We start from the raw sequence: 144,179 nt of genomic DNA, 5'->3' as shown, positions 1-144,179 counted from the left end.
GCTCTTTCCATGACAGACTGACCAGGTGAAAGCTATGATCCCTTATTGATGTCACTTGTTAAATCCACTTCAATCAGTGTAGATGAAGGAGAGGAGACAGGTTAAAGAAGGATTTTTAAGCCTTGAGACATGGATTGTATGTGTGCCATTGACAGTGAATCTGCAAGACAAAAGATTTTAGTGCCTTTGAACTGGGTATGGTAGTAGGTGCCAGGCGCACTGGTTTGTGTCAAGAACTGCAACGCTGCTGGGTTTTTCACACTCAAAAGTTTCCAGTGTGTATCAAGAATGGTCCACCACCCACAGGACTGCCAGCCAACTTGACACAACTGTGGGAATCATTTGGGTGAACATGGGCCAACATCCCTGTGGAACGCTTTCAACACCTAGTTGAGTCCACGCCCTGACAAATTGAGGCTGTTCTGAGGGCAAAGGGGGGGTTGCAACTCAGTATTAGGAAGGTGTTCCTAATGTTTGGTGTATATTTGTATGTGAAATTGTAGCTCAGTTGGTAGAGCGTGGCGCTTGCAACGCCAGGGTTGTGGGTTCGTTTCCCACGGGGGGCCAGTATGAAAAATGTATGCACTCACTAACTGTAAGTCGCTCTGGATAAGAGCATCTGCTAAATGACTAAAATGTACCTCTTAAAGCATTCATTTCAATCATTTTTATATCCTGGCCTAAAGCTTTTAACATCTTCTGTACTTAAAACGTCTTATAATCTACATGATTAGGGTTTAGAGTTATTCCTAAATCATATGGGTAGGAAAAACCTGCTTGTCTTTAACTGCTCATCCACTCTTTTGTTAACTGCACTGTTAATGTTAGGTTGGCACACTTTTTATTCATTTTGTAATAAATGAAGAACCAAACTTGTCCGTGGCAGATTGGAGTTTCCCTCATTCTATCTTGTTCTTAGGTGATAAAAAACACCACACTTGGATTTGATCCATGGACCTTCTGCATGGCAACCGGCATGTGTATTCACCCCCTTTGTGGTCCTCTGTAGCTCAGCTGGTAGAGCACGGCGCTTGTAACGCCAAGGTAGTGGGTTCGATCCCCGGGACCACCCATACACAAAAAAATGTATGCACGCATGACTGTAAGTCGCTTTGGATAAAAGCGTCTGCTAAATGGCATATTATATTATTATTATTATATGTTACACCCTCCACCCTCACTATTACATAATGCTGTAAGCCTGGTGTTTTAGGCCAATCAGATAAGCTCTGAAAAAGATCTGATGCGATTGGACAAAAGACCAATTAGTGAAATAATATTAAAATTGGGCTGCCTGTCTAAACATGCAATCCACCCTCATATTTTGACTGGGATTCAATCATGTTTGCAGACAAGCAGCTTTCAAAGGCAATGTTACCATGTTCCAGGACATTGGATTAAAGGTAAACGCTGCATACAGAAGTATTCATCCCCCTTGGCATTTTTCCTATTTTGTTGCATTACAACCTGTAATTTAAATGGATTTTTATTTGGATTTCATGTAATGGAAATACACAAAATAGTTCAAATTGGTGAAGTGAAATTTAAAAAATAACTTGATTCAAAAAAATTAATAACGGAAAAGTGGTGCGTGCATATGTATTCACCCCCTTTGCAATGAAGCCCCTAAATAAGATCTGGTGCAACCAATTACCTTCAGAAGTCACACAATTAGTTAAATAAAGTCCATCTGTGTGCAATCTAAGTGTCACATGATCTCAGTATATATACACCTGTTCTGAAAGGCCCCAGAGTCTGCAACACCACTAAGCAAGGGGCACCACCAAGCAAGCGGCACCATAAAGACCAAGGAGCTCTCCAAACAGGTCAGGGACAAAGTTGTGTAGAAGTACAGATCAGGGTTGTGTTATAAAAAATATCCAAAACTTTGAACATCCCAGGGAGCACCATTAAATCCATTATTTAAAAAATGGAAAGAATATGGCACCACAACAAACCTGCCGAGAGGGCCGCCCACCAAAACTCACAGACCAGGCAAGGAGGGCATTAATCAGAGGCAACAAAGATACCAAAGATAACCCTGAAGGAGCTGCTAAGCTCCACAGCGGAGATTGGAGTATCTGTCCATAGGACGACTTTAAGCCGTACATTCCACAGAGCTGGACTTTACAGAAGAGTGGCCAGGAAAAAGCCATTGATTAAAGAAAAAAATAAGCAAACACGTTTGGTGTTCGCCAAAAGGCATGTTGGAGACTCCCCAAACATATAGAAGAAGGTACTCTGGTCAGATGAGACTAAAATTGAGCTTTTTGGCCATCAAGGAAAACGCTATGTCTGGCACTAACCCAACACCTCTCATCACCCCAAGAACACCATCCCCACAGTGAAGCATGGTGGTGGCAGCATCATGCTGTGGGGATGATTTTCATCGGCAGGGACCGGGAAACTGGTCAGAATTGAAGGAATGATGGATGGCGCTAAATACAGGGAAATTCTTGAGGGACACCTCAGTCTTCCAGAGATTTGAGACTGGGACGGAGGTTCACCTTCCAGCAGGACAATGACCCTAAGCATACTGCTAAAGCAACACTCGAGTGGTTTAAGGGGAAACATTTAAATGTCTTGGAATGGCCTAGTCAAAGCCCAGACCTCAATCCAATTGAGAATCTGTGGTATGACTTAAAGATTGCTGTACACCAGCGGAACCCATCCAACTTGAAGGAGCTGGAGCAGTTTTTCCTTGAAGAATGGGCAAAAATCCCAGTGGCTACATGTGCCAAGCTTATAGAGACATACCCCAAAAGACTTGAAGCTGCAATTGCTGCAAAAGGTAGCTCTACAAGTATTGACTTTGGGGGGGTGAATAGTTATGCACGCTCAAGTTCTGTTTTTTTGTCTTATTTCTTGTTTGTTTCACAAAATATATTTTGCATCTTCAAAGTGGTAGGCATGTTGTGTAAATCAAATGAAACAAACCCCCCAAAAATCAATTTTAATTCCAGGTTGTAAGGCAACAAAATAGGAAAAATGCCAAGGGGGGTGAATACTTTCGCAAGCCACTGTATGTCAGTTCATTTGGAAACTACTGGAAGTCAAGTGCACAGTGGTTTCAGATTGAATGCCAGCATTTATTAGGCTATTGTGAACACAGGTATACCTTTTTTGAGAAAGGACATCAACAAGATTCGTTTTTCTTTATTTGACTCTCACCTGGGGTGTTTTCAGTTCGATTAAATGTCCTGTAGCTCAGTTGGTAGAGCATGGCGCTTGCAACGCCAGGGTTGTGGGTTCGATTCCCACGGGGGGCCAGTATGAAAAATGTATGCACTCAGTAACTGTAAGTCGCTCTGGATAAGAGCGTCTGCTAAATTATTTAAATGTAAATGCTACGTTGAGTGACGGTTTGTACTGAAGGAAACCTTTCCCCAAAACGTTCTTCAACGTTCTTGAACAGACTTTGAGGTATGTTTGGTGGGTGTGGCTTGAAGCAATGAGTGACTAATTAAAAATGGCAAAGGTAAACAAACCCAACCCCTCCCCATTTTTTCAACTGGTCGTTCAGAACAGCACAGTTTCCGTTTAGTGGAACGTTGCACACCGTACTGAACGCAGCCCTGTAACTCCAACCACTGACCTGTCACTGTAAACTCTGCCCACTGAGCTTTCATCTAACCCAGGGGATGTCGAATTTAATTCCACGGAGGGCCTAGTGTCTGCAGGTTTTAGTTTTTTCTTTTCAATTAAGATCTAGAAAACCAGGTGAGGGGAGTTCCTTACTAATTAGTGACCTTAATTCATCAAGTACAAAAGGTGGAGCGAAAACCCGCAGACACTCAGCCCTCCGTGGAATGAGTTTGACACGTGATCTAACACAGGGGTTCCCCAACTTTTTCACTCGGGCCCCCCCTTCCAGCATTGGGGAACATCCCTGCACCACATCTATTTCTATGGGCACAAGCACTGTTCATGGCACAAACTGTTCACACCCCTCTTGTTGGTGTAAAGAATCTTTCAGGTATAAAGCTTATTTCATGCAATTCTACACATTTTGACATGGGGTGCAAAGAACATTCAGCAGTTTTAAAGCAAATTTTCTTGCAATTCTATACATTTTTCCATGTCTAATGTGTATTCATGTGATATGAGTGACTAGAAATTACAAAAATATCTATGGGCTAAAAAGACCTAAATAAAATAACGTTAGCTGACATGGGATAGTTGATCTGGACATTTGACAAGTTATAAATAGCTCTCTAAGGTATGCAATGACTAGCATGACAAGAGGAACTGATGATGCTTTCAAGAGTAAGTTTAAAGCTGGACTAAGTTAATAAATAAAAAATACTATATTTTTTTTTGGGGGGGGACACTGCGTCCCCCCTGCCGACCCCCACAGTTAGGGAACCACTGATCTAACCGATCAAATGTGTTCTGCCCTTGAGGTAAAGCGGCCCTCAACTGGATCCAATAAGGAAAACTACTGAGCTGGTTAGTGTATTTATATTGGTTCAGCAGTCAGTGGTCATATTGAGGAACGTCATCTGGCACTCCATACAATTGGCATAGAAATAAATTACTGATGGTTGGAATGGAATCATAACTGGAATTCCAGACACTCTTCAAAACAAAGCAACCTTGACCCAGCCGTCTCACACTCAGTATGTAAATATATCTACAAATGATCTTTAATAACCATCATAAAAATAGGCGATTATAATATTTCTGTACAATATTTCTGTACAGTTGAGATACAGTATAGTGCAAACATTACTGAAAAGTAATCATTTGTAACATCTTTCAACACAGGCTGAAAATACTGCATACAAAAACTCAGCCAACCCAATGTTCTCTAGAAACTCTGTCATAGTTTAAATTGACCCCCTGCACAGGTTCTTTTGTTGCACTTTTTAGGAATGTTGTGATGTCATGTGGTCCACTTGTATTGCTCTGTAACAGATTAAGGGCTGGAGTCAATCTGTATCACAGATGTATCTCGGAAGATCCGTGTTATAGCTCAATTGAAATGTAAAGGCAATGTTCCCGACGCGTGCGCAACTATGGGGCAAAACAGACAGGGTTGGCTGAGATTGCCAACATGTGAACTATATTTTGTCTCCAAATGTTTATTGAAAACAAATACATTTTCACAATGAGTACTTGTTCGCAAATACAGTGTAGTGTATTAAGATTATGACTTTGATAAGGTTTTAAGTGGAACCTGAGAGGATGTTTATTTAGAAGAAAGGGAGACGTTTTTAGGGTGACGCCCCATAGAAGACACGGGATTGGACAGTAGAGGGAGCCACCCATATTTTGGGGAATATTATAAGTACTGGATGGAGACAAAGAAGAGCAGAGCGGCCATTGCAATTTGGGAAACACTGCTCTCCGGGTGATCATGACATCTGTAAACTTATGCTGAAATCTTGTGATATGAATAAAACTTATGATCAAAGTTCAGTATAAGCGGACTCCTTTGTTTAACAGCATTATTAGCAACATTGACTCGACACTACAAATTTGGCAACGAGGAATGAGGCGGATCTACGTCTCTGCAGTGTTATATTCATGAGCAACGACGTGACTCTCGCTCAAGACGCCGGCTTAAGGTGAGATTTCTCACGGTCTTGTGTGTGTGTTTCCTTCGTTAGCTTCTGGGTATGTGCGCTCAGGAGATGTACCGTAAAGGACCGGTGTGTGCTGCTGTTGCTTTTGTTGCTGCGAACTAGGGGTCTGGCCTAACCATTCTAAATTTCTTTGCACTGGTAACCAGCGCAAAAGGGGGGAGTGTCTATAGAGTGTCTATAGAGATATTTTGCTTGAATAAGAGTTCAAGAACAATCGATTGAGAGAGGAATAAGGAAGGCAGATGTATGTAACTTAGAGCCGCTGTGGATCAACGATAAGCCCTGATACAGGCGACCTCTATGGTGGGCCGAAAATCCTGATAACCCGTTAGATGTGTTTTAGGTGAGTCCTGGGGACTGAAGGCCGTAGTATATTGGAAATGCATGTTACCGCTCAGCTGGCGGTTGACGAATTGTTTGTTTGATGTGACCACTCGTTTCAATTCCATAGGGATCTCGTGGTAGCACAAATTTAGCTAACAAATGAAATTTTACGGCACGGCGGAGGGAGAAATGCTAACGTGGCCTGCTAATTATGCTTCATGCTACATGCTAATGCTAAATGCTAAATTCATGCTACATGCCAATTTTTGATGCGGGTTATTGTTTAATATTTGTTCCTTGGTGGTCCATTGGAATGGAACGAGCCACCAAAATGTGTGTTTAGTTAGCTTGGGCTTGGTGCCTGGTGTTTTGTGAGCTCTGTTAAGTGTTATTGTTTGTCTATAAGGGTAAAGGAGAGGAGCTATAGCGAGAACGCTAACGTTCTGTTGTCTGTAGTGGAGAGAGCTGCTTCCACTGTGAAATCGTAGTGATGAATGTACTGCGCATGCGTGTGATTTTACGACACTAGAGTGACGTAGGGGTAAATAGGTCACTCCTCTGCTACACTGTGCAAGGGGGGAGACAGACGAAGGAACAAAGAGTAGAGATTTAGAGTCTAATGGTGTATTCTGGTTGTTACATCGGCTGTTGTTTGAAGATTAAACTGTTTTCTTGAGACCTATTGAATTGATAAATTAGATATGTTGACGGATTAAAATAAATAAAATAAAATGACGGATTAAATAAATAAAATAAAAATGTTATTGAGCTATTTATGCGATTCCTGAGTTAATTCTTAGCGCGAATGTGACTGGAAGAATATTGAATGGTTGAAGTAGCTCAGTGATTGCATAAACTACTAAATTCTTGTCTGTTTCTTTGTTCTTTTGTCATATGAGAGACGATAAGGGGAACGAGAGGAGAAAGAGACGAAGTGCTGACGTGTACATCATGTGACAGGGTGTGACGCGACAGAGGCTGCCGCACCGGATCTCGTCAAATATCAGGCTAGTGCTGTTCTGTTTACAAAGTCTTCCCCTACAGGATATTTGATGTTATGACAATTTGACAAAGACTTGGCAAAAGACTGATCAATTGAAGTAATTGCGTATTGGAGTTTTTGTGCATGAGTGAGTTTGATTACAGTTGTGTTGGGAATCGAGTACTGACATTATTCTGTAAAATTAAGATAATTGGGTGCTTACTAAGCAATGGGGTTTATGAGTACTGTAGTGTTGCTGGATTATAGGTGTTTTTCTTTTTGTATTGCTCTGAAGTTGTCTACTTTCCTGTACTTTTCCTGATTGAAGGTGGTAAGATAGCCACTAATTGATAAATTAGTAAAATAGGAAATAGAAAAAATATATATATATTTTTGATTATTCATACATTTATTGATTAATTGTTTAATAAAAAAAAATAAAAAAAACTTTATTTAATTATTTTTGAATATTCATATTTTTTTTAATTAATTTTTCTTATTTAGATTTTTAAAAATATATATATATGTTTTTTTTTAGTTTATATTAATAATTAAAGGGAGGACACTATAAGCTATATATTCTAAAATAATAAAATAATTCACAATAAAGGAATATAAAAGAGTTGTTACAATGAGGAAAAAGGACATAAGGACTATGAAGGTAATTATAATAGTAATAATAATAATATAATAATAATGATGATAATGGACTATGAAGGTAATTACACCTGTTGATATAGTACAAATTAGTAATCCTCTAGTTAATGGTATTGCAAAGTTATCTGGCAAATGGAACAAACGTTGGCCTGACATTGAACAACCATGGCCAGTAGAAGGGACTCTTAACCCTGACGTAATCAAGATAATGAAAGTGCTTCTGTCAATTCATAAAGCAGATCAAAAGAAAGGGAAAAAAAGGGAACAACGTAAAGAAAAGAGACAAAGAGAGCTGGGTGTTCTTAAGCTGTTTGAGAATGAAGGACAAAAACTGATAAAAGATGCCAACAATAAGATAAACAAAGGTATAGAGAAAATTGTGAAACAAGGAAAGGCGACAGAAAAACTAATGGCAGAAGTCAGTACACCTTACTCACATACGGATTCAGCAAAAAGACCCCCACCTTATGAGAAAGAAGTAGAGCTTAAGGACGTCTATCCTCAGCTTCCGGTGATCGTTCAGGAGGGTGATTATTGCATCAGAGATGAAGATGAACGAATAATAGAGAGAGGACAAGCAGAAACGACCATAAAAATGAATCCAAACTCCAGAAGTAAGAAAAAACCGAGATGTCTGGAAACTAAGAGAAGAATGAGGTTCGGAAAGATGAAGACAAAGATAAAGAGTGGGAGAGTAAGGGTGCTTCATATTCAAGAGGATTTTATCCAGCAATGACTAGCACAGAAGAAATAGAAAGAGATATAGACCGATGCGTATCATGCGTGGATAAAGCGAATAGTTTAGAAGAAGTAACACAACTGGAGGAACAACTCAAGAAGCTGAAGATACAGAAAAAGGAACTGCTGAGAAAAGAATCCCAAGAATCTGAGAAAAAATATACATTGAGGCCAAGGAAAGAGGGCACTAGCAAGAAAATTATGCCGGTGATCATTCGAGGTCAAAACTTAGAATATAAGCCTTTGCAAAGTACCGATATGTCAGATATACTTGAGAAGCTGCCTACTCTTCAAGATGGAGCCTATCCTTGGATTTCAAAATTGGAAGAAATTACAGTGGGAACACAGTCTGCTATAGGAGACATTAAGATACTTTTGTCTAATCTCCTTGGGATTCCAGGTATGGAAGAAATTTTTCAGAGAGCGGGACTCAATAGATATGTGGGGACTGCAGTGAACGACCCTGAATTGTTGGCTGCAAGTAGGAATCGTCTGTGGAGAGCATTGAAAGATACATTTCCAACAAATGTACATCCTGATAACATTCTGATTGACCCACTAGGACAACAAGAAAATCCGAGAGCCTATGTGTCAAGAGTCCATCAAGTGTGGAGAAATATTACTGGAAATGATCCAGATGTGAGTCAAATTGAGCAGTCAATTTTGAGAGCTAAATTGCAGATGGGACTGCCCTCACCAGTAAGGAGTAAACTGGCAGAGGTGGTTGGACTTGGAAGCATGACAAAAGGCGTCTATACAGATCATATAGCCCATCAAGTGGATTTGTACAGAAAAAAGGAACACAACCAGAAAGAACAGGACCAAGAAACTCTCAGAAAACTCAATCAAATACAGCTGGGGAAGAATAAGAAGGAGAAGAAACAAGCTTTGGTTATGCAGAATCAGGGTGCACCAAATCAACAATCACTGCAGCAGCTTCAACAGGACCAGTTCCAACCGCAATTGTATCAGCCACCAATAGCGGTTCCAGTTGTTCCATATCCACAGCCAGTTTCTGGACAGACACAGAATTGGAGAGGAAGAGGACGAGAAGGCTTAGGAGGAGGAAGGTTTCAGCCACACTTCCAGCAACTCTCAGAAGTGTGTTATAATTGTGGACAGGTTGGTCACTTTACCTGTGAGTGCAATGCGCCAGGAGGAAACAACAGAGGAAATTTCTGAGGAAGATAAAGGAGCAAGTGAAGATCAACTGGAGGACAGGTGAACCCTTAAAGGAGCAAGGATTCTAGAGTGCCTAGAAGATCCGAAGTGGGGTGTCAGCTGATAGCACCAATTAGGGAGAAAAAATATCTAACAATTGAAGTGAAAACAAAGGACTAGGAGAGGTGAATAGTGGAAAAGCTTTTATCTGTGTTGAGCCTAAAGAGGTTAAACATCTCACTATGTAAAATTAACTAATTAGGATAGGGATTTGAGGGAGTAATACAGTTGATTACTCTTAAGGAACCAATTGAGCTCTGCTATAAAAAATCAAAGAGAAATTAAAATACACATACTGGTATCAGAACCTATAGATATTGCATTGTTGGGAAGAGATGCATTGTGTAAATTGAACTGTACAATAAGATGTACACTAGACGGCTGTCTGGTAGAAGATTTTAAAAGAGTAGGGTTTTTGGGAATCATATTTGCTTGAAAAGATAATGTCCTCCTTCCTATGACAATCTATTAGACTGCCTATTAGACAATCTGTCTGAAAAATAAAGTTAAAAGGGGTGACTGTTATTCTTGGTTACATTCCTACACCAAGAGGGGAAAGAGATTTCAAACTAGGCTAAAAGATGTTCGATCGTTTGCCAAGTCTGTGTGTAAAGAAGTCTAGACAGGGGATTACCCAATCACATATTCTAAAAATTGGTGGTAAAGGCTTTTGTGAATAAATCAGTGGAAAGGGTTTTTTTTAAGTTAGGAGAAAACATTAGATTAAAAAAGTTAGGAGAACTAGGGTTGAAGGAACTCTAGGACAGTAAGCTAAGTTTCAATGTTAGTAGGAAGAGAGAGTGAATGTAGTGACACTAGTGGTGATAGATGGAAATACAAGTAAGGAGTTAAGAGTCTTAGGGAGAATGGATGAAGTAACAACAAGGACATCAACACTTCAGCCTATTATAACAACAGTGAAAAGCAATTTAACTCTTTCAACATTGATAGTTATTAAAGCCATAAATATATTGCATTTGATTACAAGGGAGCAGATAGCTCCAGCACCAATTTTAGAGGAATTTCATAGTCTGGGAAGCCTATCATTGGAGGATAAGTCTAAGAGAGAAGTGGGGATTTTTCCATGGTATGGTGTAAAATTTGGGAAGATCATATTGATAATATTACCTATACTTTGATTCCAGATAGTTCTGATAATATCACTAGTGTTATAGATGCATTGAAGAATATAAGGGATGCATTTGGTAGATCTGAAGGAGCTGGATGGTCAGCGAAGTCTTGGTTGCAAGATCAGTTAGGCCCAGTGGGAGCAGTGATGGTTCAGATTTTAATAGCAGCTTTGATAGCACTGTGTGTGATGTTTTGCTTTTGTACCTTGTTACTGACCTTTGCGAAAGCTATGATATTGAGATGGGTTGGAGTTGTGATGCCTGGAGACAACTCTCAGATGCCGTTGTTGACTGTTCCTGATCTGGATGAAGAGGGACAAGTGGGACTGGATGGAGTATTGATGGATAAATATCCTTTTTGATTATTTGATCATTTTTTAAATGTTTTTCAATATTAGTGTGATTTTAGTATTTTGTTATGAATCAAAGGGGGGAAATGTATGAATGAATCACATTATTCTATCATTTATATATCATTTTATATTCTTAGTTGATATTGATGTTTTAATTTGAAAGTGTTGTTTTGCAAAAGATACTGTTTGGTCTTTTCTTTTCTTCCAAAAGCATTTGGGGGAATATGTAGAGATTGAAATACTCAAACAAGGACAATATGAAGGAACAATATGAAAGGAGAATATGAAGGGACTGGAGGAGATGGAACAAGGAAGGTGTGGAAATGTTCCAATTCCATCATCGAAGATGCATTGGAAGTCGAGACTGCGGAGGAGATGAAGTGTAGTGGATGACATTCCAGTGTCTGCAATGAAATATAGACATATTTGCATGTGTAATACATAATTTGTGTCATATTCTTAGGTATTAATTTTTGTAGAATGATATTTGATGTTATTGGATACATGTGGGGATCTTAGATGTTTTTGTTTATTTCGTGGAAGCTTAGGGACATGGAGTCTAGGCAGGGATAGAGATAATCCACCGTAGGGTCCGATGGGTCGACCAGCCTTAGTGTGGACATTTTTTGGATAGTATTTTGTTTGCTGGGGCTTTCATGTGTATTTAATTGCATCATAGTTTCAAATGCATTGATAAAGATTTATGAATTGATCTGGAGTACCTAGGTGGTTGCCTGGGGCAGAGGGGCCGTGAGAGAATTTTACTGTCTTGACTGATGGATGGATATTTGGAAAGAAGGCTGCCAGACAGGTTTTTCACTCTCACACTTCATAAAGATTTGTTCATATTTCATAGTAATGTATTCACACTTCATAAAGATTTGTTCATATTTCATAGAAAGGTATTTACACTCCAGAGAAAAGTGTTTTGGGTTTATTGTTAAAGATACTCAATAAGAGAAATTGTTACTTGTCATAATCCTATTCTTTTTGTTTTCGAGACTTTTGGTTGTTTCGGAGGGGGGAAATATGTAGTGTATTAAGATTATGACTTTGATAAGGTTTTAAGTGGAACCTGAGAGGATGTTTATTTAGAAGAAAGGGAGCCGTTTTTAGGGTGACGCCCCATAGAAGACACGGGATTGGACAGTAGAGGGAGCCACCCATATTTTGGGGAATATTATAAGTACTGGATGGAGACAAAGAAGAGCAGAGCGGCCATTGCAATTTGGGAAACACTGCTCTCCGGGTGATCATGACATCTGTAAACTTATGCTGAAATCTTGTGATATGAATAAAACTTATGATCAAAGTTCAGTATAAGCGGACTCCTTTGTTTAACAGCATCATTAGCAACATTGACTCGACACTACAACAGCATTACAGTGGTTGGTTAACTAGCTAGCGAATTTTAGCCATATTAGCATTGACATGAAATCAGTCAAAACACCTAAAAACAAGACATGATATCAAGAACAAGATAAAACCAGCTGAAACGAACCCGCTACGATTTCCCCATGGCAGCTTCTTGTCATTGTTGCTAGCTATTTGACCGTTCAGAATCATCACAAAGCACAGCTTCCGGCCTCATCGATGTGTGCGCATAATTTTCATGATGTTGTCAGCCAACCCGTCTATGTCGGCTCAATCGGAAATGACCTTGACATTTCTACGTGGCTCTTCTGCGATACGGATTGAATCCAGCCCTATGACAGGACACAAGCATCTTATAACCGGAGACCCTCTTTTAAATTTTGGAGCACTGAAGAACCTGGCCACAGTGACAAGATACATACTCAATCTCACACAATCTCCCAGAACCCACTGCACCACATCAAGAAGTGCAGACGTGCTCTTCACTTGTCAAGAACGAACTCAATCCACACGTACGATTGGAAGGAAAAAAGGGAAAATAAAAAATACTGACAAAAAAACTCTGGCCTCCTGAGACGCAGGATGAAACTACCAAACCACAGAGGGAGACAGAAGATGATATCCATATCTAATACCTCCTCTGAACAATTATTTAACACCCCTAATACAGGGGCTAGGGTAGCTTCTTCTGAATGTCCTGTGCCACCCATCTCATGTGCAGTAGACAGACAACCAGAGGCAGGCACAGTGGCTAACGCCAGGGCTAACGGACAGCTGGGTGGCTCTGTATCAGACTGCAGGCCAGGGCCTTGTTAGCGCAGCTTTAGCGTAGCCCCCTTTGAGAGAGACTGTGGGAGATAAAGCAGCGTGATTCAGTTCAAGGTTCCACAGCGGCTGGCTCGGCAGATGAACTCTTTGAGCAGGTTGCCTTGTATCTGCCAGAAGGCTGCAGTCTGGGTCACCTCCGTCAGGTGGTTTACACAGAACTTAAAGCAGAACTCCTCCAGGTCCTAGAGACACGACAGGGTTAAACAGGAAATAGGAAGTTAGCACTCCAACCATCACACCGCAACAGGAATTAAACTAGCACTCAACTGACCCTAACCCTCCTGGGTCGTGTTCAGTAGGCACGAAACTGAAGAAAACGGCCTGAAACTGGGAGGTACTAATTAAACCTGTCCAATGACAAACATTTGTCTTTCTTTGCTACGGTGTGCCCTAATGAACACGACCCTAGAGTAGGCTTGGTAGAAGTTGCCCTAATGAACACAACCCTGGAGGATGCTTGGTAGAAGTTGCTCCTAACCACAGGTACAGGGTGAGATATGTTAATGCAGATTGGGTGAAGGGTTACTAGGGTTACTGTTGGGTTAGTGAAGGGTTACTGTTGCTAGGTGTGAGGTGTAGGGGTGGGACTGACCTCTGCGTCGTAGCACACAGCGAGCCTCTCTTGATGTGCTGACACTGACACAGACACTTCAGGCGGTTCTCACAGTAGGACGTGGCCAGGTCCAGCAGACCTAACACAACGATACAGGATAGACAGTCTGGTTCTCACAGTAGGTCGTGGCCAGGTCCAGCAGACCTAACACAACGATACAGGATAGACAGTCTGGTTCTCACAGTAGGACGTGGCCAGGTCCAGCAGACCTAACACAATGATAAAGGATAGACAGTCTGGTTCTCACAGTAGGTCGTGGCCAGGTCCAGCAGACCTAACACAACGATACAGGATAGACAGTCTGGTTCTCACAGTAGGTCGTGGCCAGGTCCAGCAGACCTAACACAACGTTACAGGATAGACAGTCTGGTTCTCACAGTAGGTCGTGGCCAGGTCCAGCAGACCTAACACAACGATACAAGATAGACAGTCTGGATCACTGTTGACTTGGGATGTTTGCTTGGTTATGTGTATGTATTGCATGTTTCTGGACCTTTACAAGGGACCTTTATAACTCAATGACCCTTGGTCTATAGAGGAGTTATACCACAATATATAAGATTGACTGGTAGCAGTCAAGCTCTCACTGAGTCTTAAACCCTTCCCTATTCATCAATTCCCTTGTCAGTAAGGCTTGGTGGCTGTGTGTGGGGCTGACCAATAGTGTCCTCTCAGGGCAGGTCTATATTGTCTGTGTAGAGCAGGGGTTTCCAACAGGTCGCAGCCCTCCTATGAGGGAGTAGCTCACCAAACAATTCTGAAAGTACACGTGTTCCACTACAAACTGTCATAAACAAATCTCACTAGTATCAGACACCGCAAGCTCCCAGATACTATCTAATCAATTCAACATCGACATTATCCCACCCCTGGTTAGCCACTATTGGCTTAAGTCGGACTCCTTGGAGGACTGCCAACTCAATAAAGGGGTTCCAGTAAAGATAGGATTCAAGGAGTAAGCAGTAAGCAGTCTTTACCAGAGCTCTACGACTGTGGCCTGTTCTCTACCAAACCACTGACAATGTGGAATACGACTCATCAATAGGTGTGGAAGGAGCTTGGCCGCAAACGGCACAGCTATCAGTTGGTGTCCAAGAATATTTAAAATGAGCACGTCCCATGATAGAAAATCACTTTAGTCGGACTCCTTGGAGGACTGCCAACTCAATAAAGGGGATCCAGTAAAGATAGGATTCAAGGAGTAAGCAGTAAGCAGTCTTTTCCAGAGCTCTACGACTGTGGCTTGTTCTCTACCAAACCAGTAAGTAGTCTTTACCAGAGATCTCCAACTGTGGCCTTTTCCCTACCAAACCTGTCACAATTGGTAACCTAACACTAGCATTGACTTGTCTACATAATTCAGTAAGTGCTACTTGTTGGGGAAGTTTGACGTGACTTATGCAACATAAAATCTCCTGATAATACTATCCTTCTTCTTTTGATTGGCTGTGGCGTCATATGACTAGGTGCCCTGGACGGTTTTCACGGAAGAATACTGTACCAAGTTAGCTAGCTGAATAAACTAAGTTAGTCTATTCCTAGAAAACATTGAACCGCTGTAGTTTACAACAATTATAGTTTCTGAGGTGGAAGTTGGGAGAGTTATATTTGGGTGTTTCAGTGAAACGTAAGTGAGGGAGGCCCCGCTCTCTCGCTTTCCCAGATGTTTTGTTCATTTCATTCCGATCTCCTTTGCATTATTGTAGCCATTTTCTGTAGCCTGTCAACTATGCCTCTGTCTATCCCTGTTCTCTCCTCTCCGCACAGGCTATACAAACGCCTCACACCGCGTGGCTGCTGCCTCTCTAACCTGGTGGTCCCTGCACGCACGACCCACGTGGAGTTCCAGGTCTCCGGCAGCCTCTGGAACTGCCGTTCTGCGGCCAACAAGGCAGAGTTCATCTCAGCCTATGCTACCCTCCAGTCCCTCGACTTCTTGGCGCTGACGGAAACATGGATTACCACTGAAAACACTGCTACTCCTACTGCTCTCTCCACGTCTGACCATGTGTTCTCGCATACCCGAGAGCATCTGGTCAGCGGGGTGGTGGCACAGGAATCCTCATCTCTCCCAAGTGGACATTCTCTCTTTTTCCCCTGACCCATCTGTCTATCTCCTCATTTGAATTCCATGCTGTCACAGTCACTAGCCCATTCAAGCTTAACATCCTTGTCATTTATCGCCCTCCAGGTTCCCTTGGAGAGTTCATCAATGAGCTTGACGCCTTGATAAGTTCCTTTCCTGAGGATGGCTCACCCCTCACAGTTCTGGGTGACTTCAACCTCCCTACGTCTACCTTTGACTCATTTCTCTCTGCCTCCTTCTTTCCACTCCTCTCCTCTTTTGACCTCACCCTCTCACCGTCCCCCCCTACTCACAAGGCAGGCAATACGCTTGACCTCATCTTTACTAGATGCTGTTCTTCTACTAATCTCAATGCAACTCCCCTCCATGTCTCCGACCACTACTTTGTATATTTTTCTCTCTCGCTCTCCTCCAACACTACTCTCTGCCCCTACTCAGATGGTAATGCGCCGTCGCAACCTTCGCTCTCTCTCTCCCGCTACTCTCTCCTCTTCCATCCTCTCATCCCTCTGCTCAATCCTTCTCCCTCCAATCTCCTGATTCTGCCTCCTCAATCCTCCTCTCCTCCCTTTCTGCATCCTTTGACTCTCCATGTCCCCTATCCTCCCGGCCGGCTCGGTCCTCCCCTCCTGCTCCGTGGCTTGACGACTCATTGCGAGCTCATAGAACAGGGCTCCGGGCAGCCGAGCGGAAATGGAGGAAAACTAGACTCCCTGCGGACCTGGCATCTTTTCACTCCCTCCTCTCTACATTTTCTTCATCTGTTTCTGTACAACTCTAAATTCCAAGCATCTGCCTCTAACCCTAGGAAGCTCTTTGCCACCTTCTCCTCCCTGCTGAATCCCCCTCCCCCCTCCCCCTTGTCCTGTCCCTTTAGCAGAAAAACACCCCCAAAGCATAATGTTTCCACCTCCATGTTTGACAGTGGGGATGGTGTTCTTGGGGTCATAGGCAGCATTCCTCCTCCTCCAAACACGGCGAGTTGAGTTGATGCCAAAGAGCACGATTTTGGTCTCATCTGACCACAACTCTTACACCCAGTTCTCCTCTGAATCATTCAGATGTTCATTGGCAAACTTCAGACGGGCCTGTATATGTGCTTTCTTGAGCAGGGGGACCTTGCGGGCGCTGCAGGATTTCAGTCCTTCACGGCGTAGTGTGTTACCAATTGTTTTCTTGGTGACTATGGTCCCAGCTGCCTTGAGATCATTGACAAGATCCTCCCATGTAGTTCTGGGCTGATTCCTCACCGTTCTCATGATCATTGCAACTCCACGAGGTGAGATCTTGCATGGAGCCCCAGGCTGAGGGAGATTGACAGTTCTTTTGTGTTTCTAACATTTGCGAATAATCGCACCAACTTGTTGTCACCTTCTCACTAAGCTGCTTGACGATGGTCTTGTAGCCCATTCCAGCCTTGTGTAGGTCTACAATCTTGTCCCTGACATCCTTACATTTACATCCTTGGAGAGCTCTTTGGTCTTGGCCATGGTGGAGAGTTTGGAATCTGATTGATTGATTGCTTCTGTGGACAGGTGTCTTTTATACAGATACTCCCTTTAAGAGTGTGCTCCTAATCTCAGCTCGTTACCTGGGAGCCAGAAAGCTTTCTGATTGACAGGGGTTCAAATACTTATTTCCCTCATTAAAATGCAAATAAATTGATAACATTTTTGACATGTGTTTTACTGGATTTTTTTGTTGTTATTCTGTCTCTCACTGTTCAAATAAACCTACCATTAAAATTATAGACTGATCATGTCTTTGTCAGTGGGCAAACGTACAAAATCAGCAGGGGATCAAATACTTTTTCCCCCTCACTGTATACCTTTTAAAAAAAGTTACGGGCATGGATCAGAAAACCAGTCAGTACCTGGTGGGACCAGTATTTGCCTCATTTTGAGAAAAACAAACATAAAGGTTGAGTCATACGTCCTCCGAAATATGACCCGCCAAGCTGCGCTTCTTAACACCCGTTCGCTTAACCTGGAAGCCAGCTGCACCAATGTGTCGGAGGAAACACTGTTCAACTGACGACCGAAGTCAGCCTGCAGGTGCCCAGCCCGCCACAAGGAGTCGCTAGAGCGAGATGAGCCAAGTAAAGCCCCTCTGACCAAACCCTTCCCTAAACTGGACGACGATGGGCCAATTGTGTGCCACCCTATGGGACTCCCAGTCTCGGCCAGTTGTGACACAGCTGATCGAACCCCAGGCTGTAGTGACGTCGCAACACTGCGATGCAGTGCCTTAGACTGCTGTGCCACTCGGGAGGCCCCCTTAGTTGTTTATTAACCATTATTTTACCAGGTATATTGACAGATAACATTGTGCACTACTTTCTCTTGTACACTAATGTCCCGGGAAGAGTTGCAGGGGCGAGGAGAAGAGAAGAAAGTGCTATTTGAAAGCTAGAATAAAAATGTGTAGCTCATGACATTTTTTAAAAGTAGCTCTCATGCTAGAAAAAGGTTGGAGAGCCCTGGTGTAGAGGAACTCCAGGAAGGAGCGATAGACGGGGTAGGAGAACTGGTCGATCTCTATCACCTGCTTGTTTGCCGTCCACGCTGAACTTGAGGTCGGCCGTCTCTGGGCTGTCAAACTCCTCATTTTGAGACTGGGCCACCGTCAGGAAGTAGAAAACACACACAATGCTCTGTCAACAGGAGAGGACACACACAATGCTCTGCCAACAAGCGAGGACACACACGGTTACCCATGGAGACGAGCCTCCACATGACGGAGGGCGTGGTGAAGCAGGCGAAGAAGTCATCAGTGCAGGAGAAGTGTGTGAGGAAGAGCACCACGATGGCCCCACATGTACACCTGGCCACTATGGGTCTTAGCTGCTGAGGTGGGTGTGGAGTGGCACGCTGCAACTGGATGGGATAGGAGGGAGGAAGTCAGTGTGTGTGTGTCTATTCCCCGACTGCCTCATCTCTTTCTCAGCCATAATGTGTACTATGTGTGTCCCTGTGGGTATACAGTGCATTAGGAATGTATTCAGACCCCTCAACCTTTTCCACATTTTGTTACGTTACAGCCATATTATTAAATACTTTTTTTCCTCATCAATCTACACACAATACCCCATAATGACAAAGCGAAAACAGGTTTTTATAATTTTTTACAAATGTATACAAAATAAAAAACAGAAATACCTTATTTACATAAGTATTCAGACCCTTTGCTATGAGACTCGAAATTGAGCTCAGGTGCATCCTGTTTCCATTGATCATCCTTGAGATGTTTTTACAACTTGATTGGAGTCCACCTGTGGTAAATTCAATTGATTGGACATGATTTGGAAAGGCACACACCTGTCTATATAATGTCCCACAGTTGACAGTGCGTGTCAGAGCAAAAACCAAGCCATGAGGTCGAAAAAATGTCCGTAGAACTCCGAGACAGGATTGTGTCGAGGCACAGATCTGGGGAAGGGTACCAAAAAATGTCTGCAGCATTGAACAACCCCAAGAACACAGTGGCCTCCATCATTCTTAAATGGAAGAAGTTTGGAACCACCAAGATTCTTCCTAGAGCTGGCCGCCCGGCCAAACTGAGCAATCGGGGGAGAAGGGCCTTGGTCAGGGAGGTGACCAAGAACCCAATGGTCACTCTAACAGAGCTCCAGAGTTCCTCTGTGGAGATGGGAGAACCTTCCAGAAGGACAAACATCTCTGCAGCACTCCACCAATCAGGCCTTTATGGTAGAGTGGCCAGACGGAAGCCACTCCTCAGTAAAAGGCACATGACAGCCCGCTTGGAGTTTGCCAAAAGGCACCTAAAGAATCTCAGACCACGAGAAACAAGAATCTCTGGTCTGATGAAACCAAGACTGAACTCTTTGGCCTGAATACCCAAGAAAACTCTAGGCTGTAATTGCTGCCAAAGGTGCTTCAACAAAGTACTGAGTAAAGGGTATGAATACTTACATAAATGTTATATTTCAGGGTGTTTTTTAAATATACATTTGCAAAGAATTCTAAAAACCTGTTTTTGCTTTGTCGTTATGGGGTATTGTGTGTAGATTGATTAGGGAAAAAAACTATTTCATCAATTTTAAAATAAGGCTGTAACGTAACAAAATGTGGAAAAGGTCAAGGGGTCTGAAAACTTTCCGAATGCACTGTATGCAGAGACTTCTCTCACCTCTCCTTCTCAGCCATGATCTGAATCTGGTTGCTCGTGTCCTGTGGCCAGCTGGCTATAGGTATTAGCCCCCCAGGCATACAGCAGCCCCTCGTCTGTTAGGGCCACGGAGTGGGCATAGCCAGACGCTATCTGGAGGGGAGGAGTGGGGTGAATGTTAGAGGAGGTAGTGTATGTGTGTGTACTCACCTGTTGCACACAGAGACCCTGCAGGCCCACCAGGCAACAAGGTGTCAGCTGATTCCCGTTGTTGCCCAGCCGTACATCTGAGAGAAACACACACACACAGGCGGATTGAATACAAATACTGAACATATTTAACATCAAACCCACGTTCAAACTGTGGGCCCTCTCACTCATCCATTCTCAACCACAGCCAGAGGAGGTTTGACCGCAGGTAATGCTAACAGCCACCTTGTTCTGCAGACAGTTGGACACTCTCCTGGGGGTGGGCTGGTTGGCTGTGAACCCTGACCCCACCTGGCAGTTATTGTAGCCCCACGCATACAGGAGGGCCAGAGAGTTACATTCAACTGAGTAACTTGATGTTCTTCAGGTTTAATAATACAGTAAACAACATCACAGATCTAACAGCAATAACCTGATAATACAACAGGTTCATTCTAGAATGGTGTCACAGTCACTGGATCACTGTGACATAAATCTGACTCAATAGATGTTAACAATATACCTTTATATCAGAGCTTAGGGTTATAGGTTCACAGTAAGTGGGTTTAGACCAGGGCACAATGGTAGGGGGTTTAGACTGCAGTGTTTCTCAATCTCAACCCATGGTCTGTGGAATGTTGTGACAGACACAAGTGCTATTTAGAATATAAGCAGTTCTCCATGGAGAAATAATGTAATGTAGATTCCATCTTTCACCCTGCCTCTCTCCATCCATCTTATTTAAAAAATGTTTACCCCATTTTCTTCCCAGTTACAACCTTGTCTCATCCCTGTAACTCCTCAATGGGCTCGGGAGAGGCGAAGGTCGAGACATGCATCCTCCGAAACATGACCTGCCTAGCCCCTACTTCTTAACACACTGCACGCTTAACCCGGAAGTCAGCCGCACCAATGTGTCGGAGGAAACACTGTTCGACTGACGACCGAAGTCAGCTTTCAGGCACCTGGCCCGCCACAAGGAGTCGCTAGAGCGCGATGAGCCACGGAAAGCCCCCTGGCCAAACCCCAGGCTGTAGTGGCACCTTAGACCGCTGCGCCACTCAGGACCTCTCCATCCATCCTTCTCTCTATCTTTTCATCTCTCCAGCATAAAAAACGGATCCTGGAATGAGGAGTCCCAAGCCACCTATCTCCCACTCTCTCGCCTCGCCCCTCCATCCCTCACCTCTCCAGTGTCAGTCAGGGCCAATGAGTGATGTGAACCTCAGGCCACCTCCATCACCCTCTTGTTGAGCAGGTTGGCAGACACCAGCACTGGACACACCCCCTGGTTGGTGGGCCCGTTCCCCAGCTAGCTGTAGCCATTGTAGCCCCAGGCAAACAGCTTGGCCTCAGACACACAATGGGGGAAACAGTGAGTCAGAAACCCAAACTAGTGGTAGAAACACTTAGAACAGACGTCTACCAAAGGGCATAAGGAATCATGTCAGCTATATTGAAGACATTTCCATGTCCAACATTCTGTGACATCCTCTTGAACATTGTGGCCCTGTTAACTATGCGCTGCAGTACCCTCAGTGGCCAGGACTGAGGCTGATCGTGAGTGGGAGGAAAGTGAAGTCCAGCTTCTTAGGTAGGATGGTGCTCTGGCTGTCCCCTAATCCCAGACAGTTACTGCAGTTCAGACCAAACACATACACCTGCCAGATGAGAGTGAGTGAGTGAGATGGGTCACTGATGTTTGAAACAAGCACAGACACCAGTCAGCATGTACATTGCAGAGTGCATGTGTGTGTGCATTCCAGAAGAGAGGTCTAGGGTAAAACACACACACACAGTGACTACTCCAATCATCTGATTACTCACATGGTCATCATGGGTGATGTATACTGAACAAAAATATAAAACGCAACAAGTGTTGGTCCTATGAGCTGAAATAAAAGATCCCAAAATATTATTTCTCTCAAATTTTGTGCACAAATTTGTTTACATCCCTGTTAGTGAGCATTTCTCCTTTGTCAAGATAATCCATCCACCTGACAGGTGTGGCATATAAAGAAGCTGATTAAACAGCATGATCATTACACAGGTGCACCTTGTGCTGGAGACAATAAAAGACCACTCTAAAATGTGCAGTTTTGTCACACAACTCAATGCCACAGATGTCTCAAGTTTTGAGGGAGCGTGCAATTGGCATGCTGACTGCAGGAATGTCCACCAGAACTGTTGCCAGTTCATTTTGCTACCATAAGCCGCCTCCAACGTCATTTTAGAGACTTTGGCAGTACATCCAACCGCAGACCACATTTAACCACGCCAACACAGGACCTCCACATCTGTCTTCTTCACCTGAGGGATTGTCCTTTTGAGGGGAAAAACTCATTCTGATTGGCTGGGTCTGGCTCCCAAGTGGGTGGACCTATGCCCTCCCAGGCCCACCTATGGCTGCGCCCCTGCCCAGTCATGTGAAATCCAGATTAGGGCCTAATGAATTTATTTAAATTGACTGATTTCCTTCTATGAACTGTAACTCAGTAAAATCTTTGAAATTGTTGCATGTTGCGTTTATATTTTTGTTCAGTATAGATGCCCTCGTTGGCAGACGTTCCAAACGCACAGGCCTGCCGTATGGACGAGAGCTTCTGCCCCCCCATCAGGATGAACAGTGGTCATTTTGTCACGTCCACCATGGTGCACCTCGGTCTCCGTGGTGACGGTGGAGGGGTGTGTCCCTGGCTGGGGGAGGGGCTAGAGGGAGGAGCAGGGCAGGGATCTTGTCGGGTGATGCTACAGATGCTGCCCCTGCTTTTCACACTGGATATTAGACAAGAGACGGAGAGATCACACACACACACACATACAGATACAGGATAGAGTTGACACAACCACCAGAGAACACACAACTCAAAGTCAGATACCAAACCCACACTTTCGCAATCAGAGCACAAGTGGGCACACACAGCCATCAGAGAACACACACACACACACATATAGCGCAGGCTCTCAATTTAGAGCAGCTGTAACCTCAGGCCACCTTTCATTCCCATTGGTGTTTTGAGTTGGATAATTCCAGAACATGCAGTAGTACAGACAGAGCAGAACATTTTCCTGGCCTATTATCCAAGTGTTTTCAGATTAGAATTAGGGGTTCAGCAGCGAAACTGATGAAACCCTATTGTATTTGTTGCCGTTGATTATTAATAATTATTATAAACTGGGTGGTTCGAACTCTGAATGCTGATTGGCTGACAGCCGTGGTACATCAGACCATATACCACTGGTATTACAAAACATTTATTTTTACTACTCTAATTACATTGGTAACCAGTGTATAATAGCAATAAGGCACCTCTGGGTTTGTTATATATGACCAATATACCTCTGTGTTGCGTCGTGCTTAAGAACAGCCCTTAGACGTGGTATATTGGTCATATACCACACTCCCTCATGCCTTATTGCTAAACTATACACTGAGGGTACAAAACATTAAGGACACCTTCCTAATATTGAGTTGATAGTGGCACAGTGGGCACACTGCTGAATCCCGGCAACACTGCTTGAAGCTTTAGTTTGATCTGCTCCCCACGGACCACAGGGTTTCACATTTTCGTTCTAACCCAGCACAAACCCAACTAGTCACCAAGCCCTATTTGAATCAGGTGGGTTTGTGTTGGGCTGGAACAAATACGTGCAACCCGAGGAACGGATTGTGAAACACTGACCTTACCTGTGGTTAAAAAAAACCTTGATACTGTTTTAAAGCAGGCGGCTAGGCTAGGCATAGTTGCTCAGTGAGAGCTTTGCTTTAGGATCGATTCCAAACCCTTGATCTCCCCTCTCAAAATTACCACACCACATGTCAATAGAAAAAGATTAAGACAGTAAATAATGTTGACACTACACAAGCAAAACACTCAACTAGCCAGTTGAGTATCAGAAAAGACAGTAATTAAAGTAAGTATTCAACTGAAAATGCATTCACATTTTCTTGAGTCTATTGTTGACATTATTAGCTAGCTAGTTAGTGGAGCAAGTTAGCTAAATTACTTTAGCTGATTAGCTTCAGCCATCTAACTATACAGTGATTTCACACAGTGCCACAGTAAGTTACTCAGTTGACCTGGCTAGATAACATTAGCAAAGTTAGATAGCAAACAAGCAAGCAAACCAACAAAACACTTTAGTTGTAGCTAGGTACCTTTAGGAAATGCACATTCAGCAAGTGCAAAAGCGAGATTGTGACTCAGCTGACAACAAAGTGCATTCACAGACCTACAAGAGCACTCCATAGTCAATAATGGCAACTTTTCCGGGGAGGAAAACAAAATAGATACTTTTTTAAAAGTATTTTTAAAAGAGTAACACCACCAAGCCTACCTATGTGTATGAGATGCATTAGTTTGGTGTTATTACTGGTGGACAGATAGGAAGCTAGTCTCCCGGTCACTGAAACCCCCTTCTCCGCCGCCTGACCACCACCACCAACTCCTCCTCCTCCTTCTCCTTCTCCAGCAGCTCCCTCCTTCTGTTGATGTTCGTGTGTCTGGAAGTGAGAGACAACAAATGATGTGACGTGTCAACATTCAGCAAGACCAATCGAATTCAGAGCTGCAGAGGCGGTCACTTTCCTATGATATAAATAGGGCAAAGGTCCCTAGAGCGCAGTCTGGCCTAAACACTAGACAGAAGTCTAGCTAATTTTGGCATAACATGCACAGAAATCCAAATTGAATTATTTTTTAAAGAATATTGTAATATCTGAACAGTTTATAATTTTGGCTGACGTTTGCAAATGGTGTGTTAGATGAACTTTACTCTGCCTTGCTGAAACATCTGGAAAGCATTACTATAAGGGCCCCCTGAAACAGAGGAGACTTGGATATGTGGAAGCCAGGGATTGGTCTATTCAAAACACCCATCTTATGTTACAAAGGATATATACCAGGTTTTCAACAAAGGACGGGGAGAATAATCATATTTGAGATTGGGTTAGTTGTTCTCCAGATTCTGCAGAAATCTGTAAATTGACGCTGAAATCTTTTGATATAATAAACCTTTATAATCAAAGTACAGTGTCAGCGAATTCCTTGTCAACACAGCATATCAGCATCGTTGTTCGGCCACCACAGAAAATTGGCGACAAGGATTTTGGGACGTGTTGCGTCTGTTTCAACGTTCCATCATGGGCTGCGAAATGACTCCCGCTCAAGAGGCCGGCAGATAAGGTGAGCTTTTTCACAACTTTGGGCGCTGGTCAGTTCGTGTGACTGTGTGTGCGTTGGGGGATGCACCGTTTAGAACTTGTGTGTGCGCCTTGCTGTTATTTGCTGTGGGATGAGAATCCATTCTAAATTTCTAAAGGGGGGAGTGAGAATATAATACAGGATAAAAGTGTCTATAGGAATTGATAACGCTGGGCCCAGGGATATTTGGCTTGAATAAAATTTAAGGGAAAAGGAATAGAAATAAGGAATAGGACAAGGAACTAAGGAAAAATGTATACTGTTAGGACGTCGCTGATCTACGGAAGCCCTCAAACGAGGCGATCATTAAGATGGGCCATAAATCCTGGAGAGTCACTAGGTGAATTTTCAGGTCAGTTCAAGGAACTGTGAGATTGTAGAATACACATTCAATTGTATGTTACCTCTCGGTATATAGTTGACGAAGTATATGTCCAAAGTAGCCTCTCATTCAATATCTGCAACTCAAGGTAGCATACATTTAGGAAGGAATATAAAGGAAATAGGAGCGACGTAAGCATGCTTTTAAGGACCGTATGAATGGATGCATTCTTTTCATGTGTGTGCGAGGGAAAGAGAGTGTGTGTGTTTGCGCAAAATTAAAGAGGTCTCTGTTGTGTTTCAGCTGTGTGTCGACTCATGCTATGATAAGATTTATGTTAGAGATATATACAGTGGGGGAAAAAAGTATTTAGTCAGCCACCAATTGTGCAAGTTCTTCCACTTAAAAAGATGAGAGAGGCCTGTAATTTTCATCATAGATACACGTCAACTATGACAGACAAAATGAGAAAAAAAATCCAGAAAATCACATTGTAGGATTTTTAATGAATTTATTTGCAAATTATGGTGGAAAATAAGTATTTGGTCAATAACAAAAGTTTCTCAATACTTTGTTATATACCCTTTGTTGGCAATGATACAGGTCAAACGTTTTCTGTAAGTCTTCACAAGGTTTTCACACACTGTTGCTGGTATTTTGGCCCATTCCTCCATGCAGATCTCCTCTAGAGCAGTGATGTTTTGGGGCTGTCGCTGGGCAACACGAACTTTCAACTCCCTCCAAAGATTTTCTATGGGGTTGAGATCTGGAGACTGGCTAGGCCACTCCAGGACCTTCAATCAATCAATCAATTTTATTTTATATAGCCCTTCTTACATCAGATAATATCTCGAAGTGCTGTACAGAAACCCAGCCTAAAACCCCAAACAGCTAGTAATGCAGGTGTAGAAGCACAGTGGCTAGGAAAAACTCCCTAGAAAGGCGAAAGCCTAGGAAGAAACCTAGAGAGGAACCAGGCTATGAGGGGTGGCCAGTCCTCTTCTGGCTGTGCCGGGTGGAGATTATAACAGAACCATGCCAAGATGTTCAAAAATGTTCATAAGTGACAAGCATGGTCAAATAATAATCAGGAATAAATCTCAGTTGGCTTTTCATAGCCGATCATTAAGAGTTGAAAACAGCAGGTCTGGGACAGGTAGGGGTTCCATAACCGCAGGCAGAACAGTTGAAACTGGAATAGCAGCAAGGCCAGGCGGACTGGGGACAGCAAGGAGTCACCACGGCCGGTAGTCCCGACGTATGGTCCTAGGGCTCAGGTCTCTCAGTTGGCTTTTCATAGCCGATCATTAAAGAGTTGAAAACAGCAGGTCTGGGACAGGTAGGGGTTTCGTAGCCGCAGGCAGAACAGTTGAAACTGGAATAGCAGCAAGGCCAGGCGGACTGGGGACAGCAAGGTGTCATCATGCCCGGTAGTCCTGACGTATGGTCCTAGGGCTCAGGTTCTCAGAGAGAAAGAGAGAACGAGAGAATTAGAGAGAGCATACTTAAATTCACACAGGACACTGGATAAGACAGGAGAAGTACTCCAGGTATAACCAACTAACCCCAGCCCCCCGACACATAAACTACTGCAGCATAAATACCTTGAAATGCTTCTTACGAAGCCACTCCTTCGTTGCCCGGGCGGTGTGTTTGGGTTCATTGTCATGCTGAAAGACCCAGCCACGTTTCAGCTCCTGAGTGGCGCAGTGGTCTAAGGCACTGCATCGCAGTGCTAACTGTGCCACTAGAGATCCTGGTTCGATTTCCAGGCTCTGTCGCAGCCGGCCGCGACCGGGAGTCCCATGGGGCGGCGCACAATTGGCCCAGCGTCGTCCAGGGTAGGGGAGGGAATGGCCGGCAGGGATGTAGCTCAGTTGAGAGCATGGCGTTTAAAACGCCAGGGTTGTGGGTTTGATTCCCACGGGGGGCAGTATAAAAAAGAAAAGAAAAAAAAAAGATGTATTCACTAACTGTAAGTCGCTCTGGATAAGAGCGTCTGCTAAATGACTAAAATGTAAATGTAAAAATGTTTCATCTTCAATGCCCTTGCTGATGGAAGGAGGTTTTCACTCAAAATCTCATGATACATGGCCCCATTCATTCTTTCCTATACACGGATCAGTCGTCCTGGTCCCTTTGCAGAAAAACAGCCCCAAAGCATGATGTTTCCACCCCCATGCTTCACAGTAGGTATGGTGTTCTTTGGATGCAACTCAGCATTCTTTGTCCTCCAAACACGATGAGTTGAGTTTTTACCAAAAAGTTATATTTTGGTTTCATCTGACCATATGACATTCTCCCAATCCTCTTCTGGATCATCCAAATGCACTCTAGCAAACTTCAGATGGGCCTGGACATGTACTGGCTTAAGCAGGGGGACATGTCTGGCACTGCAGGATTTGAGTCCCTGGCGGCGTAGTGTGTTACTGATGGTAGGCTTTGTTACTTTGGTCCCAGCTCTCTGCAGGTCATTCACTAGGTCCCCCGTGTGGTTCTGGGATTTTTGCTCACCGTTCTTGTGATCATTTTGACCCCACGGGGTGAGATCTTGCGTGGAGCCCCAGATCGAGGGAGATTATCAGTGGTCTTGTATGTCTTCCATTTCCTAATAATTGCTCCCACAGTTGATTTCTTCAAACCAAGCTGCTTACCTATTGCAGATTCAGTCTTCCCAGCCTGGTGCAGGTCTACAATTTTGTTTCTGGTGTCCTTTGACAGCTCTTTGGTCTTGGCCATAGTGGAGTTTGGAGTGTGACTGTTTGAGGTTGTGGACAGGTGTCTTTTATACTGATAACAAGTTCAAACAGGTGCCATTAATACAGGTAACGAGTGGAGGACAGAGGAGCCTCTTAAAGAAGAAGTTACAGGTCTGTGAGAGCCAGAAATCTTGCTTGTTTGTAGGTGACCAAATACTTATTTTCCACCATAATTTGCAAATAAATTCATTAAAAATCCTACAATGTGATTTTCTGGATTTTTTTTCCTCAATTTGTCTGTCATAGTTGACGTGTACCTATGATGAAAATTACAGGCCTCTCTCATCTTTTTAAGTGGGAGAACTTGCACAATTGGTGGCTGACTAAATACTTTTTTCCCCCACTGTACATATATATGTTTTGGTTGAGAACAGGGGTTTTAGTTTTTGTAAGTCAATATGTTAATTACGGTTAAAACCTTATGAGTCTCCATTTGAGAGAACGTTTTCAAAACATTGTTAAAAAACTATGAGCCCCCGGGAGGACGTTATGATTGTTAAAATCTATGAGCCCCAGAGAGGACGTTATGATTGTTAAAAACTATGAGCCCCCGGGAGGACGTTATGATTGTTAAAATCTATGAGCCCCAGAGAGGACGTTATGATTGTTAAAAAACTATGAGCCCCCGGGAGGACGTTATGATTGTATAGAGAGTATTTGTAATGGATAAGAAAATAACTATAAATCTGCAGATTAGAATAAGTGAAGATAGTAAAGTTAAGAAACTTTGAAGTAGGATTTGTGTTCTATGTTTTGTGTTGGTTTGTGCGTTCTGTTCAGTGTTACTGTTTGTCTGTGTTAGAAAGAACGGAGGGACAGCTGGTCTGTCTGCTGTCTGACTTAGAGAAAAGTTACTGTGGGAGAGCTCCTCTCACCTTGAAATCGCACTAGTAAATGAGCTGCGCATGCGTGGGATTTTATGAGTTTAGAGTTACACAGAGCAAATATGCCACTCCCCTGCCTGCACTGAGCTGCTGGGAGACGCAGACTTAGAGCTGAAAAAGAAGGAGGGGGACTTTGAGTACACACGAATAAAGTATTCTGTTTTTTAAGTGGCTGTTGCTTAATTATGAAACTATTTGATTGAGATCCATTGAATTTATAAATAAGAGTTATGTTGACGGATTAAAAATAAAAATACATAAATAAAATAAAATATTATTGCGCTATTTATAATATTCCTGAGTTAAGCTGTTTGCTTATTTCTTAGCGCGAATGTGAACATAGGTATGTCTAAAAGGGTATTGTATGGTTGAAATAACCCAGTGAGTGCATAAAACACTAAATTCTTGTCTGTTTCTTTAATTCTTCTGTGATGTGAGAAACGAGAAGGAGGAGACAGAGAGAGAGGAGGTGCTGACCAGTGCGTCACGCGACAGCGTGTGCTGACCTGGATTTTTTTTTGTGCATGAGTTGTTTTGATTAGAGTTGTGTTGGAAATCCAGCACTGAGATTATTCTGTAAAATTAAAGTGATTGGGTGCTTATCAAGCAATTGGTTTGTGGGTGCTGAAGTGTTGCTGGATTGCAGGTCTTTTTTGATTGCTCTGAAGTTGACTAGTTTCCTTTACTTTTCTTTATCGGATGTGGTAAGATTGCCACTAATCAATAATTTGGTTAAAAATAATAATAATAACATATATATATTTTTTTATAAATACATTCATAAATAAATAAAGTAAATAAATAAATAGGAGGGAAAGATGAGCTACATAGCTTAAAGTATTTTTTGGTTTACAAATTAATTAGTTTAAAATAAATAATAATAAATAAATAATTCACAATAAAGGAATATAAAAGAGTTGTTACAATGGGGAAAAAGGACATCAAAACTACGAAAGTAATTACTCCTGTTGATGTAGTACAAAATAGTACTCCTCTAAGTTAATGGTTTTGCAAGGTTATCTGGAAAATGGAATAAACGTTGGCCTGACATTGAACAACCATGGCCAGTGGAAGGGACTCTTAACCCAGACGTAATTAAAATAATGCAAGTGCTTGTGGCCACATATATGGCAGATCAAAAGAAAGGGAAAAAAGGGGAACAACGTAAAGAAAAGAGACAGAGAGCTGGGTGTTCTTAAGTTGTTTGAAAATGAGGGACAAAAACTGATAAAAGATACAAAAGATAAAAGAGACAGAGATATAGAGAAAATGGCAAAAGAGGCGAAGATAACAGAAAAACTAATGGCAGAAGTCAATACACCTTTCTCACATACGGATTCAGCAAAAAGGCCCCCACCTTACGAGGGAGAAGTAGAGTTTAAGGACGTCTATCCTCAGCTTCCAATGATCATTCAGGAGGGTGATTATTGCATCAGAGATGAAGATGAACGAATAATAGAGAGAGGACAAGCAGAAACGACCATTAAGATGAATCCGAACTCCAAAAGTAAGAAGAAAACGACATGTCTGGAAACTAAGGGTAGAGTGAGGTTCAGGAGGATGGAATTTGAAGATGATGATGATGATCAGAGTGATTCAGAAGAGATCATGGGTGGATATGACCCTGTGATCAGACGGAGGTTGGCTAGAGCGGAAAGAAGGGGTGATGGAAGTTGGAAGAAGAAGGATACAAGAGATTTGATCTCTGATGAAAGTGAAGATGGAGACAGCGATGAAGATTTGGAGATTAAAGGTGCTTCATGTTCAAGAGGATGAAGGGAGCACAAGTAAGAAGATGATGCCAGTGATAATTCGAGGACAGAACCTGGAGTATAAGCCTTTGCAGAATACCGATATGTCAGATATACTTGAGAAGCTGCCTACTCTTCAAGATGGACTATATCCTTGGATTTCTAAGTTGGAAGAAATTACGGTGGGAACACAGTCTGCCATAGGAGACATTAAGATACTTTTGGCTAATCTCCTTGGGATTCCAGGAATGGAAGAAATTTTTCAGAGAGCTGGACTTTATCGATATGTGGGGACTGCAGTGAATGATCCAGAGTTGTTAGCTGCAAGTAGAAATCGGCTGTGGAGAGCACTAAAAGATACGTTTCCAACAAATGTGCATCCTGACAACATTCTGATTGACCCACTAGGACAACAAGAAAATCCGAGAGCCTATGTGTCAAGAGTTCATCAAGTGTGGAGAAATATTACCTGAAATGATCCAGATGTGAGTCAAATAGAGCAGTCAATTTTGCGAGCTAAACTGCAGATGGCGCTGCCCTCACCAGTAAGGAGCAAACTGGCAGAGGTGGTTGGACTTGGAAGCATGACAAAAGGTGTCTATACAGATCATATAGCCCATCAAGTGGATCTGTACCGGAAAAAGGAACACAACCAGAAAGAACAGGACCAAGAAACTCTCAGAATACTCAATCAAATACAATTGGTGGAGAATAAGAAGAAGGAGAAGAAACAGGCTTTGGTTATGCAGAATCAGTGTTCACCAAATCAACAATCACTGCCACAGCGTCAACCGAACCAGGTCCAACGCAATTGTACCAGCCACCATTAGTGGGACCAGTTGTTTCATATCCACAGCCAGTTTCTGGACAGACACAGAATTGGAGAGGAAGAGGACGAGAAGGCTTAGGAAGAGGAAGAAGGGGAAGATTTAAGCCATACTTCCAGCAATCTTCAGAAGTGTGTTATAATTGTGGACAGGTTGGTCACTTTGCCCGTGAGTGTAATGGGCCAGGAGGAAACACCAGAGGGAATTTCAGAGGAAGATACAGGGGCCAGTCAAGATCATTTGGAGGACCGGTGAACCCTTATAGGGGCCCGGAGCAAGGATTCTAGAGGTGCCCAGAAGATCCAAAAGGGGGGTGTCAGCTGGTAGCATCAGGACCGGAAAAAGATCCAACAATTGAGGTGAAAGTAAACAATCGACCATTGGAAGTGATGGCGGATAGCGGAGCTGCTTTCACCTGTGTTCGGCCTGAAGATGCTACACATCTTCCCATGTCCAATCAACTAATTAGGACAAATCGGATTTGAGGGAGTGAAACAGCTGATTCCTCTTACGGAACCAATTGAGCTCTGCTATAAAAATCCGAAAATTACAATACCCATACTGGTATCGGAACATACACCTATTGCATTGTTGGGAAGAGATGCATTGTGTAGATTGAATTGTACAATAAAATGTACGCGAGACGGCTGTCTGGTAGAAGTGCCAAAAGAAAAGGTTTACCAATTGTTGATGACGACAGAGATGGATTCTTCTTCAGTATTTTGGATTGGAAATCTCAGTGCAGATTTTTTGAAGCAGGCTAAGATATGGGAGAAATTCATTGTGGCAAACATGCCAGATGCGAGGCTTCCGGAATATCCATTTCATTGTACGCTCAAGTATTTCAAGAATGCTGCCCAATTGAACTCAGAGGAATGGTTGAGTCATCAACCAAAGAAAGTTAAACTCAGCTCATGTTGCATAATTTTAGGACCACAAGGAGCAGCTATGAAGATAAACACAGACGATTATCTGAATAAAGAATTTGAGATTGAGAAGAGTGTGCCACATGTGACCTTGTTGGTTTCTGAAGACTATGAGCAGAAGCATATAGGAGAAATGATGACAGAAGCAGAGAAAGCTGTTTTCGTACCAATGAAAGAGAATTTGGCAATTTGGAGGAGTGAAGATCAGCGATTTCTCAAAATCATGATTTCGGCTCAAGGACAAGGACAGCCACAAGCTGTACGGATGACACATGAATCTATTTGCAGTGCGAAGAAGGATTCAGACCCTATGAAAGAGGAGATGTTGCAACAATTTCCAGAAGGTTTGTGGTCTCAACACAGTGCCGATATTGGACTTGTGAAATCAGCCCAACCGGTGAAAGTTGAACTTCGACCAGGAGCCAGACCTCCTTGGAAGATTCAGTATCCATTGAAAGATGAAGCAATCCAAGGGATCGAACCACAAATTGAAGGACTTTCGAAAGCAGGTGTTTTGAGGACAACAAAAAATCCTCAGAGTAACACGCCTTTGTTGCCTGTGAAGAAACCCGATTAAACTTATCGTGTGGTTCATGATTTGAGAGCGGTGAATGAGGTAGTGACTGATTTTCCAGCTGAAGTGCCAGACCCGCATACCTTGTTAGCCCAAATTCCTCCTGATGCGACACATTTCACAGTGTTAGACTTATGTGGTGCATTTTTTAGTGTTCCACTTAGTGTAGAAAGTCAGGGTTTATTTGGGTTCACATATAAGGGACAGTTCTATGAGTACAGTAGATTGCCACAGGGGTACAAGCATAGCAAGCATTTTCAATAAAGTACTGAAGGAAGATTTGGTAGGGATAGACCAGATATTGCAAAGCACTGTCATTCAGTACGTGGATGATATAATTATCTGCTCACAGAATGAGGAAACATGTCATAAAGACTCAATTAAATTGCTACAGGTATTGGCAGAAAAGGGGCATAAGGTTTCACAGAAAAAGTTGCAATATTGCCAGGAGAAGGTTGTTTATTTGGGTCAGAAAATAACGCATGGACACAGAAGCATTTCGGACAGTCAATTGGAAGCTATTCGTAAGGCTCCGAAGCCTAGAACTGTCAGAGAGATGATGACATTTCTTGGTATTGCTGGTTATTATTCAGCTTGGGTTGAGAGCTATGCTAGTTTGACGGGACCTTTGAGAGCTATGGTTAAAAATACTGGGAGTGGTCAACTCCATAGCAATCTTTCCTGGACACAAGAAGGCCTTGTGGCATTTGAAACGATCAAACAGAGGTTACAGGAGGCACCTGCACTCACACTACCAGACTACCCAAAGAATTTCTTGCTATATGTGTTTACTTCTACTGGAGGTAAATATGCATGTGCAGTTCTTTGTCAGCCGACAGGTACAGGGACGAATCCTCAACCTATTTCCTACTACTCTACTGCCTATTCAGAAGTAGAACTAGGGCTACCACTGTGCTACAGAGCAATGGTGGGAGTATATTCAATGTATGACAAAGCATCATCTGTTACGATGGGTTACCCAGTAACAATTCTTACCCATCATAGTCTCAGAAATCTTCTGAACTATGGAAAATATACATTGACTATGCCTAGGCTCAGAGACTATCATAGGCTCTTAGAGCAGGAAGATGTCACCCTAGTGAGGTGTGATACGGTGAATCCAGCTGAGAATTTGCCAACTTCAGAGGATGGTGAGCCACATGATTGTGTTCAAGAAGCAGAGAAATACTCAAGGCTTAGATCAGATTTACAAGCCTTTCCATTACGTGAGGCAGACCTGGAGTATTGGACTGATGGGTCTTGTTATCATGTGGGAGATAAATTGTGTGCTGGCTATGCGGTAGTTAAAGCCCAAGGAACTGGATTTGTTGTTGAAAAGGCTGAAGTAATACCACAGCCTGCGTGGTAGAGATAGCGATAGCTAAGTGTGCAGCTCATAAAACCGATGTGTCAAAAGTCACACAAGGGAACAAAGCTGCTGATGAAGCTGCAAAAGCCGTCACAGGAGCGGACAAATTGGGCAAGGTTTTTCTGGTCACTCATGGAGTGGACTTGGAAGACAAAATTACGCTTAAGGATGTGATTTTGATGCAGGAAGCTGCTTCTACGATTGACAAACAATTATGGCTAGACCGAGGTGCCATCAAAGATGCTACTGGTCTTTGGAGAAACCATGAGGGGTTGATAGTAGCACCTCTAGAACTATTAGGCCTGATGATTCAGGAAGCACATGGGTTATGGATGATTTTCAAGTACATATGTTGCTAAGTGCATCCAAAATGGCGAAGTAGTGCAGTCCTGTTTCTGTCGTGTGTCTGTAAATAGCCTGTAAATACCCTGTTTTTTTGTATTTTTCGTACATATTTCCCTATCAGACTTTTCATCCTTCTACAAAATATACTTTCCTGCAACCCGCCTCACTCAATGTGGAACAGATTCTATTATTGACTTACCTTTTATCTAGAATCTAGAATCTCCAGTTGAAACTAGCTAGCCAGCTAACTAGCTACTTGCTATTAGCCACAGCTAGCGGTGTTTCACCCAGAACATTGGATTTTTTCCGCGGGATTAATTTTAATCACTGGACATTGATCACCGGATATTCGGCCAGTCTGCACAGCGCGTTATCGACCCAGAACATATCAGTTTTTCCGCCGGAATCACTGAATCACTGGACCTTTAACTCCGGATTCATCGCTACCAGCTGGCTACAACAAAACGGACGCTGTGGTCTGGCTAATCATCCTGAGCTAGGCCCATCTCCCGGCTATCTACCTCTCTGTCAACCGGACGGGACCACCTAGTGTTGACACGGAGCCCCGCCGATCCTACACGACTGGTCTGCCGACGAAATTGTCTGATGTGGTTACGACGTTAACCACGAAGATTCCATCCATCTGCTAGCCCTGGCCCGTTAGCACACGCTATCCGTGGCCTCTTACTCACTAAACTGAACTAGCTACTGAACTAGCTACTTGCTATTAGCCACAGCTAGCGGTGTTTCACCCAGAACATTGGATTTTTTTTCCGCGGGATTAATTTTAATCACTGGACATTGATCACCGGATATTCGGCCAGTCTGCACAGCGCGTTATCGACCCAGAACATATCAGTTTTTCCGCCGGAATCACTGAATCACTGGACCTTTAACTCCGGATTCATCGCTACCAGCTGGCTACAACAAAACGGACGCTGTGGTCTGGCTAATCATCCTGAGCTAGGCCCATCTCCCGGCTATCTACCTCTCTGTCAACCGGACGGGACCACCTAGTGTTGACACGAAGCCCCGCCGATCCTACACGACTGGTCTGCCGACGAAATCGTCTGATGTGGTTACGACGTTAACCACGAAGATTCCATCCATCTGCTAGCCCTGGCCCGCTAGCACACGCTAGCCGTGGCCTCTTACTCACTAGCGCTTCACCACCGGACCTTATGATAACTCAGCTATACAGCTGATATCTGCTGGACTGTTCCTTTTTACGGTACTACATCCTGTTTATGTTTAGCCTCAGCCCAAACATGGTTAGTTTATTGTTGTTTCGGTTATTTCTAATTGTACTATATCACTGTAGACCCCCAGCCTAGCTAAACCTGCCTTAGATAGCTCCTTTGTCCCTCCCCCATACACTCAGAGACCGACTCAATTGATGCCTCTAGAGATACTATCTCTTTCATTGTTACCCAACGCTTAGGTTTACCTCCACTTTACTCATATCCTTCCATATCCTTGTCTGTACATAATGCCCTGAATCTTTTCTATAACACCCGGAAATCTGCCCCCTTTATTCTATGTACCCAACGCACTAGAAGACCAGTTCTTAAAGCCTTTAGCCGTATCCTTATTCTAGTCCTCCTCTGTTCCTCTGGTGATGTAGAGGCTAACCCAGGCCCTGTAGCCCCAGTATCACTCCTACTCCCCAGGAGCTATCATTTGTTGACTTCTGTAATCGCAAAAGTCTTGGTTTCTTGCACATAAATATCAGAAGTCTACTTCCTAAGTTTGAGTTATTCACTGCGTTAGCACACTCTGCCAACCCTGATGTTCTAGCAGTGTCTGAATCCTGGCTCAGGAAGGCCACCAAAAATTCTGAAATTTCCATCCCCAACTATAACATTTTCCGTCTAGATAGAACTGCCAAAGGGGGGTGGAGTTGCAATCTACTGTAGAGATAGACTGCAGAGCTCTATCATACTATCCAGGTCTGTGCCCAAACAGTTTGAGCTTCTACTTCTAAAAATCCACCTTTCCAGAAATAAGTCTCTCACTGTTGCCGCTTGCTACAGACCCCCCTCAGCCCCCAGCTGTGCCCTGGACACCATATATGAATTGATTGCCCCCCATTTATCCTCAGAGTTTGTACTGCTTGGTGACCTAAATTGGGATATGCTTAATACCCCAGCCATCCTACAATCCAAGCTAGATGCCCTCAACCTCACGCAAATTATCAACGAACCTACCAGGTACAACCCTAAATCCGTAAACATGGGTACCCTCATAGATATCATCCTGACTAACATACCCTCTAAATACACCTCAGCTGTCTTCAACCAGGATCTCAGCGATCACTGCCTTATTGCCTGCGTCCGTAACGGGTCCGCGGTCAAACGACCACCCCTCATCACTGTCAAACGCTCCCTAAAACACTTTAGCGAGGAGGCCTTCCTAATTGACCTGGCCCAGGTATCCTGGATGGATATAGATCTCATTCCGTCAGTAGAGGATGCCTGGTTGTTCCATAAAAGTAATTTCCTCTCAATCTTAAATAAACATGCCCCATTCAAAAATACAGAACTAAGAACCGATATAGCCCCTGGTTCTCCTCAGACTTGACTGCCCTTGACCAGCACAAAAACATCCTGTGGCGTACAGCATTAGCATCAAATAGCCCCCGCGATATGCAACTTTTCAGGGAAGTTAGGAACCAATATACACAAGCAGTCAGGAAAGCAAAGGCTAACTTTTTCAAACAGAAATTTGCATCCTGTAGCACTAACTCCAAAAAGTTTTGGGACACTGTAAAGTCCATGGAGAATAAGAGCACTTCCTCCCAGCTGCCCACTGCACTGAGGCTAGGAAACACTATCACCACCGATAAATCTACAATAATCGAGAATTTCAACAAGCATTTTGCTACAGCTGGCCATGCTTTCCATCTGGCTACCACTAACCCGGCCACCAACTCTGCACCCTCTGCTGCAACTTGCCCATGCCCCCCGCTTCTCCTTCACACAAATTCAGACAGCTGATGTTTTGAAAGCGCTGCAAAATCTGGACCCCCTACAAATCAGCTGGGCTAGACAATCTGGACCCTTTCTTTCTAAAACTAGCCGCCAAATTGTCGCAACCCCTATTACTAGTCTGTTCAACCTCTCTTTCATAACGTCTGAGATCCCCAGAGATTGGAAAGCTGCCGCGGTCATCCCCCTCTTCAAAGGGGGGGTGACACTCTAGATCCAAACTGCTACAGACCTATATCCATCCTGCCCTGCCTTTCGAAAGTATTCGAAAGCCAAGTTAACAAAAAGATCATCGACCATTTCGAATACCACCGTACCTTCTCCGCTATGCAATCCGGTTTCCGAGCTGGTCACGGGTGCACTTCAGCCACGCTCAAGGTCCTAAACGATATTATAACCGCGATTGATAATAGACAGTACTGTGCAGCCGTCTTCATCGACCTGGCCAAGGCTTTCGACTCTGTCAACCACCGCATTCTTATTGGCAGACTAAATAGCCTTGGTTTCTCAAATGACTGCCTCGCCTGGTTCACCAACTACTTCTCAGATAGAGTTCAGTGTGTCAAATCGGAGGGCCTGTTGTCTGGACCTATGGCAGTCTCTATGGGGGTGCCACAGGGTTCAATTCTTGGGCCGACACTTTTCTCCGTGTATATCAATGATGTCGCTCTTGCTGCTGGTGACTCTCAGATCCACCTCTACGCAGACGACACCATTTTGTATACATCTGGCCCTTCATTGGACACTGTGTTAACAAACCTCCAAACGAGCTTCAATGCCATACAACAATCCTTCAGTAGCCTTCAACTGCTCTTAAACACTAGTAAAACTAAATGCATGCTTTTCAATCGAACGCTGCTAGCACCCGCCCACCCGACTAGAATCACCACTCTCGACGGGTCTGACCTAGAGTATGTGGACAACTACAAATATCTAGGTGTCTGGTTAGACTGTAAACTCAACTTCCAGACTCACATAAAGAATCTCCAATCCAAAGTTAAATCTAGAATCGGCTTCCTATTTCGCAACAAAGCCTCTGTCGTAGTAAATATAATTTGTTATAGATTGGTCTGACTAAAATGTTCTGTAAGACCCATTTGGAGCCTGTTTTCAATAAATGCTGTTCCAGGTCAGAGATCAAGGGACAGAGGAGAGCGCCTTATCTTCTCACCAGATGGCCTAGGAATGCGATAATAGGACAACACCCCCACCTCCGGCCATAAACCAACAGATACTCCTCTAAAGAGTTCCCTGGACACACACAGACATTTCACTGCACGCACACTCATTCTCAACTCCCCTGTCTACTGGTCGGGTGCCAAGGGCAGAGGACTCTGCCGTGCACCAATGGGGCTTCTACTCTGGACAGAGCAGACCCGCCTCCTACGCCTCGGGAACCAATCAAGGGACTAGAAGAAGGACCCCTTCCTTTATGTTACATTGTATAAAGTAATGCTGTAAACTCTTTTTAATCATCCCTTCTCAACTGTCTCCATAAGAGGCAATTGAATGGGTCAATGCATGTAGCTTGAACAGCACCAGCTATCTCTGTTTTAATAAACTGCCTTTCGCTTAAGCAAATTCCTCTCTGTCTAGCGTCGTTGGTTTTGTACTTCCTTTCCTGAATTATGTGTTCACCAACAAATTGGTAGCAGAGGATGGTTTTAATTCGATCTAAAGAGTTGGTGCGAGAGGAAAAGGCAAATCATCGATCTAAAAACAGACGGAAGAGTGACCTGAAATTCAGGAGACATCAACTATTCGTCTTGCCTCAGGAACCAGAGCGCTCTTCTAAAAAGGTATGCAGAGCCTGTTAAAACGAAATCTTGCATATTGTATTATAGACCAATACCAAATTTTGATCAGTAGTACTGAGCGTGAGTATGAATACTTGTTAAATAATTTCCATCCTAAAGGATTTAAGGCATAAGTGAGATATCTGGTACTGTGATTTACGTATACGTTTTCACATTTAAAAGGTCCTATTTTAGATAGGTTGTGTGGAAGTGTGTAGTCACACGTATAAGTTTTCACATTTAAAAGGTCCTATTTTAGATAGGTTGTGTGGAAGTGTGTAGTCACACGTATAAGTTTTCACATTTAAAAGGTCCTATTTTTAGATAGGTTGTGTGGGGGATGTGTTTTGACGTATGAGTGGATGAGATTTGACCCATCATTAGGTGGGGGAGAATCACCGAAATTGACCAGAGGTACTAAATTCCCGGGGATGCCAGTTATCTCTGTGATTTCACACTTAAAACGTTCCATATAAATGGTTGTGTGAAAGGTACAATTAAGCTGAGACTAAGTCCTTCCTAGTGATCGAGTTGTCTAAAAAAAAAAAAAAAAAAAAAAAAATCATTTGATAGGGATCCAGTTGCTTCTGTGACTTCACATAAGTATAAGGTTGTGTGAAGGGTAGCAGTCGAACTGAGACTATGTTTTAGGACGCTCTGGTAACCTAAATTTTTTAAGGTATTGAATTCTAATTGGCAGTTTTGTTTTGCTGTGTTTATATTTAACGTGTCTGTGTTTATATTTTAACGTGTCTGTGTTATATCTTAAACGTGTAATGGATGATGGGAAGTTATAGTGAGACTTATGAGACTGAATACCAAACTGTGGAATTGAGTGAATTTGACCTAGGCTTTCAGGAACCAGGGATTGGGGGGACTGATATTGGATCTGTGCATATTCTTGAACAAGAACTGAGACAATTGAAGCGTGTTGTGTGCTGTGGAGGAATTACTGCATTGGCATATGTGACTGGAATTCTGATTTTTTATGATAATAATTGCATTACAAATTATATAAATCAGCCTCTTTATATACGAGGGTGTCATACATGAGATAAATCTGTATGGATACCGATAATACATTCCTGGAGATAAAACACCAGGGACGGGATAAGTGTATAAAGATAGTAAAGCAAAATGGCAGGGCCAAACCCAACCAAACCCAAATTCAATGAATACTTAGAACAACGAATGACAGGGAGAGTAATGCCAGGTACACCAAGGGAGGGAGGTCATATGCCCGCCCTTGATGTACAACAGATAGAAATGACTGATTATGTGAAGAAATTGACGGAATTTTCTGCAGCACTCTCTTCTCAGGTGCAGAAGGCCCAAGAGGGGGAGCTGTCGGGAAGTACGCTGCCACTGAAGGTAAAAGTGGGAGACTGGGTGAGGGTAAAAGTCCACAAGAGAAAGTGGCTGGAACCCAGGTGGACTGGACCGTACGAAGTGAAGGAGGTTACTTCACACTCAGTCCAGGTCAGAGGTAAATCAGGAGCACCCTGGCACCATCTAACACATTGCACTCCAGCCCCCACTCCTTCCAGACCATTGTCTGAAGTAAGAGCTGATTTGAGCAGCGAGAACCAATCCTGACAACACAATGAAGAAACCCTTATGGGAACAACAATCTCACTCAGGGAGAAGGATAACTTTTTCCCCCTGGGAGAGATTGGGAGTGTCTGAATGTTTGTATGTATGTTTTCTGATAGGAATTGGACTCCTGCTGGGCACTCCTTATGAGGTGTTGTTGTGTGAAGCTATTTTGAATTACTTGTTAAATTGACTTGTAATATAGAAGAGGTGGCTAAAGGATTTTTAACAGTACCAACCATGGGGGGCAAATCTCACAAGAGGTCCCAGAATTTACTGGGGACGAGAAATGCTTGATGTAATTAAAATGGAATCCAGGGATAGAAGAAATCTCCATTATATAACCAGGTGGAGGGAGAGGTATGGTTTTGAGGGACGTCTGGACGCAGATAAACTCGAATCCATGCTTAAAACAGATACATAAGGTGTGTAAAGGAGAAATAAGCAGTGAGAGAGAGAGAGAGTAGGAGGGGGCCAGTACCCACTGATAGCCTTACCTAATCTATTGGCGGGGAATGAAAGGGGCCCCAGCAACCTTAGATGTATACAGTAATAATAATAATAATATGCCATTTAGCAGACAGGCCATGAACACAGAGGACGTGGCCAGAGCGGTAGAAAGAATGACCCACCCCAAAACAGGAATAGTAAGGTTTGGGCTGCCGTTAGAGGGCAGTGGGTTGCAGGGGATAGCCAGAGGACACTTTTGCCATGGGCTGATTACGGAGAGTATGTTGGGAAAATAACTGAATTGTGTAATAGCCTCAGAGAGACATGCAATCCATCATGAGAGAAAGTCAGACAGGAGTGAGTGGAAGTGTTACAATTGTGACAAAACGGGACATTTTGCTAGAGAATGTGAGGAACCGTGTAGTTACTGCAAGGAAAGGGCACCAGTTAAGAAACTGTAGGCAGAAGGGGAAGAGAGAAAATCAGGAGTCCTCATGACCTGGCTGTTTGGTTGTTGTTTTTTAATTGGGGTTTTCAAATAGAAAACAACACACCTAGTATGATGTTTATAAAGCCTTGTTGTTTCAATTTTGGAGGGTTTTCAGCAGGTCAAGGGTGATAGGTCTTAGAGGAGCACACAGTGAATTTTATGGAGTTTTTTAGCTTTTGGCTGAGTTTGGGGTATATATGATTTCTTATGAGAATGAATGTCATGAGGACTTAATGAACACTTGGGATAACTAACATTTATGAAATATTTAGAATAATGGTAATGTTTAGTATACTATGGGATTAAACAGTTCGTTAAATGATTTCAATTGCCTCTGAACTCTGTTTTAACATTCTGGTGTTAATTAATCATCCACACTAGTAAATTCTAAAGGCATGAGAGGAGGACTTTAAGATAGTTTATTTTACTAAGTTGAGGGTAATTTGTAATACTGTGCAAATTGTGAAGAAGATTATAGTTTGGTAATAGTATATTTGATTTGAACCATAAAATAACAGAAGAGAGAGTGGAGGAATGGCAATTGGATAATGAATTACCAATATTACCAAAGTGATTGTTTAGGTAGGTGGCAATATTGACACATGGCCAAATCATGTGTCAAAAAGGGGGATGGATGGATTAAATATTAAATATATACGAAGGAGAGGACAAAATACTTTTAAAAAACAAAACAGAAAAACATGTATGATAGTTTATTAACCACACCTGTATGTCAGAGGTTTTGTGCCCCACAGGTGAACTAAAGGAGAAGGTGACCCACTCTATCTAACCAGGAGACTGAAGCAGGCCTGGCGGGAAGGGCCCTACCAAGTACTGCCTTTGCCAGCAGAATAGCTGAGAGATCCATCTGGGTGCATGTCACACACTGTAAAAAGGCAAAACCAGCTACACCTGACGAACAAACACAGAGTTAGGAGAAAGATCCGATCACCACTAGGGTTCGGGGGTTGCCTCCTTAACGAAGATTCCCTTACCCTGTCTGATCATCCCTGTGTGAGTTCGATAGAAGGTAAAGCAATGGGTTGGCCTCTGGCATCTGACATGTTCTCAGGGCAAGGGTGGGGATTCACAGGTCTCCCGACGGTAGGTAGCTGTCTGATTGTGGGGGCCATATTCCTAACACACACGGACCCTCCTGTTTCAGCCAGAAGTGGTAGTTAACCTAACACAAGTTGAAAAGGCATAGGAGACAGCTAGACGTAGGGAAAGGGGAAATACTAGGGACTTTAGGGAAGGACATCACCAATCTCCATACACAGTTTAGGGTTGTGAAAGTAGGGAATTATCAGAAAATGGCAGTGCGACCCATATGAGGGTAGGTACTGTCTGAAAGTCTGAATTATGCTAAAATAGATTACAGACCTGACAAGTGAGATATCTTCTTCAACTGGAGAGTCTTATGGTAACTTGCACTATCTGTTTCCCCCGATAACAAAGTCATTCCGACCTGGGTTGCCTCAGTTTGAAGTCACAGGGGATTCTAATTGTTTTTCTAGGACTAGTAAGACAGGATACAGGGTAGGGCCTTTTAGCTCCTGCTCCCACACAGAGAATGTCACACCTAAAGAGACCTTGACTAATCTCTCCTCTTGTTGCAGCCAGAGGATTTTAGGAGCCAAAAACCAGACCCGTGCTGACATCTGATGGATGTGTGGTGATAACTGATTGTGAACTCACCTACATACGCAAACAATCAAACGTGTCAGAGACTGGTGAGTTGTCACATAGAAAGTAGGACCTCCTCCCGGGATCCTTTGATGAAAGGATATATATTGATGGGATCCACAATCAGATCGCAGCTGGGTTTGAATCAAATATTTTCTGGTGGTCAACAATTAATAAAAATGTAGATTGGATAAATTATATTTAATATAACCAGCAAAATATTTATAAACCACACTCGTGATGCAATAAAGGGATTAGCTGAGCAGACAGCGGCAACTAGCTTAATGACATGGCAGAATAGAATAGCTTTAGATATGCTTTTGGCTGAGCGGGACGGGGTTTGTGTTCTGTTTGGATATATGTGCTGTACTTTCATCTCCAAACAATACTGCTGCAGATGGAAGTTTGACAATTGCTCTAGAAGGTTTGAGGACTCTTAATGGTAAAATGAAAGATCATTCTGGGGTTGATACCTCTATGTGGGATTCCTGGATGGATGTTTTTGGTAAATATAAAACCCTTATTTCATCTGTATTAATTTCTATTGCTGTTTTTGTATCAATTCTTACGTTGTGTGGATGTTGTTGTATTCCCTATGCCCGCACTCTGATTAACCGTATATAAACCACTGCTATTGCACCAATTCACAATGACCAAGCCCAGATGTATCCGCTTTTGGGAACTAATGATTTGGAACTGGACGATTTTGAAAGTGACTATCCTCCCTTATATAATATTAAAGGTGGACCTCTTGATTGTCCTTTGGGGAATCCTGAATGTCTGTATGGTGTTGTCCCTGGGGGTGGATGGGCCTGTCATGATTACAAACCTGAACAGCGACAATTGGAGGTTAGCGATTTCGAAGACCAACTCTGATTGTTGTATTCACTCACTAGAGGGGGACTAACATTGTTTAATTAACTGGCCATATAATTAGTATGCTAGAGGGGATGGTTGAATTTTTTTACAATTGCATTATGCGTTATCATGTGTTGTTTTCTTTCTGCATTATTGTTTTTCTTTTAAGACTGATTCAACTATGCTTCATGCCACCATTTATAATGGATCACGTCTGGGAGACGTGAAGAGGGGAATTTGTCGTAGTAAATATAATTTGTTATAGATTGGTCTGACTAAAATGTTCTGTAAGACCCATTTGGAGCCTGTTTTCAATAAATGCTGTTCCAGGTCAGAGATCAAGGGACAGAGGAGAGCGCCTTATCTTCTCACCAGATGGCCTAGGAATGCGATAATAGGACAACACCCCCACCTCCGGCCATAAACCAACAGATACTCCTCTAAAGAGTTCCCTGGACACACACAGACATTTCACTGCACGCACACTCATTCTCAACTCCCCTGTCTACTGGTCGGGTGCCAAGGGCAGAGGACTCTGCCGTGCACCAATGGGGCTTCTACTCTGGACAGAGCAGACCCGCCTCCTACGCCTCGGGAACCAATCAAGGGACTAGAAGAAGGACCCCTTCCTTTATGTTACATTGTATAAAGTAATGCTGTAAACTCTTTTTAATCATCCCTTCTCAACTGTCTCCATAAGAGGCAATTGAATGGGTCCATGCATGTAGCTTGAACAGCACCAGCTATCTCTGTTTTAATAAACTGCCTTTCGCTTAAGCAAATTCCTCTCTGTCTAGCGTCGTTGGTTTTGTACTTCCTTTCCTGAATTATGTGTTCACCAACACCTCCTTCACTCATGCTGCCAAACATGCCCTCGTAAAACTGACTATCCTACCGATCCTTGACTTCGGCGATGTCATTTACAAAATAGCCTCCAACACTCTACTCAGCAAATTGGATGTAGTCTATCACAGTGCCATCCGTTTTGTCTCCAAAGCCCCATACACTACCCACCACTGTGACCTGTACGCTCTTGTTGGCTGGTCCTCACTACATGTTCGTCGTCAAACCCACTGGCTCCAGGCCATCTATAAATCACTGCTAGGCAAATCCCCGCCTTATCTTAGCTCATTGGTCACCATAGCAGCACCCACCCGTAGTCTGCGCTCCAGCAGGTATATCTCACTGGTCATTCCCAAAGCCAACACCTCCTTTGGCCGCCATTCCTTCCAGTTCTCTGCTGCCAATGACTGGAACGAATTGCAAAAATCTCTGAAGCTGGAGACTCTTATCTCCCTCAATAACTTTAAGCATCAGTTGTCAGAGCACCTTACCGATCACTGCACCTGTACACAGCCCATCTGAAATTAGCCCACCCAACTACCTCATCCCTATATTGTTATTTATTTTGCTCTTTTGCACCCCAGTATCTCTATTTGCACATAATCTCTTGCACATCTAGCATTCCAGTGTTAATACTATTGTAATTATTCTGCACTATAGCCTATTTATTGCCTTACCTCCATAACTTGCTACATTTGCACACACTGTATATATATTTTCTGTTGTATTTCTGACTTTATGTTTTTTTTTACCCCATATGTAACTCTGTGTTGTTTTTATTGCACTACTTTGCTTTATCTTGGCCAGGTCGCAGTTGTAAATGAGAACCTGTTCTCAACTGGCTTACCTGGTTAAATAAAGGTGAAATAAAAATAAAATAAAAAATGTTGTAGAATTAAACACCTATATGCCTTAAAATGTTTATGGATTGAGAACCAGTTGAAGGGTTAATACAGAGCAGAGACATTTATGTGTTTTTCATAAACTCCCTGCAGCTGGTCTGGGTATGTCAATGACGTGATGGCTGTGTGGAGATTGGAGTAACAATGGACCTAGTGTTATCATTTGTTTTGCTTATGACCCTATGACCTGACACATGGCCACATGCACATAATCTCAAGGGCCAGGGAGGATGGTAAATGATAAATGCCTTAATGTATGTACGTGTATTATTTGTAAAGAAAGGGTCTGCAACCATATAATGAGATTAGGGAAAGGGTCTGCTACCAATATAATGAGATTAGGGAAGAGGCTTCCTGTGGAAAAGCGCCCATGACCTTTTGGAGTAAACCACATGTGACATTTGGACGTTGAAAGATAAGGGTAGAGTGGCACTAAAATAAGTTAATCATTTGCCCTAAGGGGAGGGACTGTATATGCTATGTAACATGATTATGCATTTGTGTGTATAAAAGGGAGCTCTAAGCCAAAGAGAGACAGTTGTTGCTCCATGGAGCAAGCTCGGCTTTGTTATGCAAATAATAAAAGTCTAAATTCACAAGTTCCAGTCTCTTGAGAAATATTTTTAAGTTGACTACTTTTTGAGTCAAATATTTATACGACAGATGTTGCAAGGGGGGAGGTTAGGAGAAAGATCACAAAGGAGTATGGTTTTTGGGCACCATATTTGCTTGAAAAGGTTGACTATGTCATAGGCAGGTGCACAATCTGTATGAAAAATAATGTTCGCAGAGGTGTGACTGTTCTTCTTGGTTACATTCCTACACCGAGAGGTCCTATGCCTGAGTTGGTTATCGACTTTGTTGATATGATAAAACCAGTTGAAGGGAAAATATATATGCTGGTGGTTGTGGATAGATTTTCACGATGGCCGGAGGCCTGTCCGACTAAGCGAAAAGACGCTCAATCGGTTGCCGAGTTCTTGTGTAAAGAAGTCATAAGCAGGTGGGGACTTCCTGATCAAATATCCTCAGATAATGGGAAAGAATGTGTATAAATCAGTGAAATTGATGTTGCAAAAATTGGGAATTAAGCAACGTCTTGGAGCAGTTTATCACCCACAAAATCAAGGGATTTGTGAAGAAATTAACGTGTTTTGAAAAATCGCATTGTCAAAATTTGCCAGCATACGGGTATAAACTGGATAGCGGCGCTTCCTTTAGCATTAATGGTGTGTCGCTCAAGTGAGTTGCGTGATCTACGTATGACACCCCATGAACTGGTCACAGGAAGAAGGATGCCTACGCCTTGTTTGCGAACAAGCGGAAAGGGTCCAAGTTTGGCTCTTTTGGAAGATGAAATGAGAGTGTACGTTACATATATGGCCAATTTTCATAAAAAGTTGTCCACATATGTTTCTGACAGGCAAAGAAAAGAAGAGGTGCAGGAGAAGCTCGATGAGCAAAAAAGGAGTACAGTGCAACCTGGGGACAAGGTGTTCGTGAAGGTATTTAGAAGGAAGTGGTATAACGAACGTCGTGAAGGACCATTTGAAGTTGTTTGTAGAACTGGAACGGCTGTCCAGGTTAAAGGGTCTCCAACGTGGTATCATTTGTCATATTGTGTTAAAGCGCCTAGAGAAGAGGTGTCACGCGCAGAGAGACAGGATGAAAATAGGGAAGAACAGGCAGAAGGAGAGATGCATGACAATATCCAGAGTCAAAACCCAGAAGGAGAGATTGTCCATGTTGTGGAGAACATTGATGATCATGTGTACACTTCTGATGATGCCAGAGATGACTCTGCAATGGATGGACAGGAAAGGAGATTTGGGGACATTGATTTTCAATGCGTCCCAGAAACAACAGGGCATATTTCAGTGGAATGTGAAACTGCAGAGATCACCAAGGGCAACTCTGTTACAAGAGAAGCTGGTGATTCGGTTAGACAAAGTAGCCCCAGACCAGTTAGGAAAAAAGTCAGACCAAAACGTTACGAAAACTAGGGTTGAAGTAACTCTAGGAAAGTCAGCTCAGCTTCCATGTCAGTGTACGAGAGAGAACAGTGGTGAAGGGAAATTTAGAGTTCAGTGGGAAGATAGCTATGGCAGGAGTTTAGATCTGTTAGGAGCAGTTGCATTGAGGAAGTATGCGTTGCTGAATGATAAAAGAAGACTGAAGATTGAGGGTGATTGCAGTCTCAATGTGTACAATTCCCAGCAGGAGGATCAAGGTGATTATAAATGTATTTTTTATAATCCACAGTTTGAAAGTGAGGGATTAGAGTCGGGACTAAGAGTTAATGTAGTGACACTAGTGGTGATAGATGGAAATACAAGTAAAGAGCTCCAAGCGGATAATAGATGAATCAACAACAATGACATCAACACTTCAGCCTAATACAACAACAATGAGAAGCAATTCAACTCTTTTAACGTTGACAGTTATTAAAGCTATAAATGTATCACATTTGATTACAATGGCACCTCAGAAAATCGCTCCAACACCAATTTTAGAAAAGACTGTGATTAGGGTTAGGATGGGTGGTACAGCTCATCTTCCTTGTAGATGTGAGAGACGGAGTGGGGGTGGTGACATTCCTCCCACGTGGAGAGATAATTATGGAGAAGAAGTGTTGTTATCAGGACCAGAAGTAGAAGCTGTGCCCCCTAGTCAAAGGAAATATATTTTGTACAACGATATGAAGTGGAAGAGGGTTATGAGTGATTGCTCACTTCTTTTGCATAATGTTACATGGGAAGATCAGGGAGAATATACTTGTACTTATTTAGAGCCAGCGTTCAAATTTGTTCCGGTTAAGAATTACTGGTTAGAAGGCTATGTACAGTGGGGAGAACAAGTATTTGATACACTGCCGATTTTTCCTACTTACAAAGCATGTAGAGGTCTGTAATTTTTATCATAGGTACACTTCAACTGTGAGAGACGGAATCTAAAACAAAAATCCAGAAAATCACATTGTATGATTTTTAAGTAATTAATTAGCATTTTATTGCATGACATAAGTATTTGATCACCTACCAACCAGTAAGAATTCCGGCTCTCACAGACCTGTTAGTTTTTCTTTAAGAAGACCTCCTGTTCTCCACTCATTACCTGTATTAACTGCACCTGTTTGAACTCGTTACCTGTATAAAAGACACCTGTCCACACACTCAATCAAAAAGACTCCAACCTCTCCACAATGGCCAAGACCAGAGAGCTGTGTAAGGACATCAGGGATAAAATTGTAGACCTGCACAAGGCTGGGATGGGCTACAAGACAATAGGCAAGCAGCTTGGTGAGAAGGCAACAACTGTTGGTGCAATTATTAGAAAATGGAAGAAGTTCAAGATGACGGTCAATCACCCTCGGTCTGGGGCTCCATGCAAGATCTCACCTCGTGGAGCATCAATGATCATGAGGAAGGTGAGGGATCAGCCCAGAACTACACGTCAGGACCTGGTCAATGACCTGAAGAGAGCTGGGACCACAGCCTCAAAGAAAACCATCAGTAACACACTACGCCGTCATGGATTAAAATCCTGCAGCGCACGCAAGGTCCCCCTGCTCAAGCCAGCGCATGTCCAGGCCCGTCTGAAGTTTGCCAATGACCATCTGGATGATCCAGAGGAGGAATGGGAGAAGGTCATGTGGTCTGATGAGACAAAAATAGAGCTTTTTGGTCTAAACTCCACTCGCCGTGTTTGGAGGAAGAAGAAGGATGAGTACAACCCCAAGAACACCATCCCAACCGTGAAGCATGGAGGTGGAAACATCATTTTTTGGGGATGCTTTTCTGCAAAGGGGACAGGACGACTGCACCGTATTGAGGGGAGGATGGATGGGGCCATGTATCGCGAGATCTTGGCCAACAACCTCCTTCCCTCAGTAAGAGCATTGAAGATGGGTCGTGGCTGGGTCTTCCAGCATGACAACGACCCCGAAACACACAGCCAGGGCAACTAAGGAGTGGCTCCGTAAGAAGCATCTCAAGGTCCTGGAGTGGCCTAGCCAGTCTCCAGACCTGAACCCAATAGAACATCTTTGGAGGGAGCTGAAAGTCCGTATTGCCCAGCGACAGCCCCGAAACCTGAAGGATCTGGAGAAGGTCTGTATGGAGGAGTGGGCCAAAATCCCTGCTGCAGTGTGTGCAAACCTGGTCAAGACCTACAGGAAATGTATGATTTCTGTAATTGCAAACAAAGGTTTCTGTACCAAATATTAAGTTCTGATTTTCTGATGTATCAAATACTTATGTCATGCAATAAAATGCAAATTAATTACTTAAAAATCATACAATGTGATTTTCTGGATTTTTGTTTTAGATTCCGTCTCTCACAGTTGAAGTGTACCTATGAGAGAAATGACAGACCTCTACATGCTTTGTAAGTAGGAAAACCTGCAAAATCGGCAGTGTATCAAATACTTGTTCTCCCCACTGTAACTCGTAAGGTGACGCTTATGATGAAAGAATTAAAGTCTGTTGAAGTTTCCACAGTCACCAAAGGAGTTCAGGAGCAGTATATTACAGTAGTCACTCCAATAGTAAATAATACACAGAGGATATCTGCCACTTTGCCCTTGGAAATAATTAAGAGTTTTAATACATCAACTAAAGCCACTATTTTAACAGTAACTCTGAAAGAGATTAATGTTACGACGGCGATAACACATTTCGGAAATGTGACACAGACACCAACAACAACTTTTCTGAAATTAAAGGATGTAGTAAATGTGACTCAGAAGTCTATGATACAGATGGAGATTGGTTAAATGGTAGTAAGGACAGTGTTGAAATAGGAGAGCAGAGAATGATGAAGATTCATCTGAAATAGTGCAGAATTCTATCCCGGAGGTACAGGAGGAGTTCTTTAATTTTGATGGAACACCAGAAGATATATCTGATCAATACCGCTCGTTAGGGAAGAGAGAAACTAAATGGAAGGCATATGGATTTGATTCTTCTGTTTTGCAAATTAAAGATGGATGGGCAGGTAGGAATCTATGGTTCCAGCAGTTAACTCATTCTGTAAGATCAGTGAGGAATCTGGAGGGTCCATGTCTGTTGAGAATTCCAGCACCAGGCACATGGGGTTCAATCTTAGAGACGGTGGCTCAAACTCTATCAACTGCGTGTCAATCGTATGCTTTATCATGGCTGTTGTATCAGCAACAATCATTAACAGATATAATGATGTCGTTGTCGAAGCACTTGTTTAGGCCTAGGTTTAATTGTTCTTGGTTAAATGAATTACCCTATGTGAATTTGTTAGATCGGAAAGAAAATAAGGTAACAGCGATTCCTGAAGCACTGGAGGTAAAACCTGTGAGGGCTAAAAGCTGTTTTTGTTCAAATAAAACATATGATGGACCGGGTATGTTTATGGGAATATCAGATTGTGATGATATGATGACTTTGGGTATGCATGAACGTAAGGTTAGTGATGAGATATATAAAGTAACTTTTTCTGTTCCATTTAGTAAGAAGAGAAGGACTTTGATGGTAAAAGATCAGCTTTTGCCTGGTAATGTGACTATAGGGAATTTGAGATATTTGGTGGGTTTGTGGTGATAAAGCCTATATATTCTTACCCTATGGATGGACAGGATGTTGTTACATGTTGACGTTGAAGCTTCCATATGAGGTTTATACCATTCAAAAGGGGGAAGCACCGGACACAGCTCAATCTGATTCTAGGTCTGGAAATAGGGTGAAAATGGAAATGGCGCAATTTCATAATCTGGAATCCTACCATTGGAGGATAAGTCTAGGAGAGAAGTGTGGACTTTGGCAGATCACATTGATAATATTACCTATACTTTGCAGGGTTTTGCAAACGAAACGATACGAGGGTTTAACCTTCTGTCAAATACTCAAAGAAGTCACAGACTGACGCTGTTGAAACATGACATGGCTCTTGACTATATTTTAGCCAAACAGGGTGGCTTATGTGTGGCTATGAACTTGACGGGGGACGATTGTTATACTTTGATCCCCGATAGTTCCGATAATATCACTAGTGTTATAGATGCATTGAAGAGTATAAGGGATGCGTTTGGTCAATCTGAAGGAGCTGGATGGTCAGCGAAGGCTTGGTTGCAAGATCAGTTAGGCCCAGTGGGAGCAGTGATAGTTCAGATTTTAGTAGCGACCCTTGTAGTGCTGTGTGTGATGTTTTGCTTTTGTTATTGACTTTTGCGAAGGCTATGATATTGAGATGGGTTGGAGTTGTGATGCACTCAGATGCCGTAGTTAACTGTTACTGATCTAGATGGAGATGAACAAGTGGGACTGGATGGAGTATTGATGATAGATATCCATTTTGAATATCTGATTGTGTGATAATTTTTCACATTTCTTTACATATTATTGTGATATTTAGTATTTTCTTATGAATCAAAGGGGGGAAATGGAATGTGATTCATTTTATATATCATTTTTATATTATTGTTGATATTGATGTTTTAATTTGCATGTGTTGCTTTGCAAAAGACACTGGTTGGCGTTTTCTTTTCTTCCAGAAGCATATGGGGGAATGTGTAGAGTGGGATTCAAATACTCAAACATGGACAATATGAATGGACTGGAGGAAGTTGAACAAGGACGGTGTGGAAATGTTCAGATTCCATCATCGACGTTGCATTGAAAGTCGACACTGCTGAGGAGATGCAGTGCAGGGGACTACATTTCAGTGTCTGCAATGATTTATATACATATTTGCATGTGTAATACATAATTTGCGTCATATTCTTTCTGTATTAATTTTTTGAAGAATGATGTTTTCTGTTGTTGGGTACATGTGGGGACCTCAGATGTTTTAGTTTTTTTCGTGGATGCTTAGGAATATTGGGACTAGGCAGGGACAGAGAGAATCCACAGGAGGGTCCGATGGGTCGACCAGCTTGAATGTGGACATTTTTGATTGTATTTTGTTTTCTGAGGTTTTAATGTGTATTCAATTGCATCATAGCTTAAAATGCATTGATAAAGATTTATAAATTGATCTGGAGTACTTAGGTGGTTGCCTGGGGCAGAGGGGCCGTGAGAGAATGTTCCTGTCTTGATTGATTGATGGATATTTGGAATGAAAGCTGCCAGACAGGTTTTTCGCTCTCACACTCCATAAAAATGTGTTTACGCTCCACGAAAATGTGTTTACATAAAAAGGTGTTTATTCTCCATAAATTTTGTTTTATTGCTAAAGTTACTCAAGAATTCTGATGTAATAAAAATTGTTATTTGTCATAATCCTATTCTTTTAGTTTTCGAGACTTAATTAGTCTCGAAGGGGGGAAATATGTAGTATCTGAACAGTTTATAATTTTGGCTGACGTTTGCAAATGGTGTGTTAGATGATCTTTACTCTGCCTTGCTGAAACATCTGGAAAGCATTACTATAGGGGCCCCCTGAAACAGAGGAGACTTGGATATGTGGAAGCCAGGGATTGGTCTATTCAAAACACCCATCTTATGTTACATAGGATATATACCAGGTTTTCAACAAAGGACGGGGAGAATAATCATATTGGAGATTGGGTTAGTTGTTCTCCAGATTCTGCAGAAATCTGTAAATTGACGCTGAAATCTTTTGATATAATAAACCTTTATAATCAAAGTACAGTGTCAGCGGATTCCTTGTCAACACAGCATATCAGCATCGTTGTTCGGCCACCACAATATCTAAAAAAAAATATTTAAAAAATAATTGGCTTCATAAACAACAGGTGTGTAGACTAACAGTGAAATGTTTACTTACGGCCCTTCCCAACAATGCAGAGAGAGAGAAAATAGAGGAATAATACAAAAGTATCAACATGCAATAATAAAAGTAATAATTAATACACAATGAGTAGCGATAACTTGGCTTTATACACAGGGTACCAGTACCTAGTAGATGTGCAGGGGTACGAGGTAGTTGAGGTAGATATGTACCTACTGTATAGGTAGGGATAATGTGACTAGGCAACAGGAGAGATAATAAACTGTAGCAGCAGCATAAAGGGTCAATGCAGATAGTTAAATAGTTATCCATTAGCTACCCGGACTAACTATTTAGCAGTCTTATGTTTTGGGGTTAGAAGCTGTTCAGGGTCTTGCTGGTTCCAGACTCGGTGCCTCGGTACCGCTTGCCATGCGGTAGCAGACAAAACAGTTTATGACTTGGGTAGCTGGAGTCTGACAATTTTTAGGGTCTTCCTCTGACACAGCATGGTATTGAGGTCCTGAATGGCAGGGAGCTCGGCCCCAGTGATGTACTGGGCCGTACGCACTACCCACTGTAGTGCCTTGCAGTCGGATGCCAAGCAGTTACTATACCAAGCCGTGATGAAGCCAGTCAAGATGCTCTCAGTGGTGCAAATGTAGATCTTTTTGAGGATCTGAGAGCCCATGCCAAATATTTTCAGCCTCCTGAGCAGTGGAGGCTGCTGAGGGGAGGATGGCTCATAATAATGTCTGGAATGGAGCGAATGGCATCAAACACATTGAAAACATGTTTGATACCATTCTACCTATTCCGCTCCAGCCATTACCACGAGTCCATCCTCCCCAATTAAGGTGCCACTAACCTCCTGAGGGGGAAGAGGCGTTGACGTACCCTCTTCACGACTGTGTTGGTGTGTGTAGACCATGATAGATCCTTAATGATGTTGACGCCGAGGAACTTAATGATGTTGACGCCCCCCAAACATGAATGATGAAATAATTCTCATAAGTCAGGTTTTGCAAGAAGCCTGATCTCTCTCCTGATCCAGTTGCTCCTGAACCCTCAGTTAATCATGGGGGGGGGTTCAAAGTTTCGTTCAGTTTGCTTTAACATTTGTTACGTTGTGGAATGTTTTGTACTGAATGACACATTTCCTCAAAACGTTCTCGTACATACTCGAACAGACTTTAAGGTACGTTTGCTCCCGTTTGGTGGCTGTGGCAAGGCGTGGCTTGAAGCGATGAGTGATGTATTTAAAAAAGGGCAGTGGCCATGTTGAGTGCTCCCCAACCCACAACCTCCCCGTTTTTCAACTGTAGTTTAGTACAGCTGTTTCCGTTCAATTGAACGCACCAGAATGTAAAAACGTACTGAACGCAGCCCAGTTGATTCAGTGGGTGTTTCCTGTGTTTCATTCACTCTAAATCTAGGGTCAGAGCAGAAGTTCATTTGATCCATATCCTTGGTCAGTTTGTCTGTTTGATTAACAAGCTTGTTTTACCCCTCGTTGTTGTTCCTCCACCTCCCATTTCTGATTTTAGTAGCTCTGAAAATAAACTACCCACACAACCAATTTCTCATCAACTTATTGAATTATTTAACTGCCACAGGTGTAACCCAGATGAAGCCACTGCCATGGTTACCATTCCCAGTGATTGAGATCCCAGTCACCTGGGTTGATCAGTCCAATGGGAGCTAGCGCTGGTTTAGAAAGCTGCATGCAAACACATGAAAATAACTAGATGATATCTAATTTGGTTATGACTGTTCAGTGGTATTCAGCTGTGCTGTAGGAGCATCCATTTCAGCACAAAGGTGTAATGGCAAGCAGCTGGATTACATCCTCACCAACCAACAGGAAGAGGAATCAGGACCTTGCTGATAACTGAAGATGTGATTATTAATTTCTAGGCCTTGGATGCTTAACTGATCTGCTCCACTCATTGGACTATTAAAGGAAAAGCTTGGATGGACTCCAACCATCACAGATCTGCAGAAACCTTCATAAAAACCTCAACGTCCTGTCTGTCATGGGCCTGGCCCTGTGCAGACAGTCTCACAGCCACATGGCCAAAGTGGTTCTAGTGGGCCTGGATGGGGCGGGGAAGTCCACCCTCCTCCACCACCTTCAGAGGGGCGAGCTGGCGCACACCACCCCCACCGTGGGCTTCAACGTGGGCTCGCTGGTGCTGGACTCTGGCCCAGAGCTCACCGTGTGGGACATAGGGGGCCAGAGGGGCATGCGAGCCCAGTGGGGAGACCACATGGAGGACTGCGATGCCCTGCTGTTCATGGTGGACGGGGAAGACCGGGGACGGATCGGGGAGGCCAGGGGGGCGTTGGGGAGAGTGCTGGGGGACGAGAGGGTGAGGGGGGTTCCCCTAATGGTGCTGGTTAATAAGATGGACCTCCCCGAGACGATGGGGCTCCAGGAAGTGATGGAAGGGCTGGGGCTGGAGCAGTGCTGGGACAGAGACTGGGAGGTGCAGGGGTGCAGCACTCGCAACGGGCTGGGGCTCCAAGAGGCCCTGGGCTCTCTGGCCACACTCATCAGACAGCGCTGAGGGGTAACTCAGACATAGCAGACACACACAGACAGGGATTTATGGAAAACTTCTGTAAATACATAGAACAATGGACAAGGCATGGGCTCTCATACACACACACACAGGTAAAGAATAGGCACACACACACAACAGGAGGACAAAAGGGAACCTGTGAAGCTTTTCATAAGCTAACTGTGCTCCCATCACTAACTAGCTCCATGCCTCAGAGAATGTATCAGGCCAGTAGGTTATTTGAGTATAGAAACAGTTGTGACTTTCACTCTGAAGGAAACTATTCAATGGGTCTTGAGAATGATTTGCAGCGCAGATTGGAGTTAAATGGCTACTTTTATCAAAAGGACAAAACCCCAATGGGATCATCCACCTGTTTTTACACTCACTGTAACAATTACATGTATTATACATTAAACTAATCTCCCTATAGCAATGTCACGAGTGCCACTCATTTTGACCATTTCCAGAAGATGCAGTACCCTTCTACACCACAGGGTGGTCTCCTTAGTTCAGCCACAACCCAGTCCGGCTGGTTATACAGTAGTTTCTCCCTGGAAGTTAAATCAATGAAGGTTACTACTACAGATTGAAGTGTTGACACTACCAGACTGAAGGGATTGGTGATATACAGTTACATTAAAATAACAAAACCTTTAGTCGTACATTCTGTAAAGCTGATGATTATTGACTGGTATTTTTAAGCGTTTAAGAGCAAATGCATCAGGTATATTTCTCCAGGTACCATGGACAGCAACTCTAAATCACAGACATGAGAGCATAGTCACTTTGTCCCTTCTTTCAGAATATCTCTCCCCATTTTTTCCCAGACAACATACCTTGATGTTAGTGTATCAATCAGAAAGCTTGCAGCAGTGAGGATCCAATGGATAACAGCAAGTTTATTTTGGTTAGGATCAGTAGTACAGAGACCATGTCCTGAGGATGAGATGAGAGGAAGTGATGTCATAATCATAATCCCCTGATTGATTAGCAGAATGTGGCGTTGATGGGTTTGTTTGTGGTGAGGTGCCTTCAGAAAGTATTCTCACCCCTTGGTATTTTCCACATTTTGTTGTGTTACAGCCTGAATATAAAATTGATTAAATTGGGATTTTGTGATACTGGCCTAGACACAATACCCCATAATGTCAAAGTGGAATTATGTTTAGACATTCTTACAAATTCATTAAAAATGAAAAGCTAAAATGTCAAGTCAATAAGTATTCAAACCCTTTGTCATGGCAAGCCTAAGTAAGTCCAGGAGTAAAAATGTGCTTAACAAGTCGCATAAGTTGCATGGACTCATTCTGTGTGCTATAATAGTGTTTAACATGATTTTTGAATGACTGCCCCATCTCTGTACCCCACACATACAGATAATTGTAAGGTCCCTCAGTCGGGCAGTGAATTTCAAACACAGATTCAACCACAAATACCAGGGAGGTTTTCTAGTGCCTCGCAAAGAAGGGCACCTATTGGTAGATGGGTATAAAAAAAGAAGCAGAAATGTAATATCCCTTTGAGCATGAAGAAGTTATTAATTACACTTTGGATGGAGAATCAATACACCCAGTCACTACAAAGATACAGGCGCTCAGGGATTTCACCATTACGCCAATCGTGACATTTACACAGTTACACAGTTTAATGGCAGTGATAGGAGAAAACTAAGGATGGATCAACATTGTAGTTACTCCACAATACTGCCCTAAATGACAGTGAAAAGAAGGATGCTTGTACAGAATAAAAATATTCCAAAACATGCATCCTGTTTGCAATAAGGCACTAAAGTAAAACTGTGAGAAAGGGGCAAAGAAATCAACTTTATGTCCTGAATAAAAGCATAATGTTTGGGGCAAATCCAACACGTCACTGAGCATGGTGGTGGCTGCATCATATTATGGGTATGCTTGTCATCAGCAAGAACAGGGAGATTTTTTGGGGGGGGAATAAAAATGAAATGGAATAGAGCTAAGCACAGGCAAATTCCTAGAGGAAAACCTGGTTCCGTCTGCTTTACAACAGACACTGGGAGACTAATTCACCTTTCAGCAGGACAACAACCTAAAACACATGACCAAATCTACACTGGAGTAGCTTACCAAGACGACATTGAATGTTCCTGAGTGACCTACTTACAGTTTTCAGCTTGAAAATCTATGGCAAGACTTGAAAATGGCTGTTTAGCAATGATCAACAACCAACTTGACAGAGCTTGAAGAATTTAAAAAAATATTGCATGGGCAAATATTGTGCAATCCAGGTGTGCAAAGCTCTTAGAGACTTACCCAGAAACACTCACAGCTATAATCACTGCCAAAGGTTTTTCTAAAAAGTGTAGCGACTCAGGTGGTTGAATACTTATCTAATGAAGATACACAATATGACCAAAAGTATGTGGACACCTGCTCGTCAAACATCTCATTCCAAAATCATGGGCATTAATATGTAGGCTTTCCACTAGGATGTTGGAACATTGCTGCAGGGACTTGCTTCCATTCAGCCACAAGAGCATTAGTGAGGTCGGGCGATTAGGCCTGGCTCGCAGTCTGCGTTCCAATTCATCCCAAAGGTGTTCAATGGGGTTGAGGTCAGGGCTCTGTACAGGCCAGTCAAGCTCTTACACACCGATCTTGACAAACAATTTCTGTATGGACCTCGCTTTGTGCAGTGGGGCATTGTCATGCTGAAACAGGAAAGGGCCTTTCCCAAACTGTTGACAAAGTTGGAAGCACAGAATCGTCTAGAATGTCTTTGTATGCTGTAGCTTTAAGATTCCCCTTCACTGGAACTAAGGGGCCTAGCCCGAACCATGAAAAACAGCCCCAGACCATTATTCCTCCTCCACCAAACTTTACAGTTGGCACTATGCATTGGGGCAGGTAGTGTTCTCCTGGCATCCGCCAACCTCAGATTTGTCCGTCGGACTGCCAGATGGTGAAGCGTGAATGATCACTCCAGAGAACGCGTTTCCACTGCTCCGGAGTCCAAAGACAGCGAGCTTTATACCACTCCAGCCGATGCTTGGCATTGCGCATGGTGATCTTAGGCTTGTGTATGGCTGTTCGGCCATGGAAACTTATTTCATGAAGCTCCCGATGAACAGTTCTTGTGCCGACGTTGCTTCCAGAGGCAGTTTGGAACTCGGTAGTGAGTGTTGCAACCGAGGACAGACATTTTTACGCGCTATGCACTTCAGCATTCGGTGGTCCCATTCAGTGAGTTTGTGTGGCCTACCACTTCGCGGCTGAGCCATTTATGCTCCTAGACGTTTCCACTTCATAATAACAGCACTTATAGTTGACAGGGGCAGCTCTAGCAGGGCAGAAATTTGACTAACTTGTTGGAAAGGTGGCATCCTATGACTGTGCCACGTTGAAAGTCACTGAGCTCTTCAGTAAGGACATTCTACTGCCAATGTTTGTCTATGGAGATTGCATGGTGGTGTGCTCGATTTTATACACCTGTCAGCAACGGGTGTGTCTGAAATAGCCGAATACACTAATTTGAAGGGGTGTCCACATACTTTTGTATGTATAGTGTATTTGTGTTATATTTTCGGATGCCAAGCAGTTGCCATTCCAAGCAGCAAATCTACACTGGAGTTGCTTACCAAGAAGACAGTGAATGTTCCTGAGTGGCTGAGTTACAGTTTTGACTTACATCTACCTGAAAATGTTTGTCATCTAGCAATGATCACCAAACAATTTGACAGAGAATGAAGAATTTTGAAAATAATAAAATGGGGAAATGTTGCACTATCCAGGTGTGCAAAGCTCTTAGAGACTTACCCAGAAAGACTCACAGCTGTAAATCGCTGCCACAGGTGATTCTAACATGTATTGACTCAGGGGTGTGAATACTTCTGTAAATTAGACTTCTGTATTTCCTTTTCAATAACTTTGCTAAAATTTCAAAAAACATGACTCACTTGGTCATCACGGGTTAGTGTGTGTAGATGGGTGATAAAAAATATCTATTTAATCCATTTTGAAACATTTTTACATTTACGTCATTTAGCAGACACCCTTATCCAGAGCGACTTACAGTTAGTGAGTGCATAGTTTATTTTTATTTTTTTTCATACTGGCCCCCCGTGGGAATCGAAACCCACAACCCTGGCGTTGCAAGCGCCATGCTCTACCAACCGAGCTACACAACGGGTATGAATACTTTCTGAAGACAATGTTGGTATAGGTGGAAGGAGGGGTGATATGTCATAATGGGTTACAATCCTCAGACAACAAAATAGGAGTAGAACCATCGCTCTCTACAGCAGAGAGCAGCGTTGACTACTCGTAGCACACTCCAGCAACATGGGAGACACCACACAAACGTCTCCCATTTCAGATGCTCCAACAGCTTCTAGCTTTTTGGTGCTTTTTTCATTAGTACATTTGTCTTTTCGAAAGGAAAAAAATGTAGTTAAGTATAAATTAAAAACAAAAAAGGCACAATGAATTTCAACTCGCTCTCGTCTTTAATATGCACAAGAGTTGAAAGCATCAGCGAGCCACCTTAAAGAGAATAATTCCATCTAAAATGTAGAAAAGATAAACAAATGAGGCCAAAACGCTGTCATTTCTTTCTCTTTTTTAAAACAACTTTTCTCCGGCAAGTAAAAATCTTGCAACAAACATAAGCTTGTATCGTTTTCTGATACAAGCCAAATAAATTGTAATTCTTTAAAGCAAGCCAAAGAAATTGTAATTCTTTAAAGTGGCTCGGTCTGTCTAGGGGGATAGTTCATGACACCCTCTAAGGTTTGGTTCATCAGTAATAAACAACTAGTTCCAAAACAAGCCTGGGCTGCTTTTAACACCCCCCTATTCCAAACCCACTCCTCCACCCCACACTCCCCACTGTCAATCAGTAGTTAGCAGCCTAATGGCCCGTTCAAACATACTGCTGCAAAGAGTATCATGCCTTGTGGTAGCAGAGTAGCCAATGTCTTGTACACTACCGGTCAAAAGTTTTAGAACACCAACTCATTCAAGGGTTTTTCTTTATTTTTACTATTTTCTACATTGTAGAATAATAGTGAAGACATCAAAACTATGAAATAACACATATGGAATCATGTAGTAACCAAAACAAATGTTAAAACGAATCAAAATATATTTTATATCTTTGAGATTCTTCAAATAGCCACCCTTTGCCTTGATGACAGCTTTGCACTCTTGGCATTCTCTCAACCAGCTTCATGAGGTAGTCACCTGGAATGCATTTCAATTAACAGGTGTGCCTTCTTAAAAGTTAATTTGTGGAATTTCTTTCCTTCTTAATGCGTTTGAGACAATCAGTTGTGTTGTGACAAGGTGTGTGGGGGGGGTATACAGAAGATAGCCCTATTTGGTAAAAGACCAAGTCCATATTATGGCAAGAACAGCTCAAATAAGCAAAGAGAAACGACAGTCCATCATTACTTTAAGACATGAAGGTCAGTCAATACGGAACATTAAGAACTTTGAATGTTTCTTCACGTGCAGTCGCAAAAACCATCAAGCGCTATGATGAAACTGGCTCTCATGAGGACCACCACAGGAATAGAAGACCCAGAGTTACCTCTGCTGCAGAGGATAAGTTCATTAGAGTTACCAGCCTCAGAAATTGCAGCCCAAATAAATGCTTCAGAGTTCAAGTAACAGACACATCTCAACATCTACTTTTCAGAGGAGACTGTGAATCAGGCCTTCATGGTCGAATTGCTGCAAAGAAACCACTACTAAAGGACACCAATAATAAGAAGAGACTTGCTTGGGCCAAGAAACACGAGCAATGGACATTAGCTGCATACTGGAAACCTTCAAGCTGCATACTGGATCCTATTCCTACTAAACTGCTGAAGGAGCTGCTTCCTGTGCTTGGCCCTCCTATGTTGAACATAATAAACAGCTCTCTATCCACCGGATGTGTACCAAACTCACTAAAAGTGGCAGTGATAAAGCCTCTCTTGAAAAAGCCAAACCTTGACCCGGAAAATATAAAAAACTATCGGCCTATATCGAATCTTCCATTCCTCTCAAAAATTTTAGAAAAAGCTGTTGCGCAGCAACTCACTGCCTTTCTGAAGACAAACAATGTATACGAAATGCTTCAGTCTGGTTTTAGACCCCATCATAGCACTGAGACTGCACTTGTGAAGGTGGTAAATGACCTTTAATGGCGTCAGACCGAGGCTCTGCATCTGTCCTCGTGCTACTAGACCTTAGTGCTGCCTTTGACACCATCGATCACCACATTCTTTTGGAGAGACTGGAAACCCAAATTGGTCTACACGGACAAGTTCTGGCCTGGTTTAGATCTTACCTGTCGGAAAGATATCAGTTTGTCTCTGTGAATGGTCTGTCCTCCGACAAATCAACTGTACATTTCGGTGTTCCTCAAGGTTCCGTTTTAGGACCACTATTGTTTTCACTATATATTTTACCTCTTGGGGATGTTATTCGAAAACATAATGTTAACTTTCACTGCTATGCGGATGACACACAGCTGTACATCTCAATGAAACATGGTGAAGCCCCAAAATTGCCCTCGCTAGAAGCCTGTGTTTCAGACATAAGGAAGTGGTTGGCTGAAAACTTTCTACTTTTAAACTCGGACAAAACAGAGATGCTTGTTCTAGGTCCCAAGAAACAAAGAGATCTTCTGTTAAATCTGACAATTCATCTTGATGGTTGTAAAGTCGTCTCAAATAAAACTGAAGGACCTCGGCGTTACTCTTGACCCTGATCTCTCTTTTGACGAACATATCAAGACTGTTTCAAGGACAGCTTTTTTCCATCTACGTAACATTGCAAAAATCAGAAATTTTCTGTCCAAAAATGATGCAGAAAAATTAATCCATGCATTTGTTACTTCTAGGTTAGACTACTGCAATGCTCTACTTTCCGGCTACCCGGATAAAGCACTAAATAAACTTCAGTTAGTGCTAAATACGGCTGCTAGAATCCTGACTAGAAGCAAGAAATTTGATCATATTACTCCAGTGCTAGCTTCCCTACACTGGCTTCCTGTTAAGGCAAGGGCTGATTTCAAGGTTTTACTGTTAACCTATAAAGCGTTACATGGGCTTGCTCCTACCTATCTTTCCGAGTTGGTCCTGCCGTACATACCAATACGTACGCTACGGTCACAAGACGCAGGCCTCCTAATTGTCCCTAGAATTTCTAAGCAAACAGCGGGAGGCAGGGCTTTCTCCTATAGATCTCCATTTTTATGGAACAGTCTGCCTACCCATGTGAGAGACGCAGACTCGGTCTCAACCTTTAAGTCTTTACTGAAGACTTATCTCTTCAGTAGGTCATATGATTGAGTGTAGTCTGGCCCAGGAGTGTGAAGGTGAACGGAAAGGCTCTGGAGCAACGAACAGCCCTTGCTGTCTCTGCCAGGCCGGTTCCCCTCTCTCCACTGGGGTTCTCTGCCTCTAACCCTGTTACAGGGGCTGAGTCACTGGCTTGCTGGTGCTCTTTCATGCCGTCCCTAGGAGGGGTGCGTCACTTGAGTGGGTTGAGTTACTGACGTGATCTTCCTGTCTGGGTTGGCGCCCCCCCTTGGTTTGTGCTGTGGTGGAGACCTCTGTGGGCTATACTCGGCCTTGTCTCAGGATTGTAAGTTGGTGGTTGAGGATATCCCTCTAGTGGTGCGGGGGCTGTGCTTTGGCAGAGTGGGTGGGGTTATATCCTTCCTGTTTGGCCCTGTCCGGGGTTTCTTCGGATGGGGCCACAGTGTCTCCGGACCGCTCCTGTCTCAGCCTCCAGTATTTATGCTGCAGTAGTTTATGTGTCGGGGGGCTGGGGTTAGTTGGTTATACCTGGAGTACTTCTCCTGTCTTATCCAGTGTCCTGTGTGAATTTAAGTATGCTCTCTCTAATTCTCTCGTTCTCTCTTTCTCTCTGAGAACCTGAGCCCTAGGACCATACGTCAAGACTACCGGGCATGCTGACACCTTGCTGTCCCCAGTCCGCCTGGCCTTGCTGCTATTCCAGTTTCAACTGTTCTGCCTGCGGTTACGAAACCCCTACCTGTCCCAGACCTGCTGTTTTCAACTCTTAATGATCGGCTATGAAAAGCCAACTGAGAGACCTGAGCCCTAGGACCATACGTCGGGACTACCGGCCGTGGTGACTCCTTGCTGTCCCCAGTCCGCCTGGCCTTGCTGCTATTCCAGTTTCAACTGTTCTGCCTGCGGTTATGGAACCCCTACCTGTCCCAGACCTGCTGTTTTCAACTCTTAATGATCGGCTATGAAAAGCCAACAGATTTATTCCTGATTATTATTTGACCATGCTTGTCACTTATGAAATTTTTGAACATCTTGGCATGGTTCTGTTATAACCTCCACCCGGCACAGCCAGAAGAGGACTGGCCACCCCTCATAGCCTGGTTCCTCTCTAGGTTTCTTCCTAGGTTTTGGCCTTTCTAGGGAGTTTTTCCTAGCCACCGTGCTTCTACACCTGCATTACTAGCTGTTTGGGGTTTTAGGCTGGGTTTCTGTACAGCACTTCGAGATATTAGCTGATGTACGAAGGGCTATATAAAATAAAATTGATTGATTGATTGATTGATTAGACCGGTGGCAATTTGTCCTTTGGTCTGGAGTCCAAATTGGAGATCTTTGGTTCCAACCGCCATGTCTTTGTGAGACGCGGTGTGGGTGAACGGATGATCTCCGCATGTGTATTTCCCACCGTAAAGCATGGAGGTGGTGGTGTTATGGTGTGGGGGTGCTTTGCTGGTGACACTGTCTATGATTTATTTAGAATTCAAGGCACACTTAACCAGCATGACTACCACAGCATTCTGCAGCGATACGCCATCCCATCTGGTTTGGCCTTAGTGGGACTATCATATGTTTTTCAACAGGACAATGACCCAACACACCTCCAGGCTGTGTAAGGGCTATTTTACCAAGAAGGAGAGTGATGAAGTGCAGATGACTACCTCATGAAGCTGGTTGAGAGAATGCCAAGAGTGTGCAAAGCTGTCATCAAGGCAAAGGGTGGCTATTTGAAGAATCTCAAATATAAAATATATTTTGATTTGTTTAACACTTTTTAGGTTACTGCATGATTCCATATGTGTAATTTCATCATTTTGATGTCTTCACTATTATTCTACAATGTAGAAAATAGTAAAAATAAAGAAAAACCCTTGAATGAGTAGGTGTTCTAAAACTTTTGACCGGTAGTGTACCTCTACAGTAGTGCCCGGACAACTGGACCTACTTTTCGTGGGCGAGACCTCACACCACCTAGGTCCTGGAGACCAACTGGGACCGGCTCTGGGACGGTACAATGATGCAGTCGGTCCCTACAGATAGACAAGACTGTTCTCAGATTCATCAGCATGTCATCACAATACATTATGAAAATCTAAAATGAAAAATATCAACGGAACAACCTCCCCATCCGTCTTTGACAATAAGTAGCCAATGTTATCGTTCTGTAGAGTGAGTCAGTTTCAACAATGACTGTTCAGCTGCAGCAGCTTTGTACAGGCATTATGGAAATATATACTTATGTATTCTCAAGAGACGAGTTTAAGAGATGCACATTATTCAGGATGCTTATGACCTCTTCATTAAAAAGAATAAAAAATAAAGTGTAAAGTTCTGTATAGGTCAGAGGTCGTGTTCTATCCTCTGTTAGTCCAGTCTTCTTTCCGCAGGATGAGAGAAAAAAATAAATACTCTCAGACGTGTGCATGAGGCTGAAGAAAATATAAAAGTAAAAATGGCAAACCTGGAAGCTCCACATCCTGGACCCATAGAGATGGATAGAGGAATCATCTTTGTATCTGTGCCATTATAGTGTCTGTGACAGCATGGGCAGCGGCATTGAGGCAATCTCCATTTTAAAGTAGTCAATTTTATTTTTCACGATTGGCTGAACCCTCCTGATGACCCGGTTGGACATTACTCCAACAAGTTGGAAGTCCCACCCAGTTGACTACATTAAAATGGTGGAAGCCCTCAATGGCGCTGCCCATGCTAAAATGAGCTTTTGGGCCCTATAGTCCTCTATCATTCTCTATGGTTTTCCTCCAACCTCAGGTTGCCAGATCTGAAAAAAATGAAGCTTTTTTATTTTGCTCTCCCCTGAATTAGAGCAAAATTGCAAAACAATTATATACTTATATGAACCAGTTTTGCAGCATTATATATATATATATATATATTTTTTTTATAAAATTACCTTTCATTTAATAAATAAAAATCCATAACTCCACATCATGATTAAAGAGAAGTCTCAAAAATAACAAAAAGTGACTCAAAATGTCTGTCAGTCAGTCTGCCTAAAATGCTCTTCCTGCCTAAATCCCGCCCCTTCCTGTCCTAGGACTTTGGAGGGGGGCAGGGTCCATGCCTGTTCATGGCTTCGCTCTGGGGTTAACATCTTTAATTGGGGGCACTCGGCCATCGAGAGAGAGCGATAGCAAGAGAGTGCGAGTGTCCACGACCAGGGGACAATCCGGGGGTGATGCACAAAAATAAACCGCAAATAAACAGCAGTATCCTTTCCCCATCTGTGATGATGTTTTCTAAAACAAGTATGCACAGAAATGATTTCCAAGTGTCTTCAACTGTGTGTTTTTGTGCGTGTGTGTAAATGGTGACATTTGGCAATTCAAAAATATTGCCCCAAAAGGCTTTTTCTTCCTTCCTTGTGATTTCACATGACATTTCAAAGCATTGGCTAAGACTGCCTGAGATCCTCCCCTCGCGGGTGGCCAGATTGTACTGGTGCTGGATGAATGAGCTGGACCCGTTTGTATTGGGTTGCCAGGTTGTGGTGGAAGGTGGTCGTTTTCAGTAACCCTTCAGTGCAGAGGTGGAGTATTGTGGTGGTGGTGATGGTTGGTGAATCCTTCCATCGCAAGGTGGGTGGCCATGTTGGAGTAATAGTGATGGTAGGTGGGTTCAATCCTTCTATAGCAGGTTGCCAGATAGGAGGATAGATAGATGGATGAATGTCTGGGGTGGGTTAGTCTGTACAAGTGAAGCCGGATGGACCGGCTCCTAGAACTTGAACTCCTTTGTCTGCAGGCTGGAGGCGGCGTCAAAGTTGAAGGTCCCTCCTTGGGTGGCTTCAGGAATCAAACTGGGATCCTCATCAATCTGAGAGGGAGAGAGAAAGAAGACGAAGGGTCAGCGTTTGTTAGCCAGTAAAAGACGATAAATAACATTTATGCCGGCCAATTGTACAGGAGAAGAAGAAAAATCCCATTGCAAAATAATGCTTTTTAGCCCATTCATTGATGGAAATACTATTCTTATGTAAATACATTTCACCGGTCATGCTTAAAAATCTATAAGCTCATTTACATAATTTAGTGGGACTAAATTGGCACGTGTGTATTTGTGTTAGTCGTTATGTGTCTTAATATTTATCACACAGCATACAGATACAGAGCCTAGTTTGAGCGGGAAATCTGTCTGACAGCTCGAGAGCTGCTGCTACAGCTCCTCAAACAGCTTGTGATGGAAAATGTTGTGTTGGTGCTCTTCTATTTAACAATTTATGTGTTCATGCAACTGACTGATTGAACAAATCCTCACTATCAGTATCTGTAATTATGCAGTACGGCCACACCCTTGTTTAGAGGATGAAAGATCTCAGTTTCAAGGTCTCAGCTTAGAGAGAAGAAGCCTCGTGAGGTATTGATTGGTCTGTCATGAAGCAAACGTTAATTAGGAATTAATTAGGAATGAATAAGCTAAATCATGCAAATATAACTTGTCTGTATATAAGAGATCTAACTGGACTGCCCCGGAGGAGCTCCTAATCGACATGTGTACTTGTTGAACTTTACCAACTCATTGCACCATGTAAAGTGTTGGTTCCATGTTTCATGAGCTGAAATAAAATATCCCAGAAATGTTCCATATGCACAAAAAGCTTATTTATCTCAAATTGTGCACACATTTGTTTACATCCCTGTTAGTGAGCATTTCTCTTTTGCCAAGATAATCCATCCACCTGACAGGTGTGGCATATCAAGAAGCATGATCATTACACAGGTGCACTTTGTGCTGGGGACAATAAAAGGCCACTCTGAAATGTGCAGTTGTCACAACGCCACAGAGGGAGCGTGCAATTGGCATGTCCACCAGAGCTGTTGCCAAATAACTTAATGTTAATTTCTCTACCATAAGCCAACATCATTTTAGAAAATGTGGCATTAATTCCAACCGGCCTCACAACCGCAGACCACGTGTGGGCAAGCGGTTTGCTAATGTCAGCGTTGTGAACAGAGTGCCCCATGGTGGCGATGGGGTTATGGTATGGGCTGGCATAAGCTACGGACAACAAATACAATTGCATTTTATCGATGGCAATTTGAATGCACAGAGATACCGTGACGAGATCCTGAGGCCCATTGTCGTGCCACTCATCTGCTGCCACCACGTTTCAGCATGATAATGCACGGCCCCACGTCGCAAGGATCTGTACACAATTCCAGAAGCTGGCAACGGTAGGCAGGCTTCAGCGCATCACATCACTTTGCAGTGAGCTGGGGACAGTATGCATTTTGAAAACATATCCTTAAAAAAGATGCACTACGCAGAAATCGCTCCGCCATTTCCTGGTTGCTAAAATTCAAATAGCCTTCCTAACTTCAGTTTATGTCACAAAGCAAGCAAGTATAGTGTAGAGAATCATTGTACCATTTAAAACTGCTGTGAAATGCACTATATACACACAAAAGTAAGTGGACACAAATGAGTGGATTCGGCTATTTCAGCTACACCCATTGCTGACACAACGGGACCACTGAGTGCTGAAGTGCGTAAAAATGTCTGTCCTCAGTTTCAACACTCACTACCGAGGTCCAAACTGCATCTGGAAGCAACTTCAGCACAATAACTGTTTGTTGGGAGCTTCATGAAATGGGTTTCCATTGCCAAGAAGCCGCACACACAAGCATAAGATCACCATGCACAATGCCAAGCGTTGGCTGGAGTGCTGCAAAGCTCACCGCCATTGGACTCTGGAGCAGTGGGAACGCGTTCAATGGAGTGATGAATCGCGCTTCATCATCTGGCAGTCTGATGGACAAATCTGGTTTTGGCGGATGCCAGGAGAACGCTACCTGCCCGAATGCATAGCGCTAACTGTACACTTTGTTGGAGGAGGAAAATTGGTCTGGGGCTGTTTTTCATGGTTCGGGCAAGGCCCCATAGTTCCAGTGAAGGGAAATCTTAATGCTACATTATACAATTACATTCTAGACGATTCTGTGCTTCCAACTTTGTGGCAACAATTTGGGGAAGGCCCTTTCCTGTTTCAGCATGACAATGACCCCGTGCACAAAGTGAGGTCCATACAGAAATGGCATCTACAGTGGCGAAAAAAAGTATTTAGTCAGCCACCAATTGTGCAAGTTCTCCCACTTAAAAAGATGAGGCCTGTAATTTTCATCATAGGTACACGTCAACTATGACAGACAAAATGAGAAAAAGAATCCAGAAAATCACATTGTAGGATTTTTTATGAATTTATTTGCAAATTATGGTGGAAAATAAGTATTTGGTCAATAACAAAAGTTTCTCAATACTTTGTTATATACCCTTTGTTGGCAATGACACAGGTCAAACGTTTTCTGTAAGTCTTCACAAGGTTTTCACACACTGTTGCTGGTATTTTGGCACATTCCTCCATGCAGATCTCCTCTAGAGCAGTGATGTTTTGGGGCAGTCGCTGGGCAACACGGACTTTCAACTCCCTCCAAAGATTTTCTATGGGGTTGAGATCTGGAGACTGGCTAGGCCACTCCAGGACCTTGAAATGCTTCTTACGAAGCCACTCCTTCGTTGCCCGGGCGGTGTGTTTGGGATCATTGTCATGCTGAAAGACCCAGCCACGTTTCATCTTCAATTCCCTTGCTGATGGAAGGAGGTTTTCACTCAAAATCTCACGATACATGGCCCCATTCATTCTTTCCTTTACACGGATCAGTCGTCCTGGTCCCTTTGCAGAAAAACAGCCCCAAAGCATGATGTTTTCACCCCCATGCTTCACAGTAGGTATGGTGTTCTTTGGATGCAACTCAGCATTCTTTGTCCTCCAAACACGACGAGTTGAGTTTTTACCAAAAAGTTCTATTTTGGTTTCATCTGACCATATGACATTCTCCCAATCCTCTTCTGGATCATCCAAATGCACTCTAGCAAACTTCAGACGGGCCTGGACATGTACTGGCAGGGGGACACGTCTGGCACTGCAGGATTTGAGTCCCTGGCGGCGTAGTGTGTTACTGATGGTAGGCTTTGTTACTTTGGTCCCAGCTCTCTGCAGGTCATTAACTAGGTCCCCCCGTGTGGTTCTGGGATTTTTGCTCACCGTTCTTGTGATCATTTTGACCCCACGGGTGAGATCTTGCGTGGAGCCCCAGATCGTGGGAGATTATCAGTGGTCTTGTATGTCTTCCATTTCCTAATAATTGCTCCCACAGTTGATTTCTTCAAACCAAGCTGCTTACCTATTGCAGATTCAGTCTTCCCAGCCTGGTGCAGGTCTACAATTTTGTTTCTGGTATCCTTTGACAGCTCTTTGGTCTTGGCCATAGTGGAGTTTGGAGTGTGACTGTTTGAGGTTGTGGACAGGTGTCTTTTATACTGATAACAAGTTCAAACAGGTGCCATTAATACAGGTAACGAGTGGAGGACAGAGGAGCCTCTTAAAGAAGAAGTTACAGGTCTGTGAGAGCCAGAAATCTTGCTTGTTTGTAGGTGACCAAATACTTATTTTCCACCATAATTTGCAAATAAATTCATTAAAAATCCTACAATGTGATTTTCTGGATTTTTTCTCTCTCAATTTGTCTGTCATAGTTGACGTGTACCTATGATGAAAATTACAGGCCTCTCTCATATTTTTAAGTGGGAGAACTTGCACAATTGGTGGATGACTAAATACTTTTTTCCCCCCCACTGTAGGTCGGTGTGGAAGAACTTGACTTTTCACTGGCCTGCACAGAGCCCTGACCTCGACCCCATCTAACACCTTTGGGATGAATTGGAACGCCGACCGCGAGCCATTCCTAATTGGCCAACATCATTGCCCGACCTCACGAATGCTCGTGGCTGAATGGAAGCAAGTCCCCGCAGCAATGTTCCAACATCTAGTGGAACGCCTTCCCAGAAGAGTGAAGGCTGTTATAGCAGCAAAGGGGGGGGACAAACTTCAAATTAACGCCCATGATTTTGGAATGAGATGTTTGACGAGCAGGTGTCCACATACTTTTGGTAATGTAGTGCATCTTATCCATAACCAAAAATATTGTATTTTCAGCTGTTTGAAGCTGGTGTACAAAACCGAAAGTAAAAATCGCAAAAATTAAACTTAAAGAACAGGAAGCATAGAAATAGTACACATAGAACAGATCTGCTTTTTAGACTTTCTTCAATGAGAATGACAGATCTATAACTCACGTTTCTATGTGAATTTGGTCAGGTCGCCCAAAAAGTTACATATTGCAGCTTTAATTGTTTGAAACCAGAACCTTTTACTACATATTATGAAGCACCTTGCTTCAAAGTAGCCTAGCCAAAATCCGACCATATCCGTGGAGGCAATTATTTTATAAATACTTCAATTTGCCACTGAAACCAGTAGGCTAGCCTATTTCACTGATGTTCTTTTGGTTTTCAAATCAACTTTCTTTCATTGTCCAGTAGGCAATGGCCAATGTCACAATCCTAGTCATCTCTGTGACATGAAACTGCTCACAAGTGCGGTGCACTTTTGACAACAGTGTTTTACCGCTAATTGCATTGTGAAAGAAACATTTGTGTATAGTCTACTGCCTTGTGCACATTGCTATAATAATGTGAAGAAATAGTTTATCAACATTTTAAGCTAAGCGTTCTCATCTGTCGCATCAGCCTTATTGCTTTTTAAGTTTTTTGTATTTGATTTTAATGTAGCCTAGGCCTACTGGTTGGATGAATTTGGGATCTATCTTCCCACAACTGAAACAGTGTTTTGAAAAGGCTATTTATTTCTCATAGAGAACAAGCTGACCAATAGATTAGGTCAACTTTTCTACTGGCTGAGGAAAAGTAAAATGTGGACAGTTATTCTAACATTTTCAAAGTGCGCATCGGAATTCGGTAAGGACGCACGCCGTTGCATCCTCGAGTTGCATGTTCTGTTAAGATTATTTACCTTAATCTAAATGTGATTTGTCAATCTGAGCACCGTGGGTGGACGCCCTAATCAGGTTACGCACCCAATGCATATGGGTCGGGTTAATGAAAATGCTTCAGGTCAAATGTCTGGCGCCACATTTTCCTAAAGGAAACCCTGGACTGTGTGTGATTTCTAACTCACATCGTCGCCTGAGAAGTACTGGTCAATAATCTCGAAGGCTAGTTTGTAGATGTCCTCATTCTCATGTTGCTGCAGATTCTCAATCTTCTCCAGACCTGAGCAGATCAGAGGGAGGAACAGTCAGAAAGCATCAATTCACTTCAGACATACAGTACCTCCTCTACCCATCATGAGAATATGCAGGCACACACACCTCCACACTCCTCTATGATCTCAGTGACGGTGCTGGCCTCGTCCCCGGCCATGATGAGGACGTTCTTGAGGCCGTCTAGGAGCACCTGGACCACCTGGGAGTCCTTCACTGACAGCAGGCTGCAGAACGGAGGGACTACATTCTGCTGCACCAGGTACTCCACCTACACACAGAAAAGACAGCAGTAAGCATTTCTGACAAATAACTGCTGACACTTATGATTGTGTAAGCAGGTTCAGTCACTGGCATTAGACTAGTTAATAAACTCACTAGTATGAATGCTCCAGCTCTAGAGGCCCTGGCATGGCAGTGCAGCCCCGTACCGGTCCATGTCTAAGTCAGTAGTCTCTCCTATGGCTGATAGAGGTTGCAGTGTGTGTAAGACTCACCTGGTCTTTCCTGCCACTGATGGTGAGGTTGCTGATGGCCCATGCTGCCTCCTTCTGAGTCCCAAAGTCCCCCTGCAGACACACAGGCTGTCAGCACTACGTAACATATCACTACACAGCAATGACAGGAATATAATCTCTCTCAGGCTCACACAGACACCAGCCATGTACGTACGGCGGAGCCAGGCCCACCCAATCAGATATATCCTTTATTATCTCTACTTGTCAGTGTTCCAAACGGGCAGAGGTGGGTAGTAACACGCTAAAAGTAATGAGTTATATGTACTTAAGTACATTTTTGCTTGTAGAGGCACAACCGAGGGGGAGGAGAAATGGCCAGCCAGTCAAGAAAAGGTCATTCAAAGTGGAGAGGAGAGGTTTGGAAGAGGACGACGGAGGGTAAATCCTACCTTGGCAAGAAAAAGATGATTGAATTGACTAAGGCAATTCATATCTGCACTGGTTGATTATTTATTATTTACAGTTGAAGTCGGAAGTTTACATACACCTTAGCCAAATATATTTCAACTCAGTTCTTCACAATTCCTGACATTTAATCCTAGTAGAAATTCCCTGTCTTAGGTCAGTTAGGATCACCACTTTATTTTAAGAATGTGAAATGTCAGAATAATAGGGAGAATAATTTATTTCAGCTTTTATTTATTTAATCACATTCCCAAATGGGTCAGATGTTTACATACACTCAATTAGCATTTGGTAGCATTGCCTTTAAATTGTTTAAGTTGGGTCAAACGTTTCTGGTAGCCTTCCACAAGCTTCCCACAACAAGTTGGGTGAATTTTGGCCCCTTCCTCCTGACAGAGCTGGTGTAACTGAATCAGGTTTGTAGGCCTCCTTGCTCGCACACGCTTTTTCAGTTCAGCCCACACATTTTCTATAGGACTGAGGTCAGGGCTTTGTGAAGGCCACTCCAATACCTTGGCTTTGTTGTCCTTAAGCCATTTTGCCACAACTTTGGAAGTATGCTTGGGGTCATTGTCCATTTGGAAGACCCATTTGCGACCTAGCTTTAACTTCCTGACTGATGTCGCTTCAATATATCCACATCATTTTCCTTCCTTATGATGCCATCTATTTTGTGAAGTGCATGATGCTGCCACCCCCGTGCTTCACGGTTGGGATGGTGTTCTTCGGCTTGCAAGCATCCCCTTTTTCCTCCAAACATAAATGGTCATTATGGCCAAACAGTTCTATTTTTGTTTCATCAGACCAGAGGACATTTCTCCAAAAAGTACGATCTTTGTCCCCATGTGCAGTTGCAAACCGTAGTCTGGTTTTTTTATGCCGGTTTTGGAGCAGTGGCTTCTTCCTTGCTGAGCAGCCTTTCAGGTTATGTCGATATAGGACTCGTTTTACTGTGGATATACAGTTGAAGTCGGAAGTTTAAATACACTTAGGTTGGAGTCATTAAAACTCATTTTTCAACCACTCCACAAATTTCTTGTTAACAAACTATAGTTTTGGCAAGTCGGTTAGGACATCTACTTTGTGCATGACAAGTAATTTTTCCAACAATTGTTTACAGACAGATTATTTCACTTATAATTCACTATATCACAATTCCAGTGGGTCAGAAGTTTACATACACCAAGTTGACTGTGCCTTTAAACAGCTTGGAAAATTCCAGAAAATGATGTCATGGCTTTAGAAGCTTCTGATAGGATAATTGACATCGTTTGAGTCAATTGGAGGTGTACCTGTGGATGAATTTCAAGGCCTACCTTCAAACTCAGTGCCTATTTGCTTGACATAGGAAAATCAAAAGAAACTCAGCCAAGACCTCAGAAAAATAATTGTAGAAGTCTGGTTCATCCTTGGGAGCAATTTCCAAATGCCTGAAGGTACCACGTTCATCTGTACAAACAATAGTACGCAAGTATAAACACCATGGGACCACGCAGCCATCATACCGCTCAGGAAGGAGACGCGTTCTGTCTCCTAGAGATTAACGTACTTTGGTGCGAAAAGTGCAAATCAATCCCAGAACAACAGCAAAGGACCTTGTGAAGATGCTGGAGGACACAGGTACAAAAGTATCTATATCCACAGTAAAACGAGTCCTATATTCACATTTACATTTTAGTCATTTAGCAGACGCTCTTATCCGGAGCGACTTACAATTAGTGAGTGCATACATTTTTCATACTGGCCCCCCGTGGGAAACGACGCCACAACCCTTGCGTTGCAAGCGCCATGCTCTACCAACTGAGCTACAGGAGGGCCAACCTGAAAGGCCGCTCATCAAGGAAGAAGCCACTGTTCCAAAACCGCCATTAAAAAGCCAGACTATTGTTTGCAACTGCACATGGGGACAAAGATCTTACTTTTTGGAGAAATGTCCTCTGGTCTGATGAAACAAAAATAGATTTGTTTGGCCATAATGACCATTGTTATGTTTGGAGGAAAAGGGGGTGGCTTGCAAGCCGAAGATCACCATCCCAACCGTGAAGCACGGGGGTGGCAGCATCATGCTGTGGGGGTGCTTTGCTGCAGAAGGGACTGGTGCACTTCACAAAATAGATGGCATCATGAGGAAGGAAAATTATGTGGATATATTGAAGCAACATCAAGACATCAGTCAGGAAGTTAAAGCTTGGTCGCAAATGGGTCTTCCAAATGGATAATGACCCCAAGCATACTTCCAAAATGGCTTAAGGACAACAAAGTCAAGGTATTGGAGTGGCCATCACAAAACCCTGACCTCAATCCTATAGAAAATGTGTGGGCAGAACTGAAAAGGCGTGTGCGAGCAAGGAGGCATACAAACCTGACTCCGTTACACCAGCTCTGTCAGGAGGTATGGGCCAAAATTCACCCAACTTATTGTGAGAAGCTTGCGGAAGGCTACTCAAAACATTTGACCCAAGTTAAACAATTTAAAGGCAATGCTACCAAATACTAACTGAGTGTATGTAAACTTCTGACCCACTGGGAATGTGATGAAAGAAATAAAAGCTGAAATAAATCACTCTACTATTATTCTGACATTTCACATTCTTAAAGTGGTGATCCTAACTGACCTAAGACAGGTAATTTTTACTAGGATTAAATGTCAAGAATTGTGAAAAACAGAGTTTAAATGTATTTTTGCTAAGGTGTATGTAAACTTCCGACTTCAACTGTAGATACTTTTGTACCCGTTTCCTCCAGCATCTTCACAAGGTCCTTTGCTGTTGTTCTGGGATTGATATGCCCTTTTCGCACCAAAGTACGTTAATCTCTAGGAGACAGAACGCGTCTCCTTCCTGAGCGGTATGACGGCTGCGGGGTCCCGTGGTGTTTATACTTGCGTACTATTGTTTGTACAGATGAACGTGGTACTTTCAGGCGTTTGGAAATAACTCCCAAGGATTAACCAGACTTGTGGAGGTCTACAATTTTTATTCTGAGGTCATGGCTGATTTCTTTTGATTTTCCCATGATGTCAAGCAAAGAGGCAGTGAGTTTGAAGGTAGGCCTTGAAATACATCCACAGATACACCTCCAATTGACTCAAATTATGTCAATTAGTCTATCAGAAGCTTCTAAAGCCATGACATCATTTTCTGGAATTTTCCAAGCTGTTTAAAAGGCACAGTCACTGAATTGTTATAGTGAATTATAAGTGAAATAATCTGTCTAAACAATTGTTGGAAAAATTACTTGTCATGCACAGAGTAGATGTCCTTACCAACTTGCCAAAACTATAGTTTGTTAACAAGAAATTTGTGGAGTGGTTGAAAAATAAGTTAATGACTCCAACCTAAGTGTATGTAAACTTCCGACAACTGTACATGATTCTTACCTGAATACCAACCTTGATGTTTTATCCCATGCTGAAATGGGTCTGATTTGCATACTAGACTAGTAACATGATTGATGATTGTTGTAACACTTACCTGATCCTCCTTGACATTTCATTCTGAGTAAAAAATTAAAATCACACTTGGTGTAAATGTTTTTAGTACGCATTCACCATCACATGTAGCTTTTCATGAATGCTTTTGAAATTGTGAAATTATTCCAATTTCTCGAGTACCATTTACCTTATGAAATTGAGCACATTGATAAATATTAAATCAACTTTGAATAAGACTAATTTAAACTGTACAGTATACGGATTTTGTTTGAGACAGAACTAGTCTGTTGGTAACATCGCTAATAGACCAGACGCCAACTAGAGGTAAGAGACAGAACTAGTCTGTTTGGTAACATCCCTAATAGACCAGACACTAACTAAAGTCTATTAATCTAAAGTGGAAGTTGGGAGAGTTATATTTGAGTGTTTCAGTGAAACGTGAGGGAGGCCCCACTCTCTCGCTTTCCCAGATGCTTAGTTAATTTCATTCCGATCTCCTTTGCATTATTGTAGCCTTTTCTGTAGCCTGTCAACTATGTGTCTGTCTATCCCTGTTCTCTCCTCTCCGCACAGGCCATACAAACGCTTCACACGGCGTGGCTGCTGCCACTCTAATCTGGTGGTCCCTGCACGCACGACCCACGTGGAGTTCCAGGTCTCCGGTAGCCTGTGGAACTGCTGTTATGCGGCCAACAAGGCAGAGTTCATCTCAGCCTATGCCACCCTCCAGTCCCTCGACTTCTTGGCGCTGACGGAAATATGGATTACCACAGAAAACAGTACTACTCCTACTGCTCTTTCCTCGTCTGATCATATGTTCTCGCATACCCCGAGAGCATCTGGTTAGCGCGGCGGTGGCACAGGAATCCTCATCTCTCCCAAGTGGACATTCTCTCTTTTTCCCCTGACCCATCTGTCGATCTCCTCATTTGAATTCCATGCTGTCACAGTCACTAGCCCATTCAAGCTTAACATCCTTGTCATTTATCACCCTCCAGGTTCCCTTGGAGAGTTCATCAATGAGCTTGACGCCTTGATAAATTCCTTTCCTGAGGATGGCTCACCCCTCACAGTTCTGGGTGACTTCAACCTCCCTACGTCTGCCTTTGACTCATTTCTCTCTGCCTCTCCGCTCCTCTTTTGACCTCACCCTCTCACCGTCCCCCCCTACTCACAAGGCAGGCAATACGCTTGACCTCATCTTTACTAGATGCTGTTCTTCTACTAATCTCACTGCAACTCCCCTCCATGTCTCCGACCACTACTTTGTATCCTTTTCTCTCTCGCTCTCCTCCAACACTACTCACTCTGCCCCTACTCAGATGGTAATGCGCCGTCGCAACCTTCGCTCTCTCTCCCGCTACTCTCTCCTCTTCCATCCTCTCATCTCTTCCCTCTGCTCAATTCTTCTCCCTCCAATCTCCTGATTCTGCCTCCTCAACCCTCCTCTCCTCCCTTTCTGCATCCTTTGACTCTCTATGTCACCTATCCTCCCGGCCGGCTCGGTCCTCCCCTCCTGCTCCGTGGTTTGACGACTCATTGCGAACTCACAGAACAGGGCTCCGGGCAGCCGAGCGGAAATGGAGGAAAACTAGACTCCCTGCAGACCTGGCATCTTTTCACTCCCTCCTCTCTACATTTTCTTCATCTGTTTCTGCTGCTAAAGCCACTTTCTACCACTCTAAATTCCAAGCATTTGCCTCTAACCCTAGGAAGCTCTTTGCCACCTACTCCTCCCTGCTGAATCCTCCTCCCCCTCCCCCTTATCCCTCTCTGTGGATGACTTCGTCAACCATTTTGAAAAGAAGGTTGACGACATCCGATCCTCATTTGTTAAGTCAAATGACACTGCTGGTCCTGCTCACACTGCCCTACCCTATGCTTTGACCTCTTTCTCCCCTCTCTCTCCAGATGAAATCTTGCGACTTGTGACGGCCGGCCGCCCAACAACCTGCCCGCTTGACCCTATCCCCTCCTCTCTTCTCCAGACCATCTCCGGTGACCTTCTCCCTTACCTCACTTCGCTCATCAACTCATAGCCCGCTGGCTATGTCCCTTCCATCTTCAAGAGAGCGAGAGTTGCACCCCTTCTCAAAAAACCAACACTCGATCCCTCTGATGTCAACAACTACAGACCAGTATCCCTTCTTTCTTTTCTCTCAAACTCTTGAGCGTGCCATCTCTAGCCAACTCTCTTGCTATCTCTCTCAGAATTACCTTCTTGATCCAAACCAGTCAGGTTTCAAGACTGGTCATTCAACTGAGACTGCTCTTCTCTGTGTCACGGAGGCTCTCCGCACTGCTAAAGCTAACTCTCTCTCCTCTGCTCTTGTCCTTCTAGACCTGTCTGCTGCCTTTGATACTGTGAACCATCAGATCCTCATCTCCACCCTCTCCGAGTTGGGCATCTCCGGCGCGGCTCACTCTTGGATTGCGTTCTACCTGACCGGTCGCTCCTACCAAGTGGCGTGGCGAGAATCTGTCTCCGCACCACGTGCTCTCACCACTGGTGTCCCCCAGGGCTCAGTTCTAGGCCCTCTCCTATTCTCCATATACACCAAGTCACTTGGCTCTGTCATATCCTCACATGGCCTCTCCTATAATTGTTACGCAGACGACACAACTAATCTTCTCCTTTACCCCTTCTGATAACCAGGTGGCGAATCGCATCTCTGCATGTCTGGCAGACATATCAGTGTGGATGACGGATCACCACCTCAAGCTGAACCTCGGCAAGACGGAGCTGCTCTTCCTCCCGGGGAAGGACTGCCCGTTCCATGATCTCGCCATCACGGTTGACAACTCCGTTGTGTCCTCCTCCCAGAGTGCGAAGAGCCTTGGCGTGACCCTGGACAACACCCTGTCGTTCGCCGCTAACATCAAGGCGGTGACCCGATCCTGTAGGTTCATGCTCTACAACATTCGGAGAGTACGACCCTGCCTTACACAGGAAGCGACACAGGTCCTAATCCAGGCACTTGTCATCTCCCGTCTGGATTACTGCAACTCGCTGTTGGCTGGGCTCCCTGCCTGTGCCATTACAACCCTACAACTCATCCAGAATGCTGCAGCCCGTCTGGTGTTCAACCTTCCCAGGTTCTCTCATGTCACCCTGCTCCTCCGCACACTCCACTGGCTTCCAGTTGAAGCTCGCATCTGCTACAAGACCATGGTGCTCGCCTACGGCGCTGTGAGGGGAACGGCACCTCCGTACCTTCAGGCTCTGATCAGTCCCTACACCCAAACGAGGGCATTGCGTTCATCCACCTCTGGCCTGCTGGCCCCCCTACCTCTGTGGAAGCACAGTTCCCGCTCAGCCCAGTCAAAACTGTTCGCTGCTCTGGCACCCCAATGGTGGAACAAGCTCCCTCACGACGCCAGGACAGCGGAGTCACTCACCACCTTCCAGAGACACTTGAAACCCCACCTCTTTAAGGAATACCTGGGATAGGATAAAGTAATACTTCTACCCCCGCTTACCCCACCCCCAAAAAAAAAGAAGAAAAAAAGTCATATATATATATATAGTAAAGTGGTTATCCCACTGGCTATAAGGTGAATGCACCAATTTGTAAGTCACTCTGGATAAGAGCGTCTGCTAAATGACGTAAATGAAAAAATGTAATGTGGAGATTCTGCAATTCTGTCCACAACCATGTTGTTACACCTTGATTGTCCCTTGAGATTTATCCATCATTGTTATCATGGATTCACACACAGAACTGATGTCCTCTCTCAATGACTTACAGATTGCTGTAATCTTGCCGTTCTCCTGTTTCAACTCATCGAGCTGACCTTGGGAGAACTGCAAACTGTTCTTTAGGCCCTGGACCTCTCTGGTCAGGTCGTCCATTCTTTTATTAGTCGAATCCACCAGTATTTGGACAAAGCACTTGAAGCTATTTTCTTGTTGTAACAACTGCTTGTAGAACTATTTTTGTTCGTTTAAAAGATCCTTCACGTGTGATAGAGATACCACTGTCCTCGACAACGGTACTCCCACCAGCTTTGGTCTTTGTCATGGTAGCTAGCAACGTAGGTTACGTTGTTACTCCTCGCAGTTCCTGACAGGGCAGGTCACAGGGAAGATTGAAAACAACAAACAGCAGGGATCTAGACAGCCACAAACCCAGGACAATCCGTGGTCCCAGCCACAATGGCTAACAGCGTCGCGGGCTGCGTTTAAGCCCTCAACTAGAAAACCCTGCTAGCTTGATACATTGCTAGCTAGCAGCTAGGCTAGCTGCAACGCCAAATAGCTCCTCAGACCCGTCCTTGGTCGGCAGGATCACTGGACAGAGACTAGCAATCCCAGCAACTGATGCCAACTATGTCGCGGGATCCAAACTGAAAAGTTCAAAAGTTGTAGAGAGGTCTGTCCGTAATAAAGAGATGCTCTACTTTTTTGACACCACACTCCAAAAAGCAAGTCCTGCAGGCTCTAGTTTAGTCTTATCTTGATTATCGTCCAGTCGTGTGGTCGAGTGCTGCAAGGAAAGACCTAGTTAAGCCACAGCTGGCCCAGAACAGAGGGGCACGTCTTGCTCTTCATTGTAATCAGAGGGCTGATATAAATACTATGCATGCCAGTCTCTCTTGGCTAAGAGTTGAGGAGAGACTGACTGCATCACTTATTTTTATAAGAAACAATGTATTGAAAATTCTAAATTGTTTGCAACTTACAAACTTACCCCACCAGATGTCTTTTCACAGTCCCCAAATCCAGAACAAATTCAAGAAAGCGTACAGTATTATATAGAGCCATTATTGCATGGAATTTTGTTCCATCTCATATTGTTCAAATGAACAGCAAACCTGGTTTTAAAAGAACATAAAGCAACACCTCACGGCACAACGACTCTCCCCTAATACACTTTAAAAAAAAAGAAGCTTTAATTAGCTTTAAAAATGCAAAATCCGGGATTAGTTTAAATCGGCCAGTGACATGATTTGTGAAATTATATCAAATGTGCGCGACATCGCGCAGAAAAAAAAACAAGGTAGCTCCGGTAATATGGGTCATATTTTCTTTAAACCCGTTTGAGCTAGAGACAAGCCGGTTTCTTTGCTGTAAAGCTGCATGCTTGTTGCGAAACAGTTTTTCCTCTCTGGCACTGCTGCGTGACAGCGAACTTGCAAGGCCTACTCAGACTGGCCTGTGCTCTTGGTTATACCAGGGATGAAATGATACAGTGTATCAACTTTGCTCACTCTGCAAGCTGCTCCAATGTATCAAATGTACAAATTATTATTATTATTATTACAAATGTAACAGAATACTGATTAGGGTCTGCATCCCCCCTCGACATCATGGCTAAATTACATTTTATAAACTGATGCAGGATGAGCAGACAGAGAGAAGCAGGTGAGTGATGGCTGGAATTGGATATGGCTGGCTGATTACAGCTGCCACACGTGATCCGCTGACATTATTGGACTGGCGCATACAAGCGAATTGTTACTGTTACTTAAAAAATTCAAATGAGTTTATAAACAAAACTGACTTAATAAACATTTTATAACAGGCGAGAGTACCGTGGTACCGTGCAACACTAATGAGATTAGCTACACAACTACAGTTTTTCCTCTCTGCCCCATGACAAGTGTAGAATTGCCAGAAATCTGCTTTAAAAACAGTAACATTTTCTCTCAGCCTCATGGCAAAAGGTGTAGAATAGCATGAGATTAGCTAGATAACAGCACATTTTTCTCTTTGCCCCATGGCAAAATGTGCAGTTAGTGTAGAACGTTTTTTTTTTTGATGGCCCACCCAAATAACACGTCTGGCTACGCTACAGACGGATGCCGACACACACCACAGCTCTCTCACCTTGGCCAGCTGGTGGATAATCAGGGGGATGAGTCCTGCATCGATCACAGCCTGAACCTGCTGCTGGTTACCAGCCGTGATATTGGACAGGAACCACACCGCTTCCTGTAGACGAACCAATCACAGACAGTTATGCCACAACACTTCCTATTAACAGTCCAATCACACACAGTCAAACCAAAAAGTTTCCTATTAGCAGGCCAATCATAGAAAAGCCTGGACATTAGCTTCTCCCCTCCTCCTCCCCATTTCCCTTGCCCTTCCTGTTCACTCTCTTGGAAGAGAGAGTGTGTGCTACCTTGTTGATCTTCTCTTTGGGGTGTGTAAGCAGGTTGGGGAAGTGGGAGAGGACGTCACAGTTGAGAACCCCTTGCGTCTGCTCGTCTGTCCCCGTCACAATGTTCCCCACTGCCCTCAGAGCAGCAGTCTGCAGGAAGTGATGTCACAGCAAGTCAAGACCCACAACGTCAGCACATCAGAAAATACAAAAAACACCCTGATTTACTACTTATAAAATGCATTGTTTTCTCCCATCCTTGAAATGATCATTGATCTGTATGTTGTAAGTAGAGCTAGGACTTTTTCTTGAACATATGGCTGCAGTTTTACTAAAATACTCCTAGCCCTCGTGATCAGTAAAGCCAAGGTTTCCATACTTGTTGCTTTTACCAATCCAATCAATGATTCTTTCAAGGAAAGAGGGAAATGATGCACACCATCTGTACCACAGTGTGTTCGGGTCCAAGTCTGAATTGTATCAGTTACCATGGTAATTGTTCCCAATTCTATGGTGCCCCCTGTTGAGCCCTCTTACCTGAACTTTGACCTCCTGGTGGCTGAGCAGAGGGACGAGGAAGGGGACCACGCCAGAGTCTATCACCATCTGAATTTGCTCGTTCCCACCGTCTGTCAGGTAGGACAGAGCCCACACCGTGTCCACCAGGATCTACACACACACACACGTCATCAAGGAGTCCAATAAGTGTTGTTTTATTTGAGCTGCTGATGTCAAAATGATGGTCTGCCAACTGTACCATTTAGGGGTAATGAACATATACTTACATTTATATCTGTGTGGTATAGAAGAACACACAGCGCTGGGAGAATCTGGGAAGGAGAAAACAGTTTGAGGTGGAGAGGAAAAGATGAGGCTTCAAAAGCAGACTGGAAAATGTGGCCATGTAAGTTCTGTAGCTAAACATTCCTCCTAGTGATAAGTGTCATTTGGCTGACTGGCTGGAGAGGCCCACTAGAACACTGCTCACACAAAACACACACGGTACCCACACCTACCTACCTCCTGTACTGTATCCATGGGGGGTGGTGGGTCCTTGTTGCGACAGAGGTTGACGATGACCCAGGTGACGTTGCGGAGGAAAGTGATGGGGATGGAGGGGTTGATAAAGGACAGCAGGGGCTTGACCACACCCAGGGAGATGACATAATCCCTGCACTGTGGCCCATCTCCTGCGGGAGGAGCGTCACAGGTTAAAGGTCAGGGGTCATCATTAGGGTACAGCGTTTTTCCTGGTCAAGTCAACTGATTAGGTCATGAGCTCATGGCAACGTCATTTCGCTGACATGCTGACCACACCACTCGCGTTACGTGCAAGAGTGTGGCTAAATAAATGTACACATGTTATTCAATCATTTCATCCAAACTGCTCGTGTGCGTCAACGAGCGTCTGCGTAGCCAGGTGCTAAAATAGAACTTGGTTCTATTTGTGACGCTTGACGCGCTGCAAGTCCCGCCTCTCCCATCTCCTCATTGGTTTTTAGGAGCATACACCCACATGGGTGATTGAAAGATGAACTGAAGTCCACACTCCAGTCCAGTTGGTGGTGGTAATGCACCTTAAAGTTGGTTACCAACCACAATCTAAAGTCCACAGAAGACGACTGAAGGAGGAGAGATTACTAGAAATTAACTAGGTTTCTCCTTTTATCGGTGGATTAATTGTCGGAGTGGAGAACACACGATTTTGTGACTCAAAATGGGTCAAAATTCTACAAAGATCCAGAAAAAAAAGGACCTTGTGCATTTCAGGTAAAATAACAACCCAATGTTTATATCCCAGGACAAATTAGCTAGCAACAGCAAGCTAAATGTCCATGAATGTTTCATGCATTTCAACTTGTCCCCAAATTAATATAGATGGTTCAGAGTTCGTTTTGATATTTCAACCTGCATGTCCTGATCGCGTCTGGTGTGATTGGACAAAAGCAACATGCGCATGCCCGGTGTGGTCAGCATGTGAGTCTCTCTTTACTCACCTATGATGTTACCTACAGCCCATACAGCCTGCTCACAAACATTCTGATGGGGAGAGTGAAGAAGCCGCAGGAACAGGGGAACAGCATCTGTACGTACACACACAGAGTTAGAAATTGACAGATCAATTTCACACACAAATATAACATAACAGAAACAGTGACCGACCCCAGACAGTCAGAATAAGAGCAGGGCAGAGTGACCGACCGACCCCAGACAGTCAGAATAAGAGCAGGGCAGAGTGACCGACCGACCCCAGACAGTCAGAATAAGAGCAGGGCAGAGTGACCGACCGACCCCAGACAGTCAGAATAAGAGCAGGGCAGAGTGACCGACCGAACCCAGACAGTCAGAATAAGAGCAGGGCAGAGTGACCGACCGACCCCAGACAGTCAGAATAAGAGCAGGGCAGTGACCGACCGACCCCAGACAGTCAGAATAAGAGCAGGGCAGAGTGACCGACCGACCCCAGACAGTCAGAATAAGAGCAGGGCAGAGTGACCGACCGACCCCAGACAGTCAGAATAAGAGCAGGGCAGAGTGACCGACCGCAGGGTGAGCTGTTGAACTTACTGGATTTGACCACAGCCTGGGTCTGTTGTGAGGTGCCAGACGCTATGTTGGTCAGGGCCCAGGCTGCCTCGAACTGGAGAGATGGACTAGAGGAGAGAAAGGAGGGGGAGAGAGTGAGAGAAAGAATGAGAGGCCTTCCACTAATATCTTCCTCCTGACAGACTGCAGTGGTGGTCACCCTTACAGCTGTGCAGCCACAACACATCACTATGGCGACCACCCAAACTCCCCTCAAGCCCCCTACTGTCCTGGGTGTTTGTCTGTCTCCCTTCCTGACCACAAGGTCCTGTGTGTGTGTGTTTGTGTGTGTTGCCCGGAACACAAGGTCCTGGGAATGGGGAATTTTTTTATTTGGGTTGGCTCCAGACAAAAGGGCCAAGGGACTGTCCTGTGCCTGCCACACACACAGCTTATCTGCATCATATCTCCAAGCCATTACACATGTCAGACTACAGGATTCCCTCCCAGTAAATGTCCCAACAGTGCAATAGTAGAGATAGTCCAAGGGAGGACATTGGGCTGATGCAGCAGCAGACTCACTTGTCATCTCTCTCCAGGCATTTGACTAGGATGGGCAGGATGCCTGACTTTATCAAGTCATCAATGGGAGGATTTCTGTCACTGGAGAGGAGTTTTCTGACGGACACAAAAACAGGAAGTGTTATGTTTCAGTCATGGAATAGAAAACAGGGTTTGAGAGATACAAAGCAGAGAGAAGGACATGGTGATCACACGTCTTACTACACTTGAGGACTTTCTGGGAACCAACAATCGATTCCCATTCAAAATCCTATTTACCCTAACCTCAATTTTAACACTTAATCCCTACTCCTAAAGTAGCCATTTTTACAAGTGAGGACCGGCAGAATGTCCTCACTTCTGAGTTGTAGTTGGTTTAGTAATCTTGTGAGGACTTCTGATACTCACAAGTATAGTAAAATGTGTACACACTCTTACCTGGCAGCCTGCACGGCATTGAGCTGGACCACGGCGTTATCACTGGTAGCATTCTTCAGCGATAGAGAGAATGAGAGAGCACATTACAGCACCACACTCTCACAGAGGATGAGGGAGAGAAGGAACGAGATAATGTTTTTTTAAGTTAAGGAGTAGACAACATGTGCGTACTTGAAGTTGAGGCTTACCTGTAAGATGGCTTCTAGTGTGATGTTTTGCTGTAAAGAGAGGGAAGGGACAACATCAGTACCAGGTTACAGATAAACAAAATGGGGGAGGGGATACAATTCACATCGATTTAACTGAATATTGAATGGCAGCAGGATCATTCTGAGACGACACACACTCTCTGGCTCCCTCTACACGGCAGTGTTTTTAGAGTGCTGTTTTCTCTGTGGCTGCTGCCAAGTTGGTGTGTTGACCGGCTGGTTGAGGCCGTGTGAGCTCACAGGCTGAGAATGTCATGCTTACACATCACCTGGTAGCAGCTAATCCCAGCCAGACCCTATTCCTCATCTCATTTCATTAGCTCAGTGACAGGTCTCCAGTCAGCAGGGTGAAAATGCTTCTCTGAATTCACCATTAAAATCCCACTGTGGAGCCCCATACATCATACAAACCATAGGGAGGCCATGGGGAGACCAGGGGGTTAAGACGCATGTCTAGATTACAACATCACACATAGAAATGTATTGTATAGAGCGGACACAATGTCTAATGTCAATCCAACTCCAGGAGGGTTGGCCACACCTGTCCGGCTGGTCCTACCTGACAGATAATCTAGGCAGTACATTTCCATCTGGAACAAGTCTCTCGTCTCAGAGATAGCCAGCCCAGCGCAATGGCAAATGAGTTGCTAAAGTGACATCACACACACACCCCTTTGAAGTCTGAGTCTAAGTCTGAGTCCTCCAGACTCTCCTCCGGTGGGACGTTCCTCTTCTTCAGTAGATGCTCGTCTCGTTTGTTCTGACGGAAGAGAAAGAGAGATTAAAGAATAAACTAACACATTGATGAATCCTGAAATATGCGACAGAGTAGCACTAACTCATACAACACCAACACTTAACTGCAAGCTGGATATCGGTCGGAAAACGGCTGACCCTCGCATCCCTAGAATGTGTGTGTACATGTGTCAGTGTCATCTCTGGGACCTGAGTCTGTCTGTCCAGAGACATCTGGGGTACAAAGTACAAACCCTGTGTCGCTATGGAGATGTCCCCTATAAGGTTACTCAACTTAACCTACAGTGCCTTCATAAAGTATCCACACCCGTTGACCTTTTCCACATTTTGTTGTTACAAAGTGAGATTAAAATGGATTTGTTGTCCACTATCTACACAAAATACTATGTCAAAGTGGATTAATTTTTTTAACACTAATATACTGCATCTTGATTAGATCAGTATTCAACCCCCTGAGTCAATACATGTTAGAATCACCTTAGGCAGTGATTACAGCTGTGAGTCTAAGAGCCTTGCGTCTGTGCTTGAAATTCACTGCTCGACTGAGAGACCTGACAGATGTGTGGGGTGCAGAGATGAGGTAGTCATTTAAAAATCATGGTAAACACTATTATAGCACACCGAGTGAGTCCATGCAACTTATGTGACTTGTAAAGCACATTTTTAATCCTGAACTTTCATTACCAAAAGTACGTGGACACCTGCTCGTCAAACATCTCATTCCAAAATCATGGGCATTAATATGGAGTTGGTCCCCCCTTCGCTGCTATAACAGCCTCCACTCTTCTGTGAAGGCGTTCCACTAGATGTTGGAACAATGCTTCCATTCAGCCACAAGCTCATTAGAGAGATCAGGCATTGATGTTGGGCGATTAGGCCTGGCTCGCAGTCGAAGTTCCAACTCATCCCAAAGGTGTTCGATGGGGTTGAGGTCAGGGCTCTGTGCAGGCCACTCAAGTTCTTACACACCGATCTCGAAAAACAATTTCTGTATGGACCTCGCTTTGTGCACGGGGGCGTTGCCATGCTGAAACAGGAAAGGGCCTTCCCCAAACTGTTGCCACAAAGTTGGAAGCACAGAATCGTCTAGAATATTATTGTATGCTGTAGTGTTAAAGATTTCACTTCACTGGAACTAAGGGGCCTAGCCCAAACCATGAAAAACAGCCCCAGACCATTATTCCTCCTCCACCAAACTTTACAGTTGGCACTATGCATTGGGGCAGGTAGTGTTCTCCTGGCATCCGCCAACCCCAGATTCGTCCGACGGACTGCCAGATGGTGAAGCGTGATTCATCAAATCAAATGTTATTTGTCACATGCGCCGAATACAACAGGTGTAGACCTTACAGTGAAATGCTTACTTACAAGCCCTTAACCAACAATGCAGTTAAGAATACCCCCCCCAAAAAATGTTTTATACATATACACAATATATAAAATAATACGAAAATACAAAAAGTAACAAATAATTAAAGAGCAGCAGTAAAAATAACAATAGCAATGCTAAATACAGGGGGTACCGGTACCAAGTCAATGTGTGGGGGCACCGGTCAGTCGAGGAAATATGTAGTATACATTTATTTATTTTTTTAAACAATTGTATGCACTCACTAACTAAGTCGCTCTGGATAAGAGCGTCTGCTAAATGACTAAAATGTAAAATGTAGGTAGAGTTATTAAAGTGATAGATAATAAACAGAGTAGCAGCAGTGTAAAAGAGGGGTGGGGGGGGCAATGCAAATAGTCTGGGTAGCCATTTGATAAGATGTTCAGGAGTCTTATGGCTTGGGGGTAGAAGCTGTTTAGAAGCCTCTTGGACCTAGACTTGGCTCTCCGGTACCGCTTGCCGTGCGGTAGCAGAGAGAACAGTCTATGACTAGGGTGGCTGGAGTCTGACAATTTTTAGGGCCTTCCTCTGACACCGCCTGGTATGGAGGTCCTGGATGGTAGGAAGCTTGGCCCCAGTGATGTACTGGGCCGTACGCACTACCATTTGTAGTGTCTTGCGGTCGGAGGCCGAGCAGTTGCCATACCAGGCAGTGACGCAACCAGTCAGGATGCTCTCGATGGTGCAGCTGTAGAACCTTTTGAGGATCTGAGGACCCATGCCAAATCTTTTCAGTCTCCTTAGGGGGAATAAGTTTTGTCGTGCCCTCTTCACGACTGTCTTGGTGTGCTTGGACCATGTTAGTTTGTTGGTGATGTGGACGCCAAGGAACTTGAAGCTCTCAACCTGTTCCACTACAGCCCCGTGCTCGGTCCTCTTCTTTTTCCTGTAGTCCACAATCATCTCCTTTGTCTTGATCACGTTGAGGGGGGAGGTTGTTGTCTTGGCACCACACGGCCAGGTCTCTGCGTGCGCCGTCGCATCGAGAACGCGTTTCCACTGCTCCAGTCCAATGGCGGCGAGCTTTACACCACTCCAGCCGACGCTTGGCATTGGTGCATGGTGATCTTAGGTTTGTGTGCGGCTGCTCGGCCATGGAAACCCATTTCATAAAAGCTCCCAACAAACAGTTATTGTGCTGACGTTGCTTCCGGAGGCCTTTTGGAACTCGATAGGGAGTGTTGAAACCGAGGACAGACGATTTTTACACGCTTCAGCGGTCCCGTTCTGTGAGCTTGTGTGGCCTACCACTTCGCGGCTGAGCCGTTGTTGCGCCTAGACGTTTCCACTTCACAACAACAGCACTTACAGTTGACCAGGGCAGCTCTAGCAGGGCAGAAATTTGATGAACTGATTTGTTGGAAAGGTGGCATCCTATGACGGTGTCATGTTGAAAGTCACTGAGCTCTTCAGTAAGGCCATTCTACTGCCAATGTTTATCTATGAGACTGCAGGGCTGTGTGCTCGATTTTATACACCCGTCAGCAATGGGTGTGGCTGAAAACAGCCTAATCCACTAATTGAAGGGGTGTCCATATACTTTTGTATATATAGTGTATTTAGGCTTTTTATAACATGTCGGTTCAATTACTTCTTTATTTTATGCCTGCCATGTTATTTTAGCGTGGGGCCGACACAGAGAGAGAAGAATGCACGATCGACAGGGATAGAGAGCAGTTGCTTCGCGAGGTATCTCTACCTGAAAATAGATTATCTAAATGATTGATAGTTGGTATTCGGCAGTCATAAAAGTATGCCTTATATACTTTGAAGAACTACTAAAATAGTGATTTTGTCAGACTGCATAGGCAGCAGCTCTATTGAGATGACTTGGAATGAAAGTAAAATGCAATGTACACAACTGAAATATTTTATTAAAGTAATGTGAATAAATTACAGTTTATAAGTGATAAGCAGTAATGGGCAGTCACTACCATCATGGGACTTTCATTGTTTTATTATGTGTTGTTACAGAATTCAACCCACATGATGCACAGTGCATCTAATGTTTTTAAAAATTATATTGAAACACAACACCGCAATTGTTTTTTTAATAATCGAACCGACCTCAAAAAGCACTAAGAGACACACCAACTGTAACGCACCTAGGCTACATTGAAACACACAAAGATGAGGAGCAGACGGACACACTGGTGTTGACAAGAGTGGGAAAGACACACACACAGCCGGTCGGCATGTGAGTCAGTGGTAGGAGGGAGGGAGGGAGGAGATTCCCTTGGCCTACATTCTAGTGTGTGTTGCAGTGCTGGGCTGTGACTCGCTGCTGGTGACTAACCAGCCCTGTTCTGCGCTCTGCTCTGGCACAACGGAATACCAACATGCCCTACTGTCTCCATCACTCTTTCCATCCCTCCATACTTTATGATCCCTCACTGAATTAGACCCTAAACTCTCAATTTCTATCCATGTCTCACTCTCTGTATCAGCGGTAACTTAGCAATCCCTACACTCACTTCCAGAGCTAATTTCATTAGTTTCTCTCCCTCTCCCTCTCCCATGTGACTCAGGATATCCCAATCAGCATCATGTGTAGGAAGTCTTTCATAAATTAAAAAAATGAAGTAGAGCGACAGAGTGGGAGACTCAAAAGCCTTGAAGGGATTGTTTTAATGTCAGAGAAAGAAAATAAATGTGAAGTGGAAGGAGAGTCAAGTGTGTCAAAGCCCAGAAGGGGGTCTAGCAGGGGGAGGGGAGGAAGTAAGATTTAAAGCATTGAACAAGGGAAAGGAAAGGGGTTAATAATAATAATATTATTATAATGTTGCTTTCTAAACACTGGAATAAAACAAGCTTATATTTTGGGTTCTGATGGGGTATGACAGTTGAACTAAGCTCAGGAGGCATTTATATGTAATATTCTTTAAGAATCAATGGGTGCACATAATTTACAAGGGGACAGATTTATAAGGGAACAGATTGTTGATGTCCCAATACCATGGCATTGGGTTTATGAGCTGATATACAAAACAATTGACACGTCAATCCATTATTTTCAATTTAAGCTATTATATAAAATTCTCACCATAAAAATAAGCTCAATTTATGGGGCATTGAACAGTCAGCCCTGTGCAGACTATGCAGAAACAGAATCAAAAGATCATTTCTTTTGGTACTGTCCTTTTGGATTCAGGTCCAGGAGTGGTTGTTGAGTCATAATGTCTGTGTTCAGATGGACCTACAAACAGTAAGGAAAGGGGGATACCTAGTCCGTTGTACAACTGAATGCATTAAACTGAAATGTGTCTTCCGCATTTAACCCAACCCCTCTGAATCAGATGTGCGGGGGCTGCCTTAAATCGAAATCCACGTCGTCGGCGCCTGGGGCGACAGATTTTTACCTTGTCAGCCAGTAACCTTTCAGTTACTGGCCCAACAGCCCTACTCGCCAGGCTACCTGCCGAGACTATTTTGCGTCAGATCACCGAGTCAACATGAGAGCAGCGGATTGTTAGATGTTTGAGTGAAAAGGGATAGCTGCCAATCACAGGAGAGGGTCAGAGCAACCCTTCAGTCTCTGGCTTTTACAAAAGGTGTAAGCAGAGCAGCTGCATGACTACCATACTAATTGGGTGTACTGTATCCAACACAGTACACCCTGTATATTAAAGGGTTCAGATTAAAGCCAATTTATGCTTGATCCGTAATCGTGGTCAGAATCACCGTATAGAGGGTCTGACGCAATTGCGGAGCCTCTGGAGGCCTGCAGAGGCCAAATTGAGCTCTGTACCAAATATTTTAACAATGCGGAGGGCTCCGTATAGCACCGCATTGACATGATTGGTTGACGGGTAGGTGGGGGCAGTAAGTCCTTTATAAACAAAAACTCACTTCCTTGACAACAGCTCTGCACTGCTCCGCGAAGCGCAAGTAGTATGTACACACACACAAAAGTATGTGGACACCACCTCAAATTAGTGGCTTCAGCTACTTCAGTCACACCCATTGCTGACAGGTGTATAAAATCGAGCACACAGCCAAGCAATCTCCATAGACAAACATTGGCAGTAGAATGGCTTTACTGAAGAGCTCAGTGACTTTCAACGTGGCACCGTCATAGGATGCCACCTTTCCAACAAGTCAGTTTGTCAAATTTCTGCCCTGCTAGAGCGGTCACGGTCAACTGTAAGTGCTGTTATTGTCAAGTGGAAATGTCTAGGAGCAACAATGGCTCAGCCTCGAAGTGGTAGGCCACACAAGCTCACAGAACGTGACCACCGAGTGCTGAAGCGCGTAACAATTGTCTGTCTTCTGTTGCAACACTCATGACCGACTTCCAAACTGCCCCTGGAAGCAACGTCAGCACAAGAACTGTTCGTCGGGAGCTTCATGAAATGGGTTTCGATGGCCGAGCAGCCACACACAAGCCATACACAATGCCAAGCGTCGACTGGAGAGGTGTAAAGCTCACCGCCATTGGACTCTGGGGCAGTGGAAACGCGTTCTCTGGAGTGATGAATCACGCCTCACCATCTGGCAGTCTGACGGACTAATCTGGGTTTGGCGGACGCCAGGAGAACGCTACCTGCCCGAATGCATAGTGCCAACTGTAAAGTTTGGAGGAGGAGGATTAATGGTCTGGGGCAGTTTTTCATGGTTCGGGCAAGGCACCTTAGTTCCAGTGAATGGAAATCTTTAACGCTACAGCATACAATGACATTCTAGATGATTCTGTGCTTCCAACTTTGTGGCAACAGTTTGGGGAAGGCCCTTTCCTGTTTCAGCATGAAATGGTTTGTCGAGACCGGTGTGAAAGAACTTGACTGGCCTGCACAGAGCCCTGACCACAACCACATCGAATACCTTTGGGATGAATTGGAACGCAGACTGCGAGCCAGGCCTAATCGCCCAACATCAGTGCCCGACCTCACAAATGCTTGTGGCTGAATGGAAGCAAGTCCCTGCAGCAGATGTTCTGGTGGAAAGCCTTAGCAGATGAGTGGAGCCTGTTATAGCAGCAAAGGGGGGGGGTGGGGCAACTCCATATTAATGTCCGTGATTTTGGAATGAGATGTTCGACAAGCAGGTGTCCACATACTTTTGGTCATGTAGTGTATGAATGCCCTGACTTCTGCAGAGGCCGTATCACCGTAAACGCTGCAAGGCCAATGCAGGCGTCGGATTGACCATGTAGCACCTTTTAGCAGACAAGCACACCACGCATCTCAGGATAGATTACATCTGAATATACTTTTAAATCTCTGTTAATCCCTAGGAGGTAGTCTGTTAGTCTGATAGAGGATACAGATACAGTACACAGGTCTGCAGATCAAGGTGAAGTGTAGTGGCATGTGTAGGGAGTGGCTGAATGACTAAGGTGAATAAGAATTGGGCTAACAGTTTCAGGGGTCAGTTTTGGTCAAGGGCTCCATCCAAACTGGGATTCCCATGAAATCCCTGGGAGTTAGTGATGGGGGGGATGTATACAGTTACATATCAGGATATTTTTTGACGATATATCATACATTTTGAAAATATTGTAATATTATTTTAGCGCTAGTTTGCTGTACCTGCACCAAAACTTTTACCTTCATAGCTTGTTCCCCATCTTCTTTTTAAATAGGAATCTTTTTTTTTCTCACTTTTATTTCCATGACTGATCAAAACTTGTTGTTTTCTCATGGCTCCCTCAAGTCCCTCTGCAGCAGACATATGGTGAGCAATATGTTTGCAACATCGAATAGCAATACATATATAAATCGTGAGGTCCCTGGCAATTCCCAGCCCTACTGGAAATGGGGTTAAATTGCTCTTAGATTGGTCTAACGGTCAGTTTAGCATTATCCCAATATTGGATGGGATCTAGGGAGGGTAAACTGATCCTAGATCTGTGCCTAAGAGCAATTTCTACCTGCAGCACATCACTGCAGTAGGTCAAACAAAGACACGCCTATGAGGTCACGGTGAGGAGGCAGTTTACATGGGTCAGAGGTAAATCCAAAGGTGAAAGGTCATGGTTGGAGACAGAGGGTGTTAGAGGCTCTATAGAGAGGGGGGTCATTCTGTATGGATGGAGAGGAATACCCAGTCAGTCTGTCTGGGGCAAGACACAGGGTGAGAAAGAAACAGCCTGTTTACAGGTCTGTGTGTGTCGGTAAGCAGGGAGGTGAATACTAATACATTAATATAGGGAGAGGTAGAAGCACCGCTGCAAAGTCCTGCATCACAAATTAAAATGAGGCTTCTTCGCTCACCTTTCTCAGCTCGACTGTCACGTCATTTCGATGTCTTCTCATAGTCTGGAACACAAACACAGAGGAAGCAATATGAGAAAGAGAATCATTCATAAACACATTTTTAAGTAGAGTTATTCATAACATCTCTCTGGACTAGGAATTGAGGGGACTCGTATGTAAGCTATAGGCTAACAGCATAACAGTAACACCACTGGATATGGTTACGGTTCAGTTTCATCCATTTGTGTACCAGTATTAGTGATCTTGTCCCTCTGCAGCAGAGATATGGGGAGCAATATGTTCGAAACATTGAATCGGAATACAAATAGAATCGTCTCGGCACCTAAGTATCGTGATAATATCATATTGCGAGGTCCCAGGTAATTCTCAGCCCTAACCGGTGTGTTCGTAGTCCACTCATGACTGTGAGCTGGTCTCAGATCTGGTGACTGTGCGCTGCAGTTCATATTGCCATCCTAAATAGCCCCTTACGTCATGTGGGTCAGTAACATCATCCACAGCCTTGGTTTGGTCTTGCCCCTGTCTAGGGAGGCTGAGGTGCAGAGAACCTGAGTGAGACCCCCTCTCCTCTCTCTAACAACCAGACAGTGACCAAGTCAGAGCATCGGTGTGAGCACCAACTAAATCAGCAGAGGGCCGGTGTGGTTCGGTGCAGGCTTTTGTTCTAGCCAAGCACTAACATCTGATTCATCTAACCTTGATTCAGATTGAAGACAATGATTAGTTGATACATATATTTGACGGTAGCCTAAACATAGCTTGACCAGCGGGCAGTGTCCTGAGCCAACAGTGAGTGTTTCCCCCTGGATACGGTGACCTGGAATGAACAATTAAGTCCCAGGCCAGAACACTGTCTGAGCAAGTCCAAACACGGTAGACTTTACAGAGCAAAACATACACTACCAGTCAAAAGTTTGGACTCACCTAATCATTCAAGGGTTTCTTTATTTTTACATTGTAGAATAATAGTGAAGACTATGAAATAACACATATGGAATCATGTAAAAAAAAAATAAAAAAAATTGTTAAATCTAAATATATTTTATATTTGAGATTCTTCAAATAGCCACCTTTTGCCTTGACAGCTTTGCACACTCTTGGCATTCTCTCAAATCAGCTTCATGAGGAATGCTTTTCCAACAGTCTTGAATGAGTTCCCACATATGCTCAGCACTTGTTGGCTGCTTTTCCTTCACTCTGCGGTCCAACTCATCCTAAACCATCTCAATTGGGTTGAGGTCGGGGTATTGTGGAGGCCAGGTCATCTGATGCAGCACTCCATCACTCTCCTTCTTGGTCAAATAGCCCTTACACAGCCTGGAGGTGTGTTGGGTCATTGTCCTGTTGAAAAACATGATAGTCCCACTAAGTGCAAACAATATGGGATGGCGTATTGCTACAGAATGCTGTGGTAGCCATGCTGGTTAAGTGTGCCTTGAATTCTAAATCAAATCAGAGACAGTGTCACCAGCATAGCACCCCCAAACCATCACACCCCCTCCTCCATGCTTTACGGTGGGAAATACACATGCGGAGATCATCCGTTCACACACACACCGCGTCTCACAGAGACACGGCGGTTGGAACTAAAAATCTCCAATTTGGACTCCAGACCAAAGGACAAATTTCCACCGGTCTAATGTCCATTGCTCGTATTTCTTGGCCCAAGCAAGTCTCTTCTTCGTATTGGTGTCCTTTAGTAGTGGTTTCTTTGCAGCAATTCGACCATGAAGGCCTGACTCAGACATTAATTTACATTTTAGTCATTTAGCAGACGCTCTTATCCAGAGCGACTTACAGTTAGTGAGTGCATACATTTTCATACTGGCCCCCCATGGGAAACGAACCCACAACCCTGGCGTTGCAAGCGCCATGCTCTACCAACTGAGCTACATGGGACTATTCCTCAGTTGATGTTGAGATGTGTCTGTTACTTGAACTCAGTGAAGCATTTATTTGGGCTGCAATTTCTTAGGCTGGTAACTCTAATGAACTTATCCTCTGCAGCAGAGGTAACTCTGGGTCTTCTATTCCTGTGGCGGTCCTCATGAGAGCCAGTTTCATCATAGCGCTTGATGGTTTTTGCGACTGCACTTGAAGAATCTTTCAAAGTTCTTGAAATGTTCCTTATTGACAGACCTTCATTTCTTAAAGTTATGATGGACTGTCATTTCTCTTTGCTTATTTGAGCTGTTCTTGCCATAATATGGACTTGGTCTTTTACCAAATAGGGCTATCTTCTGTATACCACCACGCCCCCCCACCTTGTCACAACCCAACTGATTGGCTCAAACGCATTAAGGAAAGAAATTTCACAAATGATGTCTTCACTATTATTCTAAATGTAGAAAATAGTTAAAAAATAGAGAACACCCTGGAATGAGTAGATGTGTCCAAACATTTGACTGGTACTGTATATCTGATAAATAATGCTGGCTGCATCTCACATAATGTCCCATAAGGCTGTTTAGTGAGAGACGGTTGAACTGGGGGGAATTGGCCAAAGTTGCCCCTTCTGCTGGCGCAGGGTCAGATCATCCTAGCGGTTAAGGTCAGGGTTAACCAAACTCATCCTAGATCTGTGGCTATGGGAAACTTTAACCTTCGACCAAACCCCAATGAATGATTTTCCCACTGCCCACCCTACTACTATAGAGTGGGTGCCAGATTGTTTCTGGAACACAACTCTCTGGTCCCAGATCAGTACTGCTTAGGGCTTATTCTACCTCCTGGCCCCTCCACTATGCCCCAGATCGGGTTGTACCTCCAGGGAGAACCCAAGCTAGACATCCAGGATGCCAGAAATAGCCCTAGTAATGCACTTTGCAATGTCTGCCTGTCCATCATAGTAGCCATGTGTTTGTAACGTTAGTTCTCGGTTTCAAAACAACCACTTATGGGACTGGTCCACATCCCACGGTTTTAGATGGCTTCCAAAGATAAATCAACTCTTATCTTCATCTACTATTTAGAAAACCCATTCCAAGGGGAGCCTTCATACAGTGGGGATATCCGCAAGATGAATCTTTGTACAACTCTGTAAAGACATAGAACTGTGTGTGCGCGTTATTGTCAAAGATAGCACAGCTAACCACTATAAATACATTTGAGGTCAGTATGCCATAGCTTAACATTGACAACTCCACCACAAGATACCGACCTTTCGTTATGCGGATAACAAGCTGGTGTGGTGGAACTAGCAAGTAAATCAAATCAAATTTTACCTAGACTTTGCGCTACGGTACTGCTTGCCGTGCGGTAGCAGAGAGAACAGTCTATGACTAGGGTGGCTGGAGTCTGACAATTTTTAGGGCCTTCCTCTGACACCGCCTGGTATAGAGGTTCTGGATGGCAGGAAGCTTGGCCCCAGTGATGTACTGGGCCGTACGCACTACCCTCTGTAGTGCCTTGCGGTCAGAGGTTGAGCAGTTGCCATACCAGGCGGTGATGCAACCAGTCAGGATGCTCTCGATGGTGCAGCTGTAGAACTTTGAGGATCTGAGGACCCATGCCAAATCTTTTCAGTCTCCTGAGGGGGAATAGGCTTTGTCGTGCCCTCTTCACGACTGTCTTGGTGTGTTTGGACCATGATAGTTTGTTGGGGATGTGGACACCAAGGAACTTGAAGCTCTCAACCTGTTCCACTACAGCCCCGTCGATGAGAATGGGGGCGTGCTCAGTCCTCTTCTTTTTTTTTTTTTTCCTGTAGTCCACAATCAGTGATCACAGTCATCCGGAACAGCTGGTGCTCTCATGCATGCTTCAGTGTTGCTTGCCTCGAAGCGAGCATAGAAGTGGTTTAGCTCATCTGGTAGGCTTGTGTCACTGGGCAGCTCGTGGCTGTGCTTCCCTTTGTAGTCTGTAATCGTTTTCAAGCCCTGCCACATCCGACGGGCGTCAGAGCCGGTGTAGTACGATTCAATCTTAGTCCTATATTGACTCTTGCCTGTTTGATGGTTTGTCAGAGGGCATAGCGGGATTTCTTAGAAGCGTCCGGGTTAGAGTCCCGCTCCTTGAAAGCGGTTCAAGCTAACGTTAGCATGCAGTCCTAACAGAATAATTCAATCAACATATTCACCGAGCAGCTAACTAGCTTATATAGATAACTAGCTATAAGAATATTTTTTGCACAGGCTGTCCTTCAAAAATGCCTATTTTAGCTGTTCAGTTAGCTAGCTAGCTCATTATGGTTGGACAAGGGTACTAGCTTAAAAGATAGCGAGCTACTGTAAGTCATGAACAGGGTTCAATTTGTTAGATAGAGAATCTATGTAGTTAATACATGTTCTTGCTAACTACCGTCTCTGGATTTGGCCAGTTGGGCTGTCAACTCTATTCTGCTTTCAAAGCAGGTGGTAGCGTAGCTAAGTTAGCTGCTAACGTCGTTAGCTTAGTTAGGTAATCAGCTACCAAACGTAGCTAGCTAACGGTTTTTCGTTGTTAGCGAAGCCGGCTGAGCACTTAGCTAGCTAACGTTCCATTCTTTGCTTGCAAGCTAGTTGGCTAGCTAGCAAGGCTTCATCAAAAGATTGTCAGACAAGGCCGGTGAAGATAGCCGGTGTCTAAAGTAAATCCAACACGGATCATTGGTAAATCACCCTACATAAATGCATCCTACCTCGACATCGCGTCCCTTGTTTTTGAAGCTCTTGATACGGTGGTTATCCAAGCCGGCGTTTTCTGCCATGGCTGTTTGCTTGGTTCGAGAGTACTCCGGCGTTCGATCTCCGGTGAAAGGCAGAGCACGGTAAATATACTGCCGAGTACAGAAAGGGCCGGCTAGACGTACGCAGAGGGGTAGTATGAGGGAGGAGCTCCGTGACGGGCTGTCCTATTTTTTAAGGGATGTTTTAGCAATGGCCATCACCATGGTTCTTATTAAAACCATTAGCTTGCTACTAGTAGATGTCAACATGTCACTTCAAGTTCATGTCAATAAACATTTTAAAAATATCATTCATTTAAAACATTTTGAAAATCTGCAGACACCTCAGCAAATCATGTACCTTGGCTTAACCAATAAAGATTTTCCCATCAAGAGTGTCATAAACGGCATCAGAAAGAGAGGCCTGTGAAATGTTTGTTCGCTTACTATTCACATCACATTGTCAAAAGGGGAAAACAATAGAAAATATGTGTCTACTATATGTAGTTTCTATAATTATATGATTCCTTTATCAAAGCATGACTTAGTCTTAGGGCGTTTTCACATATAGTCCTCTTTAAAGTGAACTCTAGGGTAAAGAAAAAGCAAAATAACTCTGTTCTCTTTGTATTAACACTGACCTTGCCTTTGAATGAGGACTCTACTCTTTTGCCAGTTCACTTCAACTATTTTGTGGACCAAGTCCTCTTTTACAAAGTGCAGGACAAGCCATTCAATCAGAATGCATTATCGGACAGCTCGATACACCTACTTACATTTTGGAAGCTAATAGATTGCACTTAGTTAAAATATGAGTCATAATAATTGTAATCAGAAGATACAATTAACATGTACATTTGATTGGTAACAGAATAAATAGCAATAGAATAACTGCAGAACAAATAATGTTGTAATTGAAAATTGTACACCCAAGGTAGGCTACTGCCCCTTTAAGAGCTAGAATCGATTTTGTACCCTGTTGTGATTCTCACCAAATATGTTGTCTTCTCACACTATTCTAACCTTACAATCAATAAACAGCTTATGAAGCTCTCTTAACCTATAGATCACATATTGCAAACAAATAATCTGAAGCCTTGACAATTGCTAATCAATAAAAGCACACATTTTTATCTGCGAACCTGCACATCATCTTCTCTCGTTTGTGGCACTAATGTGAGGGTTTATGGCAGGGGAAACGGTGTTGCAGTAGTCTAGTGTGTAGTACGGGAATAATGACAAGTGAACTTGGGGAGCTTTGCGTTCACATTGTTCCAAAAAAAAAAGGGAACTGGACCCCGGAATTCAAGCGAACCGAACTCAGACCACCTCTTGTGATGGTCTCAGTTCGGTTAGCTTCGGGGGCTCTTTTGAGGGGTCTGAGTTCCTTTGGAGTGTTCACACTGCACAAAGAAATAAGCGAACCGCACTGAGTTCACAAAAATTGTCTGAAAGGGACCAAGTGTGAAAACACCCTTACCTGTTGTACGAAAAGCTTAGCCATAATTTGTTTAAGCCAAATGTTTTGAACCTTTTCTAAAACAAACACAAATAAACCCACATACTATTAAAGCAATGAGTTCCAAAAGAGTTAAATGCTTCTAGAGACTCCAGTTTCTTTATTGTATTCAACAATAAGTATTCCGATTTGGTTTAATATTCAACATACATGTCATTAGTGCAAACAAAACAAAACATTTACAATTGAAGACAGTTTTCACGCTTCAAAAGGAGATATGTGTTCATCTGACAGTTGAAATACAGTAGGGTTGGAAAATGTCACATCCACAAATACAGGGTTGGGGAGTAAGTGATTACGTGTAATCAGTTTCGTGTAATCTGATTACCCAAAAAAATACTAATCAGTTACGTTAACAGCAAAATAAGATTACAGATACTTTTGAAAAACTAGATTCCTTCTTGGATTACTTTTACAATTTAGAAAGGGTGTTTGCGGAAAAAAAAATACATTATGACACCTTTGTTTTCTCAATGACATTCAATTCAGCATGGAAAAAATGCGCAAGTTTAAGTTTGTTCGACCTGAGCGATTCTGACCACAAGTCAGAGACCATTATGATGAATAACCAAATGCATGTATTTAATGGATCATTTTTGCTTTCTAACGCCTCTTTAGGGGAATGTAATCAGATTACGTTACTGAGTTTGGGCAATACAAAAGTTATGCTACTGATTAGAATTTTGGACAGGTAACTAGTAACTAACGGATTACATTCAGAAAGTAACCTACCCAACCCGAATAAAACCAAAGAGCTTCGCAAATTTGCTGACATTTGGAATAACCATCAGCGCTGTGACATATTACTTTAAATGACATATCATAATCAAAATAAGAAAAATCTAAATATGAATAACTAACTCAAGAATTATAAGTAAATTATCAGGGAAACAAAACATTGAACATTAGTGTCAGCTATAAACAAATAAAATGAGAAATTATATATATATATATATATATATATATATATATATATATATATATATATATATATATATATATATATTGGGTGTGTTTGCCCCATATATCAATATGGCATTAAGAGTTTATTGAGATTCCATAATCAAACCATACATAGGTAGCAGTAAAGAACACTCAACATGGCTTCTGGTCCAGACCAATGGACATGTGTAGTGATTGCACAACGATACTGTCAGACTCAACACCTAAACATTGTTTAAACTCTCTTTTCAGAAAGCAGCAGCAACCATAACAGATCGTGGCAATGCAGGATGATTACAACTGAAGCAAAGCAATATTGACTAATTGACTGTCTTTCAGCTGCAAATGCACACCACACACACACACACACACACACACACACACACCACACTGGCAACTCTATGCCCTTCACCGCTGACTTGGGATCCGTATTCTTACTGCTCCAGTGCTGGCATCAACCAAGAGCTAAACTACCCAACTGGACCCAGAACAGCTTTAAAGCGAGAGTAACCAGGACATAACACACACAGAGGGACACTCAAACCAGACGGAACAAGGGCGGGGGTCACAGATCTCTGCGGAGCAACAAGGAGCACTGTGAGCTGAGGGTTGTGTGTGTGTGTGTGTGTGTAAAGGCCTGGAGGTATAAGGAGGTGCTGCTCAGAAAATCTGCTGCTCAAACAGAATCTTCTCGAAGCCTTGCGGCGCCGTATGGTAGAAGTCACTGAACTGGCAGTCTAAGATGGCACTGTCATCCACTGGAACAGAAGAGAGAGATCAAATCAACATGGGTTCAAGTCAGTGTTTCATGAGGGTACTTTAGCAGGTATAACTCACTGACTGGATCTCAATTTAGCACTTCATCGTTAGTAACCACATGGGAAATCTGGTGTGCAAGCAACAACAAAAAAACAGTAGTGTTTAATTGCCATTTCATCTTATGCTACCAAAAGGAAGGCTGTCCGTTTCAGCTTTGTACGTACTGCCCTCTTGTGGCAGAAAAATAGAACCACCCCCAAAGAAATTGGCCCAGATTTACTAGGCGTTTGCGCCTGTTTTTTCCACTGGGAATTAACAAAAGGGAGAGCAAGGGTTAACATATACACTGCTCAAAAAAATAAAGGGAACACTTAAACAACACAATGTAACTCCAAGTCAATCACACATCTGTGAAATCAAACTGTCCACTTAGGAAGCAACACTGATTGACAATAGATTTCACATAATGTTGTGCAAATAGAATAGACAACAGGTGGAAATCATAGGCAATTAGCAAGACACCCCCAATAAAGGACTGCTTTTGCAGGTGGTGACCACAGACCACTTCTCAGTTCCTATGCTTCCTGGCTGATGTTTTGGTCACTTTTGAATGCTGGCGGTGCTTTCACTCTAGTGGTAGCATGAGACGGAGTCTACAACCCACACAAGTGGCTCAGGTAGTGCAGCTCATCCAGGATGGCACATCAATGCGAGCTGTGGCAAGAAGGTTTGCTGTGTCTGTCAGCGTAGTGTCCAGAGCATGGAGGCGCTACCAGGAGACAGGCCAGTACATCAGGAGATGTGGAGGAGGCCGTAGGAGGGCAACAACCCAGCAGCAGGACTGCTACCTCCGCCTTTGTGCAAGGAGGAGCAGGAGGAGCACTGCCAGAGCCCTGCAAAATGACCTCCAGCAGGCCACAAATATGCATGTGTCTGCTCAAACGGTCAGAAACAGACTCCATGAGGGTGGTATGAGGGCCCGACGTCCACAGGTGGGGGTTGTGCTTACAGCCCAACACCGTGCAGGACGTTTGGCATTTGCCAGAGAACACCAAGATTGGCAAATTCGCCACTGGCGCCCTGTGCTCTTCACAGATGAAAGCAGGTTCACACTGAGCACATGTGACAGACGTGACAGAGTCTGGAGATGCTGTGGAGAACGTTCTGCTGCCTGCAACATCCTCCAGCATGACCGGTTTGGCGGTGGGTCAGTCATGGTGTGGGGTGACATTTCTTTGGGGGGCTGCACAGCCCTCCATGTGCTCGCCAGAGGTAGCCTGACTGCCATTAGGTACCGAGATGAGATCCTCAGACCCCTTGAGACCATATGCTGGTGCAGTTGGCCCTGGGTTCCTCCTAATGCAAGACAATGCTAGACCTCATGTGGCTGGAGTGTGTCAGCAGTTCCTGCAAGAGGAAGGCATTGATGCTATGGACTGGCCCGCCCGTTCCCCAGACCTGAATCCAATTGAGCACATCTGGGACATCATGTCTCGCTCCATCCACCAACGCCACGTTGTACCACAGACTGTCCAGGAGTTGGCGGATGCTTTAGTCCAGGTCTGGGAGGAGATCCCACAGGAGACCATCCGCCACCTCATCAGGAGCATGCCCAGGCGTTGTTGGGAGGTCATACAGGCACGTGGAGGCCACACACACTACTGAGCCTCATTTTGACTTGTTTTAAGGACATTACATCAAAGTTGGATCAGCCTGTAGTGTGGTTTTCCACTTTAATTTTGAGGGTCACTCCAAATCCAGACCTCCATGGGTTGATCAATTTGATTTCCATTGATAATTTTTGTGTGATTTTGTTTTCAGCACATTCAACTATGTAAAGAAAAAAGTATTTAATAAGATTATTTGATTCATTCTGATCTAGGATGTGTTATTTTAGTGTTCCCTTAATTTTTTTGAGCAGTGTATTATGTTGATACAGGTTAAGAGAAATAAGAAAATATGAATAAAATAAGAATTGTTCATGTTTGATATTGGTGGTTTTCCCTCCTGAGAAAGTAAGTATGTCCCTGCGCATGAAGCTGTGTACACACACACACTCACCATAAACCACCGGGAACACGGTGCCTCTGATCCCTGAAGCTGGACAGTGCATATTCTTCCCATTCAGATAGAGATTCAGCTCCACATGGTCGTATGTGATGCCCTGAGATGGAAAACAAACAACTGATTAGATTCCCTGTACACCTCCTGACTGAATTTCCCCTTAGCCTGTCCTGAGAGGAAGAGGGGAAGCGAGAGGTTTCCCATCGCCAAAATAAGCCCAATGTGTTTCTATGGGCTTATTTTGGACCTAAGCTTGTCGCCTGCCTTCCTGCCTTTGGGACAATGACTCCCATTGGGCGGAGACATGAGCATCTAGTCTTTATATACAGATCTCTGGCCTAGCCCAATCCAATCTACCTCTTATAGAGGTGGGACTTCCTCCAACACACCTCAAGTAGCCTCACCTGCCTTTAATCAGTGTGGCAACCTAATGGACTGGAAAAGAGATACTCTATATATATATATATATATATATATATATATAAAATGGCGAGATGGTCGTTGTCCCAAAGGCGGGCGGTCTCATTATCGGTCTGCTTATCGCTGTATTCCCGCGTGGACATATTCTGACGGGAGTGGATCCTCTCGCTTCACCTCTTCCACTCTGACTGGAAGCATGACTGTGTAGTGTTTGGAGAACGTGTTTATTGTGTACTTTAAAGCTAAGGACTAGAATGTTTTTTTCCTAATATAACCTGGATGCGTTACTGAACAAGTAAGTTTGTCCCATTCCTTTTTATGAACATGTGTTTGGTGTTGGACTCCTTTTTGTTTATCAGAAGAGAATAATATTGCTGTGTTTCAATTACGCAATGTGCTTTCCTTGCTTGAGTTGTTATAGAGCATGTTCATTGACGCTTTAACAAAGACCTTGAGCATATGTATGAAACCTGCTGCGTTGCGCTCCACCATCCCAGTCCACTCACCACAATGTCCCCCTCCTGTGGAAGGCTGTTGGCAGGGAGACGGTTCTTCTCCGCGTTGTTGTGGTACACCGAGCCATCGTGCCTCAGGACAAGGCTGTTGATGTCCTGCCCCATGGGGACCTGGTTCAGGTTCACCTTCTGAGTGGCCACACCTATCCCCCATATACCTGCTCACAGAGGTTAGAACCTTTAAAACAAGCTTGCCAACACAAACCGTACTGTGCTGGTTTTCAAACCATTTTACTTGAAGTTCAGAGGTGCAACTATATTGGCATATGGTCGTTTCAACTAGGAGGAGAGTATTCCTTCTGGTCAATGTTTTTGCTAGCTTGGACTGGCTTTTTTTGCTTTCCAGTATCGCTTCCAGCAACTGTGTGTGTAACCAGGCCAGTGCAGTTCAGGACAGTAAGTGTGTAGACTTCTACCAACACACATGTACCCCCAGGAGAGGGCGTGTACTGTAAACCCTATAACCACTGGAGTGGACCGAGGGGAATCCCCTCTGCCTGTAGCCCTGATTCCGCCAGATGGCGCTATTATCCTTACGTCGTTTGTTATCGACGTCCTGCATTAAACTGCACAGCTGGTAATACTTGTGGCCCCGGCGACCGGTTCGTACATAAAACATCCTCCATTCAGGCTGCAAAGGCATCATTTTCCTCCTTAACCCGATTTAATGGCCCGCCAACCTAAAAATGGGAAATATGCATACGGCCTTAATAAAACACAATATTCCACCACCATTTCCGGATGTTGCACACAGAGTTCAGCCAATCAGGTTGAAGCACTGTTGTTTACCCCTGGATGAATGCGGTGCGCAGGAAGTAGCATTAGCCACTCTAGCATTGTGGTGAACAATTTTGTTTTGTTGAAACGGTACGCATATCTTCCAAGCTTTTTTAAGCCGGCGGGCCATTAAATTGAGTTGAGGTGGAAACTGCTTCTCCAGCCTGAATGGAGGATGTTTTATGTACGAACCGGTCCCCAGGGGACACAAGTGCATTACCAGCTGTGCAGTTTAATAAAAGATGATCTATTATATTGACAAGATGGTCGAGTGACCACTAACAATAGAAATACATGTCCTCAAAGATGGAAGGCAGACGAGAGGAGGCAAGACCAGGTGGGACCATTATAGCCAATGAGAGGGCAGATACGTGTGTGAACAACAGGCACAACATTCCAGAAATGCCATGTGCATCCACTTATCAGTACATTTGTAACAACCTAACCATTAAGAACTTCTATTTGATCAAATAAGCCTCATGTAGCAAATTAGCAATTACATTTGTTGACCAAGTTTGACATGAATTGATCTCCATACAAAAATTATTATTTTTGTGGACAGATTTTGGGCAGAGTAAACCCTCTCACTTCGCCTCTTCCTGTCTGGTTTAATGCAGGACGTCAAATGACATATGACGTAAGGATAATAGAGCCATCTGGCAGAATCAAGGTTCTGACTAGGTGGTATACAGCTACGACCGGAAGTTACTTTTTCGTAGCAGGTTAGGAGAAGTAACGCAGCAGGTTAGGAGAAGTAACGCAGCAGGTTAGGAGAAGTAACGCAGCAGGTTAGGATAATTAATGTTACAGTTTGGAATAGGGTTAGCTCAAATCTGAGAGAGACTTCCGGGAATGCTTGCGAAACACACCTGTACGAAAGACTATGGAGAATAAATATTAGTTAATCATAGGAGAGCTGTAGCTCTGCCCACCGGTGATGTGGAGCAGATGCATGCTGGGCGATCTCTGGGGAGAAGGAAGTAACTATACTGAACAAAAATATAAACGCAACATGCAACAATTTTACTGAGTTACAGTTCATATAAGGAAATCAGTCAATTGAAATAAATTAACTAGGCCCTAATCTATGATTTCACATGACTGGGCAGGGGCGCAGCCATGGGTGGGCCTAGGAGTGCATAGGCCCACCCACTGGGGAGCCAGGACCTGCCAATCAGAATGTTTTTCCCCCACAAAAGAGCTTTATTAGAGACAGAAATACTCCACAGTTTCATCAGCTGTCTGGGTGGCTGGTATCAGACGATCCCGCAGGTAAAGAAGCCAGATGTGGAGGTCCTGGGCTGGTGTGGTTACACGTGGTCTGCGGTTGTGAGGCCGGTTGGACGTACTGACAAATTCTCTCAAACGACATTGGAGGTAGCTTATGGTAGGGAAATGAACATTCAATTCTCTGGCAAAAGTTCTGGTGGACATTCCAGCAGTCAGCATGCCAATTGCACGCTTCCTCAAAACTTGAGACATCTGTGGCATTGTGTTGTGTGGCAGAACTGCACATTTTAGAGTGGCCCTTTATTGTCCCCAGCACAAGGTGCACCTGTGTAATGATCATGCTGTTTAATCAGCTTCTTCATATGCCACACCTATCAGGTGGATTAATTATCTTGGCAAAGGAGAAATACTCACTAACAGGGATGTAAACAAATGTGTGCACAAAACTTAAATCGAAATAAGCTTTTTGTGCGTATTGAAAAGCTCATGAAACATGGGACCAACACTTTACATGTTGCGTTTATATTTTTGTTCAGTATAGAGAAAGTACACAAGCCAAGTGATAAGTTCCAGCCATCTTTAGTTAGAAATCTTTGTTTTAGCCAAGGCCAGTGTACGTCCTTCAGAAATGTGATTTCATATTTCTTACTCTTTATGTGTTCTGGATGCACTCCTCTTTGTTATGCTAATTTGAGTGTTTACCGCGAGCTAGCAACTGTAAGCTTGCTAATCCTGTTGTTTGTGTCATCTAATTTCGGACATTTGGCATTTAATTGTATAGTATAATGTCCACCAGTGCCTAGTCTTATATGCCCTGTGGTTGTATATGGTATAGATTATGTGGGTATTTTGTTTGCTATGAGCCTTGTGGATATATATATATATATATATATATACACATACAGTACCAGTCAAAAGTTTGGACACATCTACTCATTCCAGGGTTTTTCTTTATTTTTACTATTTTCTACATTGTAGAATAATAGTGAAGACATCAAAACTATGAAATAACACATGGAATCATGTAGTAACCAAAAAAGTGTTAAACAAATCAAAATATATTTTATATTTGAGATTCTTCAAAGTAGCCACTCTTTGCCTTGATGACAGCTTTGCACACTCTTGGCATTCTCTCAACCAGCTTCATGAGGTAGCCACCTGGAATGCATTCCAATTAACAGGTGTGCCTTGTTAAAAGTTAATTTGTGGAATTTCTTTCCTTCTTAATGCGTTTGAGCCAAATCAGTTGTGTTGTGACAAGGTAGGGGTGGTATACAGAAGATAGCCCTATTTGGTAAAAGACCCAAGTCCATATTATTGTAAGAACAGCTCAAATAAGCAAAGAGAAACGACAGTCCATCATTATTTTAAGACCTGAAGGTCAGTCAATACGGAGAATCTCAAGAACTTTGAAAGTTTCTTCAAGTGCAGTTGCAAAAACCATCAAGCGCTATGATGAAACTGGCTCTCATGAGGACCGCTACACGAAAGGAAGACCCCACAGGAAAGGAAGACCCAGAGTTACTTCTGCTGCCGAGGATAAGTTCATTAGAGTTACCAGCCTCAGAAATTGCAGCCCAAATAAATGCTTCATAGAGTTCAAGTAACAGACACATCTCAACATCAACTGTTCAGAGGAGACTGCGTGAATCAGGCCTTCATGGTTGAATTGCTGCAAAGAAACCACTACAGGACACCAATAATAAGAAGAGACTTGCTTGGGCCAAGAAACACGAGCAATGGACATTAGACCGGTGGAAATCTGTCATTTGGTCTGATGAGTCCAAATTTGCGATTTTTGGTTCCAACTGCCGTGTCTTTGTGAGATGCAGAGTAGGTGAACGGATTATCTCTGTATCTGTGGTTCCCACCATGAAGCATGGAGGAGGAGGTGTGATGGTGCTTTGCTGGTGACACTGTTGTGATTTTTTTAGAATTCAAGGCACACTTAATCAGCATGGCTACCACAGCATTCTGCAGCGATACGCCATCCTATCTGGTTTGCGCTTAGTGGGACTATCATTTGTTTTTCAACGGGACAATGACCCAACACACCTCCAGGCTGTGTAAGGGCTATTTGACCAAGGAGAGTGATGGAGTGCTGCATCAGATGACCTGGCCTCCACAATCCCACGACCTCAACCCAATTGGGATGAGTTGGACCGCAGAGTGAAGGAAAAGCAGCCAACAAGTGCTCAGCATATGTGGGAACTCCTTCAAGACTGTTGGAAAAGCATTCCTCATGAAGCTGGTTGAGAGAATGCCAAGAGTGTGCAAAGCTGTCATCAAGGCTACTCTGAAGAATCTAAAATCTAAAATATATTTTGATTTGTTTAACACTTTTTTGGTTACTACATGATTCCATGTGTTATTTCATAGTTTTGATGTCTTCACTATTATTCTACAATGTAGAAAATAGTCATTAAGAAAAACCCTTGAATGAGTAGGTGTGTCCAAACTTCTGACTGGTACTGTATATATATATATATATATATATATATATATTTTGCAGTTGTGTGAGGATGATGGTGCTGCTTGGTAGTGCTGTGTGGCTGCACCTGTCTGATCTTTCATTAGTGCAGTAACAGCCATATTGTTAGGTTGTATTGCCCTGTGCAGCACATAACCTATTGTAGCCGTATTCTTTATAGCTTATGTAATTGGAGGTTGTATTAAGCTTATACCTGCCATTTACTATTGTATTTAATTTCATTTTTTTCAGAACCACACACACTCTCTTGGTTCACTCGGGGAGTCCAACTTATTATACACATACTCCGGATGTTATTTCCCAAAGCTACCCTGCCTGATGCGCGCACACCAAGCGACATTCCCCATAGTTCCTTATCCATTTTATCTCCCACACAAAGACAGACAGTACATGGACTCATTTTCAATCATTACCTGTGGACTGGATCTTGAACTCAAAGTAACTCTTGTTTTGGTGCAGGGGAGCGTTGGCGAGGCAACCCCCGGTGCCACATATCCTCCGGCCACTCTTCACGATGACCACATCCGTGCCTGTACAAGAACAAATCAATATTTGAATTTTATTTACGACGGCGTTGTCAAAAACAGCAAGCTGGACAGTAGCTAGCCAAGATAGGCTAACCACACCGGCCTTCTATCGAGCATTTACTGCTTAAAACAACGACCCGTCAGAACGTTTTTTCTCTCACCCATATGATGCGTGTCTAACTGGACGGTGGGCATTTCTTTGAGGGGAATATGCCCCGTTCCCCCATCTCCGCAGCATCCCAGACAACACGTAAACATTGCAGCCATTCTTGCGCTAAAATATTATCCGGAAATGGTCATGCCGACGAAGTTAACAAGCTCTGAAGGAGCTCATGAGAAAAGCTACCATCATAATGAAACAGCGACACCTGGTGGCAGCCATACCACAGTGTCATGAGCCACACATGCGCTCCTTTCCAATGCGTCCAATCACATTGCTTGCAAAGCAGCGGCTCCTGATGGCATGGAAACAAGGGAAGAAAATCAAGGTCAAAAAAAAAAAAATTACACGTGACTTAGTAGCTATTGGTTATCAATGTGTCAAGCCTGGGACACATGGCATGATCATATGTGTGTAGAGTGGGAATTCCATCTCCTATCAAATAACGGGGCAAATGCCTGTAATGAACACCAATATTGTTGCTGGGTAGGCCTACATGTCGTCAGTTAAAAAAGGAGCCGTTCAGTAGCCTATCACCAAGTCTTTTGAGAGCACTTCTAATAGGCTACTTTGTATTCATGCGCTGGGTATCAGTGGGGATGAAAATTACAATGCAAACGTACATGCACTATAGCCTGATGTTCAAACTTCACACATATGAATCGATTATCGTTACTTCAAGTTCATAATGACGTATACAAATGGTGCAATAGAGGCAGTGATCAAAAGCCGGGTGACTAAGAACCTAGTGGTTGACAGTCTTTCACGCTGTAAAAATGTTTTGCATAGCAACAGCCCGCCTCCCAACTCCAACTTGCAGGGATCCTCTGCATTTTTACTACTGAAAAAGATAACGCATCTTGTTCTTAAAAAGTAAAAAATATGTACTTAAAAAACGCTGGCCATTAATATCACTGAGATGTTTTTACTTTCTGCGCGCCACTGTATCAGGCGCGTTCTATACTGTGCGCTATTTGGAGCTGGAAGGTTCGTTAGCGCAGTGCTGTGGCCATGCAATGGTTAACTTTTCTCCCGGAAAGGGCGAAGTCTGCACAGCAACAAGCGCCATGATTGCGTTGCACTGTGCGTCTCTGCAGCTGGTAAGTGTTTTTTTTGGTCCAGTTGCATGTTGCTATACGCCTGCAAAAGCTGTCATAACTATCCTCAATACCTTGCCAATAGGACATACTCGTGTATGATCTAACTTATAGACTGCGACTCGTTTATACTGAGTGGTAATCGTTGGTGGAAGTTTGTGTTTATGCAGCATAGCTTATATTGCTAAGGTTACGTTTCAGCGGGCTATTAACATTAAAGCAGAAGTCAAATCTGAAGTGAGTGGGAACTTCAGTCGTTACCATCTCATCTATATATAGACCAGTTGGATGAAACGGCTGTGTCGTGATTGCGTGATATCCCGTCTCATAAAAAAAAAACATCTAGTGTGAACACTAAAAAGTAGGTCGTTGAACATAGGAAAAATAGGGACCGTGGCGAATGGTTTTTCACTGTAGCCAAATAGTCTATGCACCTAGGCGTGATGTTCCACTGCGCTTTTTATTTTCATGTTTTACGCGGGTACATCGTCGCCTCTTATTTTCCTTTTGAGGGTGGCTGAATTTTAACACCATTCGCTGGAGTGGGTACTCTGGGTTTTATCCAAAGTGTTGTCATGCGTAATTCTAGGGATGTGCATTTCCACCATCACTACTTCTGAATTATTGCGCGGCTGGGTGAAGTAGCTAAACAAACGGGTATGTATAACTGATGGATAGTGTATTGATCTATTATTTTCGATTAGTTCTCCACTCAATCCTGGTTGTCTTTTATTTCAGAACACCATGGAGCTTCTAGAGGAGGACCTCACCTGCCCAATTTGCTGCTGTGTCTTTGAGGACCCCCGAGTTCTGCCGTGCTCACACAGCTTCTGCAAGAAGTGCTTGGAGGGGATTCTGGAGGGGAACAACCGAGGACCAGTTTGGAGACCCCCTTTCAAATGCCCCAGTTGCCGCAAGGAGACCCCTCAAAACGGCATAAACAGCCTTCAGATCAACTACTCGTTACGTGGAATCGTGGAGAAATACAACAAAATCAGAGTTTTACCCAGGATGGCCCTGTGCAAACACCACAGTGGTCAACCGCTTAATATATTCTGTGCCACAGACTTGAAACTTATTTGTGGTTTTTGCGCAACAACAGGCGACCATAAAGGACATACATTCTGTGCCCTGGAAGACGCGTACGAGCAGGAGAAATCCGCATTTGAAGAGCTGTTCCAGGGAGTGGAGCGCTGGCACAGCACGGATATACTATCCTGCCTGGAGACACTGGAAGCCAGTAAGAAAAAGGCGCTCCAGTTAGTTTCCAGGGACGCAGAGAAAGTAACCGACTATTTTGTCAAACTGATCAGCGCCCTGGACCACAAAAAGAACGAGATCCTCTCCGATTTCGAGACTCTGAAGTTGGTGGTGATGCAAGCCTACGACCCCGAGATCAATAAACTGAGCGCTGCGCTGGAGGAGCAGAAGCGCGCTCTCAGCATCGCCGAGTCCTTCAGGAATGTGACCGACCCCCTCTGCTTCCTTGAGCAGATGCAGGAGTTCAGGGAGAAGTTGCGCGTCGTCCGGGAAACGCCGCTGCCCTCCCGGACAGACATGGACGTCGGTCCCTTGGTCAGGAATTTCGACGTCAAAAACTGGGACTCGATGAAGCTTAAAGATGTGGACAAGCTCTCGGTTCCGCACGAGAGTGGCGTGTATAGCTCAACGACCCCGCATGTCGGCGGCAAAGCGCTGGGGAGAGTTGTCGTGTTTTTTGTGTGCCTTTTATGCGCCCTGGTGCTTCTGCAGCCTGACAGCCTGACCGCGGTGTCAGCCCAAATCTCCTCGCTCGGCCATGCCTACCTGCCAGTGCTGGCTGGGTGGCTGGAACTGGCTAACGGTGCGTGGCAGTGCTGGGGAGAGGTAGTGGATGCCTGCGTTTGCCTGGTGGGTGCGATTCTGAACTGTATCCTGAACCTCTTTAAGACACATGCCGATTTTCTTGACGAATTTCTTAGCCGTAGTAAATTTCTTTAGATTCCCGAGTGTTATTTTTGCTACATGGATCTGAAGCAAGCTATGGCAGTCTGATATTGAAAGCCTATATTGTACAAGCTATTAGTAGATTCATAGCAAGCACTAGAAAGCTATTGAAGTATTTACAAGCACATATTTATCATGCTTTGTGTTGTGTGTGTGTGTGTAATATATATATATATATATATACACTAAACATAGAATAACCATACAACACTAAGGTAAATCAAAACACTATTGCAGTACATTAAATGTTGTCATTTGTGAATGGCTTGTTTGGTGAGTGTTAAGCAGCAGCTCTGACCAGGAGCACCATCCATCCTTCTCCAAGCCATATGATCACACTAGGACTTTGACAACCACAGGTCATAGTCTGTCACCTCAGGATATTTTTACATTCCATAGGCTAGATTATGTAGGATAGGCCTAATATTTACATCGAGTTTAAATGTCTTGAGTATCGTTTTTTTTTTTGCCTTACTTTTACTGACCATCTGTTGAGTTGTCAAAATGCCTCATACGGTGTCACCAGACTCATTTTTTACCTAATAAAACATAAATGTGGTCTTTTTCGTCATCTTTATTTTTGAGTGACTGAGGGGGTTTCACCAAATTTGTGGAGGCTCTTTTTCGCACGTGTAGGCTATTTTCCCGGTCAAGGTCAGAAGTGAAGCCTCTATTGGTGCCCCTGCACACTGCTCAAGTGAGATGAAATACCGACATTACGACTATGAAATTCCATGCACTCGCACAGGCGTTCCAAATGCTCGTTTAATGTTCGCCTTCCCTGTTGATCGGACATCATTGCGTGATTTAACCTCCACCGGGGCCAAGGTTGAATGTTGCATAATTAGGCCTATAGAAAAATCGTCTTGGCTTATCTAAATATAACATTATATAGCAATTTATTTTGTATTATTCAAAAACATGTTTTGGCCTTTAGGCCTAGGTTACGTTTTGACCACAGTGGCGATTTTTTTGTGCAAAATCGAAAGACAATAAGCCTAATCTAATTCTGAAATTCCATTTACAACAACTAATTATACACATATGGGATGAAATAGATTTAATCAACTGTCCCAGTGAATGTCAACGTGAGCTCAACTTTGAATGCCACGGATTGTCATAGATGGCCATGGTTTGCCTACACTGGGCCGCTATGCAGTCCATGCATGTTGCAAGTAGATGACGGAAGAGCAATTCTTACTTCTAACAGGCTACTAAATAATTCCATCCCATATGTAACATTGTCTAGAAGTAATAGGCCTATAGCTACAAACATATCTATCTCATTTTTAGTTTAGGTTAGTTTTCAGAAAACGTATAGGCCTATACAGAAAGCAACCATATAAGCCTACATTGGGCCGTACGTTTTAATGAAAATTGGGCAGTGCATCCATTGGAGGTGTCCATTGGACATGTCGTGCGGTTTTCACTTTTCTGAAGGAACGAAATCCTGATGGAAATCCCAGGATCAGACCACAGCACAAACCTGATGTAAGCACCGACCAGAATTCAGGACTAACGTCACGGCATGTATAGGCCTAGGCTATATATAGCCTACTGTTGCCGGGCAAATAAGGGATGAAAATGTAAAGTTGGTCATTCTCTTTCCTATAATAACTCAATTAATAATATCTAATAGGCTACGACTTCAAATAAATACAAATATACTGATATTATGAAATTTGACAATCGATGCATTTATATCTAAATGCACCCAAAATATTGGGTAATGGCATGATGATGAAATGATGCCTGCATGCATAACGATCTTATATAATGCTTATCGTAGGCCTACCGTCTTTTTTCTAACAATTCCTACTAACTATTAAAAATCCAACATATTGAATAATTTTTGGTGGGAATAGCATAAGGCTACACTAATGGCATATGGTGCGCAAATCAACAGAACTGTGGCTCGAAAGGCCTTTCATTGCAATAAAAGAAGCCACTGAAGTCATATATTTAGACCCCAAAACGTTATCGACCAAATAAATATATTACATTTCTATTATGATAAACATCAGGCGTTTAAGAATATATTAAAATAGCTATAGCCTACAATTCCTCTCCGTAAGTCTGACTAGTGAATTGTATCATCTCTAAAGTAAAATTATTTGTCTCATATGAAGGAACAGGTGAATGCATGGCCAGAATAAAACATTTAACATATTATTGGTAGCCTATAGCCTACCAGATTAAATCAAATGAGCAACGAGATGTTATATAGAATGCCTGGCCAACACTTTTGGATTCCCAAAAATACTAAATGTTATATTTCAAAGACATCGTAAGATGTAGCCTAAATAGGCCTTTAACTAAATATTCTCAAGTAACTACACAACATAAAGCATGCCAAAGTCATTTGGCAGATTATTAAAATAAAATAAAATAAAATATGTGAATAGGAATTAATAAAACGAAATGGGTGCTCTTCAAAATAGTTTGAAGAGAAAATACCCAAAATAGCCTAAATTAAAATTACAATGTTATTTCGATAATAACCTGCAGTGACAAAGGCTGGGAAGTAAAATGTAAATGCATAGGACTATTTTCGACCAGGGTAAAGCAGTCTACACCCACGGCCTGTATAAAATAAAGTCCCCTGAAAAACTCACCATAGTCGATAGCCTAAATAGGTTTGCAGAAGTAATTTAACAATTGTCTTATTTCAGCATTTAATGGACAAAATGTTTCATATGCAGCATTTAAAATATAGCATAACTTTGGTAGGCTGCATGTGCATAATTTCGGGATGGTAGAGTGCAGTGTGTGTAGGCTACGTGCGTAGGCCTATTTGCCTAAGACAAAATGGAACACCTTGCTTTATTTTCTTATAGGAAAAAAAAGTTTAAATTAGCCTAAAAATAAGATGTGCAAGCATAACCCATGCACTGCTAAAACCCATGGCAGTTTGATAAGTCATTTTCCCTTCAAATGGCATTGCAGCGCTCTGCGTCATTTGCTTGTCACAAAATATGTGGCTCCAAATCAAGCCAGAGATCGGAAAATGTATTTACTTAAGTTTCACAAGAATAAATAAATACACACTAGAATATAGGGCAGGTGTTGTTTGGTTGAGACATTCGACTGAAAATCTCATCCTCGGATTTTAGACTACGGATGATAATAGGGCTCATCTTGATAACAGGCGACGGGGTTTAGGACATGCGTGATACATTCCTGTATAAAATTTGATTATAAAATTGCTTTATGTCTATGTTAGCTACCACAACCAATATGTAGACTATCCGCTTTTAAACATATCTTTGGGACACTTCAAATAGGCTAGGCCAAGTTCCCTGAAAGAAAATGTGAAATGTCTGCGTAGAATAGGCTGATCAAGCATCCAATCTAAAGAACATAATTGACAGCAAAGTATAGATCAAGTGTTATAGCCTCTCTGCATGTTGGTGAGTGTGATCATGCATGGCCTTGCAGGAACTGTTATGAACAAATTGAACTCTTAAAATATTACTGACCTTTTTTAGGCCTATATCAAAGTTATGCTACTGAGACCTATTTTCGACCGCTTCGCTACGGTAAAGCATTCCTGTTTGCACATGAGCCCCACCCAGATCTTTCAGTCAGTCCCAATAGGAAATAGGCCTACCCGGTGACCTTACCGCTGTAGAAAGGTTTGAAACTCGCCGTGTGATAAGCTCGCAGGTAACATTCACGAGTGTTTGGAAAGGTGATGATAGATGCTTGAAATATATTAGGCTAATTGTTGACAAGATTACGAGTCTTCAGCCTATAGCTTGCTAAAATATATAGGCCAATGGCCAAATTCTATTCAGTTAGCCAAATGACTAGATAAGGTCATTTCCTCTGGCTCAAAAAAAAAAAGAAGACAACCAACCCCAAAAGCCTCGGAATGAGGGTTAAATTACTATACACATTCCATTCAAACGGATCTTGACATTATCAGTGTTTGGAATATTCCAAGAAATCAAAAAGCCAATTGACCCTCTGAATAGGCCCAAATATGCTAATAATTCAAATTGAACTGATGGAAATTAGACAACATAGTGCAGCTCGCTTTGGGCCTACACAGGCTATAGGTTCCTGTCACACAGGCCTATCTTGCCTAAAATAATAATCAGGTGATTTGTAAACTCAGCAGTGTAAGGGTATATCTAATTTTCGCAAGAGCTGGTGCAAGTTCTTGGTCGATTGAGAAGCTTAAAATAATAATAATTATTATTATTAGTCATTTAGCAGACGCTCTTATCCAGAGCTTAAAATAAGGTCGATTGAGAAGCTTATTTGTATCATTTCAATAGTTGGATTTTCTCTGAAGATAAGGCAATGGTGAATGGTGATAAACCAATAATTATTTGGTGTGAAAGGACACTAACAGCATCCCACTGGGTAAAAACTGGTTGAATCAAAGTTGCTTCCACATTTCAACCCCCTCCCCAATCACCGACATTGAACCAACGTGGAAAACTAATTGGATTAGCAAAAACATTCAAGGTAAGGGCATTTCTTTTTCCCACCCAACTTTTAACCTAAATCCAATGACATGGTGAATTTTGTTGATTTCAAATTGAATTCACGTTAGTTGACAACTCAACCAAATGTAAATCAAAACTAGACATTGAACTGACATTGCGCCCAGAGGGATGGTAGCCTAGTTGTATGGTAACTTTCAAGGACTGAAAGATGAGAATAAAATAAAAGGAAAAGGTGCACCATTTCAAAACGTTTATTAGAAAATGCAGCACATAAAAAAGTTAAACATTATGGGCCGACTAAATCATGCAAACAAGTAATTTAATGTGCAAAGAAACGGTTAAAATGGATATAAAAATGCATGAACATGTTTAAAAAAAATTAACTACTAACTATAAAATACAACATAGTCCTAGCTGTAAAATGAATTAGAATGGAAATAAAATGGACAAAAGCAACTGCTTAAAACCTCATCTGTCTGTACCTGTCATAAAGATGACACATGGCATCCCTCTCTGTATCTTCTCCCCTCCTGCGCACCGTTCTCCTGTGCTGCGCGTGAAGGATGCATGCAGACACAGACAGACTCGCGGCAAGCGGTCAGCTTTGCTTCAGCAGCACGAGCAATACTGGAGGCTTAAGCAGTAGTTTTAACTCCAATATTTACGTGCTGCTACAGCAAGGCAGCCAGTAACGAGGCAGGTGGATCCCCCACACACACTCTTCTGGATGGTTCCACAGATGCCCGTCTGTCCAGGCGTTACTGCTGCAGCACAGTATGGCCTGCATCTCTGTGTAACCCACAAACCATTCTGTGCTGCTACAGCACCACCACAACAAGCTCCATCTCATTCACACACGCTCTCATCCTCCGACTCCAGCTCCCTCTCCTGCATTCACTCATCCTCCGACTCCAGCTCCCTCTCCTGCATTCACTCATCCTCTCTCTCGCTCTCTCACAAACATCCCATTTTTCTCTCTCTCACACATCCCGTTTCTCTCTCTCTCTCTCACACACACACACATCCTCTCTCTCTCTCTCTCTCACACACACACATCCCCTTTCTCTCACACACACACACACACACACACACACACATCCCCTTTCTTTCTCACACATACAGCAGCATCCAGGTCTTCTCTCGGTGGCTGAAGGGAACTCCAAGATTCTACAACCATCTGAAAACACACAGAGGAGAAGATGGGGTAAATAAAGTCAGGTAATTAGCTAAATAAAGGCAAAGCACTTTTCTTCTATAACAGTCACGTGTGTGTGTGTGTGTGTGTGTGGATAGATATTTATTATGACACAGATTGAGACCGGATCAGCTAAATTGAAGGGGAGATGCGGTTTCAATCACTTGCTATAAGGGTAACACAAGCGCCAGTTTTACGAAGCTAAACTATGGTGCAATGTTTATAAACCTGGCCTCAAGACCAAGGTTAGAGTAAAAAGCATTTTTTTGTTGCCAAAATTAAAACTCACAAATATGAAACCTCAGACATGTTAGTATCTTAATTACTCAACAATACAAATCTGATAATTACAATACATCTAGAAAATGCTAATTCTGAAAGTGCAAGAATGAATGATCTCGGAATACAATATCACTCACTCCATCCCTAAAGTCAGAGTAGAAGTCCTACTATGAGACGACGCCATAGCATGACAACAAAGGGACAGAAATATCAAATCACAATGTCAAATGTCCAAGTTACTTGACACTTATCGAAAATGAATAGCCCCCAACGCTGCTAAGTAACATTTAGTCTACTGAAAAGAAAGCCATGGTTGACGGACGTTGAAGGATGTTTCATTCAAACTGTTACCTGGACAAAAGGGAAGCTATTGAAAGGCAGTGCAGCAACGTAGAAAAACAGGGTTTAAAGTGACAACCGTTATGGCTTGGTATTAACTTGCATCATAGGCACAATTATGGTTACCCTCGTTTCCAAATATCACTTGCTTCTGCTGATTTGATCAAGTCCGATAACCACTCCAATACCACTAATGTACTACGGCACAATTCAACAACTGACCAACGTCACCAACAGATTTTAAAAAAGGTACGTCTGGAAGACCATTAATTAGTTGATGATCGACTCCCCCCTGGCCAGACAACGATAGCATCTTCATAAATTATTGGTGTAACTTATCATTAGAAAGGGTGCATGTAAAAAAAAAAAAAAAAAAAAAAGACCATAAATCTGTAAAACAGAGGCATCCAAAACCTAAGGACATGATGGAATACTATCACCATGAATTACAACTGGATGTTGTCAGAGCTTAAAATAAACCTTTTGGAGAAATATATCAGAAATTGTAGAGCAGAGAATGTGTGGTTTTTCTATTCCCTACAGGTGTTTATACTGATTAACAAACAATGACGCCATCTGCCATCTTGGACACGACTGTGGGTGTATATAAGGAAATATCCCAGAGTTAACGCCGTGCTATGACGTGAGATGGACCCGGTATTACAGGGTAGGAGCAGAGAAGTGCACACACACACACACACACACACACACACACACACACACCTTACCTAGTTAGCAAAAATTATACCACAATATTCAAGACATAGTAACATATTTAGCGTAGTATTTTCTAATAAGATTAGATTCGCTCAAGTTATACCAACTAATGAGAAGACATAATGTAAAAGACATTTCAGCAAAATATATTGCAAAGTAAACCTGCTGATACTGAAGGCATGTTTGAATTTATTTTAATTTTAGATAATTGCACCCTATGGTCCCCTTACACTCACAAAAATATATTAATAAATATATTTTCAGTATTTCATCATTTATCCATTTCAGATCTTATAGTTTCCACGTTGGTACATGACTCCATGGTAAGTACGATATACAAACGCTACATGAGCATTGCTGTGCTAAGGGGATAGTGTTGATCACTGATGTCCATAGAACAGAGAGGCTCCCCATGTACTTAACCAGGACAGTGTGAGAGAGGGACAAACACACACACACTCAATCTCTCCCAATATTCATTTGGACAAGGTGGGCCAAAAGACATGCAAGAACACTAATGACTGGTGGATAAAAAAATGTTTGTGACAAACTTTATTTATTTTTGTCATTTGTCTTTTTCAGAGGGGGATTACAGGTACGAAAACAATCAAATGCATACAAAATGATGACCGACCCATTTTGATTCATACACAGTAAGATGAAACCCAGTTTCCTTCATATTGAATACAGCACCAGATGCAATGTCACCACTCAATCTCTCAGAGAATGAGTCAAATAGCCACTGACAACTAAATGTGCAGCACAGCAAACCACAAATGACTTCTAGATATGAGGTCACTTAAATATGTCCCCTTTTCAAAAGGAGGTTTTAGGATGGGGGCCTCAACTGCAACGGACCTATATTCCATGAAGCTGTCAAGAAAATAAGACAAATAAGGTCCAGGTTTTAGACTGGTTCAGATAAAACTAATTAAAAGTGAAAATCCATAGATTTTCTCCATTTAAGGTCTGAGGTACAGAGGATGTATTCTGGTCACTATATAAATACACTCTCTCTCTCTCTCTCTCTCACGCACTCTCTCACGCACTCTCACACACACGTTCATTATTGCCTGAATAATATTAATGCTTCAAACTCAGTCATGCACATTGTAATACATAATTAAATAAATGTGTGCTACCATAACCTACAGTTTCCATACCAACAACTACAGTGTACAGACTTACTTCAGTTGATTCAATTTCAAGTCAGACGTGAATGATGTCAAATAGGTATTTTTCCAATTCAATAAAATTACACTCCCAGTTGAATTGAAAAATAAATCTGACCTGAATTTACCTTCACAGCCATTCCCTCTCTGGGACTCTCACTCCCGCTCTCTTTTACCTATATGACAATCATAACAAATTAACTCACATTAACCAGAGGAGTGGATGAGTTCCGACACTGCGCCGGTGGGTCAAGAGGAGTCTTGACTGCAGTCAGTCCTGACCAGGTGTCACTACAACCCAATATCCACACACACACCATTATGGCTTTAACCTTTCCCTGCTGTCTCCCTATGAGGGGAGCATGTCCGGACATGTCGTCTCTACTCCTCAGTCTTTTAACCCATTGCTACAGCACTCACACCCTCAACAATCAAAGAGTCACCTGACCCTGGGGGCAAAGGTCAAGTGACCCCCTTCCACTGGGGACCTCCATTTCAACACAACATCTTGTTCTGCTGTGTGTGTGTTTATGTGGTGTAAGCTACAAGGTAAATGTCTAATGACTTTCTCAGACATTACAATTTTTTATGAACAAATACATTGATTGATTGTGATTCTATGGGAGGATGATTCGGTCATTCACTTGATAAATCCAGACATTACTGTTGAGGGGAAAGTTTTTACTTTTTGCCTTTATAATTTTTAGCTAGGTTATGAGAATGTTATGCACAATGCTGAGTATAAAAAGCAGTCATGATAATTCATAGTTTAGGCAAAAAATCTAATAAATGTAGAATGACTCCAATTATGGAAGCCTGACATTATGTTCTGGGAACGGACTAAGTTTGAACGGCAGAGACCATCATACAACTAAATAAATCTGCATTTTAAAAAAATGTCAAACTTCACAAGCTTTCACTAATATAAAAGGGCTATTTCACTAGGGCTTTATTTTCTAAAGTCTCTCCATACACAAGTACCCAGACATGACATGGTGTAACTAGACTGAAGTTGGAAGTACATCTGGATACTTATGTACGGATGCATGTTCTTGTTCATTATCCAATATTGTTTGACTTTAAAGTTTGCAATCACTTTTCTTAAAATGTAATATAGGCCTATATTTGTCAAAATACTTAAATTTTTTTATTTGATATTATACTCAAAATGTGCTCATGGTGAGTGTAGAATTTACTTATGCACACATCCTTTGACACGTCTCATAAGTGGTTCATCTAACAGCTTTACCAGAGCAGCACGCGTGTCATGTGACACAGTAATTTCCCTAAAATCATTACAATAACTTATTGAACAGAGAAATGTTTATACACAGCTTATAATCACTATTAAAAGAAACCAGCTACAAAAATCCAGTCACGTTGATCCAAAATCACAATTCTCAGCATTCATCTAGAATGGTTATGTACTTTCAAGGCTTGATCATGCCACACTTTGTTTCAAATCCAAGTATTTTAGAGTTAATTTCTCCCTAAAACACTGGAGTTTAATGTGGTGAGTAACTAGCCAGAGGTAACTGTTTTGGACAGTGGTGTGTAGAGGCAGGCGGAGGTGGTGGTTCAGTTTATTGTTTATAGTAATTTATACCAGGCCTGTTATCTAAAAATAGTACCCCTTCCCTGCCGTAGAAACACCAGTCATGCAGTTGTGGGCGTTAATCCTGCAACAACTAAAGCATCCCTGTTCCCACTTGTCCAACACATGTCCAGTAATTCCCCAGGCAGGCAGAGACGGCAGGGCTGAGTGACTGACTGGGGTTCCCTCTGCACTACACTAGGGCCGGTGTCGCAATACTCGTTACCATCGTGGCAAGGAAACAAAAACCCGAAGCAGATTTAACTTCCTTAGGGGAACAGCCCGAACGTTGGAAACAAACATGATGTCATCCAGTCACATACATTCATTTTCCAAGCTATACCACACAATATTTTACATACAGTAGGTTTTTAAAAAAGGATAGAAGATTTTGGCCTGCTTATTGTTTTTATTTTTGCTATGGCAAAAAAAGAAAATCGATACTGGTATCGTCCTGCCCTACACCGACGTCGGAGATACACACCAACACACACCATAGCCTAAACACACATTTGCACAGTTTCTTCATTTCTCGAGACTTCACTAAAAAGGGGATGTGTGAGTGACCTCTTCTCTCCACAGGTTTGTACCACTATCAGCTTAGTGCCTACCACTCTCAGCTTAGTGTGCAATCTGCCCATTCACGGTCAGGTGGGACCGTTACAGTGGGGCCCTTGTCACACTCCAAACACATCTTCTGGAACGCCCAACACAGCACTACAGAATTTTTTATTATTAAAAATAGTAAAATATCAACTGAAAAACAGCACAAAACAATACATTTTAAAATTCCATTAAAAGTGTTGACTGAGAACACAAAAAAGGGAGTAAAAACACCTGGAAGCCTGACCATTGGATAATGCAGGAGAGGATAGCAAAAAAATGAATAATAATATATCAAGCCAATCATGAAAATCTTGTAATTGTAATCATATCTATGCTATAGTGGTATGTGAAGATGAAAGCTAATTGAAAACAGACTACCAGCCTTAACTCTACACCAGTCCAGATGCATGTAGTGAACTGGGGGAGACGTCCAGTCAAGGTTAGGGAGAGGGCTTCCCATACAAAAATTCCCATGACCAGCATCTGTGTGTATATGTAAAGCATGCCCCCCACACATACACACACACACCCAGCCTCGCATAGCAAACATCTGTCTAGAACTGTAAAAAAACCTACGTTCACACACCTGCCTGTACAGTAAACCAAAACACATGAATGTACATTTGGGCTATACACTACCAAAACACTGCTCACTCCTAGCTCTAGTTGTTTCTCTTGTCAACTCACCACTTCAATAGAGCTGCTGCTATCTTCACCTCCCCTCAGTAGCCACTGCAGGGCCAGAAAAGCAATCAACAGGAAGTAGACAAAGCAGAAGCAGTGAGCCGACAGACGCCTCCTCGGCACCGGACCCACAGAGAAGACTACTAGTAACCAACTACCCTACGTACTGCATCTCCATCACAACCCTCGCCTGACCATAAACACTGATACCGAACCAACGCCTGTCGCACTAGTAATCAACAGGAGTCATCATCTCACCATGTGAGGAGCAGGCCAGAGAACCAGCAGTGAGGGAGATTACGATCCAATTTCAGTGTGTTTGTGTGAGAGAGAGGAAGAGGAAGAGCGAGGGGTGTGTGGCTTTACAAGCGACCACCCCCCACATATCACTGTATTCAAAGCACACTCTCACACAGTGCACCTTAACAACACACTTGAGCCAAAACTCACTCTCGGTCCTGACCAGTGTCTAAACTTTCACACACACAAGCCCCAACTTAGAGTTGAGCTGCTCTTCAATGCTTTTCCCCTAATTTGAGTCCTTTGTCAGTCCCTCCCTCCCATCCCACAAGCTGGGTTTTGCACTAGGAGGCCAAACATAGACATGTTGAAACAAGCAAAAAAACATTTTGATATTTGTATTTATTAATCTACTGTTCCTGTTTGTGTAGTGTCAAGAGGGCCATGACGCTTTGTGATGCTGGGGGCCGGTGGAGGCAACATCACCAAACCCAGAGGGAGAGAGAGAAGAGGTCACCACACCATGGTTACATTCTCACATCTCCCCCAAACAGTTGACTGACTGATGGGATAGGCCCCATCAATGTTTGAGATATTCCCATAGTCATCTTACAGTTATGGACTGGCACCCATACACAAACAATATTCATTCTATATTTTTTCCACAGTTAAACTCAAGGACCACTTGTGCCTCTGACTACAACCAGTGTAAAAGTTGATCGCTTGCTCGCTCCCTCACACACACACAGTGAAAAATACTAACTGGAAGGCTGAAGTTAGAAAGTACAACACTATTTTCCAATTTTACTACATAATATTTCAGTAAGTATGAGTATTTTTAAGTAACTGGGGCAGCAATGTTTACCTGTTTTTTTCCCTAAAGTTGAGCCTGAAGTGAATGGTAAAACACACAATGCATTTCAATAGGATCAGGAGTCAAACTTAGTGTGGAGGATTAACTTTAAAAAGGTGCAACCAGTCAGCATTAGTTAATGTAATTAATGATTTTGATTGAATATAGGCAACATTAATAACTTAAACAGCGCATTTGGACATGTCTAATTAACCCTACCACCACATTTTGCACAGCAAAGTCATAGAATAACAGCTATAGTGACCACAACTCATGATGTTGTCCATACAGACTGAGCTATAGTTACTGTAATAAAAAAGTTTTAGACCGCACAGTACTAAATAGAATATATACTGAACAAAAACATAAAACGCAACATGTAAAGTGCACAAATTTGTTTACATCCCTGTTCGTGAGTATTTATCCTTTGCCAAGATAATCCATCCACTTGACAGGTGTGGCATATGAAGAAGCTGATTAAACAGCATGATCATTACACAGGTGCACCTTGTGCTGGGGACAATAAAAGGCCACTAAAATGTGCAGTTTTGCCACAACACAATGCCACAGATGTCTCAAGTTTTGAGCGTGCAATTGGCATGCTGACTGCAGGAATGTCCACCAGAACTGTTGCCAGAGAATTGAATATTCATTTCTCTACCATAAGCCGCCTCCGATGTCGTTTGAGAGAATTTGTCAGTACGTCCAACCGGCCTCACAACCACGCCAGCCCAGGACCTCCACGTCTGGCTTCTTCACCTGTGGGATCGTCTGACACCAGCCACCTGGACAGCGGATGAAACTGAGACATTGTTTTTAGTAGGCCTACACTACAGGAGGCTTCATTTAGTAGGAGGTGCAGTAACCTTGTGTGCAAATGGGACACTAGGATGCATCGTGGCCTATGCAAAGACTGACGCCAATGCAAAACATGTCAGGCAACTTAATATGCTTCAAATGATAAGCACTTACACTACTGTTCAAAAGTTTGGGGGTCACTTTTCCTTGTTTTTGAAAGAAAAGCAATTTTTTTGTCCATTAAAATAAGAAAAAGCCATATCTCAGACTGGCCAATAAAAAGAAAATATTAAGATGGGTAAAAGAACAGACACTGGACTTTTTCTTTGCAACTCTGCCTAGGTCAGCATCCCGGAGTCGCCTCTTCACTGTTGACGTTGAGACTGGTGTTTTGCGGGTACTATTTAATGAAGCTGCCAGTTGAGGACCTGTGAGGCGTCTGTTTCTCAAACTAGACACTAATGTATTTGTCCTCTTGCTCAGTTGTGCACCGGGGCCTCCCACTCTTTCTATTCTGGTTAGAGCCAGTTTGCGCTGTTCTGTGAAGGGAGTAGTACACAGCGTTGTACGAGATCTTCAGTTTCTTGGCAATTTCTCACATGGAATAGCCTTCATGTCTCAGAACAAGAATAGACTGACGAGTTTCAGAAGAAAGTTCTGTTGTTTCTGGCCATTTTGATCCTGTAATCGAACCCACAACGATGCTCCAGATACTCAACTAGTCTCAAGAAGGCCAGTTTTATTGCTTCTTTAAAATCAGCACAACAGTTTTCAGCTGTGCTAACATAATTGCAAAAAGTGTTTTCTAATGATCAATTAGCCTTTTAAAATGATAAACTTGGATTAGCAAACACAACGTGCCATTGGAACACAGGACTGATGGTTGCTGATAATGGGCCTCTGTACGCCCATGTAGATATTCCATTAAAAATCAGCCGTTTCCAGCTATAATAGCCATTTACAACATTAACAATGTCTACACTGTATTTCTGATCAATTTGATGTTATTTTAAATGGACAAAAAAAAATGCTTTCCTTTTGAAAACAAGGACATTTCTAAGTGACCCCAAACTTTTGAACGGTAGTGTATGTGACATCCCAACAGTAGCCATACACTTTACATAATACCAGTCACACTCCCAAACTGATAAAAACAAAACATGGATTCCGCTCTGAACTGATTAAATTATCAGGACTTGAGAAGTAGTATCCTGTTTTATGAGAGAGGCATCATGATAGCCTCTTTATGGTCTGCCTGTGATACTGCAGAGTTGTGGAAGCAAACCATGACCGAACCCTGGAAAATAACCAACAAAACCTGTAAAAACCTGCTCGCATCATGGTGAATTTGAATACTACGGCATTTGTGCTGCATGGGATGGTTTTCTATAGACCAGCTACCACACGTGTGAGCAGAGAGGAGGCACAACTCCACCAGGAAATGGGGGTGGGAGCCCATTTTGCCAGCGGGGCCTCAGAACACAGAATGATGAGTCACAGAATGTCATACTAACGTTCTAGAACTGCACAAATACTCTGCGTTTCACTACCAGCCTGCTCAACTGACTAACAAAGCAGATCTATTCCTTTTTTTTTACCAATGAGAGAGCTAGCACCAATATTTCACATATCCAAGAATTCATTAATTGTATCTGCAACAACAAAAACATTTAGCCTATGTCAATGTTAATTTCAGTCTACTTCCTGCAAATGCTGCAATGCAAACATTAGGATCACTTGAGGAAATGTATGATACAAAACTACTGTAGTTGTGAGCATTATATGTGCTGCATGTCTTGCTCACAACTACACTGCCTTATGTTGCATTGGATGGTTTCTTAAACTAGTAAGTGCAGACTGGTGTCTAAGTGAGGGGGGTTGACTTGATATTACTCAAAAACAGTAAAGTACATTCCACATGGTGCATGACATATTGTGCAAACACTCATACAAACCTAAAACTTCTCTTCAAATTGACACATTTTCCTATGGAATGACAATGTGAGAACTTCATATGATCAGGATTTGGCTTATAAAAAATTGAAGAAAAAAAAGCCTCATGCATCACCACCTCCACAATGTGGTTTTCAGAGGGATTTTCCCCTCACGCTAGGTTTAGCAGAGATCGCAGGAACAAAATGCCATCAGAACAACTCCCGTCTAAGCCCAGGGTTTAAAACAAACTCCTATATGCTTTAACTGACTAACTATATGGGTGGCTTAATTGATACAGAATGCAATACATCCTTTGTCTTTGTTGTGCAACAATACACATTTTGTCTTAGGTTCAAGTATAACTGATATTTTGCTGTACATATGAGTAAGGCTGTATGTCAGTAATACACTCCCTGGATTCAACAGCACCCAATACATATTTGGTTATACTGTAGAGGTCATGTGCAGTTTAGACTTAACTCAGGGTTGTGCTAAAGATTTATTTAAACAAAGTAATCTATATATTGTTTCTGACAGGGAAACTCATTGAGAAAAATAAACGGCAACAGAGTAGGTCATATACAACTCTGAATAATTAATTACATTAGTAAAGCCTCAACTCTTGAGTATGCAGTGTATTTGTGACACTAATACCCCCCCCCCAAAAAAACTATCCTGATCCGTTAAAGTCGCAGCTGTATCGAAGTGGTGTGCTTTTAGTGGGGCTATAATATAAAAAAAATTATCAACTGATTGTTTAGCAAAAATATAATTGTTTGGTGGAAAGGAGGTCAGGATTTTTTTTTTTTATCGACTGAAAGAAGAGTGGGTTATTCTGTATGAGCAGTGTAGTAGCTAAAGGCCATGGTGAGGCAGGATTAAAATAACTGGAGTGTAGCCTATATATATATATATAAAATGTGGGGAAATAATATAATTTTCATGTTGAGTAGGCCTACCAATGTGACACGATTTTTTATAGTTTGATATATAAGTTCTACACAACGCAACGATTTCACTAGTCTGAAAGACGGGACGAAACAAGTATGACTCGTATGAGAGCCTACTCTACTGCATCTGACTCGTGCCAGCAAGCCGCCTCCTCATCCACGGAATAAAGAGCACAAGTTCTTGAACTAGCAGTTTAAACTGCAGCAAAGGACTCACTCCGGTAGCAAACGTTACATTATAGCAAACTATTCAATGCAATTCATATTCTGACGACATGATATCAGTCTGTCAATACTGAAACAGTGAAACATTGTATCACAATCAAGCAGCCCTGACACTGCTCGTACAATGTGCATTTTGATTATCGTGTGCTCACGTACAGGCTACAGTAGCCAAGAGTTTGGTTAAAAAAAATTGCACACTATGTTATAATCACAGTCGTTACAATGTGGCACTCGCCTGACAGAGCAAACACGCCCTCTCAATCAAAGGCAAAAAACGATTACTACAGCTGATGATATGTCCAATGCAAAAAAAAGACGTAGGCTAATAAGTCACGATAAATCAAAACAATGATAGTAAAACGTGGCAACTGTTCCGGCAGGCAAAATCAGACTACCTAAAACGTTACACGACGTAGCTAGTTATTCATAAAGGCAAATTGCATCAGGGTGGTAAAAACAAACATGACAATCACTGAACAAATACTGTAGACATCGTATGACAAACTGGTGGAATTGTCGATTAGCTGGCTGACTAACAAACGTTCTCTTGTTAGTTAAAACAGCAATCAATGGACACTTACCATAAAATGTTGTATAACGCTTTCAAATCAGGCGAATCCACCAATGTTAACTTAGCTAGAAACATGATAAAACGTGGAACAAGTAAGACTATTTTAAATTCTTACAAAATATTTACAAAATGAATAAAGCAAACATGAAAAGGCGTCCTCAGATTTACACAAAACTGAAAAAGTGTCTAATCATTGCAGCGTTTTCAAAAGGTAGCCAACGACATGAAGATGCATGTTGTTGACAGCCGTGCCGACTGGCTCTTCACTCCAGTGCCTCCCGCTTTTGCACCTCCCGCTCAAACGGAACGTTCCAAAAAAGGACTAAAACGCTAAAAAATCCTAATTCTACCGGTCATTCTCCACTCAACCGACCCTGAAATATTTTTCTAACATTTATTTGTATTTTTAGAGAGGTCCACTTATTTGTCGTAAATGCATTTCTAAATGTTGCATTTCTACACGAACGCCAAGTCAGACACCCTTTCTTCTCGCTAGCAATGCTAGCATTAGCTGGCTAACTATCTAACGTTTCCCCCGGTCGTAATACGACGTAGTCTTGGACTTCATTTCCATTTCTTCATCCATCGGTGGTTTTTTTCGGGATAATTTTTGTATATATTTTTCTCGAGTCTCCGAAAATAATTTCCGTCTCTTGCGACAGCTCGAGCGCTGGACTTGCCTACTCGCAGCAGCCGCTCCTCTCAGCTGTTGAAGCAATCGCAGCTCACTCGAAAATGGCGCCGAAAGCTACCCTCTTCATTCAAATTCGTTAGAGCCACCCCTTCTCCCCATTGGGCACATGGGGAGTGTGCTCTGTGTAGCGGATTGGAGGAGAAAAATGCACTCTCAAATGATCTAGCAGCCCACGCAGCGTTCTCTTCAATGGCCAAAGGGGGGGAGTTAACACTTTAGGACCTGAAAAAAAAGTATACAGCCCATTTTAAAACGTAAAAACGTATAATAGTCTATATAGTCATATTTCCACACTAAGGCTAAACACCAATGTTCCCTTTAAACTCCGAAGTATTACTCAAAAAAAGATGAGGCTGTTGAAAGCTAAGAATTCAGATAAAAAACTGATATTTTCCAGGTTGAACGTCAACAGCAAAAGAGCACGGTTGCCCACGAAATCCATCCTGACAAGGCGAACTGGTGATAACCCGGTTTACTTACTCACGCACGGGGATGTGGACTCAAGCTACTTTTAAACCTTTCAACCGATCCAGACCAGATGTTTTTTGCTTATGCAATTGATTTGCAGTAGGCAACACTTTACTAAAAAGAATGTGTCAGACTTCTTTTCTAACCTTCCTTTGAATGAAAGACCAATTTAAAGAGGGCCAGCACACCGTTTGGCTTGTGTGTCCTCTGGTTTGGGAAAATTTCGGTGACAGAGAAAGTCCCAAGCTTTCTGCCCCACAGAAAGTGTATAGGGAAAGAACTGCACTGTCTACCCACCAGCATAACAGCAGCACAGCGCTCGCTCACCCCACTGGTGATGATGCGCGGCCCAGCGCTGGGGTTGGGTTTGGAGGAGAGTCGGTGGAAGCCTCTCTCTCCGCCACTCCCGCTTCATTTCTGCCCGCCATGGCAATTTCAACCACTGCAGAGTTTGTAAGACTGCTTTGAAGTGTAGGGGATACTTTCTCGCAGACACATGAAAGACAGAGGGAGTTCTCAATGAACATAGGCTATTTGAACAGACACGAGGCGCGAGTTTAGGCTATAGCCAGGCTTGAATAGCCCAGCCGAGACTAGCTGAGCGACTTTGCGGGATCCATTCTCTTGCAGCCTGCCTATAGCCGCCAATGCCAAATTAGTTTAGATACATAATTATCTTACATTGTAGGATAGCCTGATTCTAAGCACAACCCCGTTGTAACCGAGAGCGAGAGAGGGAGAGAGAGAGAATGTGTGAGAGGCCTATTATATAACTTTATGCTGAATTGTAGGCATAGCCTATACATAGGGTGGCTGTTTGGTTTGTGCTATACCCCTGAATTCAATATTGCTCATGGATGTTGCGCTAAATGTGATAGTTTTATTTGGCGGCTCCCCACAAAGTAAGAGGACTATTGGGATAAATTAAATTCCACACAATGCATCTCAATCGTACTACCATATAAGATGTGATCAAAAGAGTAGGCCTATAAGCAGGAAAACAAGAGGTTTGCAAAAAAAAACTGCTACCAACTCTTCCAGTCTTTCGTTTATGAATCCATCCTTATTCACTACCCAATTTGTTCCCTATAATGTGTTTAACAGTCATGTAGCACACTTATCAAAAGTGACTTTCTAAAGAACCTGTCCAGTGTTACCAGTTTTCTATGAAATGTATCTATAATTAATTACAATATGACTTAAATAGTTTTCCTTCCAAAAATTGTAATTAAGTAAAATATTAAAAACAGCTTTTCTGTGTTTGAATGCAGGTGTGGTTGTATCCCAACAACAGAATTGTGTGGGCTTATAATGGTCAGTAAAAATATTCACGACAAGTAAACAGCTGATTGGCCAGCACAACCAATGAGCCAATGAGACGCCCCTGCCAAAAACATGACATCATCCTCTATGAGGAAATAGCAAGCATTTTTTAAATGGTCTGTTTGAGATACAAGTTTGAGGTGGGGTTTTTGAAGTGTTTTTTCTCTAATTTATGCTTTAGCCACAAATACAAGTATAGGATGAGTCAACAACATTATTTGGGAATGAGTTAACAGATTACGAGCTTTTAAAAGATAGATTTTCCCTGGACAGTTACTTTAAATAATCACTGATCTGACACGATAAACTCAGAGAAAAGCAATGTAGGGGTATGGTATCCTACTAGCCTTACTCTCACCTATATGTTGAAGTGATACAGCCCATCTCATGGAATGGAGGATTCATCCAAGGATGCATTTGTAAGTATTAGAACAGGGCCTGAGACTACGCACAGCCGTGTACAGACAGGCCAGGCCAGGACAGGGTTGGGTTGGGCTGAACAACCCGTCAATAATCAGCCTGTTATCACCTCCAGCGCTGTGTGCACCTCGGACAAGATAAACACAGACAGCAATTTCATCCTAACACACACACACACACACACACACCTATTGTATCACCATTCTCTCTCACACACACACACACACACACACACACACACACACACACACACACACACACACACACACACACACACACACACACACACACACACACACACACACACACACACCTGTTATGTCTACAATACACCAGGACCCTCAGCATCTGCTCTGCTCAACATCCAGGCCTCATTTGAAGACACTCCTGATCTACTATACAGGAAGGAGAGAGCTACGGTCAGGTGTGGTGACGGGTACAAATTCAGACCTACACTTAGGGTTGCAAAATTCCATTAACTTTCCCAAAATTCCCAGGTTTTCCAGAAATCCTGGTTTGAGGATTCCCGGAATTATAATAAGCAGGAAATCCGGAATCCTCCAACCAGGAATTCTGGAAAACAGGGGAATTTAGGGAAAGTTACCAGAATTTTGCAACCCTAGGCAGACATTTGTTTTTAGACAGGCACTTTTGACAAACAGCTCCGATGACAACAGACAAATTGGAACTCATGTTTCTTTTAACTTCAATCTAACAAACTGAGTAAACTTCCAGTTTGTATTCTGCCACTGTCTTCCTAATCCTAGTCTTGCTAAATGACATTCAGAAAAAATACATTTATTAAATACATAAAGCTGTTCAAACTAACTGCATCTGATAATCAAACAAGTGTTTGAGTTCTCAGTAAAATATTGCTCAAGAAAAGAGGCAGTACACTATGAGAGAGACTCTCAGAGAGAGAGAGAGAGAGAGAGAGAGAGAGAGAGAGAGAGAGAGAGAGAGAGAGAGAGAGAGAGAGAGAGAGAGAGAGAGAGAGAGAGAGAGAGAGAGAGAGAGAGAGAGAGAGAGAGAGAGAGAGAGAGAGAGAGAGAGAGAGAGAGAGAGAGAGAGAGAGAGAGAGAGAGAGAGAGAGAGAGAGAGAGAGAGAGAGAGAGAGAGAGAGAGAGAGAGAGAGAGAGAGAGAGAGAGAGAGAGAGAGAGAGAGAGAGAGAGAGAGAGAGAGAGAGAGAGAGAGAGAGAGAGAGAGAGAGAGAGAGAGAGAGAGAGAGAGAGAGAGAGAGAGAGAGAGAGAGAGAGAGAGAGAGAGAGAGAGAGAGAGAGAGAGAGAGAGAGAGAGAGAGAGAGAGAGAGAGAGAGAGAGAGAGAGAGAGAGAGAGAGAGAGAGAGAGAGAGAGAGGAGAGAGAGAGAGAGAGAGAGAGAGAGAGAGAGAGAGAGAGAGAGAGAGAGAGAGAGAGAGAGAGAGAGAGAGAGAGAGAGAGAGAGAGAGAGAGAGAGAGAGAGAGAGAGAGAGAGAGAGAGAGAGAGAGAGAGAGAGAGAGAGAGAGAGAGAGAGAGGACGTGCATCCATTGTGTACATGCCTGCTGGTACAGTGTGGACAATGAGACTGGAAGGAAAAAAAACATGCTTGTTTACAGATAAACTGGTTTGGACAGGAAGCCAGTTAGGAGGAGCTCTGTGTTGTTAAATAGGCGTGTGGAGAGTCAGGGATGACCCAGCTAAAACACCCCCATGGCCTGAAGGGAATACTCTGATGCTAGCCTAAGTTTACACACAAGACAACACATGCACACAACTTATCAGCTATCTACAGGATCAGTACACTTCGGTTAAATGCTGTTTCTCACAAAGCGAAGAAGAAGAGGGGTAAAGCAAGAGAATAAGAGGGAGTGTGTGAGCGAAACAAATTCACCACCATTGCTAAAAGGCTAAAAGCAACTAGTTGGACCAGAAAATGCTGTTTACTTTTTAGCTTCATGACATAACTCTAGGAGATAATGTGAGCAGTAGGCCTATGGGTCTCCCTTTACTACCAGCTGTACACAGTAGCCGTGCCCAAGCCCAACCCATCTCCCGGAATACTACACAGTTTGTTCTGCATTGTGTCACTGTCACATGAGCACACAGTGCACACACACACTGCCTTGCATTAAGAAGGGAGAGATCCTTATGATTCACGAAAACAAGAGTCACATGTCACCACACAAATGAACCATGCTACTCACACTGTTCTGTTATCCACAGGGTTGGGGTTTTTTCGCGCAGGGGCCCTAAATGAAATCACATCATAATGCATCTCTTCATTAGCGGATGTTTGGAACAGATGGGGGGACTCTCCCATGCCTCCTTCCCCTGATGTGTGTGAGTGATTGAGTGAGTGAGTGAGTGAGTCAGTAAGTGAGTGAGTGAGTGATTGAGTGAGTGAGTGAGTGAGTGAGTGAGTGAGTGAGTGAGAGAGAGAGAGAGAGAGAGAGAGAGAGAGAGAGAGAGAACAACAGCCACAGTGTGCTGGTGGCAGAAGAGCAGTTCAGGCACAGTGTGACGACCCAGCACACAGTTGGCCACGCTGGGGAGGCCGATTTAGCCTGATGTAATTTGATTTCATGTTAGAAGACTTGCGTGTATGGCCAGGCTGGCTATAACACTCAGCTGCTTCTCATTGGAGGATTACTTGGTTTTGAGGGTTGCTTTTTCCTCATGTGACTCCGAGGATGTCCCCCTTCACACTGCAAACAGACACAGGACGACATTCCACCACAAAGGGAAGATGGAGGTTGGCAACAGGGGAGTTCACAACACTCTTGCAGTGTCTCATGCAAACATGCATAATACATGTCGGCGCACACACACACACACACACACAAAGCAAGGTTTGACGCCCTGACATGGCCTAGTGTGCATATAAGGTCATGATGTTTCGGTTTCTCTACCTCCGTCTGTCCATCCCTCCCTCCGTCCAGTCATCCATCGTATAGTTTGTAAACCTCGTTGTCCTACCAGTCCCCTACCCAGCCACCCTCAACTTAGCCATGACAGGGTGGCAGCCATGGCAAAAAGTGTCAATACAGGACCAAGATTGAATCCTACTACACTGGCTCTGACGCTCATCATATGTGGCAGGGCTTGCAAACTATCACGGATGACAAAGGGAAACCCAGCAGTGAGCTGTCCAGTGACGCGAGCCTCTCAGACGAGCTAAATACCTTCGATGCTCGCTTTGAGGAAAGCAACTGTAACGTAGATGCTGGGAGTCGAGAAGCAGGTGGTAAGTTTAATATAACAAAGAACAATACAACATAGGAGTAGCATCTTGACATGAAACACAGAAACAATACTGCCTGGGGAAAGAACCTAAGGGAGTGCCAGATAAAGGGGAGGTAATGAGTAAGGTAATGGAGTCCAGGTGTGCCTCATGATGAAGCGCAGGTGAGCGCAATGATGGTCGACGTCGGGAGTCCTGTAGGGATCTGACGGCATAGGCGGGACCTCCCTCGATGTTCAGGGGGGGCGGAGGGTGTCGTGGGGGACAGCATCTGCCAGGGGAGCAAGAACCACCAGCCTGAGAAGGGAGACATGAAAAGAAGTTGAGATACGGTAGTCAATGGGAAGCAGTAACCTCTACGTCACCTCGTTGACCCTCCGGAGAATCTTGAACGGCCCCACAAACTGTGGGCTCAGCTTCTTGCAGGGCAGGCGGACTGGGAGGTTCCTGGTAGAGAGCCAGACACAATCCCCAGGATGGAACACGGGAGTCTCACTGAGGTGGTGGTCTGCCTGCTCCTTCTGACGGTGGGCGGCGCGCTGGAGTCTCACGTGAGCCTCGCTCAACACTTCTTCTGCGCGCCTGAACCACTCATCCACCTCAGGAGCTTCGGTCTGGCCCGGGGGTCCACGGAGCCAGGGCTGGCTGAAAACCCAGAACACACTGGAAGGGAGTCAGCCCGGTGGAGGAGTGACGTAACGAATTCTGGGCGTACTCCGCCCACGGAAGGAATCAGGCCCACTCTCCCTACCAGTCCTGGCAATGACTCCTCAGGAACCTCCCCAGCTCCTGGTTCATCCTCTCCACCTGCAAATTAGACTGAGGCCTATACCCGGAAGTGAGGCTGACTCCATAAAGGCTCTCCATACCCATGATGTGAATTGGGGGCCACGGTCAGAGACGATGTCCTCCGGAAGGCCATAATGCCGGAAGACCTGCTGGAATAGTGCCTCAGCGACCTGGAGAGCAGTAGGGAGACCAGAGAGAGGGATGAAACAACATGATTTGGAAAATGTATACACAACCACCAAAATGGTGGTGAAACCGTCAGAGGGGAGATCATTGACAAAGTCAATGGATAGATGAGACCAGGGATGCTGAGGCACAGGGAGGGAAGGAGTTTCCCTGCTGGAGCGTGCCGGGGGGATTAGGTTTGAGCACATACGGAACAGGAGTTGACATAGCGAATAACATCCTGCACCAAGGTAGGCTACCAATACTTCTCGGAGATAGATTGAGTAGTACGAGAAATACCTGGATGTCCAGCGATGACAGCAGTGTGCGCCCAGGTCAGCAGCCGATCCCTTATCCCCGTGGGAATGTAGATGCGCTCAAGAGGACAGGTAGTGGGTGCGGGCTCCCTCTCCAGAGCCTGGCGAATGTCCACATCTACGTCCCAGACCACAGGGGCTACGACTCGAGAGGAAGGGATTATGGGTGCACTCTGGACAGTACCCTCTCCCGAATCGTAGAGATGGGACAGGGCATCGGCTTTGGTGTTCTTTGAACCTGGGCGATAGGTCAGTGTGAAGTCAAATCTCATAAAGAAAAGGGCCCACCTTGCTTGCCGTGGATTCAGCCTCCTCGCTGTCCGTATGTACTCCAGGTTCCGATGGTCGGTGAAGAATGACAAATGGGTCCTTGGCGCCCTCCAGCTAGTGTCTCCACTCTTCTAATGCCAAATTCACCGCCAGGAGCTCTCGAGCACCGACGTCGTAATTCCTCCCTGCAGGGGACAGTGTCTTAGAGTAATACGCTCACAGATACCATTTTTGTGGATTACCTTGTCGTTGAGACAGAACTGCCCCCACGCCCACCTCTGAAGCGTCCACCTCCACTACGAAGGGTATCGTGGGATCTGGGTCTTTGAGCAATGGGGCGTAGGTGAAACATCCCTTCAGTAGGCGGATGGCCTCGTCAGCTGCTGGACCCCACACCAACCTACAGGGACCACCCTTGAGGAGAGAGGTGAGAGGAGCAGTGATGGAGCTAAAGTTCCTGATGAAACGGCGGTAGAAGTTGGCAAACCCCAAAAACCATTGTAACCCCTTTATGGTGGTTGGGACTGGCCATGACCTGACCGCATCTACCTTCTTGACATCCAACTTCACTCCTTGCGGGCTGATTTGGTAGCCTAGGAAGGAGACAGCCTCATGATAAAACTGGAACTTCTCAGCCTTGACAAACAGTTGGTTAGCCAGGAGGCGTTCCAGGACTACTCGGACGTGAGTGATGTGATCCTCCAAGGTAGCCGAGTAGACCAGGATGTCGTCGATATACACAACCACCTGGCGTCCGAGCATGTCCCGGAACACCTCGTTGACAAATGCCTGGAACACTGACGGAGCACTGGCTAAGCCAAATAGCATCACCAAGTACTGGTAGTGACCAGACATCGTAGTGACCAGACATCTTCCATTCATCCCCTTCCCGGATGCAGAAGAGATTGTATGCACTCCGCAGGTCCAATTTGGTAAGGAACTGGGCCCCGCAGAGCTGTTCGATGGCTGCCGGCACCAACGAGAGAGGGTAACAGTACTTGGTGGTGATCTCATTGAGTCCTCTGTAATCAATACACGGACATAACCCTCCATTCTTCTTGGCCATGAAGAAGAAGCCTGCAGACGGAGGAGAAGTGGACGTTCGGATGAAACCTTGTTGGAGCACCTCCTGGATGTAGTCCTCCATGGCCTTGATCTCAGCCACCGACAGAAGGTAGATGCGTCTGCGCAGGGGTGCAGAGCCTGCAAGCAGGTCGATGGCACAGTCCCAGGGGCAATGAGGAGGGAGACAGGTGGTGCAGGTTTTGGAAAATACCTCCCGCAGGTCCTGGTATACCTCCGGGATGTTGGACTGAAGGGCAACCACAGGACCCTCAACCGACATGGAACCACAGGGGATGGGAAAGCAGGTCCTCCGGCATTCGGGTACCCAGTCCGTGATTTTCATCCTCGACCATGAGATGGTGGGGTTATGGCGTTGAAGCCAAGGGAGACAGAGGATGATCTTGTGAGCTGGTGCACTGGTGATGAAGAAGGGGATGTTCTCCTGATGGATGGACTCCACGGTGAGGGTGTGTGGTTTGGTGATGTGTGTGATGGTCCCGGAACCTAATGGATGATTATCGAGGGCTTGAACAGGGAAAGGAGAGGAGAGCGGGTATGAGGTGACGTTAAGAGAGGAGGCAAGGGTCTGGTCAATTAAGTTCCCCAGCGCACCGGAATCCACTAATGCTGTAGAAACAGTACATGAGGGGCAATCAACTTGTGTGATCGACACCAAAAAGGGTTTGGCAGAAAGTGATGAAGAGGGAGGTAGAAGTTCATGTGAATGCGCTGACTAGCTGGCAAGTGTCTTCACTGACATTTTCAACCTCTCCCTGACCCAGTCTGTAATACCTACATGTTTCAAGCAGACCACTGTAGTCCCTGTGCCCAAGAAAGCCAAGGTAACCTGTCCAAATGACTATCACCCTGTAGCACTCACTTCTGTAGCCATGAAATGCTTTGAAAGACTGGTCATGGCTCACATCAACACCATCAACCCAGACACCCTCGACCCATTCCAATTCGCATACCGTCCCAACAGATCCACAGATGATGCAATCTCTATTGCACTCCACACTGCCCTTTCCCACCTGGACAAAAGGAACACCTACGTGAGAATGCTGTTCACTGAGTAAAGCCCAGCGTTCAACACCATAGTGCCCTCCAAGTTCATCACTAAGCTAAGGACTCTGGGATGAAAAACCTCCCTCTGCAACTGGATCCTGGACTTTCTGACTGCCGCCCCCAAGTGGTGAGGGTAGGCAACAACACATCTGCCATGCTGACCCTTCAACACGGGGGCCCCTCAGGGCCTGTGCTTAGTCCCTTCCTGTACTCCCTGTTCACCCACGACTGCGTGGCCGCGCACGTCTCCAACACCATCTTTAAGTTTGCCGATGACATAATGGTGGTAGACCTTATCACCGATGACGATGAGACAGCCTACATGGAGGAGGTCAGAGACCTGGCAGTGTGGTGCCGGAACAACAACCTCTCCCTCAACATCAGCAAGACAAAGGAGCTGATCGTGGACTACAGGACACAGAGGGCTGAGCACGCCCCCATTCACATCAACAGGGCTGTAGTGGAGCGGGTCGAGAGCTTCAAGTTCCTCGGTGTCCACATCACTAAGGACCTATCATGGTCCAAACAACACCAACACAGTCATGAAGAGGGCACGACAATGCCTCGTTTCCCTCAGGAGGTTGAAAAGATTTGGCATGGGCCCTCAGATCCTCAAAAAGTTTTACAGCTGCACCATTGAGAGCATCTTGACTGGTTGCGTCACCGCTTGGTATAGCAACTGCTTGGCATCCGACTGCAAGGCGCTACAGAGGGTAGCGCGTTGCAGTCCAATACATCACTGGGGCCAAGCTCCCTGCTATCCAGGACCACTATACCAGTCGTGTCACAGGAAGGCCCGAGAAATTGTCAAAGACTCAAGTCACCCAAGTCATAGATGCTCTGCAAACGCACGGCAAGCGGTACCGGAGTGCCAAGTCTGGGACCAAAAGCCTCCTGAACAGCTTCTACCCCCCAAGCCATAAGTCTGCTGAACAGTTAATCAAATGGCTACCTGGACTATTTGCATTGACCCCCTTTTTTGGGAGGACTGACATTTTTGCACTGGCTTTATGCACATTCACTGGACTCTACTCACACATTCACACACACACACACACACTCACACACACACACACACGCATATTGACGCCACACACACTCACACATAGGCACACTTTCACACTCTTCACATGCAGCTTGGCACACCTGTACTTGGGGAGTTTCTCACATTCTTCTCTGCAGATCCTCTCAAGCTCTGTCAGGTTGGATGGGGAGCGTTGCTGCACAGCTGTTTTCAGGTCTCTCCAGAGATGTTCGATTGGGTTCAAGTGTGGGCTCTGGCTGGGCCACTCAAGGACATTCAGAGACTTGTCCTGAAGCCACTCCTGCGTTGTCTTGGCTGTGTGCTTAGGGTCGTTGTCCTGTTGGAAGATGAACCTTCACCCCAGTCTGAGGTCCTGAGGGCTCTGGATCAGGTTTTCATCAAGGATTTCTCTGTACTTTGCTCCGTTCATCTTTCCCTCGATCTTGACTAGTCTCCCAGTCCCTGCCGCTGAAAAACATCCACACAGCATGATGCTGCCACCACCATGCTTCACCGTAGGGCAGTGGCGGCTCCTGAAAAAATTCTCAGGGGGGGCAATTTTTCTGATGATTTAGGTGACCTACACACATTTAAAAAAAGATATGTCCAGCAACAACATGAAGACAGGGGCAGCATATAAGTCAATGCCAGTAGCATTTATTGACTGATCTCAAAAGTGTTGGCTTACAAAAGCAAAATAAGTTATCACAGTAAAAATAATCAAGGGTGTTCTTTCACATTCCTCAACACTGCATAAACAATATGCATTTCCATAAACAAATGAAATATCACCTGAAAATACAGCATCTTGGTATTTGTTCAGATTGCAGGATCAACAAGAGCTTTTACCACATTTTTTGCCTCATGGTTGAATTGGAAATATGTGCACCTGAGCATAATTCACAACAAGCAAGCAGGAGCTTTTGATAGAGGCTACTGAAAACATTGATGCAAGTTATTGGTAATAAGACATTTTTATAGACTTCCATATTCTGCCCTCTTGTATAGATTTGTGAAAATGAACAGTGATAGACATTTTGCCTGAAAACAGAATTTGAAAATAATTTATAGAAAAGGTAAACACAGCATGAGAACCTGGTACAGTGCCAGTGCACCACAGTTTGACTTTCTCGTCGTCGGCAAAAGACCGTTCAGTCTCTCCAAAAGCACACTGGCGATTGAGACTGAGGTTGATTCCGAGATGGGAAGGAACTCAAAAAAGCGCTCCTGCACTTTGTGGTTGCTATCTATGTACCTCAGCACAAGCACCAGCTGTGTCTGTGTAGAAACGTCCGTGGTCTCGTCAGCTTGGATAGCTACGAAGTTCGCCGACTTCACCTCCTCCACAATATGTTCCCTCATGACCGCTAGCATACACTCCAGTAGCTCGTTTTGGATGGTCTTTGATGTGAACTTCTTTCAAAGAGACAATCGAGTTGCACTGAACGCTAGCCATCTTGATAGTAGTACGTGAATTGATTGACGCTGCTACCCGCTCTTTTCTTAGTTACGTTCATGGTTATGTTACGTATGACGAAAGCGCGTAAGTGCAAGCCCTCAGAAACCCATAGAGATTGTATTG

General features: G+C 43.5%; 4 protein-coding genes and 1 pseudogene across 6 annotated transcripts; 2 read left to right on the top strand and 3 right to left on the bottom strand.

Moving 5' to 3' along the window:
- Positions 1–13,239: 13,239 nt before the first annotated feature.
- Positions 13,240–22,862, bottom strand: LOC121536391 (annotated as a pseudogene).
- A 33,652-nt stretch (positions 22,863–56,514) lies between these two features.
- LOC121536390 (ADP-ribosylation factor-like protein 11) lies at positions 56,515–57,048 on the top strand. Its single transcript, XM_045206470.1, has one exon. It carries the CDS (start codon positions 56,515–56,517, stop codon positions 57,046–57,048), a length of 534 nt encoding a protein of 177 aa, XP_045062405.1.
- A 9,138-nt stretch (positions 57,049–66,186) lies between these two features.
- On the bottom strand, positions 66,187–100,767 carry LOC121536528 (importin subunit alpha-4-like). Its single transcript, XM_041843864.2, has 17 exons — positions 100,644–100,767; positions 96,023–96,067; positions 88,335–88,424; positions 87,644–87,673; positions 87,456–87,508; positions 87,039–87,134; positions 86,499–86,584; positions 85,928–86,014; positions 84,951–85,120; positions 84,716–84,760; positions 84,468–84,599; positions 83,952–84,080; positions 83,654–83,758; positions 73,965–74,036; positions 73,576–73,738; positions 73,383–73,477; positions 66,187–68,164 (listed from the first exon to the last, which is right to left on the bottom strand). The coding sequence occupies exons 1-17, from the start codon at positions 100,710–100,712 to the stop codon at positions 68,066–68,068; spliced, it is 1,566 nt and encodes a 521-aa protein (XP_041699798.1). The 5' UTR covers positions 100,713–100,767; the 3' UTR covers positions 66,187–68,065.
- A 1,494-nt stretch (positions 100,768–102,261) lies between these two features.
- On the bottom strand, positions 102,262–120,245 carry LOC121536527 (SPRY domain-containing protein 7). 2 transcript variants are annotated; one of them, XM_041843862.2, is made up of 5 exons: positions 120,097–120,245; positions 111,801–111,917; positions 106,881–107,047; positions 105,952–106,054; positions 102,262–103,889 (listed from the first exon to the last, which is right to left on the bottom strand). In XM_041843862.2, exons 1-5 carry the CDS (start codon positions 120,119–120,121, stop codon positions 103,792–103,794), a joined length of 510 nt encoding a protein of 169 aa, XP_041699796.1. In that variant the 5' UTR covers positions 120,122–120,245; the 3' UTR covers positions 102,262–103,791. The 2 variants fall into 2 exon arrangements, with proteins under 2 accessions (XP_041699796.1, XP_041699795.1); XM_041843861.2 differs by lacking the exon at positions 120,097–120,245 and adding an exon at positions 112,076–112,292.
- LOC121536526 (tripartite motif-containing 13) lies at positions 113,044–115,716 on the top strand. 2 transcript variants are annotated; one of them, XM_041843859.2, is made up of 2 exons: positions 113,044–113,174; positions 113,910–115,716. In XM_041843859.2, exons 1-2 carry the CDS (start codon positions 113,091–113,093, stop codon positions 115,149–115,151), a joined length of 1,326 nt encoding a protein of 441 aa, XP_041699793.2. In that variant the 5' UTR covers positions 113,044–113,090; the 3' UTR covers positions 115,152–115,716. The 2 variants fall into 2 exon arrangements, with proteins under 2 accessions (XP_041699793.2, XP_041699794.2); XM_041843860.2 differs by lacking the exon at positions 113,044–113,174 and adding an exon at positions 113,187–113,828.
- Positions 120,246–144,179: the final 23,934 nt, after the last annotated feature.

The sequence above is a fragment of the Coregonus clupeaformis genome, chromosome 23 (assembly GCF_020615455.1).
Source record: "Coregonus clupeaformis isolate EN_2021a chromosome 23, ASM2061545v1, whole genome shotgun sequence".
Lineage (NCBI taxonomy): Eukaryota > Metazoa > Chordata > Actinopteri > Salmoniformes > Salmonidae > Coregonus > Coregonus clupeaformis.
This window is presented reverse-complemented; position numbering and strand designations above follow the sequence as displayed.

Coding starts and splice junctions, on each gene's coding strand:
- LOC121536528 (XM_041843864.2), bottom strand. CDS start 100,712: ATGGCAGAAAACGCCGGCTTGGATAACCACCGTATCAAGAGCTTCAAA. Junction 73,478..73,575: donor GATCATAGAGGAGTGTGGAG/GTGTGTGTGCCT, acceptor TGATCTGCTCAG/GTCTGGAGAAGATTGAGAAT. Junction 68,165..73,382: donor AGTACTTCTCAGGCGACGAT/GTGAGTTAGAAA, acceptor TCTCCCTCTCAG/ATTGATGAGGATCCCAGTTT.
- LOC121536526 (XM_041843859.2), top strand. CDS start 113,091: ATGGTTAACTTTTCTCCCGGAAAGGGCGAAGTCTGCACAGCAACAAGC. Junction 113,175..113,909: donor ACTGTGCGTCTCTGCAGCTG/GTAAGTGTTTTT, acceptor CTTTTATTTCAG/AACACCATGGAGCTTCTAGA.
- LOC121536390 (XM_045206470.1), top strand. CDS start 56,515: ATGGGCCTGGCCCTGTGCAGACAGTCTCACAGCCACATGGCCAAAGTG.
- LOC121536527 (XM_041843861.2), bottom strand. CDS start 112,181: ATGGCTGCAATGTTTACGTGTTGTCTGGGATGCTGCGGAGATGGGGGA. Junction 111,918..112,075: donor GTTAGACACGCATCATATGG/GTGAGAGAAAAA, acceptor GTTCTTGTACAG/GCACGGATGTGGTCATCGTG. Junction 103,890..105,951: donor CGTGTTCCCGGTGGTTTATG/GTGAGTGTGTGT, acceptor CTTCTGTTCCAG/TGGATGACAGTGCCATCTTA.